The 118,827-nt window shown below is 49.2% G+C and overlaps 3 protein-coding genes across 5 annotated transcripts; all 3 read left to right on the plus strand.

The window, feature by feature from the left end:
• Nucleotides 1-8,076: 8,076 nt before the first annotated feature.
• Nucleotides 8,077-22,360, plus strand: BLACAT1 (BLACAT1 overlapping LEMD1 locus). The gene is made up of 2 exons (XM_053667954.1): nucleotides 8,077-8,127; nucleotides 22,224-22,360. The coding sequence occupies exon 2, from the start codon at nucleotides 22,259-22,261 to the stop codon at nucleotides 22,358-22,360; it is 102 nt and encodes a 33-aa protein (XP_053523929.1). The 5' UTR covers nucleotides 8,077-8,127; nucleotides 22,224-22,258.
• A 19,346-nt stretch (nucleotides 22,361-41,706) lies between these two features.
• LEMD1 (LEM domain containing 1) lies at nucleotides 41,707-68,892 on the plus strand. The gene is made up of 5 exons (XM_037155335.2): nucleotides 41,707-41,788; nucleotides 42,585-42,707; nucleotides 45,261-45,331; nucleotides 67,525-67,601; nucleotides 68,694-68,892. The coding sequence occupies exons 1-5, from the start codon at nucleotides 41,707-41,709 to the stop codon at nucleotides 68,890-68,892; spliced, it is 552 nt and encodes a 183-aa protein (XP_037011230.2).
• A 38,569-nt stretch (nucleotides 68,893-107,461) lies between these two features.
• KLHDC8A (kelch domain containing 8A) lies at nucleotides 107,462-114,603 on the plus strand. Of its 3 annotated transcripts, none has more exons than XM_037155437.2 (7): nucleotides 107,462-107,521; nucleotides 107,747-107,876; nucleotides 108,254-108,850; nucleotides 111,480-111,644; nucleotides 111,869-112,084; nucleotides 112,692-112,793; nucleotides 113,650-114,603. In XM_037155437.2, exons 3-7 carry the CDS (start codon nucleotides 108,475-108,477, stop codon nucleotides 113,841-113,843), a joined length of 1,053 nt encoding a protein of 350 aa, XP_037011332.2. In that variant the 5' UTR covers nucleotides 107,462-107,521; nucleotides 107,747-107,876; nucleotides 108,254-108,474; the 3' UTR covers nucleotides 113,844-114,603. The 3 variants fall into 3 exon arrangements, with proteins under 3 accessions (XP_037011332.2, XP_037011331.2, XP_053523883.1); XM_037155436.2 differs by lacking the exon at nucleotides 107,462-107,521 and adding an exon at nucleotides 107,599-107,627; XM_053667908.1 differs by lacking the exon at nucleotides 107,462-107,521 and having other exon boundaries at nucleotides 107,645-107,876.
• Nucleotides 114,604-118,827: the final 4,224 nt, after the last annotated feature.

Below are 118,827 nucleotides of genomic sequence, written 5' to 3' on the forward strand. Positions count from 1 at the left end.
GAAGAGGGGTCGGATTGTATAAAACCTCATAAGCCACGTTAAGAAGCTTGGATTTTATTCTAATTCCAATAAGAAGTCTTTGGAAGATTTTAAGCAGTGGGAGGGATGTAATCTGATTTATGCACTAAAACAATCCCTCTGGCTTTAAATGGAAAATAGACTGTAATGTGTAGGGTGAGGGGAACCAGAGAGACCAGTTAGGAGAATGGCAGAGAGAGGTGAGATTATTATACTCAAGTAGTGGCAGGGGAGGTGGGAAGAAGGGTTGGCTTTGGGCAACGGGTCTTGCTGACAGAGTCTGTGTAGTGAGTGAGGAAAAGAGGGGAATCGAGAATGTTCTCTAGGCTTTTCAACAGGGCTGGTGGTGCTACTGACTAAGATGCGGAAAGAGAAGGAGAAACAGGTGGGGGGCAAGAGGTATAGAAATGAAGAGTTCCATTATGGGCATGTCAACCTAGCTGACACTGCTTACAGGTTGACTTGTGTCCCCCCAAAACAGAGACGTTGAAATCCTAATCCCCAATGCCCATGAATGTGACCTTGTTTGGAAATAGGGTTTTTGCAGATGCAATCAAGTTAGCAGTCATTATGGTGGCCCTCATCCAGTATTACTAGTACCCTTAAAAGAAGAGAAAAATTTGGAACACACACACAGAGAAGAACACCTTGTGGAGACACAGATCCAGGGGGAAGACAGAGATGGGACGATGGAGGTAGAAATAGACGTGATGCTGCTACAAGCCAAGGAACACCTGGGACTGTTAGACAGAAGAGAAAGAGGCAAGGATGGATCCCCTTCTAGAGGGTTCAGAGTGACTGTAGCCCTGCCAACACCTTGATTTTGGACTTCTGGCCTCTAGAACTATGAGACAATACACTCCTGTTGTTTCAGCCATCCAGTTTGTGTTACTTTGTCACATCAGCCCTAGAAAACTGATATGGCATTTTAGTAGAAAGGTCAAGTGGGCATTTGGATTTGCAGGCCCAGAGCTCAGAGGCGGGGGTGGTTTTTAAAGCCATAGGACTAGATGAGGTTGACTAGAGAGTGAGTTAGAGAGAGTTCAGAGGAGAAGAGAGCCCATGGAGAGATGAGGGAATGGTCGGTGAGGAGGTGTTTCAAGCAAAGAGTGTTTCAGGGAGGAAAGTAGTCATTTGTGTCAAACACTGATGATAGATCAAATCAGACTGGCTTTGTATGGCCTTTGGGTTTGGTCAGAGGAAGGCTGTTAGAAAAAAAAAGAGAGAGAGGCTACCAAAGACCTTAACAAGAAAGATGTCAGCAGGTGGTAGAGACAGAAATCAAACTGGAGTGCACTGAGGAGAGAATGTAGGTAAGGAAGCATAGAGTAATTACAGAGAACTGTTTTGAGTTTTGTTATAAAATGACAAAGAAATGGAGTCTTACCTAGAAAAAGATGTGGATGTCAAGTATATTTTTACGTCGGTGGGTATGACCGAAGGAAAGACCAACAATTTAGGAGAGAGAAGAAAACTGCAAGAAGCAAAGTCATGGAGGAAGCAAGGGGGTCCAGTGCACAAATGGGGGAGCTGGCCCTAGACATGGACAGAATCTCTTCGTCTGTTCTGAGTGCAGGGATGGCAGAGAAGATGCGTAGAGATCATGCAGGTGGGTTGGTAGAAAAATGAGGTACTTCTGATTCTGATTTGTTTGCATTTCTTTGTATTTATTAATAAGTGAAGTATGGGGCAGAGTTATACGGAGGGATGGTGCTAGAGTTTTGAAGAGAGAGAAGGTATAAAACAGCCCTTGAGAGGAAGGGAAGATGAATATACCATGGAAATGTAGAAGGTTTGCTGGGTAGATTTGAGATTTAAAGTCATAAGGTTAGAGTAAGATGAGTTAATACCCATGATTGTGTGATTTTCTTCAATAATGTTCTGCTGCTCGGATAGGTGGCTAGCTGTGTTTAAATAGGACTGGAGTTTTGCCAGAGAAGTACAACAAAGAAAAGAGATAAAGAAAGTGAGGATATTTGTAAGAGAGATATTGTAGTAATAAAATGTGAACATTAAGCTAGAGAAGGGGAGAAGTGGTCCTGTGCAGGACGTGGTGGACAATAAAAATGTGTTCAGTGTATTAGGTCCCTATGAGATCAAAGAACAGCTTGAATGAGTGTCCTGTACAAAGTTAATTGGAAGGAGAGAGGTATCGGTGACTGGGATTCTTGAAAGTGAGGTTATTGGAGATATAGACATTGATATATCTACAGACAAGAACAAGATTCTTATGTATCTCATGTGATCATAGTATGATCACATGAGTAGGTGGAGAAGATAGCAAAGAGGTAGAAAGTGATGGGATCTAACCCCACTGATGTCAAAGATGCTGCAGTTTTTGCAGAAGGAAGGCGATGTGATTTAAAGGCCCTTCTATAGACTCTAAGATGTGTGGGTCTTCACCCTTCATCCTTGCCGAGTAGACAGGTCTGCTGGGGAGGCGGTGTCTTCAGGGGACAGCCAGGTGTCATAGAGCATGTCAATGAAGGGAATGCTGAGGGAAGGGTTTAAGGATAGAGGGACATTGGCTAGTGGCAGATTGCGTTCCAAAGGATACAGTGGAAAGGTTTGGGAGGGTAGGGAGAGGGGGGAGATGAAACTCGATTAGCAGCTGGTTTTAGAATTCTATCTATGGGATTATAGATGATGTAGGTGGCTGGGATTTGTAATATGAAGTATGATGGGACATGTCCTGACATTGTCATTGAGGAAGGTGGATGGCCAGCTGAAGCTACATACAGTCCAGAGTATTTAGCTGGCAAGTGTGAGGATTCTATTGAATAAAAGAATGAATGAAACAAATCCTGCTGTATCCTTGAAGTATCCAGTGCTGTGCAAGGCACATAGCATAATCATTGGTTAAAACTGCATATATTTTATTACAATCTGACAACTGTAACAGGGGCAGGCTGTAACCCAGTACACTGCATACAACAGGTCTCAGAATGTGTGAGTGGGTGATGATAATCTCCAAGCACTTTTGATTGCTTAATATGGAAATAACTCTGGCTGGTGTAGCTCAGTGGATTGAGCGGTGGCCTATGAACTGAAAGGTTGCTGGTCCAATGGCCAGTCAGGGCAAATGCCTGGGTTGCAGGCCAGGTCCTGTCCCTAGTTGAGGGTGTTCGAGAGGCAACCAACTGATGTTTCTCTCACTCATCGATGCTTCTCTCCCTTTCTTTCGCCCTCCCTTCCTCTTTCTCTGAAAATAAATAAAATCTTAAAACATATATGGAAATAGATTGTACTTTCCCCCTTCTGATGGAGGTCATTTCTGTGTTCAAGACTAACCAGAGACTGGACCGTGCTTGTGTCCTGTCTTAATTGGAAGAAGGCAGGCCACAGGCAAAGTCGGGAGTCAGAAAGGTGACACGTCCAAGGCTGGAGCTGCCGCAGCCTCTGACCCAGACGAAAACCCCGCACCCTCGCCAGGCCCTTCCCCAGAAACTCGGAGCGGAAAAGGAGCAGCCACGTTCTTCCCTGAGACTGAAAAGTGGCCATTCCAGCCCTGGTCTTTGACTTTCCTTCTTTTTCTCCCTTAGCTGTTGCTCCTCTAGAATAAATGATTTCTATTTCCTTTGATTCCTAGTTTTTTAGTGTTTCTGATTGTTTTTGCCCTACCCTTTGGTTCATTAAGGCTGGGACCACTATCTCTCTTTTCGTACCCGGAATCGCCCAGAAAAGTGCTTCCTTCCTGTCTCCATCCCTCCCCCAATGCAACTGGATGTGAGAGTCCAAAGCTTTTTTTTTAAGAGGCTCTAAATTTCCCACTGATGTTATGCCCCAGTGTCTGAGATGACCTGGCCTGGTCTCTTTGTGGCTGAGAGAGTATCTCTTTGTGCTGGCTGATGAATGGCTGCCCTGTCCTTTCTGGGACCTCAATACCTGGAGGGTAACAAGAGAAAGCCCACTCCCCTCCTTAGGCTCTGCACCTGCTGCTCTCAGCTTTCCTCAGGGGCCACGGAGTGCCCGGGCGGGTAGCTTGCTCGCTAAGCCTTACAAGAGTGACACTAAGGAAGCAGGTCTAGGAGTCCTTTTGGCCCTGTCTCCTCTGGACAGAATGGAGCCTGCTGGGGGGCTGCCCAGGCCCCTGGCCTTTCCTCCCCATCACCTCTGCTCCATCCCCATCCATCTCATGTTACTTCCAGGAGTTTGGTCTCTCAATAGAACAATAAGCCTGCTGGGCTACCATTTCCCTCTGAGACAGAGGTTTGAACTGTGGAATTTCTGGGTTGGAAAATATCTCACCTGCTTGGACATCTTCACCTTTGCCTGTAGACAGAGCAGTTGCAAACTTTCAGGCCAGAGTTACGTCTAAAGGAGACTCTATGATTCCCTTTAATAACACATCCCAATGTTTCAAACTGCAAAACTCAAGTTAGTTCAACAAATGTGTATGGAGTCCCCATTTGCTGGTTGTTGTTATGCTGCTTCATGTATTATCTTAATAAAATATTTCATTATTCATTTTGGACAGGTAATGTATGGATATCATATGTCACAACTACTAGAGGGTATAAACCATGAAAAGTGAGTTTCTCCTTTTACTCCAGTGCTCCCTCCATTCATATCCCCTTTTCAGCAGTAAGTGCTGTTACCAATGTCTTGTGTAGGTTTTCATAGATATTCCACGCTCATCATTCACTTAATCTCCACAATGGTCTTAGGTCAGTGTTGTGAATCCCACTTGGAAGATGAGGGAACTCTGTCTCAGAAAGTCTGAATAAAGTGCACAGAGTATGTTAGTAACAGTGGCAATTTCAGCTGAGGTGTAAATCCAAAGCCTATGCAGTTCCTGCCTTTGAATCATTCATTTCCTTCGCTTCCACCACAGCCACTCACTCAGCAGGGTTGGCTTGAGAGCCTGGGTGTGCCGGGCCCTGTCCTAGGTGCTGAAGGCTCTCCTAGAGGCTGGGGATCACTTCGTCCTGACCCTCATGGGGCTCACGGATGAGCTGGGAAGTCCAGCACATACCTGAAGTCTAGTGGAGAGAAGGCAGGGAGCCACAAACTCTGCTCGGCCGAGGCATTTGTACGTGGCAATAAGTAGGCCACTCCTCTCTGACTTTCAGTTTCTTCACCTGTCCAATGGAGGTGAAGTTAACTCACAGGGCTGTTGTGTGAACGGCGGGACAATAAATGTGGAGCTGTTTGGAAAGTGTACAGTTCCAGCATGTGGAAAGGAGTCCAGGCTGGTCCCAGGGACAGCTTCCCTGTGTGAGGGCCAAGTGTGATTGATGATGAAGTAAACAGAGTGATGCAAGCTGCTGGGAAGTGATAAGATGGAGAAGGAAGTTGAACTGTTTGGTCTTATCTCAGAGGGCTCATCATCTGTTTTCTTTATTTTAGGGTTATCTTTAGCGGCACAGAGTTGGTCCAATTGCGACAGGCAGTGACTAGATGTAAAATGGGGTAGGGCATGAGGTCAGATTAGACTGAGAGATAACACAAAAGTGAGCCTCTTCTAAAACATTAAACTGTAGGACCTGGAAGAGCCTGCCTTGGATTATATGTGTCAATATTATTTTGGGCAATTCTCTTAGTTCCGGTAGCAAGGGCAGGGGCCTTCCCAGCCCCACCTTCCTCTCTGCAAGGTGGATGTTTACCTGCCTTCTAAAGTCAGTTACCAAGCATCTCAAGGTCCTTTCTACAAGTTTCTTCTGCTCAGAACTCTTCCCTTCCCTTCCCCAACCCAGCTATCTCTGATTCCCCTTTAGGCCTTCACTTAGATCTCACTTCCTTAAAGAAGCTTTCTGGGCTCCTCAGAGTGGATTAAGAACCCCTGCTCTTCACCATTACTTCTCCCCCTGTGTCTACTGATAAGCTCATACCACACCAGTTAGTGCTCCTCTGGTCCATCAGACTGTCCACTCCATGGGGTAGGCACGAGGCCCGCCGGTTCATCTACGTATCTGGCACTTAAGACGCACTAAATCATTTGTTGAATGAATGGCTGTAGCCCCCCCTATCTATGAGCTGAAAATTTGTCTGTACCTTGATGTAGCACCTCTCACACAGTTGTAATTTTATTTTAATTTATTTTTTCATGACTCCTCATCTGAATCGTGTCCCTTTGTATTCCTGGTGCCCAGCCCATGTCCTATGGTCCGGCATATTACTTACTTGCTGAATGAATGAATGAATGAATGAATGAATTCTTGGCACGGAGCTGCTTTGAACCAGAAAGTACTTTCTTTGCAGGCAGTTAATGAGCTGTCTTGCAGGTGGGCGATAGAAAGGCCCAGGAAATGGGGAACAAGATTGGGCTGAAGCTGATGGGGCTGGAGAAAGCAAAGAACCTTAGTGCCATTTTCTCTTTGTCATTGCTACAATGTGGAGGGCAGAAGATGGCCCCAAGGCAGGGGCGTTTGTAGGGGAATTTGTCATTAAAGGGATCCTGTCCAGGGGCTCTCAAAACCCTCTCTCATTGTGGTGGGCTAGGTGGGCTGGGTGACTGACCCCAGTTGCCCTCGCCTTTCTCCTTCTTGCAAAGGGACCGAAACGAGAGGTGGGGAGAGGGAGTACGATCTCTACATCCTCCGGGCTTCTTTTTCCCATCTCTTCGTCCCCAGGACACCAGCTAGAATTGGGAGGGGCGAAGGGTCAGGCCGAGCCGGGCTGTGGGGGAGGGGCGGCGCGGCCAGCCGGCTGGTGTCCTCTGGCGTCTGGAGCCAAGGCCCGGGGCTCTTGGCCCCCGCGAAGCGAGGCGAGCCGGAGCTGTGCGGTGAATGCAAAGAGCCGGGCGGGCTCCCAGCCCGGCGCCGCCGACGGCGGCCACAGCCACAGCCCAATGAGAAGAGAGCAGATAATTTATTCTCTAATCCGGGCTCGGGTGCCTGGCGCGGGCGAGTGGCGGGCTGGGGGGTGGGTCTCCTCTTCTCCTCTCCCCCTCCCGCCCCCTCCCCGCCCCCCAGCTCCCGGCGCGCACACACACATTTCCTGACAATTAGCGTGCACACCTTAGTCGCGCGGCCTCCGGCGGCGCCGCAGCTTTTGTCTCCCGCCCGCCGGGCTGCGAGGAGCGGGCGCCTGGGCGCGAAGTTGCCGCTCGGACGCGCTGCTCCGGAATGCTGGCCGCCCGCCGCCGTCTCGGGGCGCGGAGGGCTGGGGGGTATGGGCCGGGCACGCCGACGCGGGGCTGGGGGGCTGCAAAAGAGAGGAGAAGAGAAAGAAAAGTAAGGCAGCGCTGGCCCCTCTTCCTTTGTTACAACCCTGAGTGTGTGCGGGCGCGAGCGCGCGCGGGAGTGTCTGTGTGCACATATGTACGCGTGTGTGTGCAAACGCGTGCATGTGCGCGCGCGTGTGTGCAAAGGCGTGCATGTTGTGCGGGTCGGGACCAGTGGGAGGCAGCGGGACCTCCAGGACCCTTTACCCGCAGGGAGTAGCGTTCCGGGTCTTGCTCTGCCCCGGACTCTGGCACGCGGGCTGATCACCGTCCCGTTCTCTCCAGCTTCTCCAGGCACTGAGCTAGGAGTTTGTTCCCAGACAAGCACCGTGCGTTGGGGGGCGGCTGGGGTGGGGGCGCGGTGGCCAGGGCTGGGCTTGCGGCGTGTGGGAAGCGGAAGCGCCTGCTGAGGGTCTACCCGGACCGCAGGGGGCGCGCGAGGGGGGTCTCGGGGTACAAAGCACTGCACGGAGGCCACCCGCGGTCCCCGACACCCCTGTAAGAGCTCCCGATGGTCACTGCGATGCCGTGGAGGTGGCTTGTGGGGCTATAGAGGGAATGGGGGGGGCGGCCACTCGAAGTCTGTCTAAATGCCAAATCCCTGAAGTTCAGCGCAACGGTTGTCATTTCATACCTTAATGCATATTTATGCTGCGCCGAAATAGGCTTCGTAATTAACTCCGGGAGTCATCCGCAGAGGTTAAAGGGACCCCGAAGATTTGTGCATTGATTGGGTACCACGGCGGGGTGTGTGTGTGCGCGCGCGTGTGTGCGTGCGCCCCGTGCAAACCCATTGAGAAGAATAATTATTTTTCTCCACTGGAAGCTACTGCAGAGACTCAGACAAGGAGGGAAGAGAGAGAGGGAGCTTGGAGAGGGGGAGAGGGAGAGAGAAAGAGACAAAGGAAGTGAGTGCGAGAGAGGAGCCGGCTTGCATCTGAACTGTGAGTACTGAGCGAAAACAAATAGGCAGAAAGTGCTGCGAGTAAGGGCCCCCGGGCCAGGTTGAGGGCTGGGAGCGGCTGTGGAGGGCTCGCCTCTTCGCGGGGGTTCTGGCTGGGCGCTGAGGGGTTCCTGAGGAGAGGGCGGACTCCAGGATGCGGTTTAGGCACTCACCTGAAAGCCGGCGCGGACCGCCGCAGGCTGCGTCAACCGTCGCCCCAGGTCGGCGGCCAAAGGGAGCCCCCTACCCGGCCCCATTGCCTTTGTTCCTTTGAAAGGTTTTTGCAGCTGGTGGGATTCAGGGGGAAGTGTGAGAAGGAGCGAGGGCCCTGACTCAGGAGGTCGCCCGGTCTCCCACTGCCGGCAGGAGAGACTAGCTTTGGGCGCCTCCGCCCTTCCCTTCACCCCCTGTCGGTGGGTGGGATGGGGGAAGGGGCTGTACAGGAGGTAAAGATGAGGACTTTGTGACACCTGTGCATGTGTTTGGCACTAAGAAGGCAAAAGCGGAGGTGTCCACCCCTGGGGCAGAGGTCCTCAGGGGACCCCAGCATGGGAGGCTGGGGGAAACCGGTTCTCTGGGCAGCACCACCAACTCCGGGCCCTGCGCAGGCCTCCCCCTCAGTCCTCAAACCTAGGGCCCGTGCACACCTCCGAGGGGCTGGAGCTGGAGGCCAGCCAGGGAGCAGACCCTGGCCAGGGTGGGGCTGGCAGGCAGCTCCCTTTTCCTGAGAAAGGGTCCTTGACCGAGTGACCCTAGAGAACAGGGCTGGCCATCAGCTTCTGCCTCTACCCAGCTGGTCAGGAGGGGGCGCCTGGGGGTCCCAGGGAGAGCCCCTCTCCTGGCTACATTCCACAGCCTCACTTTGGGGACAAGAGAATCCTGCTGTCCCCCTCTCAACCCTCATGAACAAATTCTCCCTCCGGTTTGATTTTACTTCTTTCTGGTGATTTTTCAATGTGCCTTCATCCACCAGTGAACAACTTAGCCCAACTTAAGCCTTGAGAAAGGCTAACTTTGGAGGGAAATGTGCCTCCCTTGGGGCCGGCATGGGAGCCCCAGGATCACAGAGCTCTGAATTGACTGTCCTCTAAGAAGTTCCCTTGGGGGGCAGTTTTGGTGACCTGAAAGCCCTGTATACATCCTATCAGGGGACACAGCTGAGGCTCAGAGCTGGGAACGGTGTGCATGTCTGCCACTCAATTCCAGCTACCCATCGCCCCATCAGTCAGTAGAAAGAGGAGGATCTCTCTTACACACACACCCACACTACAGAAAATATCCGGGTGAGGCCACTTGTGTAAAGGCGTGAAGTGGAAGGAGGGACCCTCAAAACAGGGAGGGCCAAGTTCAGCTTAACACCTCCCCCCCAAAAAAGGCAGTGTGAAGGCCTTGGGTGTGGGGAGACCTGGGCTCCCGGTAATGGGACCGCTCCGAATGCAGTCATGCCTCTGGGTCTGTCCTCCCATCGGGCCGCCAGCTCGGTGGCTGTGCCTTCCTGAGCGCTGTCTCCTGGTGCCTAGCTCAGTGCACGTCTGCTAAATGAGCGGTGCCGCTGCAGACCCCCTCCCCGCCCCCAATGCCCACATCTTCACCTGCCTCCTCTGCTGAGACATATTCCAAGGGGCTTGGGAGAGCCCGCTGTGCCGTTCTTTGGGCTTGGCCACCATCATCCAATGTGAGCTGAGGGAGGCACGGGAGGGAAAGAGAGGGGTGGGGGCAGAAGTAGGGCCTGGGCGGATCGTCGGAACACCTCGATATCCACGAACTGCTCAGGTCGAAATGCATGTGAGTTCGCCATTGACCCGTTATTGTATTTTCCTTTAACAGCTTGGCTGCTCTGAGAGGCAGAACTGGCCAGGTCCTGTGTTTGGGGAGGCTGGATTCTGGTGACATGAGCGCTTCCCTGTGTTCTCTTCCCTCCCATAGCCCAGCCCTGGGAGCTCAGGAGAAACCAGGTGCAGGGGCTGAAAGTGTCAGGGCTGTGAAGAACCCCCAACTTACTGCCTTTGCTCTCCCTGTGCCCTGGCCTCTCTGCCTAGACTGTCTGGGGCTGCCCCAGGTCTCCCTTCTCTTCCTGTTCCTAAGAGCCCAGGGATGGGAAGCCGGGCTGGGACCTCTCTCTGCCTGCAAAGGCTCAGAACTGAGGCTCTTGAGACAACTAGACAAAGCCCTTGGGAAAAAGAAAATTCACACTCGAACTCTCTGTGCTTCCTTTCTTACTGGAGAGCATCCTTCCCCCCCGGGGGGGGACCTCTGAAGCCCGTGACTGAGAAGGACCCTGAGCTGACCGTCCTTTGGAGTAGAAATAGGGCTGGGAGGCAGTGGAGGTTTGCACCATAGCGAAGGCTACCTAGGGGTCCAGAAATGGGCCAGGCGTCCTGTTTTTGGTAGCAAGTGCACCACTGGTCTGGTCCAGGTCTAGAGGACAATGCAGAAGAGATTGCCAGGTCCGTCTGGAACTAGTCTCCTGGGTCAGTGCTGGGCCTGTTCTAGGTCAGGGACTGTACCCACAGACATATCCCAATGACAGCTCCAAATCTGGGGGCTTGTCTGGGGCAGAGGCAGCAGAACCAAATTCCTGGCACTCCTCTGAAGTTTCCACAGTGCCCCCCTCCTGCCATGATGGGGGACTCTAATGCCAGGGAGTGTTTCCTACCCCCCACCTCTGAGAGGACAGACGTGAGGGAGCTCCGGGCACACTCCAAGCCTGAAATATGGGAGAACCTAGGCCTTTAGCTCTTATTTCCAAATTTCACCAGCCATTCACTTATTCATTCGTTCATTCAACAAATGCATATTTATATCATTCAGCCAACATCCTTAGAATAATGTGCTATGTTAGGGTGTATGGGGTGGTGAGAGAGAACACCTCCCCTTCTTAACTCACGACCTTCCTAATGCCCTGTTTCCTGCCACCATGATCAGAGAGGCAGGGCTGCTGGGCTCCAAGCCCCTCGAAGGGTACGTAAGTCTATGAAAAGCTTTGAGAGAAGTCAGCTACCATGTAGACTTGTGAAATCTTGGAGGTGATGGGACCTTAGATTTGCTCTAACTTCTCCATGCAAGATTCCTTCTATACCAGCATACGATTTATTGAGCAACTACTATGTGCCTGGCAGTAGGTCCGAGAAGTAGTTATGCACCCTATGTCTGACTCTGGTGCCTGGGAGCACACTGCTTCTTCAGGAGTGCTTCTAGTTTTGCAGTCCGTTCTCAGGCTGAGGTTGGTCTGTGCTCCGGGCCCCTCCCTTCCATGGCTTTCTCTCCTATGGAGGGTGAATGGCTGGCTCACCAGTCCTTCTCACTGCTCTCCTTGCAAAGGAGCGCTCTCTAATCTAGCCTATTTTCAGCTGAAACCACCTCCAACCCCAGTGCCTACATGTAGGCTGAGGATTCGCGGTGACTGTGCCCTTGGAGACAATGGTGGGACTGGGGGCTCCCTGACAAGCGGTTTGCTGTGGGCATTAGTATGCAGGCTGGACCTGGGTTCTCCAGCAGGTGCTGGCAAGATGGGACTGGTTACTGGAGAGGAGACAACACTGCAGGGCCCTTGGAGTGCGTGCCCTGTGGTCAGACCGCTGGACCCCAAACGGAACGGCAGGAGGTCGGGGAAACCTCAAGTCCGCGGCTAGCCCTCTCCCGCCTCCCACTCTGCCTCCTCCTGTTCTGCTTGTTTTCTTCCGCAGCCCTCTTTCCTCATTGTCAGCATTCTTTTCAGGCTCTCTCCTTTCTCTCTCAAGCGTCCCCTGCCCCCTGCCCCCTGCTCTAAGAGCAAAAATGCCCACCCAGCCTCTGTGAGCCTCAGTTTTCTCATCTACCAGATGACAATACTCATCATAGTAACAACTGTATTTGTGCTACCGAAGGGCCTAGTGTACTCATGATGTATAGTATCCACTTAATGAAATGGAGTTCCTTCCTCCCCTTCCCTTTTCTCCTGTCTGATTTCTCTCCCATTCCCATCTACCTCACTCTTCTCTTCCTTCACAGTTTCTCCGCGTCTCCCGAGGTTCCATCTCCCCTCCTCTGTTTTGTCTCCCAGCTCCTTTGACTTCCTCTCGACTGTCCCCTGACTCCCTGCCCCAACTTCTGCCACAGGCAGGCGGCTAGGCCCAGGCTGTGCTGACAAGAGCCGAGTGGGGCAGGAAGGGCCGGTGGCTCTCTGGGCTTCTCATTAGAGGCCCAAGAATGTGTGGAGTCATGAGGGACAATGCGAGCCAGCAGCAGGAAGAATGGGGCCTCTGTCGGGGCAGAAGTTTCCCAAATCCTCAGCTCTGCTGAATGGAGTACCTGGGGGGCAGGGAGGGGTGGCGACTGCGGAGGCGGAGAGGAGCCACAGGTGGTGCACGGGGAGCTGGCGGGGCCCTCACGGGTCGCCGTGAGAGCCCAGCATCTGCTGGCATTTCGGGGGAGAGCACAGACCTCAAAGGTGGCTGGCTGTCTCTCCCCCGCAGTGGCCCGCCCCGAGGAACAGGGCCAGGGAAGCCAGAGAGTACACGCAGCTCCGCGGGCTGCACCCCAGTTCTTGCCCCCAGCAGAGCTGCAGGAGGCTTGGGGGTGGCTACCGAGGGGACAGGAAAGGTGGGATAGCCCAGCTTGAGGAGGGTGAATCCTTGGGTTCTCACCAAACGGCAGCCTTTCACTAGAAAGTAGATTCTCGGGATTGGAGGAAGCAGGGTTTCCTCGGAAAAGGAGGTGAGGCCTGGCTTACCTGCCTCCCCTTCCTTCACATTCCAAGGAGGTCTCTTCGGGCCATTGCCTAAGGCCAGATAGCTGTTCCTCCCCCTCACTCGCTCGTCCTTTTGGCCTCGGCAACTCCTTGGAGAGAGGCTGCTCCTTCTGGAGCTTACTGGGGGCTTGTCCGGTGGGCTGGGGCTGGCAAGCCATCCAAAGGCTGAGCCTTTCACGTGCCCAGGGAAGGGAGTCCGTGATCCCAGGGAAGGACCAGCTGAGGGTGAGTGCAGGGGCTGGGCCTGAGCTGGGCTGTGGATCTCCCAGCTAGAAGGACAGGTGGGTGCAGGAGCAGAGGCTGCGGAGGGACACAGCGGGGTCTGGGTAAGGAGAGGAACTAGGGCTGAGAGGTAGGGAGGGGCACTCAGGCAGGAGAGGGGCCTCTGGGCAGCTGCCTCCGGTCTCCTGCCAAAAATCAAACCATAAAAAAGCTGGAGGGGAGCAGCGGGGGAAAGAAAGGAGAGAAAGGAGATGGGGAGGGAGGGAGGGGGGCTGAAACGGCCCCTCCGACTCCAATAGCCTGGCAGGGGGATGTGAGTAATACATGGCTGGTTCAGAGGGAGTAAGATCAAAAGCGAGCAGATACAAGAGGTTTGTGCTTCACCGACCAGACAGCCAGAGGCTCAATGAGACCTTTGTTACCCAGGCCCAAGTCAGGGTTGAAGGAATACCTGACCTCCCGCCTGCCTAGCCCGCCCCACACCCACCGGCCCCTGGGCTGGGGGAGGGACCGGCCAGATCTTCAAAAGTGAGTCAAGTTGAGTTCAGCACAGCTCGGACCAGGCTGTAGGGTGTGGAAGGGGGAGGCAGGCCCCAGTTGCCGCACGGAACCTGGAGTTTCCGGGGGTAAGTGGAGGACCGAGCGGCTGTCCCGAGGCAGGAGGTGGCTGTGCGGGACTTGTGAGGTAAAGGACTGGCAAGGGCGCCTTGCCGGGCCTGCCGGGGAGGACCTTTGGCTAGTGTCACTTGGGAGGAAATTGAGGACATTGTGCTTGGAGCCCACAGATTTTGAAGGTCCTAAGTCTGGGATTTGGGGACCCATGGAAGAGGAAGGGGAAAACCAAAGGCTTCAGCTGTTGGAGGTTGGGGGCGATGGCCTAAAGTTCAGGCGGGAAGTTGGAAGGTGTCCAGTTTGGCCCTTAATATTGGGCAAGATTGGTGTGTGTGCACGTGTGCACACACTCACTGTTGGGGAGTGTGGGAGACCAGCCAGGTCCCGCAGAGAGCCAGCGAGCCTGCCTCGGGCTGCGGGTAGGGCTACGGTGGGGTTGCACCTGCTCCCTGGCAGAGATGGGGCCTGATCTATGCCTCAGGCCTCGACCATATGGTTGGGCCCTGAGAGGTCAAGGCCAGGCTTGGGGATCTGAATTCCCTGGAGCTTTCCTGAACGTCCCTCGAAGCTGCTGATGCGAACTGGCACTGACCAGGAAAGAGGGGGCGCAGGCAGTCCTGTGTTTAGAGCCCATCTTTTCCAGGATCCTGAGAACTTGGTTGCCCTTTTAATTTTTTTAAATCTCCACGGAGGATATGGTTTTTTACATTGATTTTTAGAGAGAGACACATTGATCAGTTGTCCCCCCCACCCCCCCCTCCCCGTACACACCCTGATTGGGGATTGAACCCACAGCCTTTTGGTGTGTGGAACAAAGCGCCAACCAGCTGGGTCAGCTGGCCCAGGCAGACCTTGGTTTCCTTTGACTTAGCTCTTCACCTAGTCCTGAAGATGCCTGTGCCAGCTACCACATCCTGCCGATGAGGGAGGGAGGGCACCAAGCGCCCCTCCCACCACGCCACCAGGGGTAGCTCCAAGGCTAGCTGTCCTCGACTAACGGGGGTTTCAAGCACCAGCCCTTTTCCTGTCTCCATCTGGGTCTGAAGACCGAGGTCTCACTCCCCTCTCAGCCACACAAGAATGGTAACGGTAACTTCCAGAACTGGTCTGGGAAGCGTGGGCCATCCCCCAGCCTTGGGAATGCTCGTGAAGCTTGTTCATCCCTCTAAGAAAAGGCAGGTGCTTCTTGTCTCTACTCTCCTCCACCCAGACCCTCTTGCCCTCTCTGCTTCCCGTGGCTGAATTAGAAAGTGTTAAACTTTTAAAGGACAGACTAATGCTGGCTGATCCTGGGCAGTAGCAGGAGTAGCACTGAAAAGATTCTGCAGGGATAGGGGTGAGGAGTAGTTAAGGACCCTGGGCAGGGGGATGGAGGCTAATTAAGGGAATTCAAGGAGGTCCTTTATGGCCAGGAAACCACCCCTCAAGCCTGGAGGCCCATTGTTGGGGGCTTTTGTAGGACAAGAACTGAAAACTCATTACTAGGATGGCTTCAATGCTTCTGGGGCCAGATGGTGGGGGGTGGTGAGAGAATGGGACTTGGGGGGCCCAGTAGTACAACGGAGGCAGCGTGGGTGGGTGGCACTGGTGGGGAGGGGCATGAGGGCACCCCAAGTACCTTCAGCTCCCTGCACCCTTTTGCGATTCCTGCTGCCGGATCCCCTCAGCTCTGCTGTGGCCTATGGCTTTTCATTCCTATGTGATTGCTGTTCCAAACTCATGTAGGGCTAAAAGCCATGGGCTACAGTGAGGGGCCTGCTCCTCCTGCGCACCTACACCTCTGCTCAGGCCCAGGCTGTGGGACAGCCGCAAAGGGGCACCAGATGGGGGGGGCGGGCATGCAGGGAGGATGAGGCTAGGCTGTGTGACCTTGGCCAAGTCACTTCCCCTCTCTGGTCCTGCTCCTTCACTCTGAAATGAAGAGGCTGGACTGGTAATTCTAGGGGGAGATTCTCTGAGTCTGGAAAGAGACATGCCCCAGTGCTGAGATCTTGGAGTCAATTCCTTCCTCCTTGCCTAGTTACTGAGGCCTGGCCTGTGCTCACGAATTTGGGGGCTACTATCAGGAATGTTGGGCCACATGGCACTTGGACTTCTGCTCAATACCTCCAGGACGACCTCTGCTTCTTCGCCTCACTCACTTCTCTGCAGTCAGCTCGAATCCTCAGCCTTTTGCTGTGTGGCCGAAATGGGAGGGCTCAGGCCAGCCACTTGGGGCAAGGAGGTTCCGCAGAGTGAATGCAAGAAGGCAGCTGTTCCCCACGGGCTGCCAGTTGGAGCCCGGGGTCCCCACTCTGGGTCTGCGACCCTGTCCAGGCATTTCCTCTTTCTCCTGGCTCGCCATACTAGTCCTCTCCCACAATCTGCCCAGCTCCATCCCAGCCGCCCCGGAAGACTTGGACAGATGGAACTCAGGCCGGCAGTCTGGCTGGAGCAGCACAGGAAGCCTCTTCATCCTGCCTCCCCGCCCTGAGTCTCTGAGACAGACCCCTGAGGAATCAGTGTAGGCACTATATGTGGTATCGAGACTCAGAGGCAAGTTACTTTTAATGTCTCAGAGCCTTTAATTTCCCCAGCCATCATCTACCTAGTGCCTGCTGTGTACCAGGCACAATCCTGTACCTCTCACCTGTACTAACTCATTTAATCCTGGAAACAGCCCTTGAAAAAGGTGCTATTATTATCCCACTGTACTGATGGAAAATCTGAGACACCTGGAGCTAAGAAACTGGCCCAAGTTCATATGCCTGGTGAGGGGCAGAGCTGGGGTTTGAGCTTGTGCTCTCGCCTCCCACGTCGTGCTGGAGGTTGGGAACACCTGCAAGCCAGTGCGAGGCAAAGTGCCCTGAGAGCTGGAAGGTGCTGTTTCCACCCCTGGGGTTTTTCTCCCCAGGTCTCTGTCGGATGCATGTCTTCAAATTGGCATCCCCGGGGGTCCAACTCTATTCACTCTTTGTCCATCACTGGTTTTCCTTTCTGGAGAGGTGAGTGCAGGAATCAAAACAATAGAAGCTAAGAGAGAGCTCAAGCCAGCTGAGTTTTTGCTGGGCCAGATCCAAGCCACTTCCCCTCTTGCCCCAACTTAATGGTGGATGGTGCACAGAACAAAGAAGAGAATTTGCCAGGGTTTTTTCACTTACCCTCTGAGATCTCTGGCCCAGAGATCAGAGGTGGCAAGCACCTTCCCCTAACTCCCTCCTTGTCCATCTGCCCTGGCCAGACTTAGCTTATCCTATTCCCTACCATGCTCTGAGGACACCCACGTACTCGGTTTCCTCCCTTAGCTCCTGATCTCCTAGATTGGAGCGATGCCCCATCCTGAAACTGGAATCCCATCGCACAGTTTGCTGGGAAGGCCCCAGCACTGGGTTGAACGTGGGAATGAGGGGCCAGGTGACTGTTTCAGAGCTTAAAGCTCCAACGAGGCAAAGCTCCAGAGGGGCTGCTGGGCAAATGTTTGTAGAATGAATTGAAGGAATCATGAATTGGGAGAAAGGGGGTTGGGGTAAAAGCAGTAAGTTGCCACAAGCAGGGAAAAAGAGCGAGCCCGCATTTCAGCAACTCATCTGGGATAGTCCCACCTTGATGGGCCTGGGCCTGGGGAGCGTCTGGGGTTACAGAGATGCCGTTCTTTCTGTCCTTTGTCTCTTGGCCCCTGCCAGCGAGGCAGGCCTGGAGGAGATGGGCAATTTATTTCACGTAATTGTTGAAGCGAATTGAATAGGCAAGCTGGCCTTATGCCCTCTCTCCGCGACGACTCACAGATCAGAGGGCTGTGTCTGTCCTGTTCCCTGCTTGCAGACAGCTGAAACTTGAAATATTCTGACTCTTTTTCATAGCTCGCAGAGACAGCCAGCAGAAGGCCTCCCTCGGGAAAGTGCATCCATGTTTAACAACACCAAGAGTCGAGTGGGTCTCTGGTTGCACTTGTCCCATTTTTGGTGGAAATGCTGTTTGACTGCTAAAATTGCCCCTTTCTATTGGAAAAAAAAAAAAGCCTGTTTGTTCCATCTTTAGAAGGGGATGGTGCTAACAGTTGACCTCTGGGTGCCCTTCGGGAATGGACAGTTTGGATCCCCGGGTTCCAAGCTGCCATTGCAGGTCATGATGTCCCAGTCATGCTTATGCCGACTTAGCTGGGCCAGCCTCTGCCAAGCAGGCCAGGGGCACCCCGGGGGCCAGGGCGTAAGGACATTTCAAGACTGTTGATGTTCTGACCCCTCCAGCTCCCGTGGGCCCCAAGTTCCTCAGAACCACTGGTCAATGTGTAGCTGCCCTTGTACCCCAACAGGTGGGGGGGGGTGCTTCCCCTCTCTCTGTATAGGTAGGCAAGCAAGGAACAAGGGGGCCCTGACTGGGCATGCCATGGAAAGCAGAGCGGACCTTGGCTGCAGATTGCAGGGTGTTCAGGTAGCCAGAGGCCGGAACTCAGTCTCAAGCAGGCCAAGAAAGGGTTAATCTCCAAGAAGAACTCCGACTTCTTTCAGACTGGAGGACTGTGCCCAGCTTTGCCACTGCCAACTCAGGGAAGAAGTCCTGGGATGTGTAGTTTGTGCCACCACCCACCCTTGGCCTGCCTGTTTATCCACACAGTCGTGGAGACTACAGTTCCCAGAAACCTCACAGAGGCCAGGCTCTGGGGGAGGAGGTGGGGTGTGGGGCTGGGTGGCGGAGGGAGAGGGAGGAGGTGGGGAGAGAAAACCCAATTCGCCCCCTTCCTTTCTAATTCCTCCTGGCGTGTCTGCTCCAGCGCCCGAGTTAATCCCCCAAATCCGGTCTCCCAGGCCGCAGCTGCTTTCCTTCGCAGTGATGAATGGCTCGGGGAGGGAAGGTGAATTCGCATTTTAATTGCTGAGGGGGCTGGGGAGGGGCTGAGGGCTCAGTATTGTTCTAGAGGCTGAGGGCGCCCCCTCTCATGGGTCACTTCTTTTGGCTTTTTACCTGGGATGGGGGTGGGGTGGTTGAAGGGGGGTTGCCTTTCTGGAAACTATTGCTTTAGGAGGTGAGGGGTTGGGGGGTGGGCGGGAGAAACAACATCTCTTTCTTGTCAGAATTCCTAGCATGTCCCAACACTTGTAATTATCTTCCGACCCTTCCAACCCCCAGTGTCACCTGCTTTAGCAGAGGACATTGCCAAAATCTGAGACACCAGCCAGGAGTTTGTGGTCTGCAAGCCCAGAGTCCTGGCTCTCTCCTCGTCTTAGTGTCTAGCCTGCTCCGAGTCTCTTCCTCTTGCTTCTTCCACGTGTTGAAGCAATCTCTGGCCCACCGCCCCATTCTCACGGGCGGTTTTAGGGTTGGAGGACCCCGGGAAAGTGTCTGGCAGAGAGGGGAGATGTGGGGGTAAGAGCCAAGGGAACGGGTCAGCAGGGAGTCTGGGGAACCTGGAGGTTTGGGATGGTGCTTTGTGGGTCGGTGGCTCTTCTGCTTGACGCCCCTCAGGCTGGCTGAGCAGAGAGCCCCCCGTGCCCCACGCCCAGGCCGTCTTGGACCTGAGCTGGGGGAAGGCCAGAGAGGAGGCTGGGGACAAAGTCAGGAAACAGCGGCTTGTGGTCAGATGTTGCCAATGTGCGGTAGCAGGGGTTTGTCCAACATCCACCTCCCTTTCCTTCCTCTTCTGTTTTTCTGTCTCTTACCTCTGAAAACTGAGGTGCAGGGGAAACTGCAGGGCAGGAGGAAAAGTTTTGGTCGTGAGCACGATGAGCTGGCAGTGCACCCAGGTCCATCCATTTTGGCATCCAGACCCCTTTCCCTTCAAGTGAACATGGCCAGAGGAGGTTCGTCGAGATCCAATTTCCCCAGGGAGCCCTCCAGGTAGTGCTGGAATATTCTGCCAAGTGAAAGGACAAAGGTCAAGGGAGCAAAGCAGAGACTACAGCCCTGGCAGAGGTTCCCCACGCACCTGCTGGTGGGGGCCGAAGGATCCTGAGGACTAAAATGAGAAGGGGTTCTCTGCCCATGTGTGTGCCCTGCCTCCCCCCCCCCCCATTCTCTTCTGGTGCTGGCCAGGGACAGTCCAGAGCAACTCCAGGGCCTGGAGTCGTGCCCCTGGCGGGGAAGGCCCTGGTGGAGAAGTGAGAGTCTACCCAGAGCGTTTCAGATCGCAGACCTGGGTGGGATAACCAGGCCCTTGTCCTCTCTGTTCTTAGAGGCAGGTGCCCAGGATCCCCGTGCAGTGGGCAGCTCTGGGGGGCTCTGGGAGCCGGACTGCAGCCCAAGGCTGCTCACCGAGCCCCCTGTTCTCTGCAGCATAGGTCCCAGCTCCTACCCTCCCCCGAATCTTCCCTACAGTGAGCCAAAACCTGAGGATGGTCTCGCCTTCCTAAAGGAGCCCAGTGGGCATGTCCCTTCAGGACGCACATCTTGCTGTTTTTCAGAACTGGCTTTGGAGGGGAGGTGGGATGGAGAGGGGACTGGGTCTCTGCACCCTGGGACCCTGCCCTGACCCTGGTCTGCGTGGGGTGGGTGGGGAGTGAGTGGCGAGTGATGGTCTAAACGACTCACCCGGCTTGTTTTCATTATGAGTCCCTGCCCCAGATCCACTCTGTTGACTTTACCCCAGATATTTTCCTGGTAATCACGGGGATGCTGTGTGGGTAGTGCCCTTGACACACACGTCCCGGCAGCGGAGGTGCACTAAACCCACCTGGTCTCCCTCCCTCCCGATCAGACTAGGATTCCCAGGGGTCTGGGATCTAAGTATTAGACCTTGATTAGCTTCCTGGTACAATAAAATGAGGAAATACAGCCACTTCCCCACAGTGACAGCATGCTGGTGTCGGAGCCAGGAATAGAACCCAGGCCGCCAGGGACCCAGTTTAGATACCTGTCTCTAGGTTTGTCACGGGAGATAGCTGCAGTAGATAGATCTAGAAATATAGTAGGGGTGTCTCAGTTCTGTCTAAATATGTATATATCCTACAGATTGCTTCTGCTCTCTATATATACTCCAGGAAAGTGGGTGTGTGGATGGTGCTGGAAAGCAAGTGATTAAACCAGTCTACCCACCCCTGCTGACTCAAGCCAGGCCTCCTGCCCACCCCGCTGGTCACTGGAAATGCCTCGCACCTATAAATTACAGTCAGCAGCTGCATTACCAGGGTGCTGAGAGGGGAAGGAGAATCCCGACAAAGCTGGTCCCACTGCAGGCATTGCAAGCACTGTGCTTGGTGAGGGCCAGCCACTGGGCCCTCTGCTCTACCTGAAAAAGCAGGAAATTTGTCCACAGGAGCAAGGTGGGCCAGACCTGTGGACAGTTCCACGAGCCGCCACTCAGGCCATACCAGCTTCCTCAGACACAGTAGAAACACGTCACAGGTGTGCCCAGCATTTGGGGCCAGGGCCCTGCCTCATGCGTCCTTATTCCACGGCCCCCTGCCTCTCAGTATTTGGGCTGCCCCCCCCCCGTGTTCTTCCTAAAGAGAGAAATGAGTCAAACCAGGCCCAGGATGGACGCAGGCCCCAGGTGCGTGCAGGGGTCTCTCCTGTGGACCCAGCTGCTCTGAGGGCTCTGACGTGAATATGCTCTGCTCCCTCCCAGGCAGGCGGAAGGGCAGAGAAGTGAGCTGGAGGAATCCGCTGGTGGCCGAGGCCGGGGAGACCTACATGAGTGTTTGGAGAAAGGGATCCTCTCACAAACAGAGTGCATCTTCCGATGCCCTCTCCCATCCCCAGCCAGAGTGCCGCACACACCGGAGGGGCCCTGCCTTCTGTGCTGAGGGCCATGTCAGCCAGGGGTGGGGGGGCAGTGTACCCAGGTGGGGCAAATCAGCCTCAGCCTCTACCTTGGACTTAATTTTGTACCAGACAAAAAATTGTACTTGCACCCTGTGTCTGTACCTCCCAACCCCTTTTGCCTAGCACAGGTGCTTAATAAAGCAGCCTGTTGGCTAAAAGAACTCGCTGCTATCTGTCCTCTGCGTGAGGATGGGATGTTGCCCTGAGCAGTCAAAGACAGTGCATTATGTTCCCTGTAGAATTCCCGAAGGGGAAGGGTGTCAGGCACATGGGCACTGTTAGGGAAGGGGGAAGCCCTAACTCGGTCTTAGGTGTCACGTTCGAGGCTGGGCTGGATGAGGGTCTTTCTTCAAGGTCCACAAAGTCCTGCATTCGGATCATCAGACCTGTGACCTAAAGGAGTGAATGGAATGCTCCCTCCCAAGCCCGTGGCACCAGCCAGAGTTTGAGTCAGCCTGCTTCCCAGTCCCCAACCATAGCTGTGAGCCCGTGCGGTGAGGCAGAGGGGGCGGGTGTAGGAGGGGAGCAAGGGTGGGGTCTGCTGGGAGTTTGTTCCCCACCCTGGACTGACCCAGGCTCCAACCTGAAGCATGACAGCTCTACACAGATGAGGAAAACAGGTTCCAAAGTGGCTGTTGGGGCCACGACCCCTCCCACAGCAGGTGTGAGAAGACTAGCCGGGCCTGGGAGGCTCAGGGAGCAGCTGTGACTCTGACAAGACCGACCGGGCAGGCTCTGGGAATGATAACCCCGCTTGCTTCTCTCTCCTGCCCCCTCTCCCTCCCCACTCCCTGCAGATCTCTGGTGAGCAGCCCCCAGCCTGGCCCAGGGCATGCCCCAGTTCACTTTTGCCTGCTTCTGTGGCCTCCACGGCTTCTGCAAGATGAAGAGGAAGAAGGAGGAAGTTCACAGAGAACGGGAAACAGCAGTGTGAGCAGGACCAGGGCCGCTTCTGCAGCCCACCACAGGCTGCGGGTCTCGGGTGCACTCCTGGCCGAGGCTTGGGCCAGGATTTGCCCCCTACTCTTCTCGGCTGGGCCTGACTGGATCTAAGCTGAGGGCATCAGCCTCCTGTGCCTGGGCCTCCCGCCCAGACCTTGGTGCTTTCACCCCCTGGATGCCTCCGTGGAGAGAGGCCCCTGTCACCCGGGGGAAGGCCGGAACCACACAAGAAGTCCCAGGGAGGCCCCAGGAGTGAAACTTCTTTCCTGGCCTGAGGGCTCCAGAACTTTGCAAAGGGTGACCTCCCTCCTGAGAGACTGCAGCATAGGAAACTGGCTGCTCTGCCTGGGAATTGCCCAGCAGCCCTGACCCTGGGAGAGGCCTCAGCTGGGCTGGGCCCATTGGAAGTGGAGATGAGCCCCCTCCAAGCCCAGGGTGGAGTCTCTCCTGGGTCCTCAGGACCCCAGGCAGGAGCCCCCACGGCTGTGGGAAATGAGGCCTTTCCCAGCGTTCCCCGGGGCCAGGTGGAGCCAGGCCTGAGTGTGCAGGCTGGTCGTGAGTAGGATGGTAAAGTGTGGACAGTGAGAGGCGGGTGGCCAGCTGGGTGTCCCTGTGCTCTCCTTTCTGCACACACAGCAGAACAACCTCCCCTCCAGCCCTGGCCCCTCTGGTCACTGACTTCATGCCTCCTTGGCTGCAGCACATCCGGCGGGGCTGTTCCACCGCCCCTGACCCTCCTCCTCAGGGACTAACTACTTTCTGGGGCAGGCGGAAGGGCCCTTTCCCGACTGAGCTGTGCCCTCCCTTAACTCTCCTGTCCTTGTCTAACCGGCCTTCTCAGAACCCACAGAGAGAGAAATGCTTGCATGTGGTGCCTTTAAGGGAACTTCTGAGGGGAGGGGGCCTCTAGGACTTTCCTTGACTTTTCCCCTAATCTTCCCCAGCATCCACCTTCAGGGTCAGTCTCCACCCCTACTCCTAGCCTATTTCCAGGAGATAGGAAGCGAGCAGAAAACATTTCCTTCCTTCTTTCCTTCCTCCTTCCCTCCCCGAGTTTTGATACAACTCATCCTGTCACTGTGCCCGGACCTTCAGGTGCTAGAGGGCCGCGCGGACAGCAGAGCCGGCCACAGAGACACTCCCAGGCTCGGTAGCTACAGCGGCTCTGCCTTCTGCTTTATCACAGGAATGACTCAGCCCAGGTACAGTCAGGCCCCTCTACTCAGGGACAGAATAACCTTTCTGACAGGATCTGGGCAGAGGAGGTCAGGGCCCCTAGACAGAAGAGGGGGCCTTGTGCCCCCTTTGGAATGTGGGCTTCTCCGGGCAATCAGGGAGGCGGGAGACATCTGCTGGTTCACTTCTCCAGAGCCTGGGAGAAGCAAGGGCACATTCCGTCCTGGCGGCTCTTGCCTCTCCAGTTCTTGCTCAGGGCACTTCCTGGGCTTCTGGCAGATTTGATAGGATCCAGGTCATCTTTGTGACGCTAGAGCACAATTTCAGATTTCTCTCCTGCTATCGTTTGCCCTGCCCCCTCACCCCAGTCTTCTAAAATCTGTTATTTCCTTTTACATCCAAAGAATTGTAGACAAAAGTCCTCGCAAGAAAAAAGCAATAAAGGCCAATAGGATCACAAAGGACAGAAGAAAAGCTCCCTGGTTCTTCAGCCTCTTGGACAGTGGAGGCCTTGGATGAGGCCAAGAGATGGGCAGCACAGCCTCGGAGGGCCCAGATCCAGGCCATGAGTGTCCCTGGCGGTTGCCTGGGAGGCTAAAGCCCCAGAGAAGTCACTGCTGTGGTGGAGGATGAAATTGTATCCTTGAGACTCAGAGGTGTTGGGTGTTGTGTCCTGACCACACAGCTCACCCGGAGGAAAGGTCAGAGAGCTTGCGGGCGGGGAGGGGAACCAGAGCTGCCACCAGGCCTCTTCGGCTGTCAGTTGCAGGGGTTGATGCTGAGCTTGTTCAGGGAGCTTCTTGGCTCCCTGAACTCCCGAGAAGAACTCCCTCGGCTCTGGAGAGATACTGGATCTCTTGAGGCCCTGCTAAGGGAACATGGGAGAGGTCTCAAGGTCAAGGCATTTCTGAGTGGAAGCCCAGCTGTGCCAGCAGACAGCTGTCCTTGGCCTCCATGCTGGTGGTCTGGTCTTCATTTGAAGCTGAGTTAGGGGCCAATACTGCAACCAAAATGGCCTGAGAGGAGGCAGTAACGGCTTCTAGCAGGACACCCCATTCTCTATTGTCCCCACGTCCTTGGCAGCATCTCGGGAGGCAGTCTGGAGACCAGTTCCTACCTCTCTGCCCCGGGCTTGCCCAGAGGAGAGGTTGGTTTCATCCGGAAGGGTGGATGTGGCCCCAGCCTACAGACCATGTGTTCCAGGGCCTCTAACTCCAGTCCAGGTTTTTCTTCCTCCTGTTCTTTTGAGGAAAGGGGCGGGGCCTGGTCACCGGGTTTTCTGTCCTGCCCTGGGTCTCACTCCCACCCAGAGGTCAGGTGGGATTGTCTCGGCCTCCTGTTTCCAATTCCTTTCATTCCTCCAATCCCTCCCAGACTCCACCTTGAGGTGGAGACTGGGAGCTCCTGGGGTGAGGCAGGGGCCCAGGAGTAGAGGATTCTGAGGAAGGGGTCTGGCCTTTCCTTTTGCAGTGTGGCACTGAGTCCTCCTGTAGAAAGGTGGGAGCCTTAGCCCCCCAAGGCCTCACTTTGCTCCTCCATAAAAGGGAGAACTTGTCATGCCCATTTCTGCCCTTGTCAAATGGGGGATAAAGAGATTGAAGGCTCTTGGGCCCTGAATGTGGTCAGGGACCCTAGCCCAAGGGATCTGGAGGGGCTTCTTGTCTCAGGTCAAAGTTTTTTTTCTTTTTCTTTTTTATTAGAATGTCATTTCCTTCTTCATTTAGGGGGGGTGACTTTTGAATGTAGCATATGGGTCAATAGAAATATATAGAGGGATTATTTTGGAGGGAAAAAGCAATAATTTAATTATCTGAAATATGCATGAGGTAGCACAGCAGGATGCAGAGAGCCTTGAGCTGGGACCAGGTCTCCCGGATTCCAGCCCCACCTGGACAGTGATCATGGTGTGACCTCAGGCTAATCACGTCCTATTTTGGGGACTCAGTCTCCTCAACTATAAGGAGAGGATTGCATTCATGTTCTGCAGGTCCCCTCTGAAAAGCTGAGCCTCGTTGGGGTTGCGGGCTGTGGAACCAGGGGGGCCGCAGATTTCCTGAGCCCTGTCTGGCGTGCTCTGTTTGTGCAGCAAAGGGGAACGATGTGGTAGATCTGAGAAATGGGACTGGTGAGAGAGGGCGCCAAAGCAACTGGAGCTGCTGCCAGCAGCCTCCCCTGCACTCTGCCTCCTCCTTCCTGCAGCCTGGCCCCCAGAAAGAAAGTGTCAAGTGTTGGCCTCATCTCAACTCCAGGCCCTGCCTAGACCATCACAAATGCCACCTGTGTGATTTCCTGTCTCGCTCTCTGTCATATATACACACCACCCCTTGCAGATGGGATCTCAAGGGTGGGTTTTCTGCCCCAGTTATATAACCCATGGGCTTCCCTTTGCGTAGCTGCTGGTTAGCCCATCTCCAAGCTGACTGACCCACCCCAATTCATTGCCTTCTGCAAGCAAAAGTGCCTCAGGCTGCAGTCTGCTCTGCCGGGGGACTGAACATGAATGTCACCCAGTGGTTTGGGACCAGCTAGTGGTGGTGGGGTGGGCTAATGACTGTCTTTGGCTAAAGAGCTGCAACCCCCTATTTCCCAGCGCTCCTCCATGGCTGACTCCTGACCTCCGCAAATTGCTTCCTCTCTCCCAGCCTCTATAAAAGGATGACAACAAGACCCATCCCATCCCTACCTCCCAGCAAGGCATAGGGTATCAGATGTGCCAGATGTGGCTTGAATTTTTGGAGACAGACACTTTGTTCTAACCATGAAGATGGGCTTTCACCAGAGGAGGAAATCTCTGGCTTCTGTGTTCTCTGGGCTCCTCTGGGCTGACAACCCTGCCAGAGCCAAGCACCAGAATCTGCTTCCAAAGAAGGAATGCCCCATCCCTCCGACTCAAGAACAAGAGAGAGCCTTCACCACCATCACCCTATTTCCAGTACAGACAGTTCCCTAAGGCCATGTTGCTAATCCACCTGGGAGCAGAGGGTGTGGCTTGTCAGAGTGAACCCACACCCGGGTCGTACCCTCAGGTCACTGCCTACTCTGTCAGGCTTCCGGCCAGCCCTGCCTGGGCTCTTTTTTCTAAATTCCCATGGGATCAGAACCACAGACCGTGAGGAGGAAACAGAAATCTTGGCTGTTCACTGGGAAGCCCGGGAGGTCAGAACCACTGACAAGGAGGGTGAGGTGTGGGGCTCAAGCATCCCTGGAGAAACGTATTATGCTGAGGAAGACATTCCAAAAGCCGGGAGCCCCCAAAACGGCAGCCAAGGCCCTGGAGTTCCAGGGTTTCTTGGTAGGCACCCCTCCCTCCTCTCAGCTCATTCCTGTGTTCTGTCAGAGAAGCCAGAGCAGAGGAAAACTGGAGGGGGAGATGGCAAGACCCAGACCAGATCCTCAGGACTCTCCCAGCCTTCGTTGCCATGGCAATGTTGCTATTTTTATCTCGTTGTTCATGATGCTCAAAGCTCTCACTTTCTCTGTTCTGGAGAGGCTAGGCTGGCTTCTGCCCTCATCCTCCAATGCAGTAGCACCTCCCGGGGGCCCGAGGAGGAACCGGAGTGATGGGGGAAAGGGGAACCCATCAGGTCACCCCTCAACCGGGGCAACTCTTTGACAGTGGCCTGCCTCTGCACTTTTGAGCCTTTTGGTTTCCAGCTGGCTTCAGAGCTCGGTTCTGTATTTTCGGGGAGATCGCAGCTCCCCATGGCCTCCCTAAGAGGCTGCTCGAGCCAAGTATTGCCATGCAGCTGTGACACCGGGGCTGCTCCCTGTGGGGAAGCCGGAGCTGGCTCTGAAGAACGTCCTGTCAGTGTAACTAACTGGCCCTTCAAAAGGGACGAAGAGCGAAGTTTGCATTAACAATCAAATACACTTAACATCACCGGGAATCTAAACCAGTGATTCTCTTTCCTCCGTCCCTCTGCTAAAGAGCTTTCATGTCTTCGCCCAGTCATTATGTCCCAAGCCAGTCAGCATATATTATCCAGGCTGGAAGGCAGGGTCCTGGGTTCCTCTCCTTCCCGACCCCGCATGCGGCCATGTTTCTATTCAGGGGGGCTTGAGGTGAAGCCAGAGTTTAATGAAAGGATTTCTTTGAGCTGATCGGTTTCTGTCCCAGCATCTGGTCCTCTCCCTATGTCCCCACTTTTACCCCAGCAACAAGGAACCCCCGGGAGTCAATGGTACTAACATTGCCCACATGTCAACTCAGTGCAATTTGAACCCAGCAGAGCTGAGGTGGTTGGGTTGTGGGGGTGTGGGTTGGAGCGAGGGGCATTCCATGCCTGTCCTCAAGGCCGTGACCCTGGAGACAGGTTCAGGCCTCAGCCCAGTAAAGTAGCAGTCATCATATTGGACTCCTGCTTTGAGGTTCTACCTCAGCTGAACTGAATCCTGGAGGGCTAATTTTTCTAGGGTGGCTGGGACCCATTTCCCAAGCCTCTACTTGGTTTCATTTTGGCTCAAGTTGCACAGTTTCCCGGATCTATGCACCTGGAGTAAGCACTTTTCTGGTCGTCTCTGAAAAGCATGCCAGCAAACGCTGCTCTGTTAATTGCTGTAATAAACAGACTTTATTACACCCCTTTGCAGTAAATGAATTATGTTGTCAGGGTAGATGGGGCATCCACGTTGATTTCACACTGGAACTCACTGCAGTGGCAGAAGCTGAGCGTCTCCACCAGCTCTGCTGAGGGAAGGAGGGAGACAGGGACCAGGAGAAACAGGAGCGGGAACAGAACGGGAAGTGGTGGGGCCTCGGAGGGGGCTTGGGGAGCCACACAGCCCCCGGAATGGGCAGGCAAGGGTCCCTGTGCCACCCATAGTCGAGGGAAGGCAGGCCTCCTGCCCCCTGGCATCACAGAGAATAGTGGGATGAAGGTGGCTGGAGGGGTGGGGTGGCAAACGGGGAAGGTGGTTTAGGACTGCAGTATGATCACGTAGACCGAATGGTGCCTTTATGTTCTGCAGGAACAACAGTAAAGACCTTTGGTTGGGCTTCTCAGGACTATTGACAGAACGAATAGGAATTTTCAGACTTACAGGGAGAGAAAGTTGCTATAAGATGGCATAATGTTAAGAACAAGAATTGTTCTATCACGCTCTGAATTATCAGTAAAACTCTTTAAAAAGAATTATTATATGACTCCATTCTAATTGGGGGACAGAAATTCCTAATTGTCACTGAGAGGGGCCAGAGACCAGGGCCATCGGGGCCAGCCCCAGAGCCAGCCGCTCCCCAGAGGGGTGGCTGCCTCTTCTCCCCACTCAACCTCCACGGAGCCTGGTGCACGAGCCCTTCGTGAGACTTCGCTGTGAAGCCTGCCTCTCAGTCCTCCCGAGGCAGCCAGGATGGCTCCTCTCACCCTTCTTTGGTCAGTACCCCAGTCTTTACCTTCTCCTGGTGGGGAGTGTGTGCTGGGGACTCCATCCATTCAATCAGTATTGAGTCCTGACTATTGGAAAGCCCCTGGGAGCAGCTGCAGGACAAAGAGGAAAATCAGACATTGATGTCCCCTTGAGGAACTCACGACTTAATTAAAAGTAATGTGCCAAGGCTCCAAGGATGCAAGATGCCTTACAGAACAAGCAAAGCTTTGAGTTTTTTGGCTTGAGAGCAACCACTGTTTAGAGAGTGGGGAGGTATCAGGGAAGGCTTCACAGAGGAGGTGGAATTTGAGCTGAGCCTTAAAGAATGGAGAGAACAGTGTGTTTGAAGCACAGATCCCAGAGACTTCTCTTCTCTTTGCCAATATCTACAGATCCAGACAGCCAGCAGGGACCTTGCAAGCAGGTGCTGTGTGCAGCCTCTTCTGTCACAGGTGGGCCCACTGGCTCCCAAATTTCTCTCCTTTCCAGGAGTCTGGCACCTGGAATTTCATTAGTGTTTTCTCTCTTTTATTTTAGACTTCGATCTCCTGGGGCTTATAATACAGGAGAGAAATAAACACCAACACCGGGTAGCTCTCAGGCATTTGCCCCGCAGCATCAGTGACTACCTTAGATTCTCTCCCTGGAGCAGGTTTCATTAGGATGGAGGGGGAAAAAGCATGAGGGCATCAGGGGGCACCGGCTGGGGTGGGTGGGGGAAGGGGACAAGGAAAGGTGTAGCTGGGGGGTCTGATGGTGAGCATCCCCCGTCTCACAGCTCCACCCAGCCAGGACCGTGTATGCTTATGCTTCCTTGCCCTCCAGACCTCCTCCCTCCTTTCTCTTCCCCTTCCTTTCTCCAACTACCTTTTCTTCTCCCTTCCATCCTAAGAGACAGTCAGGACCCCAAAGACATTATGTGGTGTCCCATCATGAAGACTGGGGACAGAGGCATGGGCTGGCGACCCTAAGGCTTCTGTGTTTTCGTCTCGGCTGTGCACCAGCTAAGATTCTTGCTGATGGCCAGATAGACACCGTGACTTTGTATGTCTGGACCTCAGTGTCCCTCCTTGCACAATGAGTGGATCTCTGCCTCCATCTCCCTTTCTCTCCATTAGCTATGGGGGGAAGGGTGCAAGACCCAGGCTCCGGTCTCCACGCTCTCCATGCTCTCCACGAGCTGTGATGGCCTGGACAGCTCCCTTATATTCCATCTGCAAAGTGCAGATAATCATACCCACCCCACAAGTTTCAAAGAGTATGTGCTTACTTCGCTCGTGCCTGGCACAAGCAAGAGTTCGATACCAGTTCACCGAAAGGGTTAGTTGACAGAATTACAAACAGCAGGAGATTCTGCACATCTTCATGCTGCACCTCGCTAGCATTGTTGGGTGCTGAATAGAGATTCAGAAAACAAGTTGAAGATAGGTATGGTTTGAAAACAGGTGTGGAGGTGTCAGGAGTTATTAAATTAGCTCACCTGTGTGCTAGGTAACTCCTCCTTTCTCAGGTAATAGACAAGAAGTAGTGCACAGAGAGGACTGCCCGAATGCACCGTTGTGTGGTAAGGTGACAGGGAGTTAGGGTTCTTCTAACTTCTGATTCTTTTTGCCCTCTTTCCCACCCCCCGCCGTGCAACTGGCTGACCACTCTGGACAGGTCACTTTCCTCAGCTGCATTTTGGGAGCGTCCTGCAGGCGGCGCTCTCCTATCACCATCTCAGCCTCAGCAGAGTTGGGGCTGGGGTAGGGAGCCAGGGGAGGAGAGGAAGTGTGAAGGAAAAACAGTCCCACGCATCGCTCACATATTTACATCAGAACTGTCAAAATAGTTATTTTTAAGTCGAGTTCCGTCTGCTGCGGGTTTACAATCGGCGTAGCGGGGGCGGGACGCCCTGCTGCAGGGTGCAAGCTGGGCGGGGATTCTGGGTGCAGTGGGTGTACCTGGGCTGTGCACGCGTGCGTGGGCCACTGCTTCTTTCTATTACTAATTTGCACCTAGCTTTGGGAGCCGCCGAGACCACTGACGCTAGCCTGCCTGCCATTCCTGGCTCTCCTCGTCTCCAGGGCAACGTGCATCCCATCCCAGCCAAGATGGAGAGCTGTGCTGTGCTCACCGTCCCCTGGAAGGGAGACTCCGAGGCTTTGGTTGTCCACCTGGCGGGGTCCCTGATCGCCCTCAGTCTGGAAGTTCCCCATAGCCTATCCCCACACCACCCAGCTACAGTGTGGACCCGTCCCATCTTTAACACAAGATTTCATGGGCTCCAGATCCAGGTCTGATTTTGAGGACCAGCTTACCACCCCCACACAGCCATGGGCAACATCGGCCCTTTCTGGGAGGGCAGGAGCTGGTGTTCTCGCGAGTGGCCATCCTTCAGTGGGTCTGAAACTGCAGCCCCCTGGGTCTGCAAGCCGTGGAGAGAATAACTTAGTTCTAAATATCAGGAATGTCAAAAATGAACTGTTCCCTACAAAGCGAAGGGCCACAGGGTTTGACGCTCGCGATGCTTGTTTCTGGCCCTCTCGCTGGCTCTCTCAGGGGCAGTGGGATTTGAGACAGACGCTGGCTGGCCCTGCTGCCATCAATATGTGTCCCAGCTCTGCCCAATGTCTGCTCTGTAATGAGTGGTGTTTCGGAATGTCACCTCTGTTAATGGGGAAGCGGCACCTGTGCACAGCCGGAACCACCTCTCTGTCTTCATTAGGCAGTCCACAGGCTGGCTGCCGGCCGCCCTTGCTGGGTGACGGATGACGGGGATGAGGGGGGAAAGCAGCAGCCTCCTGCTGTCCAGGATTCAGTCCCAGACAATGACCCTGGATGCCCGTCTCTGACCACCCCCACCCCCCACTGCAGATGGGCTGCTGGGGAAAAAAATCCTTTATTAAAGCAAGGTGCTGCAAAGACAGATAACAGCTAAAATCCAGGTGAAGGAGAGCAGAGCGGACATTTCCAGAAACAGACCTGCCTTAGCCACTGTGGGCCACTGTCTAGATTACATTTGGGGGCATCTTCCTCCTCCCCACCCCAGCTATCTTCACAGGCCACTTCCAATAAATCCGTGCACCACGCAGCAGTCACAGAATGAGGGTATAATGGTGGTCTAATTCCAGACTTCCCCCTAGCCTGCAAATCACCTCTCAGCAAAATCCTGCTCCTTTTGAATCTCAGCCCTCATATCCGCCTGTGACAGGGGCGCTGAGATGAGCCAAGCCCCAAAGTGGCACGAGACACTGACGAGGCCTCAGAGGAGCCCCACCGTCATGATGAAAACATCGCCATGGATACCGTGTTCCTCTGATTCAGCTCCATGATCCCACCCTCCCCCCAGCGCTGTTTTAAATAGTGTGGCATTGCCTTTATCTCCTCCACTGCCCCAGCTGGACCCGAAAGTGGCCTGCTGTACTATCTACCCGACTGGAGGTGGCTGTGGTGCCAGCTTGGAGAGTTAGGGGCAGCGGTGAGGATCACTGGTAGTGGCCCCAGGCAGGAAACTGTGTAGGAAGCTGCTTTCTGGACTGGGCTGGTTGTCAAAGTGGCTTCACTTTGCCAGGCCCTCCCTTTGAAAGGCAGTGAGGGGGACCCCTGGGGGCTTGGGCTTTTCTTATCACCCTCTTCCCTGTCTCAGTGAAGGGCTGTCTTTCGACCTAGATAATAATCCTTTGACTGAAGCCGGGGGGTCGTCCCGGACACACCCCACTTTCTACTGCACATCAGATCCATCACTAAACTCTGCTGGTTCTTCCTCAAACCTGCTGGCCTTCCTCCCCACTGCCACTGCCTCAGGCCGGGCTGTCCTCCTGCCTCTCCGGTGCCCTCGCACTGCACTCTGGCTCGCGGCACTCGAGCCTCCCCGCCTTTGTGGTCGTTCCAGGGGCACAGCGTGGCCCTCCCTGACCACCCCGTCTGAACCGGCCCCTGCCTCCCACGGTCTTTCTTCCCTGTCACGTCGCCACTCTCTGAAAGGTCCTCATTCGCTTCATTCGCTTGTTCCTCTGCTTTCCCCTCCAAGGCTGTAAGCTCCAGGAGGACAGACCGCCACCTGTGTTATTTATTCGTCCTAAAGCCACCGTGCTAGGTATGTGATGGGACTCAGGAAATATTGCTGAATGAATGGTTTGCTGCAACGTGATGACATCCTCGTGCCCAGCCCTGCGCCGGTCCTGTCATTCTTTTTCTTCCCGTAGCACATGTCATCGGGCCGCCTCTCCTGCTCAAAGCCCTTTGGTGCCAGGCAAGTGCTGGCAGTTGTCGAAGCAGAGCGAAGGGCATATGTGGGTTTTATTACACTTCCACTCCACTCAATAACTTACTTCAGCTTGAAACTCTTTAAAATAAACTAAGTTTAAAAATTATGGAAGCAAAGACACAAAACAACCTTCAGGGGCTCCCACTGTCCTCAGGACAAAGCCTGCGAACTCTTCTCCTGCCTCCCGGTCCTTCCCCGACAGCCCTGCCCCTCGCCCCTCACCCCACCGCACAGCCAGAGGATCCCCAGGAAGCACCCACGTTCAAGCGCCGGGAACAGCTACATTCCGGGAAGAGCTGCTTCGTCTTCCTTTGACGAGTGTGGAATGCTATGTTGTTTGTGCGGCTGCTGGAAAGCGAGGTCGCGTTGGAGACCCTCCTGCGTGTGCGATGTAACAAAGGTCCGTACAGGCCACTGGGGCTTCCACTTCTTGCAGCTTCATTCTTGGCTCCAAGTGACGCGCCCACTTTTTTCTGTTTTCTTTTGCTTCCTCGTTGGCTACCCTTGCTGGCACCCTGTCTCCGTTAAACCGGGGCGATTCGGCAATGCTGGTTCAAGGACAGGAATGGCCGTACCACCACACCCTCTCTGCCTTGGTCTGTCTCATCCCCCATTAAATTTAGCTGCTCCTTTACTGAACGATACTCCTTTTGCTGTGAGTAAAAGCCCACTCCTGCCAGCACTTTCTCTCTCCCTCTTCCATACGTGTCTTAGCAGAAAAGCAGATCCCTGACCGGTCTGTAGAGGAGGACAAGCTACTCTCAGCCTCCCTGAGCCCACAGGGAAAGGTGGGCTACGATGCTAAATGAGGCGGAGAGATGCACCTGTCACACCTGTGTTCCCTCCCCACCTGTGTTGAGATCCTACGGGCACAACGTGGAAACAGGGCTTTCTCACAATTCACACTTGTGAGCACTTACCAGGGGCACTTACCAAAAATAGTGTTCTGAACATCTGAGATGCATTACAGCAGCGGGAAGAATAGACTATTATTATTACATTCTTCTTTTAGAGATGTGGGAACCAGGGCCCAGGGTAACAGAGCTTGTAGTAAGTGACAGGTCCAGGGAACAAAAGGAGACAGTCTGGCCCCAGAGTCTGTGCTCCTAACCACTCCGTGCTTGCGGAGAGGCTCTCTGCCGAGGGCTCTCCGCTGGGTCCCAAGCTCCTGGTTGAGACCCTGACCATCCAGAGCCTCCCTGCCTACCCTTCACTACTGTCCCTAGCATCTCACAGGGGCACGGAGGTGAAGGACCCACCATGCCTGCCTCCCTGCTGGTGTCTCTCCTGCGCCCCTCACAGGGCATCTTGCCCCGCAGGTCAGATCAGTCTTCCTGATGGCTTTGCTGTCGTCCCTGACCACCCCGGTCAGAGGCCTGGGGTGGGGGGAACTGATCACTTGCATCAGAGGGTCCCAGAATGGGAGGCTTCTGGAGGCAAAACGGACCTAAAGGCCTCCACCTATGAGAGGAAATCCCAGGGCTCCTGGCCCGACCATGTCCATCCTCTTCTCTAAAGTGAATCCTTTGCAGGAGTCTGGTCTCATCCCCACCCCTCCCTCTCCAAGCCTTTGTTAATCACATACCCTTGCCTAGACTGCCAGCCTCCTGCTTTCCGTCTACCCAGACCTTCCCGCTCTTCGCATTCCATTCTGACTTTCACCTCCTCCAGGAAGCTTTCCAGGAACATCTCCTGCCCCCCAGTCAGTGGTGATTTTTTTCTCTGCCTCTGAACTTCAGCACCACTTATGGGTACACAGCGTTGGCATTTGACTGTCAACTTTGGCTTCTTGTCTTTTCCCTTGTGTGTTTTGGTTTGTTTCTTCATCTAGAACGAAATCCCTCTGAGAACAGAAGCCACATTCTTGATGTCTTTCTATCATCCGCGGATCATCCAAGTGTTCTTGCTTGTCGTTTATACACCACAAATCTCCTTGTGCAGGGCCTACAGGGTATCAGGACGGGATCCCCAGAGAATCATTTATTAGCATCTAAGGTTTGGTTTGTCTGGGTAATGGGACCAGAGGCTAGACCCACTCTGATTTTAAGAAGCAGCACGAAAGACAGGTAAGTGGGTAGCTTCCTAACTCTGTGCAGAAGTGAAATTCTTCCTTCATGGGAGCACAATGGGTAAAAGCAGGCAGGGTGGGTCTGTTCCGGCTGCCCCAGCCAGGGCTGCCCCGTGGCCTACACCTCTCCACGGCAGCTCCGAGAAAATCTCGGGGCTGGAGTATCATCATTTGAAAATCATTAGGGAAGACCTCATCTTACTTCGCATAAGAAAAACTTACTAAACTACTGGGTTCCTGAAAGTAGAAATAATACGCACCTAATTTTATTAAAAGCATATTTGCTGTTGCATTTATAAAATGGCAGCGAAGTGACTTTTTTCCTTTGTTTCCTACAAATGTGTTTTTGTTTCCCTCATTGACCTTGTTCATGCCTCATCCTCTTGGAGGAGAAGCTCTGCCAGAGCCCTCACTGCATTTGACTAACGGACCCGTTCACTCCTCCGTTGTCCCCATTATACAGGTGGCCCCTTGAGAGCAGACACTCTGCTTTTTTCATCTTCTGTTCAGTCTAAGCAGGGTGCTCGGTAGCCGAACTCCCGAGAGGTCTGAGTTTCTGGTTATTCAGCCACCGCTCCGTGAGGCGGCCCCAGCCTGCAGCTTCTCTGGGTGATCCACACGGAACTGTAGTGTGGAGTGGCTTTTCCTGGCCCTCCCTTCCCCTGCTCCCTCCTTTCCCTGCCCAGCTGTCATGGGCTCAGAGAATATTAGTTAATTTCAATATTAGCCTAAGAAAGATTAATTAAGAAGGCAAATTTGCTCTAAAAGGTGTAATTAATTCCAGAGCCAAATAGAAGAGCATTATGGATTATCTGCATTGCCGCTGCCTTCAAACCGCGTGCATAATCAAGGGCTGACTAGACGAGGACTGAATAATTGTTTAAGTGCCAGTGCTGTGTAGACCGAACTCCATCTGCTTCCTTATGTAAGCCGGCTCACGGCTGAGACAAAAGATTTAGACCAAGGTGGGGCCTGTGCAAGTAAAGTAAGGAGGAACCATCCAATCCGACGTCCTGGCCTGGCTATTCCAGCTCCTAAATCACTCGTGAATCTCTCTCTCCTGGCCCTCTCCAAACTGGCCCAGCGCAAGTCTGAATCAACTCTTTTCTGGACTGTAGCCTCCAGATCCTTTCTTACTAACTCATTGTCCATTCAGAATCAAACCTAAGTTGTACCAAATGTATAGACACATAATTCTCCACCCAGTGTCAAATGTAAATCTAATCCTGGCATGTCCCACTTACAAACATTCAAATGTGCCTAGAGGTAGAGGGTTAGCCCCTTAGCATGGCCCACAAGCTCCTTCCCAAATTGGCTAAACCTACTCACCTGGCTCCTAGAATGGCTGTCCCCAAGCCCCTGTTATAGGGTGAACTAGTGCCCATTCTGGAAGTCTCAGCCTAAAGGAAACTTTCAAACCTTGGGGCCTTCCAATTCTGGGCTCCAGTTAACAGCTTATTTTCTTGTAATTATTTGTTTTCTTTTCTCTTTAAGGAAACAATGAGCTCCTTGAAAGGACCGTAGCTTTTGCATCTTTGCATTCTCTTCTACCTCTTCCTAATTTACAGCAAGTATGATGTCTGCTCTACAGGAGATGATCAATCAATATTTGTTGGAAGAAATTGGTCAGTTAATGATTTCAACAATGGTGCCAACCAGATTCGCTCTTTGAAACCCAAACTTTCTCTTTTCTCCCCAAGTGAATAGTCAGTGCACCTTGAAATATCTGGGGAAATGCCTCAGCCCTCCACTTTCTTTTGCCTGCCTAGCTGAGGCTCAGAGGCAGGTGGATTCGGGAGGAACTTCAGCCTGACAGCTGCTGATCTTTGCTTTAGTTGATTTCCCCCTTTGCAAATGGTTCATTGGCAATTGAAAACTGCAAATCTACTATCTGCTCTCCTATGTAAATTGCATTTACATTTAAATTGTGCATTCTTCCAAAGGATGGGGTTAGTAAATAACTGCAGATTAAACTTGAGGAGAGGAAATTGTGCCCCATGTCAAACCTGAGACTGAAGTGACATCTGGCTTTTGCTATTTCTGTTATTTCAGTTTAATAACAGCATGTGGCATTAAGGGGAAAGAAATTGGATCTACATTTTAATGCAAGGAGGAAGCTCTCAGGGTTTAGACACCTTATCATGTTGAATACCTAGTCGATTGGCAATTAAAACTTACTTCCCTCAAGAACTGGAATAAAATATCTTTGCAGCCATGGAAGAAATAAAAAACTAAAAACAAGCCAATGCCCAAGACTTCACAGATGAGACCAAGGGAAATGGGTGCTGTAAACATCAAAACCCAATATTTCAGGATAGTGCAGAGTAGCAGAATTTTAAAACAGAATAATGTTGAGTGTAGAATCATGGATACATGCTGGTGGAATGTTCGAGAGAATAACCTCAGAACAGTCTGCACAAAATATGAAGCTCAAACCAACCAGACCAGCCTGTTTTAATCCCCAGAGGGCTCACCAAAAAAAAATTTAGAAATGCTTGTTTCATGCCAATAGTTTAAATGCTTAAATGGAAGTGGTTCCACCTGCTGTCTGCTTTTTTGTGTAAAGCAATTCTGGGAAATGTAAACAAAATGCTTGTGCATCTTAATAACCCAACCCTATCATTTATTTACTTTGATTGAAACAAATGTGTCAATTTTCAATCTTTGTCTGGCGCATCCAACATTTGGATGTTGGCAAACATGCGTATTGCATGTTTGTTTGGAAACTGAGCCACAACTCTCGGAACGGTCGGTGGCCTACAGGGCACCAGGCATCAGAGGGGCAGGATCAGACCAGCCTCGGTTCAGCAACCTCAGTACTTGAGTTCTGGCTAAGAAAGAATTCAGAGCCAAGACCCAAACGCTAAGAGAAAATTTATTTAGAAAGTCACAGAGGTAGAAGCGAGTCGTAGAAGAAGTGGGCTCAAGAAATGAGTTACAGAGGTGGAAGGGCCCTGGAAGCTGAGGAGAGAGAAGGGTGAAGGTGATGTGTCGGGAGGAAGAAGAGGGGTTCCGGCAGGGCGCAGGCAGCTCTCGAGAGGGAGGGGGAGCCAGGCTCTCCATCTTGAGGGTGTTTATCTGGAGGTCTCTGAGGAGGATCCCAATAGAATATTCATCAGCTTTCCAGGTGCGTCCTTACGAGGTCACGGTCTCCACTGATTGATGGGCACCAGGGTGGTAATTAGTCAGTTCAGCGGGTCCTGACATCAGCCATGCAATGGGGTGTCAAACTCATTTTCACCAAGGGCCCCACCAGCCTCTAGGTTGCCTTCAAAGGGCTGAAATAATTTTAGGACTGTGTAAATGTCACTACTCCTTAACTGTTAAGGAGTTGAAATTACATTCGGCCCTTCAAAGGCAACCACGAGACTGATGTGGCCCCTGGGGAAAATGAGTTTGACACGCCTGAGCCACAGCATTGCTCGTCTGGTTTTGCAGTTTTCCAGGCCTGGGGCTGACACACAGATGAGGCCCAGAATTTATCCGTGGGACTTAATGCTCAGGCAGTGGCAGGCAGGGCCCGCCAGGGGGTCAAATGAGGCCACTCATCAGCTCTTTGTTCCTCCTCCAAGGGGGTCTAAGGCGTGACCAACAACACGGCAGGGGAGGAAAGGTCTGGGAAGGGTTCTGAACTGTGCGCTCAGTGATATGAAAGGGGGCGGGGGCTAAACCACAGGGCCAGTGACCGGTGTGTGCTAGGGGAGGAGGGGGTATCCTGGGGACGAGGTCCTGATTTTCCCAGTTTTGCCCATTTCTAGGCACATGGGGTTTTCCACCCTGGTGACCTATCCCTGGTCCATCATCCTCGTTCTGCTCATGTCTTCTAACTGCCTACCACGGAACCACAGCTTGGGGTCATTTAATGAGCCTCCCTGACCATGCACCCAAAGGGGCTCAGTCCGTTCCCAGCACCGGACTGGGTGAAGTGGTGAAGTGAAAGGGCCCCCTGGGCGAGTGTAAACAGAATGGAGCCACCCGAGGAAGAGAGTGGGTGTGGAAACTCTCTGAGGATAGGGCACGTGGATAATCAGAACAATGGGAAACATTCATATAGTGCCTGCTGCGCTATAACTCGTAACATGCTCAGAACAGCCCCGTGAGGTAGGTACTATTGTCATCCCCATTACAGACGGAGAAAAGATGGAGTTTAGTAACTTTCCCACCTGACACCACCCAGCTGGGAAGGACAGGCTGGGAGCTGACCAGTGAGGCTGGGTCCACTGTCCCCTTAATCCCCTTCAGGTGACTCCTTCACGTCCCTGGTATTTAATTACAGTGCACGTTTTCCAAAAGTTACATTTTTGTCTTGCATAATTGTTTCAGCATGATTTGTCTTGCCTGACTGTCTCAATGGACTCAAGCTCATAGTCTAAGGGATCTTTCCTTAAATAAAATAAAGCAACCACGAAAGCTGGCCTTCTGCATTATAGAGGACATCTGTCCCAGAGTTCCTGCTGGGGCGTGGGGATGAAATGACATGTGAAAGTGCTTTGAAAAGGCTGAAACCTTTCAGCCTTTTTTTTGTGTACTCTATCCTGATTCTTATTTTTAAATGAGCAATTACTTAACAAGTTAATATCGGTTGCTTTCGCGTTCTCATTTTCTGTAGAGGCCATGGCCAAACTGCCCCTCTGCTGGTGTGGGTCTCGTCCTGATGGCCCACATCAGGATGAGACCTTTGCTCTCCTCATCCTCCCAGTTTGATTCCTCCTTTATCTTCCCAGTCTCTTGGCACCATTTGGCTTGGTAGCAGCTCCTTCTCCTCACTCTTGTGTATAAAGATAACTTCTCTGCCTCCCTTGACATTTTACCACCACCGTCAGCCTATGGAGTCAACCAGTGCCTCCTTCTCCTTGACTCAGGTTAAATTAATCCCCTGACTTTCACATCAGCCTGTTGCTAGGGGGGTTACTGATGTCACACTGTCAGTATTATGATTATCATAATATCTAACAGGCAAAAAGGGACTGGTGGCTAGCAGGGACCCTTGGGTAAAACTCATCCACCTTTAGTAACCAGCCCAGCTGCATAGACTTTAGACAACCATGTAAAGGGGTAAGTGGATTCATCACCCAGTTGGATTCCATTGGACTGTTTTTCTTCCATATGTGCGCTCCCTCTAGGCAATTGTCTAGTGTCACCCGAAATTGATGAGGGCTCTTTTGGAGGTTATTCTTGGGAAGGCAGTGAAACAGTGGACAGCTGTTCTCTGGAAAAAATGCCACAGGGTCTGCCTAAGCTGGCTTCCGGTTTAAAAACAAAAGAAACTGAATTGTCCTTTTCCTTTCTAGTGTTAGTTTGTTTACCGAGGACCTGAAAGGGTTAATTCAGCTTCTCAAATTATTGGAGAAAAGAGGGAAACACATTTACTAAGCACCTACTGTGTGTCAAAACATGACGCTGGCCAAAGCACAGCTTTAAAAGTGGAGACTATTATGCTAGGAGTTCTTGAACAACCTTGGTGTACAAGACAATTCACAGGTCCTTCTAGCTGGTGTACAGTGTTCTTCCTAACTGGACGTTGACTGATCACCCATAAAGCCAAAGTCATTACTTACAATTGGTCCAGATCCTCCAATGCTGAGTAACTGTCTTGCAGACATTTTCACTGTGATATTAAAAAGCCTGGGAACATGGTAGAAATGAGGTTCAATAAATAAATCCCTAAATTAAAAAATCTCTGTTAAAAGGTTTGACAAATGGGCCTGTATTTTGACGGATTTTCTTAAGCAGGTGGAGGGGTCAGTTTCGGGGGACAGAGGGACCAACTGAGTAAGACCGACTGACGTGAGGCCGGGCCAGTTTGGGAAGCCACGTTGAGACGTGTCTGTATGCATCGGTTTGTGTGCTGGAGAAGGACCAGCTGACTTTGTTTCAAATGCCAGTTCAACAATTACAAAGTCTTCTGGCGGTTAATTAAAAACTGCAGTCGTGTTCAGAGTTCAATTGTGAGTGTGAAAACTGCTCCTATTTGCATGTTTGAATGCTCTTCACTCTCTGTGCTCCCATCAAAAGGAGGGCAGGGATAAATAACTGTTATTTAACTCACTAAGCATCTCTCCCAGCTCTTATATATTTAATTAACTTTTTATCTTCTCAGAGCTTGAGTCTTACTCAGAGCTCCTAAGCAGTAATAGAAATATGTGTTCATTTGTTCATTTTGTGCAGAAGATTTTTCTTACATTCGTTGAATAGAAAAGTTAGAAATAATTGAATCCAAACATGGGGGAAAGTATCATGCATCCAAAACTCTGCATGAAGGCAACTAAACCTGGAATAGACTGTGGCAGGAAATGGCAAAAAATGGTGATTTCTTCCTCTATTGTCTTTGCATTTCCACGACCGGGTAGGTCAGCTCGTACACACTGCCTTGGACCGGTAAGGTTTCAGTTCTCATTTGTAAGTCCATCTTGATGAATTTGATGTTTTACTGTCTCAAAGATTCCATGATCAGAAACGAGACCAAACTTCTATCACCATGGTGGACGTGAAGTGTCTGAGTAACGATGAATTACAGAATGAACTTGATAAGCTTGGATTTTCACCTGGCCCGATACTATGTATGTATGCAGCAACTATTACTTATAAACCACCTCCAAATATTTACAATTATGTAGAGTGGAAGAAATATATGTAGTAGAAATCATCAAAATATTTTGGAAATAAGAAAAACCATAAGGAAGGGAAGGGGCAATGCACACACTCAGACCCTCCTCACAGATGAGTCAGTGTGCTGCCAGACAGAAAACATCTTTTTCTTCCCCACAGTGAAAAACCAGTTACTCTTGATTAAATCACCCTGGGTTGTTTTTCTTTGTTACAGGATTGATTTATTTTTAGAGAGAGGGAAGGGAAAGAGAGAGAGAGAAACGTCAATGTGATGTGAGAAAAACTGACCGGCTGCTTCTCACATGAGCACCTGCAACCACACCCACAGCCCAGGCTCATGCCCTGACGGGGGGTCGAAGCAGCACCGTTTGTTTGCTTTACGGCAGGACGCCTGACCCACTAAGCTACCCTGGTCAGGGCACCCTGGGTTTTTCATTTCCAGTATGTGCAATGTGTTAACTATTTGTGCATTTATTGTCCATATTCCCCAGACACCGGACTACAACTTTGTCAGTCTTGTCTTCAGACGTGTCCGATGCCTGACACCGTGGCTGGCTCGGGGAGGACTCGCCTTAAGTGTTTGGGGAAGAGGTAGAGTGGGTTGAGTAGCTGTGGGGTCCACTTCATTGTAAAAACCATTATAATGTAAGCTACAAAAAGAAAGATTTGAACTGTGAAATGCCTTGAACCCATTAAGATCTCACACTCCAACAGAACAGCTATTCTATTCTCTACATTCCTCCTCAGCTTCCACCAGAAAGCTGTATGAAAACAAGTTAATACAGTTGTTGGTCTCGCCTCCCTGTGCGTCACCTGTGAAGAATGGACCTGGAAAGCAGGACGGAGCTCAGGGCTATGAAGACAGTAAAGGTACCGTCAGAAGCTGTGCTGCTCAGTAGCAACTTCGCACTTATTAACACTTGTCCAACATGACTCATGTTGCTTTAAATGGTGTGCAGGGTGACTTGTGAGATAGCCACATGGCCTGTTTGCATGCAAAGCCTAGAAATAGGACCCTAAGTTACAAAAGGAATGCTTAACATCACGTGTATATTCACACCAGTGACCCAACTGGGTGGCAAGTTGGGGAAAGGACTGGTCAGTTTGCATGTCTTCTTACTAACCAGGGCCAAATCTGTGTTTGATTTCTAAAGCCAGAAGTTCCTACAGGTAATTTCTGAGTCTCCTTTGAGGTCTCAACCTCCGCTTGGCCTCAATCACTAAATTTGATATTCTCCTTGAATTAAATGATTTCACATCCATTAAAAAAGGTGAACCAGACTGCACCTTCCCGTGTCTAGTGACCTCCCGAGTTAAGGGGAGCTGACTACAGCTGCTTTCTCGCAGCCCCCAGGTGGTGGGGAGCCGTGGTTTCTGGGGCCCAAGGGCTTCCCCTTATAGTGGTGTCTAGTTCAGATTCTTAGGGGGTGGACTTAAAGAGTCCCACAGTACATTCCAAGCCTCCTCATTCAGTAAATATTTATTAGGCGTTCTCTATGAGCTGCAGGAAAATTACAGCAAGTACCATTTATTGAAGGCCACCAATGTATTTCTGGCCTAACTTGCATGATCTCATTTGACCCCGACAACACTTAGCTGAAGTTCAGGCAGGCCGAGTAGCGGGCCAACATCACAGAGCCGGGAAGTGGCCCCAGAAGCTCAGTACCCATTAGAACGTGCCATGGAGAGCAAGGCCCGTCTGTCATCGTCACCGCTGCATGTCCAGCTGCTGGTGCAGGACCAGGCCCATGGCAGGAACTCAGTGTATGTTGTTGAACAAAAGTGATACAGAACTAACATTTGAACCCAGATCTGGCTCTCATAATTATGCTCTTTCCACCACATACCTTTTTCCTTTCCTCACAATTTCTATTGTGAGGATAAATACATTACATTTTTGACCATGTTTGATCTACAAAAAAAGGCAGTTTCATATATTCCAAATTAATAGTTCAGCTGACAATATCAGTGCCTGATAGAGTACCCCCAGTGCCTGGCCTGAAAGGTAGCATAAGTGCTAAAAGCTTCCTCCCCGAGTCTGGAGTGGCTTGCCTCATAGAGGGAGGGCAAAAAGGTTTGGGGATGGATCCCACCGCCCCTGAGCAGGACAGTTAGCATGGGGGTGCCTGCGGGCGAGGGGCCAACTTGGACCATTTCTGAGTATGGGATGTGTTCACAGTCCTGTCCCAGACTTGGGGGATCGATCCTCTGTCTCCTGCTCTGGAAAGGAGCTGAAAGGACTAGACCAGCCCTCTGATGAAATGCAGTGCCAGGGGAAGAGCCCAGGTCAAAGCTGCAAAGTCAAGCCCATGGTCTCAGTCCAACTGCCCAGATTCCAAGCACACAGCTCTCCACATAGCCCCCTACAAAGGTGCATTTAGGCAAGGGCTAAGAAGAAAATCAGTCCTTTGGTTTGTAAGCTTTGCCATTGCTTTTTAAGCTGTGTCCACATGATACTAGCCAACCATGGGCAATCCAGTCAGAGGTGCAGACTCTGGTTCAGCCCTGCCCTTGTAATGCACTTGGCGATGTCGGGGCCAGTGGTGGGTACAAGTAGGAAGTCTGCTTCTCCAGGTCAGGTTTGAACCAGGCATTTGAATTCGCTCATTGGAGGAGCCTCATAGATCCTGGTGCCATTGGAATGGACCAGTGGATGTGGAACTAACAGGCTCCTGTGGAGACTCAGCCTGGAGCATTTCACAGAAATACCTTGTCCCGGGGTTGGGTGGTTGTGGGAGGGGCCAGTTCCAGACCTGAGGCTGGACATTTCTCATTTTTGCTCATTGCTTTGGCAGTGGGTGGACATAGCTTTAGTGACCTACCCTCTTTTCAACCTTCCCAAATATTTTTGACTCAGGGGGCTCATTTAAAATTCCCTCTATTAAAAGCTCACTGATGTGCAAGAGCACATGGTTGCTCTAAGTTTATCAAAACACTTCTTCACAGCCCAAAGGCAAGGGCTGAGCAACAACCTTTTCTGCCCTGGCAGTTCTCCTGATTTTAAAGCCTTTTAGCACAGGTCTGGCCTTCCCTCCCTTGGGTGCCTCTTTGGATACAGAAGGAGAAATTCTCCTGCCCTATCCTGACATTCAGAGATGTGCATGGCTTGGAGGAGCAATGACTAGACTGCAATTGGCTGCCCCGCGGAGCAGCCAGCTCAGGCTTGGCAATGGGTCGCCTCAGAGACATGTAAACATGAGGGGCTCCCTGTCAGGGCCCCTCCCCGGCTCCCAGGGGAGGCCTAAGCGTGTTCCACAAAGGCTACTGTGGAAATGCTCTTTTCCCTCAGGAGGGCAAAGTGAGTTGTCTTCCTGTCCCCCAAATCTGCCCTGCTGTGGGTAGAATTCTCCCCGGTGCGTGGCGCCTGTTTCCGTGGCTCGTATGTTCTCATGGCCTGTTTTCCTTTTGTTTCCCATGATCCAGAGCTTAATGCCACTATCATTTTGAAAGGAAATATCATGCTCTCATCAGAAAAAAACAAGGGATCCAAAAAAGTATGTACTGCGTGAATACTTTTACACATATTAAGTGTAGGAAATAGCACTTTTCATATGTGTTAAGTAAGAAACTGGCAAGACGCTACGTTCTGTTACAGCGGAAAACCCCAGTTTAAAGAAGCTCACTTCGGTGCAGGCTCTGTGTTGTGAGGTGGCGCCATGTCCCAGCACAGGGCCCAGGGCCACAGCCCCTACCTGAGGTAGAAGCCATCCTGTTCTTCTCTCTAGCTGGCCCACCCTCTTGCCTCTCACCACCTGTCTCGTGCATCCACACAGAGTGTTGAGCGCAGTTCTAGACCCTCAGGGAGCACAGAATAAGTTCCTGTCCCCTTCGCTTTCCCAAACGCTGAGATCTGGCTTCCGCCCACCACCATCGTGGAGCACTCCACCAAGTGTGTGAGACCAGCAGGCACGGGGTGACGCCCCACTGCTTTAGAGACCCTGCCCTTCCACTTGCCGGTTGACTCTGGGAACGTCCCTTAACAGATCTGCACCTCCTCTCACAGCTGAATTAGCAGTAGCTACCTCTGAGGGTGGGTGTGAAGTGAAAGGTAGGTGAAGCCCCTAGCATAGAACACGGCACATGACTCATTCACGTAATACTCTCCAAGGTATCAATGCTAGTGACTTTCTTGGTCCCTTTTGATTTAGAGTTACTGCCTCCTTAGATTTTGGCGACTCTGCTCTCTAGGTTCTGGACTCTGCTCCCCAACTGTTTCCATTCTGACTCTCTTTTGGGCCCTAAGTGCACATGACACCTGAGATCTCTCTCTTCAGCCCTCTTCTGGTCCCCCTCTGCAGCATTGCCCTTGGTCGGCTCATTCACTTACCGCTTCTATGCCGTGTCCCACCTATAACCCTCCAGACAGCCTCCCTCCTGAGCCACAAGCCTACTTCTTGGAAAGCTCCTTCCCTCCTTTCTGCACTCACCCAACAAATGATTATTTATAATTATGAACATTTCACAGGTTGTGTAGATGTATTTATACTTCTCCTGTGGTTATCCCTGGCACCTCATTCAGGATATCCAGGACAACCTGCATCCGCAGCCTCTGTTTGTCTTGATGGTTCCACCACCTTCCCACTCTCCAGACTCAAAATCACAGTGCTACCTTGGAACACCCACTCCCCACAGCTTCTTACATATAAACAGTTGCCAAGTCCTATGGATTTGAACTATAATTTTTTAAAAAGTCTCTCCCTCCTTTCTCTTCCCACTGCTCCTATCCCAGCTTGCACTTACATTAATTTTTGTTGTTGTTTTACTTGAACAATTGCAATGCCCTCCTCACTGATCTCTGCCTCCAGCCTTTACCAACTCCCATTCAGATCTACAAGCAGAGATCGACTTATGTCATTTATTTGCTTGGAAACTTTCAAAACAGGATGCAAACTTACTGCCCACCATGAAGAGACAGTATCTCCTCTAAATTTCTCTCTCACTACCGAACCCAGGAAATACTTTCCTTGTTTCTCTACCTCTCACACCTCTTCCTATGCACCTTTGCCTCAACTGTTCTTTATGCCTAGAGTTATTTTTCTTCTTTAAGGAAATCCCAGGGATTTCCCCCTTTTTATTGGGTTTATAAGGGCAACACTGGTTAACAAAGTCATTGTACAGGTTTCTAGAATGCTTTTTATTCTTTCCACCCCCTCCCATTTATCTTCCTGTTAAGATTCTGTGATCACTTAAGGAATGTCTCAAAGGCTACTTCTGTGCATCCCTTTAAGATTGCATTTGATCTCCTTCAGTAGCTTTCACAGGGTTTTGCACATAGTAGGAGCCCAAAGAACACTTCAAAAGTCTACCAAACACCTCAGGTGACACATAGGTTAGTTTGCAAATGTGGTTTAGTATTCAAAATACTTGCTGAATTTAAATTAAAAGAAAACCCCAGGCAAACATTCCTGCGGTAAGCTGTAAGTTTAGCTTTTCATCTAAACATAATTCAAATTTGATGAAGTAATTCTAATATCAAATTTTCTAAAAGAATTCTAAAAATCTTTTAAGTGACACCTCATTTCTACAGAAAACCCTTTTGCATAGTTCCTGCAAAGACATTTAAAGGAGAAAAAGCATCTCAAGTACTTAAAATGCATCAGGCAGGGCCAATGCCCTCAGGATCTGCTTTACGTAGACCTGAAATAAAACCACATCAATATTTTGAATTGGCAATAGAATTAAATAGAAAGTTTGCAATGGCATAAAATGTTTTGATCTGAAGGATTTATATAAGCCATTTTGAGTCTCAGAAGAGCCTCAAGACATCTGTTCAATTTTAAATCCAAAAGTAAATGTAAATAAGCATTTAAATTTCCATGTAAAAGGTAGTAGAAAGTGTGTTTATTGAGACGCTCATCTAACACCATAGACTTTAATTACGTAAGAGCGGTGGTCCGTACCTAACAGCCCTGTGAGCACCGAAAGGCAGCACTCATCTCTCTGCAGCGCCGAGGAACGTGTATGCACCTCTCATTTTAGGAGGTGTCTAGTGGAATACACACCACCGGAAGGTGGTGTCCATTTCTGGGCACTTTTAAATGCTGCCCGTGTGTAGTTATTAAATTACATAGGCAGCCCATTTGGTTTGGCGATTAAGACCACTTAGAAAGCCAGGTCAGTATTTTTTTAATTGGGGATTTTCTCATCAGACAGACTCTAGACACAGCTTAAGCCCCCACTGATGGGGTAGGGGGTAAAGCCGATGTGTGTAAGTCAGACTAAATCCTCTGAAGAGGAGAGATGGGATTCAGGGATGGCAGGGGGCAGAATAACAATGTCAGGCTGCGTAAAGTGGGGCTTCATAGGACGACCATGAAATTTATCACCACAAACATGATGCTTTTGAGAATGAAAGGAGACACTAACTAGAAGGGACACTGGGAAATCAGGAATAAAGCAGGACTGTCCTTGCAAACCAGGCATATGGCCATCCTGTGTTTGGGAGTGGTTCTGAAGGCTGAAGTATTTGCAGGCACACCTGTCTGGGAGGGCTGCTGCACCCACTTGAGACCCAGCAGTGGGCCCCTGAGCCCCTGGCGTTCCGGTGCTCTTCCCCAGACATGACATGCTCTTTCTTGCCAGAATCAACGTTTGTTCTGTCCTCCCAGGCTGGAACGATCTGTCCTCATCTGACCACCTAGCCTGCATATTCTCCTAGGAGTTTCTTCAAATGTGTTCTGTGGATCTGGCCCTAGGAATCTGCCTTTTCCATCAGTCTTACTCCCACCCTCTGTCAGAGAGCTTTTGTGCTAGGTATTAAAATTTTGACGGTAAACCTATGTCTTTGAACCCTCTTCACTGAATTCAAGGCCAGGCATGTGGGGGGAGTTACTGAGTCCCTGCTGACTGAACCAAAAGAAGCTTTTGTTCTACATTGTTGGTGATGATCTCTCTTTTCTGGTTTTCTGTTCTGTACCATTTCTTCTGTCTCTTGCACGTACCTTTATGGAGCCTGTTGAGAGACAATGCTTAGGTCACAGCGATTGATGACCGATTGATGACCATCCGGGAAGGGTTGCAAACGGAGCTTCCCTGCTGGGTCTCCCTCAGCCTGGGAGTTAACCCTTTGTCCAATACAGGGCATTGTGCTAGAGCTGCTTGTTCCTGTCCCGAAGAAACGTAAAAATGAACTCAGGAAACATAGAATATGGGTATCAAAAATGCGGACTCTAGAGTCATACTGCCTGGATTTGAGTCCTGCTCTGCCACTAACTTGGGCAAGACACTTGACCTCTCTGTCTCTTAGATCCTCATCTATAAATGAGGACAATCATAGTGTCAGCTGCATAGAGTGCTGTGAAGATTAAGTTAAAGTATGTAAAACAGAGTAGTGACGGTGCATAATAAGAGCTATCTAAGTACAAATAAGAACTATCATTAATATTGCTATTCTATAAAAAGCATGATCTTTAATTATCTGAAATGCAAAGCAACATGCTTAAGTGAAAAATAATATAGCTGAATTTTTAGTTTTGAACTCTTAAGCGCTACAGAATGCAATTTATCAGAGTGTCTACAGATATACTTACCCAGTTAAGTACACAGATGCCATTGAAGATTATTCTCTGCATGCACTGCACTTCAGCGGAGCCGGCCAAGCTCTAAAGAAGTCTCTGTGCCCTCCCAGTATATAGGATTCTTTTTTAAAAATATATTTTATTGATTATGCTATTACAGTTGTCCCATTTTCCCCCCTGACTCCCCTCCACCCTGCACACCCCTCCCACCCACATTTCCCCCTTTAGTTCATGTCCATGTGTCATAATTATAAGTTCTTTAGATTCTACATTTCTCATACTATTCTTACCCTCCCCCTTTCTATTTTCTACCCACCATCTATGCTGCTTATCCTCTGTACCTTTTCCCCCTCTCTCCTCCTCCCATTCCCCTGTTGCTAATCCTCCATTTGATCTCTATTTCTGTGGTTCTGTTCCTGTTCTTGTTGTTTGTTTAGTTTGTTTCTGTTTTTGTTTTAGTGTGGTTGTTAATAACTGTGAGTTTGCTGTCCTTTCACTGTTCATATTTTTTTAATCTTATTTTTCTTAGATAAGATAAGTCCCTTTAACATCTCATATAATAAGGGCTTGGTGATGACGAACTCCTTTAACTTGGCCTTATCTGAGAAGCGCTTTATCTGCCTTCCCATTCTAAATGAAAGCTTTGCTGGATAGAGCAATCTTGGATGTAGGTCCTTGCCTTTCATGTCTTGGAATACTTCTTTTCAGCCCCTTCGTGCCTATAAGGTCTCTTTTGAGAAATCAGCTGACAGTCTGATGGGAACTCCTTTGTAGGTAACTGTCTCCTTTTCTCTTGCTGCTTTTAAGGTTTTCTCCTTATCTTTCATCTCGGGTAATGTAATTATGATGTGCCTTGGTGTGTTCCTTCTTGGGTCCACCTTCTTTGGGACTCTCTGAGCTTCCTGGACTTCCAGGAAATCTATTTCCTTTGCCAGATTGGGGAAGTTCTCCTTCATTATTTGTTCAAATAAGTTTTCAATTTCTTGCTCTTTCTCTTCTCCTTCTGGCACCCCTATAATTTGGTGCTGGAACATTTAAAGATGTCCTGGAGGTTCCTAAGCTTCTCCTCATTTAAAAAAATTCTTGCTTCTTCATTCTTTTCTGATTGGTTGTTTCTTTCTTCCTTCTGGCCCAGTCTATTGATTTGAGTCCCACTTTCCTTCCCTTCACTATTGGTTCCCTGTATATTTTCCTTCATTTAACTTAGTGTAGCCTTAATTTTTTTCATCTAATTTGCGGCCAAATTCAACCAATTCTGTGAGCATCCTGATCATCAGTGTTTTGAACTTTGCATCTGATAGGTTGGCTATCTCTTTGTTGCTTACTTGTATTTTTTTTTCTGGAGCTTTCATCTGTTCTTTTGTTTGGGCCATTTTTTTGTTGTTGTTGTTTTGACGCATCTATTATAACACGCCTGTGATTTGTAGTGAGGGGTGGAGCCTTAGGTGTTCACCAGGGTGGGTCAACACAGTTGCTGGGTTGTGACGCTGTATGCGGGACAGGGGTCTGGGAGGGAACAATGGCGCTTGATCTGTTCTCTGCCAGATTTCAATCACTTCCACCGCTTCCCCCGAGCAAACTGGGTCCCTCTGGTGCTGATTCCTGGGTGGGTGGGTTTGTGTGCATTCTAGGACCCCGTGGATCTCTCCAATGAACTCTCTTGTGAGGCTGGGAGTCTTTCCTGGCACCGCGACTCCCACAGGTGTTTTCAGTCAGTGTTTTGAGGCTTTATTCCCCTTCACTGGGGCCCTGGGTTGTGAGGTCTCTCTTGCTCCCCAGTTTTGCCTGGTTTATCTGCATGAGAATGGGGGACCGCCCGGTCCACCAGCCACCTTGCACACCGCACCCCTCCATAACCTGCCGCCTCACTGGGTCCGCCAGCCACCGCCTTGTGTGCCCAGGTCTGCCAGTCACCACTTTGCCTCAACCCCTCTCCACCAAGCCACCCAACTCTGCCCCTCCTACCAGCCTGGATGAATGTGTCTACTTTAACCCCGTGGTTGTTGGACTTCTATACAGTTCAATTTTCTGTCAGTACTGGTTGTTTTTTGTTTCCAAATTGTTGTCCTTATTTTGGTTGTGCGAGGAGGCACAGTATGTCTACCTATGCTTCCATCTTGGCTGGAAGTCTTAGGACTCTTTTCTTAATCTGATACTTAAATCCTTCCTCCCCTGCATCTTTAAACATTAAAAAAAATTTTTACATTTAGAAAAAGTTGCAAGAAATAACTCAAAGAATTCTCATATTTCTTTTACCCAGATTATTTAATTATTATCTTTCACCACATTTGCTGTGTGTATGTGGGTGTGTGTATTGTGCCTTTTTAAGTGACTTGGGAGCCCACTGTAGACATGAAGCCCTCACTTCTCTGGCATATATTCCTCCCACCCCCAGAAGACTCTTTCGTACTTGCCACCGAATAACACTCCAAACAAGGAAGTTCATGTCCATTGAATCCAATATTCAGACCCTTTCAAACCTCACCAACTGTCCCGATAATGTGTCTGCTTGCTGGTCCATGACCAGTCCAGCAACATGCGCTGCCTTTAGCTGTCAGGGCTCTTCAGTCTCCTTCAGTCCCGAACAGCTGTGTGCCTCTGTCTTTCCCTGACACCCATGCCCTTGGCCATTTTAAAGAGTACACAGCTTTCACTCTGGAGAGTGATTTTTCTGTCTGATTTTTCCTTTTCTTTTTTTAAAGGTTTTATGTATGTATGTATGTATGTATGTATGTATGTATGTATTTAGAGAGGAAGGGACTGAGAAAGAGAAAAAGAGAAACATCAATGTGCTAGAGATACATCGATTGGTTGGCTCTCCCAGGCCCCCATATGGGGGCCTGGCCTGCAAGCCAGGCACGTGCCCTGACCAGGAACTGAACCAGTGACTTTTTGGTTTCAGGTGGGTGCTCATCCACTGAGCTGCACCAGCCAGGGCTGATTTTTCCTCTTGACTATTCACAGAGGCCATGCCTTCTGGACAGGAAACCCTCCGAAACGATGTGGTGCTCTTCTCAGGGCATCACACAGGGAACAGTGTCATCCTGGTCCAGCGTTGGTAACGCTGACCTGAACCACTGGGAGAGTCGGTGTCTGTCAGGCTTCTCCATAAAACCATCCTTTTCCCCTTGGTGATCAGACAGAGTTTTGTGGGGGAATATTCTGGAGTGACACCCCTACCCAAACCTCATCCACTAGCCCCAGCTCCCGTAGATGACTGCCGGACTCGCCCTCCATTGTGACGGCCCGCTGAGGTGCTCCTGTTTCCGTTATTCCCTCTGCATTTATTAGTCAGCCGTCTACTATGAGGAAGACCTTCCCTTCTCGCCACCTTATTCATTCATTCATTCATTCATTCATTCATTCATTCATTTGTTCTTTGTTCCATTTGTTCTTTCATTCCTTCATAGTAGTACAGACTCACTGATTTTTTAAATTGATGAACTATATCTGTTGTTATCATTATTTATTTTAATATTCAAATTGTCCCAGATTTTGTCCGTGTGAACCCCTTCAGTGTGAATACTGTGTCCTTTTGATACTTCCTCATCATTCCTTGAGCATTTCCTAAATTTCTGACACAAAAAGATGTTTCAGACCCATCTTGTGCTTTTTCTGCCCTAGGAGGCTTCATTCCTTTTAGTTCAGGGTGGCATTTAAAATCCAAGATCTAGCTCTGCCTGGTGTGGCTCAGTGGATCAAGTGCCGGCCTGCAGATGGAAAGGTTGCTGGTTTGATTCCCAGTCATGGCATGTGCCTGGGTTGTGGGCAAAGTCCTCCGCTTGGGGCATTCGAGAGGCAACCAACTGATGTATCTTTTGCACATCAATGTTTCTCTCCCTCCCTTTCCCTCTCTCTAGAAATAAATAAATAAAAGCTTTAAAAAGAAAAACAAACCCAAGATCTTGGCCTTCAGTGAACTCGTTGCTACTGAGAGTCATTGCTTCTAGGTCCTCTTGGGGAACAGAGATGGAAAACACAGGAGTGTGTTTATGTACATACACACATATGCACCTATAACTATTTATATATATATATATATCTATCTCTATGTAAATTTTAAAAACATGAGTTCATTTTGATCTTCAACTACAACCCCAAATTTCAGTGTTCTTCCTAACTTTTCCCTTTTCTATGTTTGTAAGTCACCTTTTTTTTTTTTCTGAGAAAAAGGGAAGGAGGAAGGGAGGGAGAAAGGGGAAAAGAAACATCAATGTGAGAGAAAAACATTGATTCGTTGCTTCTTATGTGCGCCCTGACTGGGACCAAACCTGCAACACAGGCATGTGCCCTGACCGGGAATCGAACCAGTGACTTTTGGCTTTGCAGAACGATGCCCAAACAAGTAAGCCACACTGTTCAGGGCTGTGAGTCACCTTTGTGACAGTGAGAAACCTGGCTTCCGTTATCCTCAATACATTTACATGTTGCTCAACTTTCTAACCTCATTGTAATGATCTTCCAATCATAACAGCCACCTCCTGCTCTGCGTAACCCTCATCCCCACCTCTTCCACCTCCATGTGGCCCTGCCATCATGGTCTCTCTTGTCACAGGGCACACCAAAGCCTCCACGTTGTCCTCTCCCCTGCCACTGCCATTCTCAACCACCAGAACCCCAAAATACACATCCCCTCCCACTCCATTTCTTTGGCCTCCAGGTACTCTGACCCCTCATTCATGTCCCCTCCGCCCCACTTCTTGAGTGGACACACTGGTATCCCAGGGAAGGCAAGGAAGGAAACAAAAGGTTCATGTCTCTATTTGCTTCCAATGCTGAGGTTGTTTCAATGTCTTTGTACCAATACTTTAATGGGATTTTTATTATGTCTCAGTTGCTGTTGCTGCTAAGATACCCTGTAGGCCTGTAATTAGCATGTGCAGGGCCTGCCCCAAACGCTGCGAGCAGAAGACCCAATGAGCCACGGGAATGTGTATTAAAGGGCTACCATTAAGTGTGGCTTGAGATGCATGCAGAGGCTTTAGGAGACCTTATGTTAAACATCTCTATAATAGTTTCTTAATTAATCAAAAACATTTCTACTGCCAGTAATAGTTGTATATTTCAGTTGGGTCGAGGTGAAGAGTAAATTACATATTCTTTAACTACATAATAAGCTCTTAGTTCTTACCTTTGACATGTGCGAATGGGAGCTAAGTATCATGTTTACAAAAAGTGCTGTGTAACATTCTTCCTGCAAAAATACTGACTTCCTGGTAGATGTGCTTAAATATGCTGATAATCAATGTGTCTGTGTCTTATTGATTACATGCTGATTCATTCTGTGTAATAGAATCCAGTTTTTGAAATACAATAGCATCAGGAAGAGTCAGTGAAACCAAACTCTGATTAAATGATTCTAAGACAATCATAAAGGTATAAATTTATTTTTATAAAACTGAATTATGAGCAATGGTGTTCTCTTTCAGTAAGAAAAATACAAATTTGTTTAGAAAGCTCAGCTTTTCTTTTCATCTAAGAATATAACGAAGTTGACTTTAGCTATCTTATTATAATTTGCATTATGGGTATAGATCTGTGTATCCATTTTAAGGAGAAGAGTTTTCTGTTTACCTTCCCTATGAGCACCCTGAGTTATTTTAATCTGTTGGGTTTTATTAGGACTTCACTAGTACCAGGTACTATTTATCACAATGCATGAGTCTGGGCATGGTTTATTACAATTATTGATCACAGAATTTCCCATCTAAAAGGCTTCTTGGAGGAGGCTATCTGGTGCGTCTTACAGATGGCGAAATAGGCAGAGAGGTTTGTGACTTGCCTAAGACCACACAGTTAGAAGAAAAATTGGAAGTGGAATTTGAGTCTCCTAGTTGCCATTCTATTGCCCTTGCCCTTATTATCAAGCTGCCAAAGAAAAAGGAAAACAACCAGGAACCTGAGTGGTGAAATAGCTACCCCCGGTGTCTCTGTGAAAGGCGTCCCGGGCCGGCCGGACAGCTCTTCACCTTTGGAAGCAAAGGTGACTTTCCGGTGACTGCTTTGCAATGACAGTCCATCTGAGGCCTTTTCCCATGGCTCTTCCATCCGCACATTGAAGCCCTGATAGAGAAATCAGCACAGTTAAAATGGGCCGGCGGATAGGCATACGGGTGCCTGGAATTCGCCCCTTTTAGACAGGAGAAAATTTGCACCTGAAAACCTTTTTGATATTTTATTGTGACATATGCATCTAAAAAGGTATAAGAAATTATGTAATAAGCAGTTAGATTCTCACCCTAGAAATTAAAACTTAAATCATTGCTAGTTTAGCTGGAGACCCCAACATGTTCCTCCTGCTCCTGTCTCCCTTCCTTCACTTCCCCCACGGAAACTGCTATCCTGAGTTTTCCACTGATTATTCTTTTCCTTTTCTTCACAGTATCCACAAACTTTAGTTTCTCATGATTTTGGATTATGTTTAAATGATATCATAGTGTAAGTATTCTTCCGTAACTGCCCTTTAGCATTGCCCATTATGTTATGAGCTTCGCCCAATATCTGTAGCTCTCATCCACTCACTTTCGCTGCTATATAATTACCATAAAAGTACCTCCATCCACTCCTTATTTACGGGATGTTTGGATTGGCCAAGTTCTCCTAATACAAGCAATGCTGCTACAGACACTGTGGCACATAGCCCGTTGTGTATAACATGTGCCCCGCTTTTTTCTGATCCAATGATACACCTGGAAGTGGAACTGCTGACTGGGAGTGTACCTCTGCAGCTCAAGTCTTAGAGATCATGCTACACAGCTCTACTGAGCAGCCGCACCATTTCACGTGCCTACCAGCACTGTAGTAGCTGCACAGTTCCAGATTTTCTTCAAAACTTAGCATTCCCAGATTTCATTTTTGTCAGTGTAGTGGTTGTAAGATGGTATTTCATTGTGATTGTAATTTGTATTACTCCTATGCTAACACAGTTGAGCATCTTCTCACATGTTTGTTGGTTATTTATATTTTACTGTCTATGAAATGTCCATGTTTTTTACCCATTTTCCTATTAGGTTGTTTATCTTTTTCTTGTTATTTTATAGGAGCTCTTTATATATTTTGTATACTAATTCTCTGTCAACCATACGGGTACTACAGAGCTCCTAGTAGTTTGGACTTGTCTTTTTTTCCTCAGAGTTCACAGCACAACTGAGAGTAAAATACAGAGACTCCCCGCCTAACACCTGCCCCTCAGCATCACACGCATGGCCTCCCCCATTATAAATGGCTCCCGCCAGTGGGCTTGTTTCTTCACATTTTTCCATTTGTCTTTTTTTTTTAAGATTTTATTTATTTATTTTTAGAGAGAGGAGGATAGAAGGAGAAAGAGAGGGAGAGAAGCGTCAATGTGTGGTTGCCTCTCACACACCCACTACTGGGAACCTAGCCTGCAACCCAGGCATGTGCCCTGACTGGGAATCAAACCAAGGACCCTTTGCTCCCCAGGCCAGCACCCAATCCACTGAGCCAGCCAGCCAGGGCTCTACCTGTCTTTTAAAAATGTACTTTTAAAACCTTTTCAAACTTATATAGCAAGTTTCCAACAAAGAATTCCTATATGGCCATTACTTAAATTTACCAATTGTTAACATTTTGCCACATTTGTTTTATAATTTTATCTATTTATTCTTTTTTTCTTGAACTAAATTATGACATAATGATCTTTTACTCTATCCAAAAACTTCAGTATATAGTTCTTTAATCTAAAGACATAAGGATATTCATACTACAGTGATGAGAATCAGACATTTTTTGAGGTTAAATTCACATAACATAAAATTTACTATTTTCGAGAGACTTCCTGCCAAGATGGAGGCATAGGTGGAAACACTGTGCCTCCTCGCACAACCAAGTTTAAAGACAACAAAGTTTTAGTAACAAAAACACAAACAAAACACAGAAAATTGAATTGTACAGAAGTCCGACAACAACGAACTGTTCAGCCAGACTGGTAAGAGGGGCAGAGCCAGCAGCTGGTAGAGCGGGGTTGTGCAGGAAAAATCGGTCAGACCTACCCAGGTGTGCAGGCAGAGGTTGGCAGATCCCAGGCTCAGGATGGCAACGAGCAGACCCAGTGAGGGTACAAGGCGGCAGGCTGACCGCGGTCACACATTTGTGCACAGATAAACCAGGGGAAGGAGCGAGCAGTGTGACAGACTGCGCAGGCCCCAGCGGCTTGCAGGAAGCAGCAGAGGGGACCACTATTGCCCCTCTCTGACCCCGCCCCCACATACAGCATCACAACCCAGGCACTGGGTGGCCCTGCCCTGGTGAACACCTAAGTCTCCGCCCCTCATACATAACCGGTGCGACCTGACTAAAACATTATGGCTCAAGAACAACTCAAAGCCCCAGAGCCAATAATTCTAAGTGACCAAAAAATAGCTGAACTATCAGATGCATAGTCCAAAACACTGGTGATCAGGATGCTCACAGAACTGGTTGATTTTAGTCACAAATTAGAGGAACAAATGAAGGCTATACTAATTGAAATGAAGGGAAATGCACAGGAAACCAATTGGTGATGGAAAGGCAACTGGGACTCAAATCAAGGGAGTGGACCAGAAGGAAGAAAAAAATGACCAAACAGAAAAGGATGAAGAGACAAGAATTCAAAACAATGAGCAGAGGCTTAGGAAACTCCAGGACATCTTTAAACGTTCCAACACCAAATTATAGGGGTGCCAGAAGGAGAAGAGAAAGAGCAAGAAATTGAAAACTTATTTGAACAAATAATGAAGGAGAACTTCCCCAATCTGGCAAAGGAAATAGATTTCCTGGAAGTCCAGGAAGCTCAGAGAGTCCCAAAGAAGGTGGACCCAAGAAGGAACACACCAAGGCACATCATAATTACATTACCCAAGATGAAAGATAAGGAGAACACCTTAAAAGCAGCAAGAGAAAAGGAGACAGTTACCTACAAAGGAGTTCCCATCAGACTGTTAGCTGATTTCTCAAAAGAGACCTTATAGGCAAGAAGGGGCTGGAAAGAAGTATTCCAAGTCATGAAAGGCAAGGACCTGCATCCAAGATTGCTCTATCCAGCAAAGCTTTCATTTAGAATGGCAGGGCAGATAAAGTGCTTCCAAGATAAGGTCAAGTTAAAGGAGCTCATCATCACCAAGCCCTTATTATATGAAATGTTAAAGGGACTTATCTTAAAAAAGAAGATAAAAAACATGTATAGTAAAATGACAGCCAACTCACAGTTATTAACAACCACACCTAAAACAAAAGCAAACTAAGAGGACAGCAGATCAGGAGCAGAACCATAGAAATGGAGATCACGTGGAGGTTTAGCAACAGGGGAGTGGGAGGAGGAGAAGGGGGGAGAAGGTACAGAGAATAAGTAGCATAGATGGTAGGTAGAAAATAGACAGGGGGGAGGGCAAGAATAGTAGGGGAAATATAGAACCTAAAGAACCTGTGACACGTGGACATAAGCTAAAGGGGGGGAATGGTGGAGGAGGGGGGTGCAGGGTGGAGGGGAATGAAGGGGGGAATAGGACAACTGTAATGGCATAATCAATAAAATACATTTAAAGAATTTACTATTTTCAAGTGCACTATTCAATGGTATATAGGACATTCATAATGGTACCACTGTCTAGTTTCAAGCATTTTCATCGCCCCCAAAATAAAACTCAGTACTCATTAAGCTGTTACTCCACAACCCTCCACACTCCAGCAACTACTAATCTGTTTTCTGTTTCAATGGATTTTTCCTTCTGTATATATTTTATTGAAATCATTCAATATGTAATGTTTTGTGGCTTTTTTAAATGTAGCATAAGGTTTTCGTTTTTAAAAAGACTTTATTTATTTATTTATTTTTAGAGAGAGGGGAAGGGAGGGAGAGAAACATTGATTGGTTGCCTCTCATACCAACCCCAACTGGAAACCAAACCTGCACCCTAGGCATGTGCGCTGACCTGGAATCAAACTGGCGAGCTTTCACTTTGTGAGATGATGCCCAACCAACTGAGCCACACTGGTCAGGGCATAGCATAAGGTTTTCAAGTTTCATCCATGCTGTACTGTGTGTGTATCAGCATATCACCTCTTTTTATGACTGAATAATATCCTATTATATGGATATTCCATAATTTATATATGCATTAATCCTCAATGAACATTTGGATGATTTCCACCTCTTGGCTACTGTGAACAATGCTGCTATGGACACTCATGCATGTGTAAGTATTTGAGCGTCTGTTTTCAATTGTTTTGGATGTATACCTAAGGGTGGAATTTGGGGCCAAGTGGTAACTCTATGTATAACTTTTTTGGCAATAGAAAAACTGTTTTTCCCAGTGACTGCTCTCTTTCACACCCCCACCACCAATGTGTGAAAATGCCAGGGTATGTGAGGTAAAAAGGAAACCCAGCGCATTCGCTGTATGCCCTTTCCGGGGCTCCTGAGGTCCCTAGCCCATCTGCTTTGCTCCACCTTTCAGAGTCTTCTTTATGTCTGCTTTACATACAGTGCCCGGGATTTGGGGCCGTGTTCAGCAGGAGAAATTGGGAGGCGTGTATCTGTCTCATCTTGTTTCTGACACCATTTTGAGTAGTCTCTCCTCTCTTCTGATCGGCAGCATTAACGCTTGTCATTCGTCAAATTTCCATGAGGATTGAACAATGTACGCAGGATTTGTTTTAACTGGGTATGGTAATGTTGCTAGTGGAAGTGCAGTTCTCGCAGTGTCACGAGGAAAGCATTTCAGAAGGCCCACATGTAGGAGACTGTGGCATGGTAAGATTTATTTGTGGCACCAGATGCAAAATCAAAGGAGTTGCCCTAGATTTCCAAGGTCTCATCTCTGTCTGGCCCGCCGTGGAACAAGTCCAGTCTTGTCTTCAGCAAGGCCAAAACAGAAGCCAGCGTCCAGAGTTTCTGCGTCATACTAAGCTTAGTTCTTTGGAGCCTGTGTGTGGGCCCAGGGGGCTGCTGAACCCATAGGGTTGCTACAGAGAGCATGGGTGATTGGGGGGAGCATACGTTACTGGGTGAGAGAAAGGGAGGGCTTCGTTAGCTGGGATTTTATTATCTCCGGTTGGAGAAGGACCAGGAGCTTTTTCACAATAAACACTCAATTTCCCAAATTTTCACGGGCTTGTGCTGGGCCCACCCAACTGATCCTTTTTTCCCCAGGTTAGACTGACGGGCCTCTGTGGTCACCGCCTTGGCTCCTATTGCTTATGTGCTTGCCCTTCTCTTTATTGGTTATCCCTTCCGTCAGCGGTCCGCTGGAACAGACTGGTGGTTCCCCGGGGAGTGTGTGAAGCTGCAGCTTCCTGGTAAAGCAGGCAGGCTCGTGCTCCCCAGCTGGTTATGCTTAATAATGTCTGATCCCTTTGTTCCCTTCCTTTACTAAAATCTAGCTACCTACACTGCAGTAAGGTGACAGACACAGGGACAAGTACCCTTCCAAGGAGTTTGTTACCTGCAGTTTCCAAGAAGACTGGGTACATCATGCCCTGCAGGGCCCCGTGGGGAAGTTGCAGGGCCAGTCAGGAGGCAGGAGTGAGGAGAGGGCATGGGTGCAAGGCTTCCTTGTGGTTTTGCAGGAAGGCATGGGTGAGGTGAGGTAAGCATTTCAGCATTGGCTAGTTTGACTAATTTCAGCAGGGTCTGGGCTATTGAAATGGACTCCAGTTGTCCAATATCTGGCCCTGGGCTGATGTAGGGCAAGGAAAATATCAGCAAGGTATGTGAGAGTTAGTTAAAGGAGAAGGCTGGAAGGGTTGTTTAGCTTGACTATGAAAGGCTCGGTCACAGACAAGTCTTTCCTGTCTCCAGGAGTTACCTAACCTTCAGAGAGGCGGTCTCTCCACAGTTAGCAAGGCCCCAAGGTGTCAGAGCATCATAAAATATAGAAAATGGAAACCGCGATTGATTCAATGGGTCTCTGTCGTGATCAGCTCAAGAACTGTGCTCACTTGAGAACATCTTCGTTACCATAGCAACACCACTCACCTTGCCGTTTTAAGATGGTGTCTTTATTTTTTACTTATCCATTTATTCTTCCAAATAAATTTTAGAATAAGCTTATCTAATTCCATGAAAATTTCAGATTATAATTGAGATTGAAATGTTGTTGACTTAACAAGTTAATTTTGAAAAAGCTAAATCTTTGTTGAGTCTTCCTGCTTATGAACATGTTACATCTTTGCATTTATTGAAATTTAAAAAAAATTCTTTCAGGAAGATTTTATTATTTTTTCAATAAAGGTCATGCTCATCTTTTGTTAGCTTTATTACTAGGTAGGTTTTTAATTTTTGTTGCAAAATTGTTTGGAGATAGTATTTTTGATAATATGTTTTCAATGGTTTGTTGCTGATATATAGAAATGCAGTTGACTTGTGCCAATAACTTTTGTTTTATAGCAATTAACTCTTTGCAATTATAATAATTTTTCTGCAGATTCTTTTTAGTGTAATTTGTTTGACTTTAATTTCTTTTTGTTTAGCTATACTGGATAACACCTTTTTATTACAGTACTAAGAGAGTGATTATAGTAGGAATATTTTCCTTGGTTCTGATTTTAAAGAAAATGCTTTGAACGTTTTACCTTTGAGTGTATTTGGTGCAGGTGTTGGAAGACACCTGCTATCTAGTGAAGGAAGTTTGAATTCTATTTGGTTTGCTAGATTTTTTTTTAAGCAGGAATGAAGATGATCATAAAGTTTTTAATTTTTTTGTTAATGTTATGCAGATTATTTTAAAAGGCTTTTAATTCAAAATCATTATTTAGATTAAAAGAACATAATGTTCCTGAAGTTATTGTAAGATCTTTTATTAACTTAATCAGTTGTAGTCGATAAAGGGACTTTTGTTTGCTTTTGTTTGTAGGGAGGTAATAACTGCCAGTTTGTCAGGCCATTTGTAAAAATGTCTGATCCCTCGTATAGGCCTTTTTTAAACTAAAATTGCATTAGGGCAGTAGAGTGATTGAAAAAGGCAACACATTTCAGCTGGGAGAGAATGTCAACCCCACCCCCAGAGTGTTGGGGCCCCTGACTCTCCGAACTCCAACAGGTAGAAGTCCTGGAAGCAGAAGAGGAGGGAGGGGCAGGGACCTGAGCCCCCAGCACCACTTCTGTGACTGCCAGCCGTATGTGTAGGTGCCAGTCCATGACATTGCAGGCTAGGTTTGGGTCTCCACTGTAAAATACATATCTTGTGGAAATGCAAACAAACTTGTTTTCTTTATGGGCAAATACTAGTTATTTTAGTCAAAGTGGATCATTTTTCAAAAACCAAATACATTTTTAATGAGTAATGATTTAATGAGAATTCCAAAGCGTTATCGTTCTTTCTGGCTCCGAATATTAGTCCAGTGTCTTAGAGTCAACTATGACAGATGACACCGTGCCCTGCATCACCCACTCTCAGATGCAGCACGGTGTACATATACCCAGGCTGGCAGTAAGAATTAGCACAAAATAGTCTACTTGGAAAAAAATCTTCTTTAAAAAAAACCCACCTTATTTATTTTTAGACAGAGAGGAAGGGTGGAGAAAGAGAGGGAGAGAAAGATCAATGTGTGGTTGCTTCTCACATATCCTCCACCAGGGACCTGGCCTGCAACCCAGGCATCACATCATAACTGGGAATTGAATTGGCAACCCTTTGATTTGCAAGCCAGCAATCAGTCCATTGAGCCACACCAGCCAGCGCTAGAAAAATCTTCTTAAAAGACCAATTCTCCCTGGCTGGTGTAGCTCAGTGGATTGAGCGCAGGCCCGTGAACCAAAAGTTTGAGGTTCAAGTCCCCGTCAGGGCACATGCCTGGGTGGCAGGCCAGTTCCCAGCAGGGGCCAGTTCCCAGCAGGGGATGAACCAGAAGCACCATACATCGATATTTCTCTCCTTCTCTTCCCTTCTAACGATAAAAAAAAAAGACCAATTCACCTGAAATATTCAAGAAGAGAATTGATGGCTATAAGTGTTACACATTTGTAACATGATTTGATAATTTATTAATAAAAACATTTTTAGAAATAGTTATCATATTTTCAGTGATGAGTTCTCCCAGAAGAAATATTACAAAACACAGAAACATAGGCATTGGAGCCAGGATATCTGGGCTTGAATGATAGTTACACCTTGCCCAGCCAGGTGGCTTAGTTGGTTAGAGCATCATCTTGATGCACCAAGGTTGCAGGTTTGATACCTAGTCAGGGCACATAAAGGGTCAGCCAGTGAATACATAAATAAGTGAATTAACAAACTGACGTATTTTTTGGTCTATCTCACTCTCCTTTTATCTGTCTCTCTAAAATCAACGTAAAATTATAGCTATGCCTTTTACTGATTGTGTATCTGGAGCAAATACTTTAGCTCTGCGAGCCTCTGTTTCCTCATCTGTAAAAGGGTGACTATAATGGTCAGCTCCTAGAGTTGTCACAAATAGCGAATGAACTGGGGCGTGTCGAATGCCCCAGATAAGAGACGTTCACCACGTGGTGCTGCTAGTTCCTCTCCTGGAAAAGCAGCACCATCCCTCTGCGGTGCGTGGTGATTAGGAGCAGAGGCCCTGAGGCTTCACTGCCCACGTTGGCTCCTGGCTCTACCAACATAAAACCTGCGTGATCATGGGCAAACTACTTAAACTCTCCATGTCTCAGTTTTCTCGTCTATAAAATGGGTATAATAAAAGCTCCTTACAGGGTGGTATTGAGGCTTAAATGGCTTTATTCATGAAAAAGGCTTAAAACAGTGCCTGATACACAGGAAATCCATATACATGTGAGCTAGTATTGTAATGAGCCCTGTGGTTTACTATATTGGCATATCTTGGAATTATTACATTTATAACTGCAGCTCTAATCAATAATGTGCGGGTGGGTGTGCTTTTCTGACCTGAATGCAGCGAGGTGGGTGGAGAAGCAGAGGAGGCCACACATTGCCCACTCTCAGCTGTGAGTGGTTTGCCCCAACAGCCATCTTTGCAGAGTCTAGCTCTGGGCGCAGGGAGAAAGCAGGAAAGATAGTGTTACACCTCCCCTTGGCCCCTCCGACCATCGTGAAGTCACGGCTTTACCGAACACTAATGTTCTTAGGTTCCATCCCAAGTGGGGTTTATAGTGAAAACAGTATTATCAGAGCATTAAAGGAATGCTCTAGAAATGAGACATAAATCAGCTCCAAATATGCCACCTGACATAAAAGCTGGCTTTATTTTCTACTCCCCTCCAGTTTTTGTTTATGCACATGTACTGTGTATATTCACGCTGCCGCCGCCGCTGTGTGCACACGGTTCTATGCCCACCGCATTTATTATTCACCGACAACCCTTTCCCTGCCATGTAGTCTTTATAATTATTATATTTATTGATGGCCACACAGTCAAGTTGATAGGCCAGAATTACTCTGTTTTTGACAATTAAATTGCTCACCTTTTACATATTGTAAAACTCTTCATCTGAGTGAGAGTAAAGGAGGTAAATTATAAAAGAAAAGAAAATGGAAAATCTAACCTCCTAATGGCAAGAAAAAGGAGAGGAGGGCGTATTGGATTGTCTGCGAGCTGTGAAATCCTATTATTTGATTTTGCAATAGGCTTCTACCCCAAATGCTTTATTTAACATATCTATTTTAAGATTTTATTTATTTTTTAGAGAGAGGGAAAGGGAGGGAGAAAGAGAGGAAGAGAAACATCAATGTGTGATTGCCTCTCAAGCTCCCCTGACTGGGTAACCTGGGCTGTAGCCCAGGCAGGTGCCCTGACTGGGAATCCAACCTGTGACCTTTTGGTTAGCAGGCCACTGCTCAGGCAGGCCATACCAGCTAGGTGTGGCCAGGTGAACATATCTACTTTAATTTTAAGAGAATTAAAAAGAAGTTGCATGTGCTGGGTATGTGGAAGTTCATTACACTATTGTCTACTTTTGTATGTGTTTGAGATTTTTTGTAGTTAAAAAAAAAGAAAAAGAAAAAAAATGTGCTCATAAAAATTTTTCCAGCACTTTTGGAAATAGTCTGATGTGTCTCTTGGTGAACAGACCACTGCTACCCCTGTGGCACCTTGGTGAGAGTTTTTTTAATAATACATTTTATTGATTATGCCATTACAGTTGTCCCCTTCCCCCACTTCATTCCCCTCCACCCTGCACACCCCCTTCCACCCACATTCCCCCCCTTTAGTTCATGTCCATGTGTGATAAGTTCTTCAGCTTCTATATTTCCCACACTACTCTTGCCCCCCCCCTGGGTATTTTCTCCCCACCATCTATGCTGCGGCAAGAGCTTTTAAAGTCCCTCTTCCTCAAGAGCCTTTGCTTCGTGGTGGGTTTTGCATGGCTTCGCACCATCTGCAGAGACTATGCTTGGCTATCTCTAAACCACTGTTGAGAACATCTTCTTTAAGAAGGTGGAGCAGGGAGTAGAGGGGGAAGGGTGGAGGCCACAGCTGCTTCATCATCTGGTGGCTTTATTGGGAAGGGATGACCAGCAGTAAACCACGGTACAGCGGGCCATGTCCCTCCACCCACCTTAGGCTGAGACCGTCGGACCTGGCGACACAGCGCACCCTGGGGGTGGTGCTCCAGACTCACTAGGGTTCTGCGCTCTGTTGGAGTATCCTGACCACCACTGGCTGAGGCCAAGGCTGTCCTTTCTCCTGGTAACTCTGTGACTCACACGAATGTCCAAGTGTCCCCATTCCACCCTCCATCATGCCCTAGTCTTGTCTATCTCAGCATTACTGTCAGAAGGTCTCCTTCTGACTGTTCCCCCTGGTTCTGGTCTGTCCTGGTGCTGGTCAGTCCCATCTTGCGGAAGTTCCCAGTTTCCGATTCCCTGGTCCGTGGCCTCCTGTATTGTGAGGCCTCTGGCAGATGGTCAGTGTCATAAGGCTCCTCTCATGCTCAGGGGTTCCGGGTCTCTGGGGAGGGGTATAGGTACCAACTTACCGACCCTGCGTGGTTGATATTGTGGCCTGATTAAAGAGAAATAAAGTAAAGAACGTTTTTTATTAGGGCTGAAGAGTTGTAGACCAGACAACTGATCTGAGGGGGTGAGAGGAATACAGAAGACTTCTTGCAGGAGGGAAGTGATATTTAGACACTGAAGAGTGGAGAGGAGTCTAGCACAGTGGTTCCAGGACAGAGCTCCACTGACAACGCTATGTGACCTTAGGCTGGCCACTTAAGCTTTCTGTGCCCCCAGACTCAGCATATCCAAACTGGAGCGGTGACAGTGCCTACCAGATGAGGCTCGGGTGGTCTCGGAGGCCTTGGGGAGTGAATGGTAATGGGCCAGGCACTCAGTAAATGGCGGTTGGCAGCACCATCTGACACCGCGTCTTCTCATTCCTGGACATTGCAGACACTGGAGGATGTTAAGGCCTGAATATTAAGTATGAATAGACAATCAAGAAAGATCAGACAAGTGAGGACAAATGGCAACATGAAATTAATAGTAATTATTATTATCATAATCATTATTACTAAGTGCTTTTTATTAAGTGCTTACTATATATCATTAAGTGTTTTAGTAATTTTGCATAGATTAAGCCACTTAATCTTTACGACTTTATTTCATGGAGAGAAAACAAGGCAAAGGGAGCTATGCATTTTTACTTTATTGGAAAAAAACCAACAGATAAATTTTTGGAAAAAGAAAAGATGAGTGTCCCTGCTTCTGTTCCTTCTACAGAACATTTTCATTTCTCTAAATTATTTTCTAGTCCTCGTTCATAGCCAAGTTGGTTTTTAAAATAACTTTAGTCTTTGTATAGAAATGATGCATGCTCACAAAAAAAGCTCCAAGTAATAAAAGTACAAATAAGAGAGCAAAATAGAAAGATGATATTTAAGAACAAAATGCTGCTTCTGTCACATGGCCTCTGTCACTGGTGTGTCTATTGTTCACGTGTGAGTCATCGAAGTAAAATGTTACTCTATGGAAATGGGAGAATGGGAAGTTTTTGCTAATACTGACTAAAGGCAAACTTGAAGTTCATATTATTAAGTACTAAAACATTTGAGGTACCAAAAACTTTCTTAGTCCCCAGAGTATACAATTTTTTTCTAGAACAAAAAATAAGGTCCTTCGTACAAGACATTAGACACTGTACTGTGAGGCCTATCGTTATTTTTGATAATTTGATAAGTACGGTTTTCTTGGTAAATAAATTCTTCTTGATATTTTGTTTCTGTTCATTAGAGACCCAAGGCTTCCAGCACTAAACCAAAAGCCCAAGATACCTGCTGGCTGGGTCATAAGTGTTCTGAGAAAATCAGGTAATACTTTTCTTAGCATCTGAGGAGACCTGATAGACTTATGTAACTTCTGAAAGAGTTGTTCTTCAGATTTTTGTGAAAGGTTTGAGTCTAGAAAACAATCTGTTCAAAAAGAAGATTCATAATATTTTATTTTATTTTATTTTTAAAAGAATTAATGTCTTTATTTATTTTTTAGAGAGAGGAAGAGAGAGGGAGCAAGAAGGAGAGAAACATACATCGGTTGCCTCCCCCGCGCCCTCAACTGGGGTTGCTGCCCACAGCCCAGGCATGTGCCCTGACCGGGAATCAAACCAGCGACCCCTTGGTTTGCAGGAGGATGCCCACCCCACTGAGCCACACCAGTCAGGGCAATATCTCACTTTAAAAGTAAAGGGGCCTTACAAAAATCTCTAGTTGCCGCTTAGGTTTAGATACCGGAGCGGTCAAGGGGAATCCAAAAGTCACAATGTACTGAGACCAGCACCCAAGCTTCTTGATTTGTAGACATTTATTCTTTGTGTCTTGGAAAATGGGGAAAGAAGGGTGAAAAAAGTATAGGTCATTGAAATAAAAGCTCAAGACTGGCCATTTTATTAGTCAGAAAATAAAGCTTTCTGGAAAGTTTCCTAACTTCTGAATAAACTTCAGCCCATTTCCAGGATTTAACTAGTGGAAACATGAGACTCTCTCTAAAAGATTTCAGAAAGTATCCTCTTTCTTGTTTAAATACAGAATAAGTACATTTTGAAAGCACCTCCCATCTTTACCCTGAAGGTCTGCGCTTAGACCTGTGAAGAGAGGGAGGGCGGCCTGTGTGCTGCGGTCCCCCACCTGGCTCTCACAGGGCCCAGGAGAGACTGGGGGTCCATAGGTCCCCGAGGCAGGCCTTGGGCCACCACTGAAAAACACTACACATGTGGGTGATGGTGAGAAAGAAATGCTGGGTGGTGGGGCTGTTGGCGACCTCGCGTCCTCGCCACACTCTGTCAACATCGTTGTTAAAATTAGCATGGGTTTCCCATGATAGAGCCCCGGGAGGGCTGCTCCCTTGAGCCCAGAGGCCACACACTTTCAGGGGGTGCTCAGCCCCACGCACTCATGTTTTCACAGGTGGGTCTCCCGAGCAACAGACACCAGACCCAAAGGACTGAGTGACACTGAAGAGAAAGACTGCTTCGCAATAAACTGGAGCGCTGGGGGCAGGGTCCTAGAGAGGTTTCCAGTGGGCGTGTGGCTTGCTGTGTTCGTCATCTTCATCATTGTGGTATTTGTCTACATAACTGTGGAAAAGAAGCCACTCTTGGGTTAAGCGCTTCAGGAGCAGAGCAATGATTGCTCCGAGTCAGCCTGCTTGGAGAAGAACGGGACTGCGCTGGAGGGGAGGGCCAGCCCCGCAGCCAGGCATTGTCCGGTGCCTCCGCGGCTCTGGCGTTTTGCATCCAGGATCAGCCAGGTGGAAGGGACAACGGACAGAGCCGGGCTCGTGGCAAAGAGCTGGGTCACAGGGAATTCCGTGAGGCATGCCGACCACTAAAGATGCTTCTACATGGGAGCGCGCTCCGAAGAAGGAAACTGTGCCAGCTTTCTTCTTTTTAATGATGGCAACAAGGCACCAATCACATGTTATTCAATCTTCAAATTGTATAGAAAGGCCGCATCGCGTAATTAACAACAACAAAATAAGTATGTCTGATTTGGCAACTACAGAAAAGATCCAAAGTCATCCAAAAACAATTTAGAAAATGATAGCATTTTCACCATTGAAACTACTAAGGTCTGCCAAAGTCGGGTCTTGTTGAGGGAGTCCCCACAGCCTCTGGGACCAGAGCTGCGCAGGCGCCTGGCTCCTCTGTAGGTTGGCTCTGTGACATCGGACGACTTGGTTGTCTTTTCTGAGCTTCAGTTTCCGGTTTTGAAAATAGAGACAGAATAGACCTCTTAGGCTGATGAAGAGTTGAAGAAATAACGCGAACAGAGTCAATGCAGCCCACACCGCACTGGCAGCGAGCTTCCGGTGCAAGCTCAGTACGTGCTTAAGTGATGTTGCACTTTGGCCCAGTATTGTTATCTCTGGGAGGAACTAATTCTAGATAAAGAAATATTTAAGTGCAATGAATTTGTAGCAATGTCATGGTAAGTCAAAATATGGAACCAACCCAATTATTGAACAACAGAAGAGTAGTTTACTAAATTGAAGTAAAGCCTATGGATAGATGATTATGCAATAATTAAAATGTTAGCAGTGGATTTATTGTAGTAGGAAATCCTCATCTAAAGTTCATATGCGAGCTTCATTGAGATGTAATTTATATGCCACACAGTTCACTTACGGTGCACAATTCAGTGGTTTTTACTGTCTTCATAGAGTTGTACAATCATCACCAAAATCAATGTTAGAATATTTTTATCACCCCCAAAATGCAGCTTTTAAATGATAGGCAGAAAAGGACACAAACTTGTTACTGCTCTGTTAACACAACTATTCAAATAACACTGGAAGAAAATATGTCAGAATGTTACCAGCACTTCAGTGATGGGACTCTGATTTTCTTTTCTTTTTCTACTATTTTGTATTTATTAAGATTTCTATAAGCAGTGTGTTAATTTGCTAATGAGAGAAAATAAATTTTAATTTTTAGAAATTGTATATAGTATTACAGTTTGGCTACAAGAGGTATAAAATTCCAATAAGCCCAGCTTAAACAAATAAGGATTTATTTTTATCTCATAAAAATAAATTTGGGGCTTAAGGCACATACTATTGTTAAAAATAACCAAATGTGATATGATTCTGCTTCTAACAATCAGTTGTGGGAAACAATTATCAAGAAAATATGAAACTCACTGGATAATTGGTGATACTAAGAGATGAATGAATTTACTGAGCAGCAGCACCTATTCTGTGACTATGAGGTAAAAAGCATGAGAGAACGGCTGAAAGATTCATAGACACATTGCCTTGCTATCTTTGAACTGCTGAAATTTATTCTGCAGCTTAGGCCACTATATTAACATTTAAGGCAGAATTCAGGACCAACCTTATCCCATTGCCAATTCTGTTATGTATTTCATGCAGAACAGTAAGAAATACTGGGAGAGTGAGCATTTGAACTTTAGCAGCAACTATATCAGAGAGAAAAGAGAAAAGGGGACTGGGTATAAAAATAGGAGGAAACAGCCCACAACGATGGTCACATGTTTGTTTTTTTTAAGATTTTATTTATTTATCTTTAGAGGGGAAGGGACAGAGAGAGGGAGAGAAACATCAATGTTCGGTTGCCTTTCATACATCCCCTGCTGGGAACTGGCCTGCAGGGAACCAGCCTGCAACCCAGGCATGTGCCCTGACTGGGAATCGAACCACGACTGTCTGGTTCTCAGGCCCGTGCTCAATCCACTGAGCTACACCAGCCAGGGCCTCGATGGTCACATGTTTTTTTAAAAGGACACTCCTACAACTGTAATTGAAAAATAAAAAAATGATAGAAAAATTTTGAAGAACACTTTTGTTCTTAATAAGATCAGGCATTATAAAAAAAAGTAAATAAACCACACCTATAAAAGCTTCTTTTGTACTTTGAATTTTGGGCAGTTAGTGCTTCTTTGCATTATTTTCATTGAAACATTTTTTAAATTACACTTGATATACATTATTATATTAGTTTCAGGGGTACATCCCAGTGATTAGACATTACATAGCTTACTAAGTGACCATCCTGATAAATCTTGTACCCATCTGACCCCACACACAGTTGTTAGAATATTTTGACTATGTTTCCTATGCTGTATTTCTCATCCCCATGACTCTTCAATCTGTACAACCCATCTGTACTTCTTTTTTTTTCAATTTTTTTTAAATTTATTTTTTATTGATTATGCCATTACAGTTGTTCTATTCCCCCCTTCATTCCCCTCCACCCTACCCCCCATCCCCACCATTACCCCCCCTTTAGTTTATGACCATGTGTCTCAAGTTCTTTAGATTCTATATTTCCCATACTATTCTTGCCCCCCCATCTATTTTCTATCTACTGTCTATGCTACTTATTTTCTGTACCTTCTCCCCCCTTCTCCTCCTCCCACTCCCCTGGTTGCTAACCCTCCTTGAGATCTTCATTTCTATGTTTCCACTCCTGATCTAGCTGTCCTTTTAGTTTGCTTTTGTTTTAGGTGTGGTTGTTAATAACTGTGAGTTTACTGTCCTTTCACTGTTCAAGCTTTTTTAACTTCTTTTTCTTAGGTAAGTCCTTTTAACATTTCATATAATAAGGGCTTGGTGATGATGAACTCCTTGAATTTGATCTTATCTGAGAAGCACTTTATCTGTCCTTCCATTCTAAATGAAAGTTTTGCTGGATAGAGCAATCTTGGTTCTAGGTCTTTAGATTTCATGACCTGGAATACCTCTTTCCAGCCCCTTCTTGCCTGTAAGGTCTCTTTTGAGAAATCAGCTGACAGTCTGATGGGAACTCCTTTGTAGGTGACTGTCCCCTTATCTCTTGCTGCTTCTAGGATTCTCTCCTTCATTTTAATCTTGGCTAATGTAATTCTGATGTGCCTTGGTGTGTTTCTTCTTGGGTCCAACTTCTTTGGGACTCTCTGAGCTTCCTGGATTTCCTGGAAGTCTATTTCCTTTGCCAGATTGGGGAAATTCTCCTTAATTATTTGTTCAAATAAGTTTTCCACTGGTGGCTGTTCCTTTTCCCCTTCTGGTACCCCTATGATTCGGATGTTGGAGCGTTTAAAGATGTCCTGGAGGTCCCTAAGACTCTCCTCATTTCTTTGAATTCTTGCTTCTCCACTCTTTTCTGTTTGACCATTATTTGCTTTCTTCTGGTCCACTCCATTGATTTGAGTCCCAGTTTCCTTTCCATCGCTATTGGTTTCCTGTGCAATTCCATTCATTTCAATTAGTTTCACCTTCATATGTTTCTCTAATTTGTGGCTATAATCAACCAGTTCTGTGAGGATCCTGATCACCAGTGTTTTAAACTGTGTGTCTGAGAGTTTTGCTATTTCTTCATTGCTTAGATTTATAGGCTCTGGGGCTTTGAGATCTTCTTGAGCCATTTTTGGTCTGTTCGCGCCTGATAAGTATGAGGAGTGGAGCCTTGGACTCCCAGGTCGCTGGGTTGTGATGCTGTATGTGGGGGCGTGGTCAGAGCGGGGAAATGGTGGCCCCCTCTGCTGTTTTGTGCCACTGGGTGAGGAGCAGAGCCTCAGGTGGTTCACCAGGGCTGGGCCACTCAGAGTGGCTGGGTTATGACGCTGTATGTGGAAGTGGGGTCAGAGCGGGGAAATGGCGACGCCCTCTGCTGCCGATGGCCGCGGGGACCGCTGGGTCTCGGTCCAATCGCCCACTCCCTCGCTTGTCTATCCACACATGAATGCGTGACCACAGTCAACCCGCAGCCCTGCTCCCTCGCTGTTTCCCCGCGGTCGCTGGGTCTCTCACTAGGTCCAACCCTGCACCTGGATTCCGCGAGCCTGAGTCCGTCTGATTAAGTTTTCCTGTGCAACCCCGCTCCACCAGCTGCTGGTTTCGGCCCTTACCGGTCAGGCTGAAGAATTTGTTGTTAACAGACTTGCGAAAAGTTCAATTTTTTGTGTTCTGGCTGTGTTTTCTGTTGCTGATATTTAGTTGTCTCTAAACTTGGTTGTGTGAGAAAGCATGGCGTCTCCACCTATGCCTCCATCTTGGCGGAAGTCCCCATCTGTACTTCTTAATCCCTTCATCTTTCTCACCCAGCCCCCAACCTCTTTCCCCTCTGGCAACCATCAAAATGTTCTCTGTATCTATGAGTCTATTTCTGTTCTGCTTATTCATTTACTTTATTTTTTAGGTTCAATTTTTGATATATATCTATTGCTATTTTATTGTTCATATTTTTTATTTTTTTCTTCTTAAAGGAGACCCTTTAATATTTCATGTAATACTGGTTTTGTGGCAATGAACTCCTTTGACTTTTTTTCTTGTCTGAAAAGCCCTTTATCTGTTCTTTGATTCTAAATGACAGCTTTGCTTGGTACAGTAGTTTGGGTTGTATGTCCTCTGTTTTTCATCACTTTGAATATTTCTTACCAGTTTCTTCAGACCTGCAAAGCTTCTGTTGAGAAATCAGCTGGTGGTCTTATGGGAACACCTTTGTAGATAACTAATGGCTTTTCTCTTGCTTCTTCTAAAATTCTCTTTTTGTATTTAGTCTCTTGCAGTTTAATTATGATGTGTCTTGGTGTGGGCCTCTTTGGGTTCATCTTGTTTGGGACTCTGCACTTTCTGGACTTCACCAAGTTAGGGAAGTTTTCTGTCATTAGTTTTTCAAATAGGTTTCCAATTCCTTGCTCGTTCTTCTCTCCTTCCAGCACCCACATTGTGCAAATGATGGGACATCTGAAGTTTTCCCAGAGGATCCTTACACTATCCTCATTGTTTGCAGGGGGATTCCTTTTTTATTTGCTGTTCTGACTGGGTGTTTTTTGCTTTCTTATATTTCAAATTGCTGATTTGATTCTCGGCTTCATCCACTCTATTATTGATTCCCTGTAAACTACTCTTCATTTCAGTTAGTGTACCCTTCATTCCTGACTGATTTTTTATGTTGTTGAGGTTCTCAATAACTTAATTGAGCATCCTTATAACTAGAGTTTTTAACTCTGCATCTAGTAGATGGCTTATCTCCATTTTATTTTAGTTCTTTTTCTGGAGTTTTGATCTGTTCTTTCATTTGGGCCATATTTCTTTGTCTCCTCATTTTGGCAGCCTCCCTGTGTTTGTTTCCATGTATTAGGTATAGAGCTGCTATGTCTCCCAGGCTTTGTAGAATGACCTAATGTAGTAGATGTTCTGCAGGGTCCAGCAGCACAGCTTCCCTAATCACCCAAGCTAGGCACTCAGTGTGCCCCCATGTGGACCATGTACACCCACTTGTTGTAGTTGAGCCTTGATTGCTGTTGGCACATCAATAGAAGGGATTTACCCCCAAGACAATCAGCCCTAAACTGGCTATGACCACCAACCACCACTGCAGAGGATCAGCTGTATAGGGCTCACCTTACAGAGCAGGACTGACTTCAGTGGGGCTCTGGTGCCCACTGAGTCCACCCACTGAGTGTGTCACCTGTGGTGGTGTTTGGATGGTGGCACTTTGACATGGTCTGAAGCTGTGCAGTGGGTGCACTAGCTCTAGGGCCTGCTGGGAGGGGAAGGCCAAGGTCAGCCACCACATGTGTTCTGTCCAAGGCCACCCAGCATGAGCTACAAAGTGATCTGCAGATGGCTGCTACTAGTGCTGAGCTTGGAAGGGCCCAGGTGAGGCCAAGCTGCAAATCAGGCTGCTGCTAGTGCCAGACCCGGGAACACTTAGTGAGAGGCACAGGGCTTGCTGGGGCTAGATGCCACTTGTTGAGATATTTTTAGGAAAATATGAAGCATGAGCCAAGACAGGTATTCACATGGAAAAGCCACAGGAAACAACTTGGGTGGGCCTAAAATTTGGATGGATTCACCAGGGCAGGGTAAACAGTGTGAGCTAGGTTGATGGAGTCTCAGATATGGCACCTGCCTGCCGTGGCCTCTCCAGTCCCTCTGTCTGGGAGAAAGCTGCCTCCCCAGCTCTTGCCCTGATGCCAGACAATTCAGTTTCTCCCATATAGGTCCCAGATGCCTTTCAAGCAGCTGCCCCAGTGCTGGAGCTCAGAGGGAGTGAGCGCAAGTAAGTCCATGTGCAGGTGGTTTAAGAGGAACTTCCTGAGACTCTAGAAGCCCTCCACGTCCCTCAGCCTTGATTCCTGCTGGTTTTGACAGCCAGGAGTTATGGGGACTTCTCTTCCTGGCACTGGAACCCTGGGCTGGGGGCCTGGTGTGGATCTGGGACCCCTTGTTCCTCAGGGGAAAACTCTGCAGTGAGATGTCCCTCCCAATGCTTATCTGACACGTGGTTGTAGGGCCGGCCTCGTCTGCAAACCTCCCCTCCTACCAGTCAATGTGGCTTCTTCTTTAATTCCCCATTGTAGGACTTCCATTCTGCCGTATTTCAGGCAGTTCTGAATGATGGTAATTCTCTAGTTTAGTTGTAATTTTGATGTGGTTGTGGGAGGAAGTGCGTACCACATTTACCTACACTGCCATCTTGACTAGAAGTCATCAGTTCTTATAAATCAGAATCAGTTCTTATAAACCTATAATCAGTTTAAAGAGACCACACAAAACATCTAATTAGTACCTTACTACTCGAGATATGGGTCCCCCAACCAGCTGTATTAGCATCTCAGACCCCTCCTTAACTGGAATCATTTTAAAAGGATCCCCAGATCCCTGTGCATATTGAAGTTTGAGAAGCCCTCCTGTGGTCCATCCCCTTCAGATGCTTACGCAGGAGGAGTCCTAGCTCAAGCCTACGCCAGGCTGACCCTAAGAGTCCAGCCAGAGGACCAGTGGGGTAGGTCCATCAGGAATTTATGCACAATGGGGACTGGTTCCCCCTTTGGGAAAACTTGTCTTAAAGAAAGAGACGCAGAACTGTTTCACTCTTCATTTATCCAGTAATTTATTTAGCGCCCCCTGTGCACTCTCAATAGAATGACAAAGTCGACATGAGAGACAGTCCCTGCTCTCACATACAGTGTGGCGGGGGAGATGGAGAAGTCAGCAGAGATTACACTGTTAGTGACCGATGGTAGGACAGAGCGCCCTGACTGCGCGTGAAAGGGCGGCATCTCAGACACTGGGAGTGGATGCAGGTAGCTTCCTAGAGAAAGTAGAGCCACAGCTGAATCCGGCAGGATGAGTAAGATTCAGAAAAGTGGGTGAAATAAAGGCATGGTCTCTGAGCTGAGATAACAGTATCTACAGAGGCTAGTATGAAAGAGCAGGCTAGTGTGGGAAGCACAAGGAAAAGTGCAGGGGGTGGTTGAGAGATGCAGCTGGAAAAGAAGGTGGCATTCAGATCATGTCATAGGTAATTTGGGGGATGATATTAAGGAGTTTAAACTTTAATCTTTAAAGGAAAGATTTTCTTTGTTTTATTTTTAGAGAGAGGGGGAAAGGGAGGGAGAAAGAAGGGAAGAAATACATCAATCACTCCAACCAGGGACCAATCCTAAAACCCAGGCACATGCCCTGACAGGGAATTGAACCAGCAACTTTTCATTTTGCGGGATGATGCTCAACCAACTGAGCCACACTGGTCAGGGCTTAAAGTTTAGTTGTGAATCTCCAATGCGTGGAGAAGGAATGCTTCTGAGAGCTAACAGTTCCTGCCTCTTGGATTGGAGTCCACATGGGCAGTTTCCATGTCAGTTTCCTCAACTTCCCTTGAGAACCAGGGAGAGAGTGCTTCTAAAGAGGCAGCAAACCAAAGGGGCTGTTTGCAGAAACCTGAGGGACACTGACGGCAGAGGTCAGTTGTCTGCGTGTCGGACACTGGCAGAGGCAGCAGTGGGCAGCCCAGCGTGTGTGGGAGGCAGCACACTTTGACATGCATTTCAATGGCATGTGTTCTTGACAGGAACAGCAAACATAGTGTTGAGATCTGGGAAATTGAGAACATAGCCTGACCACAGCAAAACGGGCTGATTGTAATCTGCTTAGCTTTGAATTTTGAAACCCCACCCTGTTTCCGAGCACAGTCTCTGTCAGCAAACAGCTAACTGCCACGTCTGCTTCTGTTCAACACTTGCTTGCGCGCCCCTAAATAAGGACTTAGCTGTAAGCTCTCGGCACGACTCTCATCTGCAGCCCTTTTGGGCACTGTGCTTCTGGACACCCCAAGAGTTCGCCCCTGAGCAGGTTAAGCGTGGCCAATAAAATAAGATCAAAACCCTGAAAGGTCTTTGAAAATTATTCTCGCCCCCGGTGGATATAACAATAGCAGGCTGTAGGAGCCAGGGCGGCAACGGAGAAATCAGGAGACACCACCAGGCGGGGCGGTTGAGACAACTGTGTTGGTGAACAGATGCGGGCACCTTCATGGGGCGCCCAGAGAAAGAAGGTGGATCTGTACATTGCTGGGTGCAAATAGGGTGGGGACAAAGGAAAGAGTTAAAAGAGAACTCTAAAGATGCAATGGCCATATTTTGTGAATAAATGTGATGTGATCCACGTATTTCATGGCCTTTAAGGCCCATGTTCCTCTGGTAACCTGGGGAAAGTGCATATGGGGAGAGGGGCTGACTGTTGTCCCAGGGCCACCGTCCTGCGTCAGTGTCAAACTGCTGCCACCAAGGTGGCTTCAGCAGAAGGCTGATACAAGGAAGGGCCCTTCCTCCATTGCTGCTCTGTCCCTAAATTCACAATACAACAACACAAATGGTAAATGTACCAGGCTTTTCTGAAGTCTAAGACACAACAAGGAAGCTAAACTTCTGGGAGAGGAGAACTCAGCCTACCTCAGTGTCTTCCCCAACAACAGGCATCTGTCCCCCCCCCCCCCCCCGACAGCTGCACAGGTCCAGCAGAAGCCGTGACACTAAGATTTAATTGACCTTGGCCAAATTAAATTCCCAGGCAGGACTCTGTCCCCCACTAGTCTCCTTAACAGGGAAGGTATTGGTATGGAGATTTATTCTCCTCTTGTCCAGAGCAAACTCCCAGCCATCGGATGTTTTGTGTTTCTGGTGTTAACTACTCATCTGCCTCCTGTTAGGTATACTGGAGCTCCTTGGGCTGGGGATTCAATCCTACCATCTTTGGATCTCTTCTCAAAGTGAAGTCTTCACTTTGTCTAGAAGGAGCCCACCACCTTTTCAAGTCACAACCCAGACATTTGAAACCACAAAACCAATACCCCAGATTTTGCCTCCTAATTATTCCTGTGAGCAGTTGGTAAAATGAGCAAACTGCTGTTGAAAGGCGTTCCCAATCAAGCTCATATGCAGTGTTTATCCTTGTAACAGGCTGTCATTCCTCGGGCTGGGCAGTGTTCACTCCTGCAAGTGTCACTGCTACCTTGCAGTAAGACCTGCCACCCAAAAAGCGTGTTTCCCCTCTGGCTGCCAACCAGTTAAGTGCAGCGCTGGCTGGCAGAACAGAATTCAGCTGGTTGCATCTCACGTGGATTTCATAGGCTTATGTTCTGCATATGGGGCAATGAGGCCTTTTCCATCACACGTGTGCTGTTTAAATCTCTACCCAGCCAACGTTAGTCTAGCAGATGGAAGAAATTCTTAAAAGCTCTATTTCTGGTTTTCGACATTCAAAGAAACACTGTGCTACCACCTCTTAGAAATAATTGGTTAAGTACCAAGTTATTTTTATTGCCACAGTCACAAATAAAGAAGTGCCAGACCACATTATTCATATCTATAGTAGTTGACGAGAATTCACACATGTGGGGGAAAAAAAGGAGTATTGATGTTTGGGAGGTTGTCTTGCTTTTTTCCCTTCCTTCTCTCACCAAACCTCACCCTCACCCCCAGCCATGAAAAGACTTTTTGATTAGAATAACATGAAAGTCTGATCTTTGAAGTAAAATAAACCTTCACTCTTCCTGAAGCAAGAAATGATCTTGGGACTAAAATAAGAAAGTGCCTAACCAACTCGGCATTTAATTCTGGGGAAGATTCCCCATAGAAACGTGGATGGCAGAAAATGAAAGGGAGGCTAATTAGTGTGTCAAGCAAACTAGCTTTTAACAAGCTTTCTCAGAGAGAAACGAACCCAGTGAGAGGGCACACAGAGGCAGGCGTGCCTGCCATCCAGGACCTGCTTGCTGCCTCGGTGAAAAGCCTGGTCAGGCTTCCTTTCCATTCATTTTGGCAAAGCTGGTGAGTGAGGGGAAAATAAGCGGAGGTGTTAGTGCTGAGAGCTAATCAGCACGGTTACAACAAGCTCCCCGATTACAGGGCCACAGTCACTGAAAAATGAGGGCTCCGGCAAACGTTCTCCTCTGTGGGTATAACCTAAACACGCTATCTAACAAATCAATCTCCCGTAAGGTGGAAGGGGGCTGTTCTAAGGACATTGCGGACCTGAATGAGGATGGCTCTCCTTACTTCCTCGCAACGGGAGAACAGTGTGACAACTAGAGTCCCTAGAGAGTCTCCTTTCTTTCTTTCTTTCTTTCTTTCTTTCTTTCTTTCTTTCTTTCTTTCTTTCTTTCTTTCTTTCTTTCTTTCTTTCTTTCTTTCTTTCCTTCCTTCCTTCCTTCCTTCCTTCCTTCCTTCCTTCCTTCCTTCCTTCCTTCCTCTCTCTCTCTTTTTTGGTTAGAGATTGGGGAAGGGAGAGAGAGGGAGAGAGAGAGAAAAAGACTGATAGGGAGAGCCTCTGGCATGCGCCCAACCAGGGACCTGGTCCACAGCCCAGGCATCTGCCCTGACTAGTAATTGAACCAATGGCCTTTTGGTTTGCAGGATGACACCCAACCCACTGAGCCACATCAGCCATTTTTAAAAGCCTCTTTAGGGTGCAAGGAACAGCTAACAATATGTGGAGGGGACAGGATGAGTTTGTCTTCTTTTAATTTATTTATTTATTTTGGCCTTTCCGAGGAGAAGGGGTTGTCCACAACCATTTCTAACTAAAGGGCAAGTCTTCCCCTTTCACAAGACTGATGCTGGGCAGTCCATCAAATGTGCAAACAGAAGGGCATGTTCAAAACCTGTGTGAATGAGGACCACTCTGCTGCTATGAAGAGCACATCTTTCCTACTTAACACTATTGGGAAGAGGACACCTAGTCTAAGAAGGGAATCAGGGTCCAGCTTGTACTCCTGTCTGCCCCTGGCTGCATGTGGGAGTGAAGGGCTTTCCTGGGGCCTCGGTTTCCTCCTCCGTAAAATGAACAGCAGCCCTGGCCGTGTGGCTCAGTTGGGTGCTGTCCTGCAAAGTGGAAGGTTGCCAGTTTGATTCCCGGTCAGGGCACACGCCTGGATTGCAGCCAATCCGTGTTTCTCTCACATCAGTGTTTCTCTCCCTCTCTTTCTCCCTCCCTTCCCCTCACTCTAAAAATAATTAACAAATATTTAAAAAATAATAATAATAACATGAACATCAGAATTCTGAGAACCAAAGACAGTGTGCTCAGTGAAATAAGCCAGTGCAAAAGGACAAATGCTGTGTGACCCAACTTACATGGGAGACCTAGACTGGTCAGATTCATGGAGACAGGAAGTGGCACGGTGGCGGCCAGGGGCTGGGGGAGGGGTGGAGAGTCGCCGCTTAATGGGTTTCGGTTTGGGAGAATGGAAGAGGCTCTGGAGAAGGCTGGCAGTGGGGTCGCACAGCCGTGTGACTGTGCTCAGTGTCACTGAACTACACTGTGAAAATGGTGGATTTTGTTACGTATATTTTACCACAATTTTTTAAAAAAAGAAACAAAGCAATTTCCACAGCATTAGCTCCATATCAGGGGTCTGCATGTCCACAGGGGCCAGGCAAGTTGAATGAGTGACTGTGAATCCAGTGACTGGCAGAATGACATTATCTCAGAAGGGACGGTGGCTCCCTAGCCCAGCCAGGACTTGCCAGGGAGGACTATGGGTGGGTTTGTCAAGAAAAGTGAAAATTCTGCATATTTATGTGAACGTTCTGAATTCTTCAAATTGACAAGTAATTCACAATTTAAAAAAACAGAAACAACTGTGGGCCGAAGGACACCGTTTAGCGTCCACGTGCGGCCTCTGGTTTCCCTGCAGCGCGGTAGCAGATCTGCGTCCTCTGGTCCCGGTTCTTCTTCCTTTGTCAGACCCACTCCCATGTCTCCCTCAACAGCAGGTGTGGCTGGGACAGCTGCCCCTGGACAAGCCCTGCGCCTTTCCACACTGTGTGCCCATGCGAACCCGAGCAAATGTGCCAGAACAGCAAGCATACGTGCCCCAGGGTAACAGGCGCCCCGGAATCAACACTGTGGTGGTTCTAGCAGAGCCCACCAAGGTGTGGGGGTCCTAATGTGCAATTTCCGGCTCCAAACTCCATTTCTTATTACTGTTTTGTTTTGTTAATGGCACCCTAATGAAATAAATAGCCCTTAACTCTCCCATCACACTTGATGTCGTCCATCTCTTGTTTTAAAACCAATCAACTCACTCTACCTGGTGTCCATTTTCATCACTGTACTCGGAAGTCAGGTGATATCATGTGTTGCTCTTGACTTTTGACAAATGTGGAAAATACAAGCCAGTACTCAAAATCTCAGGGTACAGGGGTTTTATTTGATCTGGGTATTAATAGCCACGCAGATTCTAGAGGTCACCTATACTGTTTCTTTATAAGCCCCATACTACAACTTGGAAAAAGAACAATAAAGAGCTTTCTGCATTTGCTCGCAGCTTTACTTAAAGGTGGGGTGGTGTTGGCAAAAGTAGGCCACCTGGGGAGGTGTAGAGAACATATCACTGATCGCCTGCCGGGGTGCTCAGACCAAATCTGGTGGCAAAGAGAAGATGTCTGGGCACTTCCACAGTCCAGGCTTTCTGCAATTACCGTAACTCCCAAAGACAACACCAATGTCTCCTGTTTGTGAGAGGCCATCAGAAGCTTCTTTTTGATATAATATGTTCTCCTAAAGTGGATCAGCAAAAGGATTGCTTGGAGGAACAGATCTGCACTCTCAGCAAACCCCGGTGGTGATGGGAAAGGTTGCAGCCCTGTATTCAGTGAGTACGTGCCCGCCTGTGGTCCAGTGGGGCCTTATGCCTGAGCTACCGCATTTGGCTGGCAATTTTTCCCCCAGAGAGCTACTGTTTGTCTCTTTGAGAGCATGGCAATTTCTCTCCTAACTATTGTATCATTCTGCTGACATTTGTGGAGGGCCTACTATGTGCCAGCCCCTGAGTTAGGAGCTAGAATAGAATGAAGTTCATGAACCACTGGGGGAAGCAGAGGCACAAACAGAGTGTGTAAGTGGGTGCCCAGGTCCCCTTCCCTGGCCCAGGGTACTCGCCCCTGCTCTGTGGGTTGAGTGCTGACGGTTGTGGGCGCCCTTCTCCTGAGATTTGCCCTCAGCTGATGGGAGCTGCTTCTCCTAGTCAGTTATACCCTCCCGGGTAGCCACAGCCAAACACTAACTGATATGGAAAAACAAAAGGTGGGGAGGGGCAAGTCTGCAATGTTATTTATGTTCCTGAGAACCCCACCCTCCCACCCATTCACCACAATTCAGGCCAGGGCGAGACTGGACCTGGGACCACAGTTCTGTGTGGCTCCGTTCCCTTATTCTGCTCCAGATCTTTGCAGGTCTCTCTGAAGAGCACTTCTGTAACATGCCACATGTCCCCTGCCTACCTCAGGCCCTGCTCCTAGGGAACCCAACCTGCGACGTTGTTATGGGGGTGGTATTTGACAGAAATCTTCCTGAAATGTTGGGCCCTTCTTTGCCTTTTAAAGCAAAGAATCCTAAATATAGTTTTGTTAGGATAAAGTATTTGTAAACCATATATCTGATAAGGGGTTAATATCCAAAAGATATGAAGAACTCATTAAACTCAATAACAAAAAATAAAACAAACAACCTGAATAAAAAATGGATAGAGGGTCAGAATAGACATTTTTTCAAAGAGGACACACAGATGGCTAACGGGCATGAAAAGATGCTCAGTATCGCTAATTATCAAGGAAATGTAAATGAGAACCACAGAGAGGTTTCACCTCACACCTGTTAGAATGGCTGTGATCAAAAAGAAAAGAAATAACATGTACAGGCAAAGATGTAGAGAAAAGGAAACTCTTGGGCACTGCTGGTGGAATTGTGAATTGGCACAGCCGCTATGGAAATCAATATAAAGAGTCCTCAAAAAATTAAAAAATATAACTACCATATGGTCCAGCAATTAGATTTCTGGGTATTGTCCAAAGGAAAAAAAATAATAAGTCAAAAAGATATATGCACACCTATGTTTCTTGCAGCATTATTTATAATAGCTAAGATACGGAAACAACCTAAGTGTCCATTGATGGGTGAATGGATAAAGAAGATGTGGTACATACATACGATGGAATAATGGAATACTATTCAGGCATAAAAATGAAGGAAATCTTGCCATTTGCAATGACATGGTCAGAATGTGAGGGTATTTTGCTAAGTAAAATAACTCAGATAGAGAAAGACAAATACCGTATGATCTCACTTGCATGTGGTATTTAAAACAAAACAGAAAAGCCAAATTTATTGATACAAAGAACAGATTGGTTTTTATAAGTGTGATATCACATGTTTACTAGACTTCTTGTGATCATTTCATAATATATGTAGATACCAACTCATTACATGTACACCTGAAATTACTATAATGATATGTGTCTGTTATGCCTTAATGAAAAAAATATATGTAATTTTGAATAATTTGGAATGACTTCCCCTTTTGTTTCCTCCTCAGTAAAATGAAGACATGGAACGAGATGCTCTCTCTGCCAGCTCTTGTGTGTCTCAGGCTTCATAACCATGAGCATCTCTTTGGGGACAGAGTGGAGAGAGAGACAGCCCTGGGCTTGGACACCGAAGGCTGCTCGGCCTTGCCAGCTGCAGTTCCTTCACCTGAGTGGAGAAGGGATACCGCTCGCAGGGCTGTTGTGAGGGTTTCATCTATAGTGAAGCACATGTTGCAGCACCTAGCAATAAAGCATAGGTGTGATTATAACCTTCGTATTAAAATAGGGACACCTAACGAGGCCTCTCAGACAGCTTGCCCTGCACTGCATGGTCCCAGACTGCTGCGCTTTCTGAGTAGTTGTGCTGTTTGTTTTTGCCTCTGCTTTCAGGTTGCCAACTATCTTGAGCAATTGAATTTTTTCACTCTGATCTGCTGTAGGTTGGAGAAATCATCTAACCAGACTTCTTAGAATGATTGGGTATCATTATTATTATGTCTCTTGGCCCAGCCTAACTAGTTGCGTGATGTAAGCTGGAAGTAGGTAGCTTTTTTTTAAAAAAGATTTTATTTATTTATCTTTAGAGGGGAAGGGAAGAAGAAGAGAAATATCAATGTATGGTTTCCTCTCATGTGTACCCTGCTGGGAACTGGCCTGCAACCCAGGCATGTGCCCTGACTGGGTAATCAAACCACAATCCTTTGGTTTGCAGGCCCAAGCTCAATCCACTGAGCTACACCAGCCAGGGCGGTAGGTAGCTTTTGACTAGGTTATGACCTCTCAGAGCACAAAGCCAATGTCTTACTCATAGATCAATCTCTGATGCCCAGCCCAGTGCTAGCAGAGCAGGGATGCAACAAACACTAGTTGGGACACAGTTTTAATAAGGATTAAAAATGAAATGTAGGGAAGGAGTCTCAAAACGAAGACATAAACCTCTGTTACATAAGTGAAGTCAGTACGTTTTCTTCCTGGTTGGCTGAGGCTTCTAGGTAAATAATTTTGAAATTAAAATAGGTGCTAATGTGTATGCAGTTACTGAAAGGGGAAAGGGGAGTGAGAATTTTAGGTTCCAGGTTATGATAGGACTAAACCTCAGAAGATCAAAATTCTGCTTTTCTTTTCCGTGATCTCCGTGGTGGGCAGTATGTCTTAACATTATGAGTTTTGCAAATGACAGAGAGAAGCCCAGGGAAAAAGCCACGTGGGTGTTCGTTTTCCGTAGCTCCTAATCACCCTCTGTTATTCTCCACGGGTGTCTTTCTTGCCTGTTTCCCGAAACCACGCAGGTTCTCCCAGTCTGTTTTGGGGCCCACTCCTCCCTGGCTCTTGGAGGGTCAGGCGGACGGGAGCCGGATGAGAGAGAGAGCCGGGTTGCTTAATCAGCTGTCTCCCCTGTTCAGGCCACCAGGCAGAGGTGGGAGGCGAGCCGGTCCCTCTGAGACCAAACTCCACAAACCGCTGCAGAGCTACCTTTGTTCTGACAACACTAAACTGGTAAAACAACTGCCCTACCCCGGGACTGCTGGCTCAGAGCCCAGAGCCCCGTTAGGCCTTCTTATCTGTCTAACAAGAGTCTTTGCTGGGTTGCCAACAGGCCTGGTATGGGAGCGTTTTTCTTTTTTATCTTAAAGGCCCAGCAGCTTCTGGGCTAATCTGATCTGGCCAAAGCTGAGTGGAAACGGGAGCATCGCTCGAGTCCTTTCGATTACAGGTTTGGATTGAAATCTCAGAATTAGAGTCCCTAGATCCCGTGGACCTGAACCTGCCTGGCCGTTACAACTGCCTGGGGACACGGGACGTGCTCTCTGATCAGTCACACCAGAATCTCCGAGGGGCAGACACAGGCACCAGAGCCGCCCAGTTGGAAACGAACTGCTGTGGGTCAAGGCCACTGTAGAGAAAGTTAGATTTCACAGTGAGCTCAGAAGAGGAGAGAGGGTGAAGCTGAGGTTCGTCTTCACTGGAAAGCCAGGCCAAGACCTAGCCAGGCTCCAGTGACGTAGCAAAATCTTCTATGCATACGGTGTTAGATTCGCCCAGCCAGGCTCTGGTGCTGCCACCTTCTGCCTTCTCCACCTTGGGAAACTAACTCTGGGCTTCTAGTTTCTCGTCCATACAATGCAAGCCAAAATATCCCTATGTGGCTTTTTTGTGGTAGATAATGTGTGCCTTGTACATCCCAGGTATTCAACAAGCAGTAATTAATGCAGGCAGTTCATAATTGAGATTATGGAGGCACCTTAGGTTGGTTTTTCTTCTCTATACTTGTAAGCCCTCCCCATTTAAGTTGGACAGGAGGGTTAGGCAAAATTTGAACTGTTAATGTTGCTACTCCAGACGATTTATCACTACATACGTGTTTACATTATTTTTAAATCACACCTGCTGTACAAGTCCTCTCCCATGTTCACAGGCAATTAGGCTCTCACGGCCCAGCTGTGTGTCTCAATACAAGTACTTCATTCTCACAGTTCACGTTTCAACAACAGGAAATAAGCACGCGGAGGCCGTAGAAACTGTGGTCAAACTTCTCCTTGCTGCCTGGTCCTGATTACACCCTCTCTCAGTCAGTCACATGCTCGCCAAAGGTTATCTCCTAGAATCCCACTCACAGGATGAATACAGGGTAAAGCCATACGTTCTGCTAAGTCTGCTGTGAAGCCTTTAACCGAATTTCAGTGAAACTGTTGGCGTCTTCTAGGATTGTTTTTTAATTCTGAGGATTGTGTTTCAACAATTGAGAGGTATATTTCCTAGTTTTGAAATTCTGTTTGAAGTACAATTGTAGCTTATACATGGCCCCATGAAGTTTTCAGAGGATACTTTATGTAAGTGAGGGTGCTAGAATTAAATGCAGTTTGTACTCTACTTGGCACTCATCCAGACTTAGTGACCTAAGGAACCTTAATTAAAAGCTTATTATTGCCTGGCACTGGCAATGTTTTATCCAAAAGTATTTTCCATGCTTATTTCATTTCAGCAGCTCTGTGCAATGAGTACTACAATAGTCCTGATTTTACAGATGAAGAACCTGAGAGTCAGAAAATTTATGCATGATCAAGTAGAGAATTTGGTAGCATACAACCCATATCTGTTTGATGCTAAAGCCTTTGCTCAAAAAAACAACAACCCAGTTTTATTGACCTATAATTAAAATATTGATACATACAATTCAATGGCTTTCACCAGAGGTGTGTAATCCTCACTAAAATAAATTTCCAAACATTTTTATCACTCCAAAAGAAACCCTATCAACTGATGAATGTATTTAAAGTGTATCATAACCATACAATGGAATATTATTAGGCAAAGAGAGAGGGGAGAGAGAGAGAGAGAGAACTGATACAAAACATTTTTTCTTTCGTTACTTCTGTTTTTGATGTCATAGCTGAAAAAAAACTATTGCCTGGGAGGACTTCTGGCCAAGATGGAGGTGTAGATGGAAATACTGTACCTCCTCACACAACCAAATTTAAGGACAACAAAGATTTAGAAACAAAAACACAACCAAAACAGACAGAAAATTGAACCGTACTGAAGTCCAACAACAACGAACCATTCATCCAGAACGGTAAGAGGGGCAGAGTCGGTGGCAGGTGGAGAGGGGTCCTGGCAGAAAAAGGTGGTTGTTGGTGACCCGGGAGCAGGGAGGAAACCAGCAAACCCAGTAAAGTGCGCAAGGTGGTTGGTTGACCGCAGACACACATTCACGCACAGATAAACCAGGCAAAAAATGGGCAGTGAGACAAACCATGCAACCCAGGGCCCCAGTAACAGGAAATAAAGCCTAAAAGCACCAATTGGAAAAACTTTCAGGGGTTGAGCTGCCAGGAGAGACTCCCAGCCTCACAGGACAGTTTGTTAGAGAGACCCACAGGGTCCTAGAGTGTACACAAGCCCACCTACCTGAGAACCAGCACCAGAAGGGCCCAATTTGCTTGTGGGAAGCAGCAGAAGGGACCAAAATCTGAGAGAGCGTGGAACAAATGCCATTGCTCCCTCTCTGACCCTGCCCTCACATATAGCATCACAACCCAGGCACTGGGAGGCCCCGCCCTGGTGAACACCTAAGGCTCCACCTCTCATACATAACAGGTGCAACCAGACCAAAATGGCTCAATCAGAAAAACAAACCAAAGCCCCAGAGCCAATACATTTAAGGGACAAAGAGATAGTCAACCTATCAGATGCACAGTTCAAAAGACTGGTGATTAGGATGCTCACAGAACTGGTTGATTTTAGTTGCAAATTAGATGAAAAAGTGAAGGCTACACTAAGCGAAATGAAGGAAAATGTACAGAGATCCAATAGTGATGGAAAGGAAACTGGGACTCAAATCAATGGAGTGGACAAGAAGGAAGAAAGAAACAATCAAACAGAAAAGAATGAAGAAACAAGAATTTTTTAAAATGAGGAGAGGCTTAGGAACCTCCAGGACATCTTTAAACATTCCCACATCCAAAGTATAGGGGTACCAGAAGGGGAAGAGGAACAGCCACCAGTGGAAAACTTATTTGAACAAATAATAAAGGAGAATTTCCCCAATCTGGCAAAGGAAATAGATTTCCTGGAAGTCCAGGAAGCTCAGACAGTCCCAAAGAAGGTAGACCCAAAGAGGAACACACCAAGGCACATCATCATTACATTAGCCAAGATTAAAATGAAGGAGAGAATCCTAGAAGCAGCAAGAGATAAGGGGACAGTCACCTACAAAGGAGTTCCCATCAGACTGTCAGCTGATTTCTCAAAAGAGACCTTACAGGCAAGAAGGGGCTGGAAAGGAGTATTCCAAGTCATGAAAGGCAAGGACCTGCATCCAAGATTGCTCTCTCCAGCAAAGCTTTCATTTAGAATGGAAGGACAGTTAAAGTGCTTCTCAGATAAGATCAAATTCAAGGAGTTCATCATCACCAAGCCCTTATTATATGAAATGTTAAAGGGACTTATCTTAAAAAAGAAGATAAAAAACATGTATAGTAAAATGACAGCCAACTCACAGTTATTAACAACCACACCTAAAACAAAAGCAAACTAAGAGGACAACTAGATCAAGACAGAAACCATAGAAATGGGGATCACATGGAGGGTTAGCATCAGGGGAGTGGGAGGAGGAGAAGGGGGGGAGAAGGTACAGAGAATAAGTAGCATTGACACTGGGGAGAAAATAGAGGGGGAGGGCAAGAGTAGTGTGGGAAATGTAGAAGCTAAAGAACTAATGCCACATGGACATGAACTAAAAGGGGGAAATGGGACAACTGTAATGGTATAATCAATAAAATATATTTTTTAAAAAAGAAACTATTGCCTGACTGTAGTTAACAATATTGTATTATATATGTGAAAGTTGCTAAAAGAGGTCTTAAATGTTGTCACCACAAAAAACTATCATAATTAAGTGAGGTGATGGAGGTCTTAACTAAACTACTGTGACAAACATTTTGCAATATACACATGTATCAAATCATTGCTCTATACCTTTGACCTTCATCTGTTATACATTATATCTCATATCTCAATAAAGCTAAAATAAACCATTGCCTAATCCAAGATCACAAAGATTTACACCTATGTTTTCTTCTAAGATTATATAGTTTTGGCTCTTACATTTAGCTCTTTGAAGCTTCACTCTTTCGTATGTGAATAGACACAAATACATTAAAAAACCAGGGAGAAGGGGGAGTGTGAGATACCTGAATAAGTAGAATTTGAAATTCTCTCTGGATTTTAATGATCTGTGTTTCTCCTGCTTAACTATACTTATAATTAAGAACTGTGCCCTGGCTGGTGTGGCTTCCCCAAAGATCTCTGGTTCAATTCCTGGTCAGGTCACGTGCCTGGGTTGAGGGCTAGGTCCCTGGTTGGGGGCTTGAGAGAGGCAACCAGTCAATGTATCTCTCACACAGTGATGTTTCTCTTCCTCTCTTTTTCCCTCTTTTTCCATCTCTCTAAAAATAAGTAAATAAAATCTTTAAAAAAAAAGAATCACTTGGTCAGGTATTCAATTCACAGAGTCTGGCACAAATGATGCCCCTTTTTACTATGAAATCTTTTATTACAAAATCATGAGCATGTAATTCTATAACATAACAATATCTGCTTCTGGCTGGGATGGAGGCATAGGTAGATACTCTGTGCTTCCTTGCACAACCAAAAAGAGAATAACAGCCAATTTAAGGGAAAAAAAACCACACCAGAACTGCCAGAAAAATCAAACCATATGGAAGTCTGAAACATTCATCCAGACCTGTAGGAGTGGCAGAGATGGACAACTGGGACAGAGAGGATGCAGAAAAGTAGTTGCCCTGCCCTGGCAAATACCTAGGTCTCCACCACTTACAACATAATAGGTGTGCCGAGTCAAAGAGATATGGCCCAAATGAAATAACAGACCAAAATTCCAGAAAAAGACCTAAGCCAGAAAGACATAGCCAACATATCAGATGCAGAGTTCAAAGCACTGGTAATCAGGATGCTCACAGAAGTGATTGAGTACAGCCACAAATAAAGGAAGATGTGAAGGTTATATGAAGTGAAAAAAAGAAAAATATACAGGGAATCCACAGTAAAGGGAAGAAAATAGGGACTCAAATCAATGAATTGAAGCCAAAGGAAGAAATAAACATTCAGCCAGAACAGAATGAAGAAACAAGAATTCAAAAAGAGGAGAGGCTTAGGAACCTCTGGGACAACTTTAAATGTTCTGACATTCAAATCGCAGAAGGAAAAGAGAAAGAGCAAGAAATTGAAAACTTATTTGAAAAAATAATGAAAAGAAAACTTCCCCAATATGGTAAAGAAAATAAATTTGCAAGTCCAGGGAGCTCAGAGAGTCCCAAACAAATTGGACTCAAAGAGGAACACACTGAGGCACATCATAATTAAATTACCCAAGATTAAGATAAGGAGAGAATCCTAAAAGCAGCAAGAGAAAAGGAGACAGTTACCTACAAAGGAGTTCCCATAAGACTTTTCAGCTGATTTCTCAAAAGAAACCTTGCAGGCAAGAAGGGGCTGGAAAGTAGTATTCAAAGTCATGAAAGGCAAGGACCTACAACCAAGATTTCTTGGTCCAGCAAAGTTATCATTTAGAATGGAAGGGCAGATAAAGTGCTTCCCAGATAAGGTCAAGTTAAAGGAGTTCAAGCCCTGGCTGGTGTAGCTCAGTGGATTGAGCACAGGCCTGGGGAGCAAAGGGTCACCGATTCGATTCCCGGTCAGAGCACATGCCTGGGTTGCAGACCAGGTCCCCAGTAGGGAACACATGAGAGGCAACCACACACTGATATTTCTCTCCCATTCTTTCTCCTTCCCCTCCCCTCTCTCTAAAAATAAATAAATAAAATATTTTTAAAAATAAAGGAGTTCATCATCACCAAGCCCTTATTATATGAAATGTTAAAGGCACTTATCTAAAAAAAAGAAGATCAAAACTATGAACAGCCCTGGTGGTGTGGCTCAGTGGATTGAGTGCTGGCCTGTGAACCCAAGGGTTGCTGATTCAATTCTCAGTCAGGGCACATGCCTGGGTTGTGGGCCAGGTCCCCAGTAGGGGGCGCTCGAGAGGCAACCACACATTGATGTTTCTCTCCCTCTTTCTTGCTCCCTTCTCCTCTCTAAAAATAAATAAATCTTTTTTTTTAAAAAGCTATGGACAGTAAAACGACAACAAACTTAAAACTATCAACAACCAAACCTGAAACAAAAACAAAGTAAGCAAACAACTAGAACAGGAAGTGAATCATAGAAATGGGGACTACATGGAGGGTTATCAGTGGAGAGGGGGAGGGGGTGGAATGGGGAAAAGATATAGGGAACAAGAAGCATAATTCATAGGTAGAAAATAGACGGGGGAGGTTAAGTATAGTATAGGAAACAGAGAAACCAAAGAATTTACATATACGACCCATGGACAGGAACTACGAAGGGGAGAATGCTGGAGGAGAGGGGTGTAGAGCAGAGGGGGAGAAAGGGGAGAAAAAAAGTGGGACAACTGTAATAATCAATAAAATATACTTAAAAACAACATCACACTCAAGCACACATGTGACATTTTAGGTGAAATATTCAAATTAAAACTATAAATTATTGCACCCATATTATTGCCCTACTGACCACACTCTAGCAGGCATTACTTCTGCCAAACCCTGTATTTTAAAATCTTGGTTTACAGAGCATTGTTCATTTCCGTTTCCATGATTCTAATTTAGGTCCTCACTGGTAGGCTATTTTGGCAATCTTCTAAGTAGGCCAAGTTCCTCTCATACAACTCATCACCCTTCATGGAAATCAGTTGCTGGTTAATTTAGGCTATACAGAACAGACTACACCTTTTCTTTTCCCCATTGTGTCCTTGTTGCCCAGCACGGGGCCTGGCACCCAGTAGGTGCTCCACAAATACTGTGGAAAGGAGGGTTGTATGGTCTCCCAATCTGCAAACCCTTCAACTGGACCAAACCCATTTTATAGTCTGCAGCCAGATTAATATTCCAAACACTTCTCACATAGATCACATTTCACCCCCTTGCTCAAAACCTTCAAAAACTCTCCAGTGCCTTCTGAGAAGCCTAGCTCCTTAGCCTGGCATTCAAGCAAGCGCCATCCATGGCGCCACCAGCCTTTGCCTACCCCCTCACCTAGCACTCCTCACAACCATCGCTGGAGCCACAAGTTGCTTAAACCATAAACGCCTCAGTTTCCTCACCTGTGACACAGGCACGCTGATATCCACTTTGCCGAGGGAGCTGCAGAGGGTTACAAATAACATGTTTAAGCATATAGAACTTTGCAAGAACTTGAAGTATGAGAGTGGTCATTTGCTCCCATCATGCATTTACAGATTTAGTAAAAAAAAAACAAAAAAAAAACAGGACACCCAGATAAATCAGAATTTCAGATAAATAACAAAAGTGTTAAAGTATAATTACACCCTAAATATTCAAATTTAACTGGGCATCCAATATTTTATTTGGCAGCCCTACAGTCAGTCTCAATGACATCCCCGTCTGCAAACAGGGATCTCCTTTTTCTCTGCCCAAATGCCCTTTACTTTACTTTGCCAAAATCTGACGCCTCTTTGACGGCCGGGCTCAAAGATTTCCTCTCTCATAGGTCTTCTCCAGCAGCCTCAGACACTCCCAAAGGGCAAAGAGCAGACTGATCATGTGTCACTCAACACGTGCTTCCTTTCAGTCTGGAGGTGTATGTCCCATGCCTGATGCCGCCTGGAAGCTTTTTGAGCATACAGACCATATCTGGTGCAACATGCAGGACAGGCCCATTGGCAATTTAAGTGAAAAAAATGAGACTTGGTTGTCCTGAATCAGAGCTACTTTCTATTTTTGTGTTCAGAGTGGATTTTCCCCAGAAATCTTGAAGTCAGTGGCACATGGGCGTCACTGACATATGTGGCTTTTCAGAGACTTAATCTAAAATCTTCCAGTGTAGGAGAAAGGGAGTAATGCTCATCTTTTCCTTGTTTGGACAAGGAATTGTGTTTATGGGGAAAAGAGGGGGGGGGGGAGACAGGATACTCAGCATTAGCAACCACCAGTTACAAAATAATTATTATAGCATTAAATGAAAACGTCTCCATGTGAACCAAGTTCTCTTTTCTGGCATGCACAAGCAAACGGATGTGTGTTTCGGCATCTGTTTGAGTAGGTTTGTACTGAAAAGCGGAAAAATGCAATCTCCTGGGCACTATTTGCCAAGGGATTCGCTCCCCTCCTTTGTCTGAGCAGCTGAGAGCTGCCCATTTTGTCTCTGGGTTCAAACAGTAGGAAGAAACCTTTTCCAAAAGTGCCCATGAGATGGCTGGGTTTGCTGAGACAGGATTCAGGGGAGGACAAAGAAATCATGTGGGCATTTTATAAGGCTGTCTGGATGGGGGCCTGTCATTTGGAAGGCGTCTGCTCCTGCCATTTGCACATCTTAGAGTAATCCTCCATCGACAGCAGCCTGGAGCTCCTTCCTGCCCACTTAGGCTGTCCCTCCCCGCAGTGCCCTCTGATGTCAGGCCCCTCTTTTACTGCTCCAATTCAATGGCTTCTAATTGGATGCTCTGCCTGGCTAATGGCTTCTACCCAACTGCAGGGCTGACATTTACTTACTCGATTTCCACCCCTCCCTGTGCTCTCTGGCCTCTTTTGTGAGCAGAGCTTAAATTAGGCAGGGTTTCAGATCCAGCGCCTTTTTATATTTCAGCTTGGGCTCTTTATGGGGAGGGGGGCTCATTGCTAAGTAGAGAAGAGCCCCAGAAATAAACCCTGGGCTGATCAATCCTGATAACTGCAGATAAACCCAGCTTTGTGACTCATCTGTATCCCAAACCCCAGCTGACTCTGGGCTGCCTTCCTTTGTTTGCTTTTTACCCTGGACCCCAGCCTTCTCATTTCAACTGGAACCCACTTGCTTTCTTTTCGCCTAATGTCAGACCATTGCCAAGTGAGCTGGTGTGCATTCTCCTCATTGGGGAAGTTCTGAGCTGAAATTAGACCTCCTCATCACCAGGACTTCACATTCAGAACTGCACTGCGGGGCTACCATCACTTTACTGGCTATTTTAGTTGTTACAATCTCAACTCATCCCCTTTCCTGCCGTGTTCCTGGATGTGAACATCTTTAAAGAGATGAGGGAAGTAACCCTGAAAAATCTTGCACTTGAAGCATCTTCACCTTACCGCCATCTCTGCATTGGTCTCTTAGCCTTGTAACCCAAACAAAACAAAAAAGAAAGAAGAGCCAGCACCCTCCAACATTCATTTAGAATGGACAGTCACAGACTGAATTCAAACTTATTCTCAGATTATGAATTAGAGAATTCATTTATTTATAGTTATCGCCCTAAAGGACAAACAGGGACAAGCGAGCTTCCCTTTGGTTTGGGGCCATTTGACAGCACGGCTCCAATCTCCAGCATCACCCGAGCGGCTATCATTTAGGCAAGCTGTTTGCTTGTGGTCTGTGATCTGTCTCCAGGGATCGGTTTTACTGGATTCTTAATTACATTCTACTTTCCACCCCTCCAGTCCCTTCACACGCACACACACACACACACACACACACACACGCACGCACGCACGCATGCACACAATTCCTCTTTAATTGGGCTGCAGCAATCTCTCTCGGGCGTTTGTAATTGAGCACACAGTTCATAACTTGTCTGTTCTGATGGACAGCTGTTTCCCCAGGCCACTCCATTGGCTGTGACATCCTGTGGCCAATAGTTACCATGCTACCCCATTCAGGGGCCAAAGTGCAGCTCAGGGCCGCACAGGGGGGTGTCTGGGAGACAAAGGGATGATTATGGCAGAGAAGCAGTACTGGAAATGACTCCTGGAGCAAACGTCCAAAGCCGACTGGAGTGCAGTTCACTTTCTTGTACCAGGTTATGAAATTAGGAGCTGGGTCGATAAAGGCCGCTCAGTTACACAGGTGTTGCCTTTGCAGCTGAGAGATTGATGTTCAAGCCTCGGGAGACATTCAGAATCTGAGTTTCCATAGGTGGCCCATTACCTACAAAATCAATATGGCCTGGCTGCAAACACCTCCTCTCTATGAAATCCTACTCTCCTACCCTAGCATTTAGTCTCTCTTTCCTCGCTTCCTGGAGAGAAGACCAGGGGATAAGAAGGAAATGAATATTTTCTATGTCCTAGACACCATGAGTGAGGTGCCTGGTCATATAAACTTATCTGAAAATCAGGGCGAGGCTGAGATGGGTGGCTCAGTTGTCTGGAGCATCCCGTGCACCGAAAGGTTTTGGGTTCGATTCCTGGTCAGGGCACACACCTAGGTTCCAGGTTTGATCCTGGGTTGGGGCTTATATACAGGAAGCAGCCAACTGATGTTTCTGTCTCACATCAATGTTTCTCTCTTTCTCCTCGCCTTCCTCTCTCTCTAAAAAATCAATAAACACATCCTCAGGTGAAGATGTTTTTTAAATCAGGATATAATTTACATACAATCAAACCCGCAGTTTGATGGGAGGGTTCTGACAAATGTACACCCTACGACCACTACCCATTCATCCCCACATTGAGTCCTCATGAGACAAGTTGGTGTTATTGACTCAATTTTAGAGCTGAGGAAAAGAAGGACCAAAAAGATGAATAATAATAGCAACAATAACAGCAAACACTACGGGCTGGAGACTGTTCTAAGTACCTTATACATATTATCTTATTTAAACCTTTCCGTAACCCCATCAAGTCCCATTTTACAGATGAGGAAACCTGCCCTAGGTCTCACAGCTGAATAGTTAGGTGGGATTCCTGGTACTCAATTTATTTTCACCACAGCAGTACCTTCTGAGAGAATTAAAAAGCTCCCCGCTAATTAGCTTTTCTTTTACTTCAGAGAAACAACATCCCCCCTGCTACAAAAAACAAACAAACAAACAAACCTCAGACTCATAGGAAGGAGAAGCCACATGTACCTCATCTCTGTCAGCCCCCACTGCTTTCTTCAAGCTCTGCACGGTCTGCTCTTCCTCGTGGACAGGAGAGGTTGGGGTTAAAAAGCAGCCTTGTTCTGTGACCCCTTGAAACACTGGGCTAGCCATCTAAGAAACTTCTGCAAACCGTCTCCTCAAGCACAATGAACCAAGTCGCTCTGCAAAGTCGGCTTGGCTGGTGAGCGCGTCTAGCTTTGCCAGCAACGCTGCGCATTCTCTAGGGAGCGGCTCACCCTCTCTGAACTGATGCCCTCGCCGTGCACGGCAAGACAAACGCATGGGGGGGCTATTTGGGACTTTAATACAAAAAGGTCAACCCACCCCTGCCTTTTACTCACAGCCCCACCCACCCTCCCCAAGGGGGAAACCTGCAATTATTGGATTAGGGCTGATTGGAAATTTGCCCTTTGCATGAATGCCCGGGCAGCATCTCAAGGGACGACCCTTTCTCTCTCCCTTCATTCCCTCCCATCTGGCAGAGAAGTCTGCTCCCTAAATCTCCTTTCTGTTGGTTAGTTTCCATGGTAGTTATTGTGTGTGTGTGAGCAGGCCGCCTCCTCACCCTCTCTCCTCGCTGAGCAGGCGGCCTCGCAGCTGAAGCAGCAAAGATGCCGGGGCTCTGGCGAGCTGGCTGAGGTCCTCCTGGTGGGTGTCACGCCTCCTGGAGCTCAGGGGAGCCGCTGCTTCCAGGCGCTCTGGGCGGGGCCCTCTGCCCAGGGCCTGGCTCTCTCCCAGCTCATCGGTCAGAAGCAGCAGCAGTGGACGGGTCAGTTGCAGAGGAAGCCCTGGGGTCCCTGGGGAGCCTGCCAACTCTGCCCTCAGCCTGCCCCTGGGAGGAGCCTCCAGCCAGCCCTGCCAGACCCGCTTCAGCCCCAGCTCCTTCTTTGTTTTTGGTGGAAGATCACCTGACGCCCTTTTCCCTGGTCAGGTAAGGTTTTTTACATTATCTATGCACAGTGTCATCTTTGGCATTCCTAGTGCCTGCTGCTGGGGAGACCGGCAGTGGTGACAGGAGAGCAGGACTGCTTAGCCCACACAGGCTGGCCTGAGATTTGGGGCATGAGGGTCTTCCCTAGCTGGGCCTCTCTGGCTTTGCAGGCAAGGTTCCTTCCCAGCTGGTTTTAACCTAGATCATCAACCTCGAAGATCACTCTCTGAGGCGCAGACTGACCAACGTGCGCCAACATCCGGAACTTTTAGCTTCTGGTCTGAATTCAGCTCAACTGGCTGGATATCAGCTCTGCACAAGCTGCTGTGCTTGGCCCCAAGGGGGTTGCAAGAACGACATGCAGCATAGTTCCTGCCGTCAAAATGCTGAGTAAGGAAGAACGTCTGTCTACACAGATGGGCACGGGGTCGGGCAAGCTGGATTTCATGCATCTTCTGGCTGTGTGACCTCGGGAAGACCACCTTACCTTTCCGAGTCTCAGTTTTCTTATCTGCAAAATGGGGATAAAAATAGAGCCTACATATAGGTGAAATGATACACACACACATAAACTTAGACCAGTTCAATAGTCCTCATATACGTACTATCTATTATCACTATTGTTATTGTTAAGTTCATATGAAGTTCAAATTATATAAAATACGTAAAGAATTAGGCATAGTGCTGTAAGGATTGGTGGTGGTTATCATGTGAGGCCATCCTAAGTGCTAACACAGGTACAGATAAAGCTTTTTGGAAACATGGGAAAGATTCCTGCTATCAGCAGGGACAGTGTGTGGCTCCTGGAGGACACTGAGGCTGGACACTGAGGAACGAACGGATGCCAGCGGGGAGGGAGGAGTGCATGCTGCTGAGAGCGCCACGCCAAGGTGGAGGCCAGGGCAGGAGAGGCTGCGGGGCGCCTGCCCAGGGGCTGGGCTGAACCTCTGGTCTTCTGCATTTCCTGGTTCCCAGCATCTTGAGGACAAATCTGGGGTACGACACTGTGAATAGTAGGGGGGCCAGCTCTGGGGTGGCGGAGGGGTGACACCTGAAAGAGACCCAACCAGGAGCACCGAGACCAGGGTTCAGGTCCTGGCTAAGCCTCCATTTCAGCTAAGCGCTCTGAGGCTAATCTCTCGACCTGCTTTGGTCTGCTCTCTCACCTGTGAAGTGGGAATAATAAAACTGGACTTACCTTGCAATTTAATATAACCATTAACCATGGCATATGAAGGTGAAATTATAAATCAGCATGTAGAATGCAAAGTACTACTTTTCAAGATTAAAGGAGAATTAGTGTATCATCTACACGGCTCTGAGGGAAAAGCAGAGGAATAAATTATTTAACAAGGAGACAAGAAAATCATCTAGTACAACACCTGACTCATAGTACAGTTGAATGAATGAGCTCTCTGTAATTGATTGATTGGTTGACTTGCTCATTCATTCAGCAAATGTTTCCGGAGCCCTCAAGGCATGCCGGGCATTAGGCCCGGTGCTGGAAAGAGTGATGAGTAAGAGGGGCAGGGGCCTTGCCCTGGGACACTTATCAGCAACTCGGGCAACTGGCAGCCTGAGGACATCCCTGTGCCCCGGGCTGGCAGCTTCTATCCTGCTGGCTGTCTCGGCTTCTTTCAAGCATTATTGTTGTTGCACATTTATTTTTAGTTGATTTAAGGCTCCCCAGACCACCGCCCCCTTCCTTGGGCCTGATGAACACCTCCTCTCTGCCCCCTGCTGGTGGGGAGCTATAAAAGCCTTGCAGTAAACAGATCGGTATTCATTACTCATAAATACCAAGCATTCCTGCTGCTTTCCATCACCCCTGAGATGAGCTGAAGTGCCTTAATATTTAAAGAGAAATGAATTTGTAATTAGTGCCTTAACATTATATCAGAGCCATTTCAGAGGTATCCTATTTAAATGCAAATTGAATCTTCCCGAAGGAAAGCTAACAAGTGATGAAAATAGATAGCAGGAGATGAGGAGGGAGGTAGAGCTGATGTGAAGTTGTCACTGTTGCCATGTCAGTGACTTGCTGCCTGTGGCCCACACTCCCCTCACCCACAGACTGGGCTCTGAGGCTGAGCAAGCCTGAGGGGGGGGCTGGGTCCCCGAAGCCTGAATCTCAATTCCCCTACCTATTGATCGGACTGCCCAACCCCGTGGCCTTTGGGGCCAGTCCCTCCTAGGCTGCTGGAGGTCATCTTGGAAGCACGGTGGCCTGGAGAGATTATGAGCTTTGGCATCAGACAGACCCAGGTTTGAATTCAGGATCCTCTTTGATGAGCTATAAGAATCCAGGTGAGTTTCCCAATCTCTCTGAGCCTCCGTGCCTTCATAGCGTAAGCAACTGTTAGTGCTTGCTTCTCTCAGACTGCTGGAAAGGTGATATGATAAACTGTGATGAGAGACTGTGCCTGGTATACAGTAGGTGCCCAATAAACGTTATTCTCCTTCCACTGTTGCAAGCAGTCGCTGTGCCAACTAAACGTGTCAGAAAAAGGTGGTATCCCTCTGTCCCTGAAAAAAGCCTAACATGGGGGCTGGGACAGACACTTTCTGTAAAGGGCCACGTAGTAAATATTTCACACTTAGAGCGCAGCACGTGTCTGTTGTAACCACGCTATTCCGCCCAACATTGTCCATGGAAAGCAGGTGCATGTAAATGGATGAGGGGGGTGGGTTTCGGTGTAGCTGTTCATAGACACTGAAATGTAAAATTCGTATCATTTTCACACATCATGAAATCTTTTCCTTTGGGTCTTTTCTCCAATCATTTAACAGTATAAAACTGTTCTGAGAATACAGGCCGTACAAAAACAGGGAACAGGCTGGCATGGGCCTCGAGTCATCCTTGGCAGCCCCTGACCTAGGCTGTTACCACAGGCCTTCGCCTGTGGTTTGGGGGTGTCTGTCCCGAGGAACTTCTCGGAACATAATTCCTGGGGCCGGGACCCAGGGGAGGGGTGTCATTCAAGGAAACCAACAGCGCTCCTTGGGCCAGGACTGCCGGGGTCAGAAGGACACACAGGATCCCCGGTGGCGATCCCCACCTGGGTGCCAGCCATGGGTCAGGGTCTGAGTAGAGGTGTCATTCCACTTCTGGCCTGGCGATGCACAGGGAAGGACGGTGGCTCCTGGGCAGTAAGCGCGCAGCCGCATTCCTCTGGTGCCCGGCTGGGGGACAGCGCTCAAGGGGGGGGAGTCTGCTGCTCCCTCCTCAGCTGGGAAAGTGGGCGGCCCCCTCCTGCGGCACACCTGCCTGCCCGGGGACCGAGTGCCTGCCGGTGCCCATGGCAGGCCCTCTGGTTCACCCAGTGCTTGGCCCGTTTCTCCCTTTTCCTGGACTCTTGTACGTTTGTTCCTGCACACACACACACACACACAGCCCACCTGCAGAAAGGACACAGGTTGCCACACCAGGCGGCAACCTTGCTGCTGAACCAGGTTGCCGGGACTCCCTCGGGGGGAGAGGCCTGCTCTGCAGTGCCCACGCCCTCCTCTTGAAGACACCTCCGTTGGCCCCTTCCCCAAACCTCTGGGGAGGAGGGCATGTGTGCGTGCATATGTGTGTGTGTATGTCTGTGAGTGCTCATGCATGAATCGTGTGTGAGTGTGTGTGTGTGTGTGTGTGTGTGTGTGTGTGTGAAGCAGAGGAGAGGACAAAGGGAAGTGGGAAGAGAGACACTGCCAGATGGGAGCCACTCCATAGCTGCACGGAGGTCCTGCCCACTGCCGACAGGCACCTCTTTCAAGCTGGAGGGTGAGCTGGCCCTGCCTCTCCCCAGCATGCAGGACGGCGGGGTCTGGAAGGGAGCAGAGGCCTGCCCAGGGTGGAGAACACGGCTGCTTCTCCTTAGAAGCTGTCCCAAGGCCTAGTGAGAGGAGAGGCGGGAGCAGGCCGGGACCTCTGACCTCTGACCTCTGACCTCTGAGGGTGATGGCTCCCACTTCCTCGTTCTCTGGTCACACCAGTCACACACTGGAGCCCTCCACACCCTCTTCCCCGCCCCATAAAAGGGCCCAGAGTCTCGGATGCTGCCCACATCAGTTTCAGACAAGACTGTGCACCGGTGCGGGCACTGGCGGGCAGGCACGAAGGAGGGGAAGTCAGGCCACAAGAAACCCTCCCCTGCAGGGAGCTGCGGGGGTGCAATAGAAGCCCAGTAAATGTCTTTTCTCAGGTGAGCGATACTCACCTGGAAATGAGGGGAATCTGGGGGGGTGGCCCCTTTCTCTCCAGGGTGGAGATGAGACCATAGCCTTACAGCCTGAGCTTTAGTCCTCCAGATCCGATGGCTTTGTTGGGATGAGGGGCTCCAGCAAGAGGTACACAGGAGAGCCTTTGTTCAGCCTTTTGTTCCAGGAAGGCCTTACCACTGGGCCTGCAGGGCTCTGTGGGACCCGCTGTGGCCCCCTCCTTCAGAGTCTGCTGGCTGGAGAGCCAGCCCCCTTTACCTCGCCCCCCAGAGCAGGCACACACCATCCATGACGGGCAGGCTGACCATCTGCCAATCAACCGTCAGCGCAAATTTCCCAGCTGGAGCAGCAGGCTAGTGTGTCAATCACTCAGAGCCCTCTCTCCACTCTGCCAGGACATGGAGCTCTTTTAATTAAGAAGAATGGAGGTGCTGCTGGCTCTGGAAATGGTGATATAACTTACTAATGAGCATTTAAAAAGCCATGTGTGAGTGGTCAGTGGCCGCCTTCCCCAGCCCGCGCCCTCTGCTCCTCTGCGGAGCTGCCCGGGCCCCACAAAGGCTCCGCTATCCTCTCCATTAGAAGAGGCAGAGGATTGCCCCAGCCTGGTGACCCGGGACAAAGGGACACGTTTTTGCTTTTAGAGGAAGGGCCAGAATCAGGACGACCTGAGCCCTGGAATCCTCTGCCTCCTGTCCTGGCAGCTGGTGGGAAGGCAATAGGCACCCCGGAAATGTCAGACCCAACATTTCTGGTGGGGAAGTGACTAGGCTCCCGGTGGGTGCCCACAGTCTACAAGGTGCCAGCCCCACAGCGACACCTGCAGCTGTCAGGAGGCCCCGTCCTGGCCTGACTGGTGGGACACGAAGGTGGCAGCAGCAACACAGGGAGAGGAAGGCCCCCAGGGAAGCCCCTCTGGCGACTGGGCCCTGGGCAGCTGGCAGTGCCTCTGACGGCGGGGGGGGGGGGCCAGACCTCTGTGCGTTTGCGCCACCCCTGAATGTGAGGCTGTCCTTTCTGGAATCTGCTGCTTTGTCACTACGGCGAAAGGATTCTTTCTTAAGGGTGTCCTGCCCGGGCTGCCCCAGGCGTGAGGACTCTCCAGTTGGCAGAGACCTCAGACAGCTATCTTCTTCCTCTTCCTATTCCAACTTCCCTTCACGAGCACGGCTGTGACTTGCCCTGAGTGCAGAGCCCTGGGTAGGACTAAATGGGGGCCCGGGGCGGAGGTCTCCTGACTCTCAGTCCTGCTCCTGTCCCGTTGCCAGTGTCTCCCGGGAAGGTGACCCCATGGCCTCTCACCTCCCTCAGGCCGGTGTTTGAGTTTTCTGATGCTCCTGGGCAGGAAGTTCTTCCTCATTTATAGCCCAGATCCTCAAGCTTTATTCTAAGCCCCATTTTCTTTTATAACTTCCTCAGTAAACACAGGGAAGTAGCCAAAGGCACTTAGAGAGCGTTTGGCTTGCTGCCAGCAAGGCGGTCTCACACATTCAACAGCAGGGGGTTGTTTGGATCCCTTGGCAGCTCCGCTCTCCTCCTCAGAAATCCTGAACTAAACCTCCAAACTCCTTTTTCCCTGAATCATGCAACCCCTGGATCTGAAAACCAAGATGACCCCTCCCCTCACCATCTGGCTCCTGAAATCCACTTTCCAGTGCCCCAGTGTTACCTAAACAGGCAGGAGGTCGCTCACAAGTAGACAGATGCTTTCCTCTGATACCCCTTAAGTCCCTCTGGGCTGCAGGCGCAAAGCTAGGCTTTGGAGGATGAGGGAGCAGGGTGGGTAGTTGAAAAAATGTGGCAACTGAACTCTAATCCAGGCTGTGTGGTCAGCAGAGGAAACTGCAGGTCTGAGGCCAGTTCGCAGGACCCCATGTGAGTGTCTTGCCCTGGTGCCCTGTGAGCAGATGCAGATTATGGTTCTGACTTTTGTCACCTGTGTCTCACCTTCTCCGACCAAGTCTCCTTGAGCGCCAAATCCTTCTTCTGGCCTGAGGTTAGGACAGAGGCAGGGCAGGAGGTCCGGATGAGACTCTCCCCCGTGTTGGGGGCCTCTCTCCTTCCCTTGACCCTCGGGCAGCCTGCCTTCCACTGGGTGAGTCTTCTCACTTCCCGCCCAGAATACAGCCCCAAGCTCCTGGGGAGGGGTAAGGAGGGGATTCTCTGATGGAAGGGTACCGGCTGTTCTCCAGATTAGAGTGGCGTTAGACTGCAGGGGAAAAGACTTTTTCTCTCCAGGGCAAAAGATATTCTGTCCAACACGGAGGCCCAGAAAAGACTGCAGCCGGGGAGGTTGTGAGGTCCAGGAAGGTGCCTGTCTTGTGAAATTGGCGCCTGCTGTTGGGGCGCACCAGCCTGAAGTCACAGATGGTCAGAGTACGAAAAGTTGTCATCACACGGGAACAATCTTGACTCAGTACCTGCCCAAGGATTACACCCGGCGTCTCACTCCTCCCACAACTCAGGGAAGCAGGTTCCTTCTCTTCTTTTCACAGAGGAGGAGCTCACATTCAGGGGCTCAGTGACTCACTCACAGTCACACAGCCAGGGGGCGGCCACACCAGGTTTCAGGCACAGTCTCTCTGATTCCAGAGTGTACACACTTCCCTACTACCTGTGCTCTGTGGGGCACGGCAGAAAGAGAGCTAAGGAGAGGAGGGGATCCGGGCTTTGGGAGCTCCAGGAGGGTCCGCCAGACAGCACAGGGCCCGCCGGGGGTGTTGTGGCAGTGCCAGGACCGCAGTTCAGTGTTACTGAGGAGGGAGAAGGAGCTGTGTGGGAGCTGACAACTCCTCCTTTCCCATCCCCCCAGGTGCCCTACACTTGGGATTTCACCAGTCCCTTCGAGCCCGTGGTTTGCCACACTGGGAATCTGCCTGGTTTACAGGGAAGAGACTGCCTTCCCACCACCGGCCTCAGCTTCTCCAAAGCCTACCGACCAGTTCGGTGAGGTCAGGCCCTCGCTGAATACCGAACAAGCCCACTGAGTCAATTTGTGCATTTTATTGCACATACAGTAAACGTGACTAAACCCCAGCTGTGACTCTTTCTGGGACTGAGAACCCCCCAACAAGTTTAACTGATGCATCAGCATCATAATAATAAAGACTCCAAGGTACCAGAGGCTTTATCTTTAGAGACTCACGAACTTTCTTTCCTTCCTCACTTCCCTACCTTCCCAGGCAAAAAGTCAACCCAGGCAAAAAGCCAAACACTTTTTTGAGAGAGAAGAGAAGCCCAGGCCTGATGCAATGCAAGATCTTAGAGCAGGAAGGATTTGGGTCGACAAGAAATTCCTCACAGGCGAGGCGGTTGCACACTGGAATGGTGTGGCGGGTCCCTGGCCCCGCCTCTGCTCGGCACTCCTTGAAGTTCCAGCTAGTTGCACACAGTCCAGGCATGGAAACTGCAGGTGATGCAGGGAATCTTAAGTGGTGGTTGCTAGGTTACAAGCTTCCTCAAAGTGCACTCACAGCAAAGACTAAAGGATGTCACCTGGCGAGAGGAACAGCCGTGGTGGAAGGAAGAGTCGGGGCGGAAGGAGTGGGGAAGATGAAGAGAAGCTGGGACTTCCAGAACAAGCAATTGGGCCACGGCCCGAAGACATCCTGTTCTTTCTATTTCCCACAGGCCTGAGTCCCTACGTCCCATGATCCTCATGGAGGATGGTGCCTGTGAGACATGAGCATTGGGTTGGAAATGGGCCTTTTCTGGGGCAGGATTCCAGCTCCGGGATTCCTTTTCCAGCCCTGCTGCCAAGCACAAATAGTATGGGATGGGGGGAGACTTTGGGGTTTGGGCTCCTGCCTTCACTGTAACTGGACAAAAAGCCAGGTGACAGCCAGTAAGCTTGCTGTCCTTAATAATGTACAATTCTTTCATTTGGCATTTCAGTGTGGTCAAGTGGAAGTCACAAACCAGACTCCCCCCAGCAGCTCACATGGCGAGAAGTCAGTTACTTCATTTCCCTAAATCTCAGCCCCTCGTCTGTAAAAAGCAGATACTGACACCTGCCCTTGAGACCTTTCCCAGGATTGTTTTAAGATTATGAGAAAATGACTCTGGCTGGCGTGGCTCAGTTGGTTAGAGCATCATCCTGTAAACCAAAAGGTCATGGATTCGATTCCTGGTCAGGGCTTGTACATCCCAAATCAATGGATATACCTTCGGGTGAGGCTTGAAAGAAAGATTCTGAGAATAGGAAGTGCAAGGGCTTAGTTGAACTCAATGAGCTGGGCAAACGAAGTGGTATGGAACTCCGTCCAGCTGCTCATAAAGTGCCCCAGCAGGGAGCGGGGTGGGCCACAGGAAGCCACAGCTCACTGCTTTGGTGGGAGGCTCAGTGGGCAAGAGAGGCTGAAGAAGGACCGAAACTGGCTTCTTTGAGGACGATCTATGGCTTTAAATCTTCCCGATTTTGTGAACACAGTTCAAGTTGAGGGTTGAGGGTTTGTTCTCTATTCCTCTGAGCAGATTGTGATCCCTAGGAAAAAGAGAAATGTTTCCTGTGAAAACTTCATTAATTCAGAACACATTCTTTTGGAATTTATGAGTTCTTAATGAATAGAGAAAACAGAACACAGCATTCCTCTGTGAAGGTCCCAGAGCTGCTTACTCTGTAAGTACAGAGAATTCAAACTGAAAACAGTGCACTTTCTAAGGTAAGGGCCCAAGACATTGAAGTGGGCCTGTGGTGAGCTGTGACTTTGGTCTCTCACAGGAAGTCATTTCTAAGTAAGGGGCAAAACATGTGTGTTTGTTCTCAGTTAATAGTGATGTACCAGGCCCCCGCTGTATCACAAGCTAACAGAACACTTTGCGAATAATATCTCATTTAATCTTCACAGAAGTCTACAGGGATATATCTACAGTACGGAATGCTACTCAGAAATAAAAAGGAATGAACTATTGGTACAGGCCACACAACTTGAATGTATCTCCACAGAATTCTGCTGGGGGAGGAGAAACCAATCCCCAAAGGTTATACATACTGTATGATTCTACTCATATAACATTGTTGAAGTGACAGAACTATGGGAATGGAGGACAGATGTGTGTGTGCCAGGGGCTGGGGAGAAAGAGGCGGAGCAGAAGGAGGTGTGGCTACAAAGAGCAACATGCAGAATCCCCGTAGTGATGGGAATGCCCTGTATCTTCAGGGGCAATTTCCATATACTGGTTGTGGTACTGCGCTTTAAGTTTTGCAAGATATTACCATCAAGGAAACTAAGTAATGGTGTTATTTCTTACAACTGCATGTGAAACTACAATTCATCTAAAAATAAAAAGGTTAATTAAAATAATAGAAGAAAACTGGGGCTTTGAGTAATTAATTAATTTCAGAGCCAGAATTCAAACCTAGGTGTCTCAGATCCCCAACCCTGAGCATCTCAAGACTTGGCTATGGTCACGTAGGACAAGGACCCCACAGGCCTTGCAGTCCGTCGGACCAGGTCGCCGCTGGAGTCACAGGCAGCTTTGTCACTGCGGACTACTGTCCTGAAAAGGCTTCTAGGGAGGGGCTTCGAAGAGTTATTTGGCAAGCCCTGTGGGCTGGTGCTAGGACTGGATATCCACGTTAGCCCTTCCCAAAGTGTATGAAGAAGGGGGTGGGGGAGGGACAGCCCATGAGTGTGTCTTTGTTGTTGTCTCTGGCTGTGTGTCCACACATTGGTGCATCTGTCAGTTTCTCCGTGGACACGTCTATTTGTGGGGGTGGAAGGAGGTGGTGTGTTAAGTATGCACATATATGCTGGTTGGTGCTGACTTCTTTGGATGCACCTGGGTCAGGTCTGCGTAGATCGCACCCACGTCAGTTGATTCTATTAGGTTAAACCATTTGATAATAGCTCCCCCTAAGCAAAGCTGACTATGGAGCCAGCCTGCCAGGAGCTGAGTCTGTGTACTGTAGATAATCTGGGTAATTGGACTCTCTCCGCCCCTCCATCCAAAACAAACATTCACAAACCTCCCACCCCCACACTGGAGGGAGTCTGGCCCCGGCATCTGGGTACTTAATGCCCTGATAACCCTGCTGTAGACAAGGTGAGCTGCTCCAGGCCCCTTCCCTCCCCCGCAGGCCCAGAGCCACCAGGGCTTATGTAAAAAGGTCACGGCTGTTCCGCCGTGGTGCACGCGGACTCCTGCACAGGTGTGGTGGCGGCTGTGGGTGGGGATGCATGCGCCAGGCTGGCTAGCCGGCCTCCTCCCCCGCGGCAGCCCCTCTTCTTCCTGCTGTTCATTTATTCTCTTCCTCTGCATATCGAACAGCGAACAGCGGGGTGCGGACTGGGGAAGGACAGAGCGCTCGTCCCTTGTTCCCTGAGCCGCTGGGCTGGGGCTCCCGGCTCTCGGGTGATGTGCTGTCTGCGCCTCGCGCCAAGCTGCTCCGCCAGGCTGGGTAAGTGGCGTGGGGGAGGGGACGGGAGACCGCTGGGAGGGGGAGACAGGTAGAGGTGGGAGGTGTGGACGCCCAAAGGTGTTAACTCCTTGCTTAGCTGAGCAAAGCCGTGAACTCGGAACCGAGAAGGCCCCTGCCCCACCCATCAAGACCCACGAACCCCGCGCTCCCTGCGCCCCCGCAGGTTTCCAATAAACAGTCTGGTAGGGGTGGAGGACAAAACGTTACAGGGGGTGACGCCACGGCGGGGTGGCGCCCTTGGCCGAGGAGTCCTTCCTTTAAAGTTCTCCCGGGGACTGCCTTCCACCCCGCTGCCCCACTGCGCGTGCTAGGGCGCGTGGCATGACCGCCCTTGACTCGCCAGGTTTCTCCCTCAGGGCCCAGCGTGGACGCCACGGGACTGCTGAGTCTTGAAAGACCGTGAAGCGCTGGCCGGCGTCGGGGCCCTTGCTGGACCACGGGAGTGGGATGGAGGCGGCGAGAGGGGACGGGGAGTAGCCGGCGCCTTGGTTCCCCCACCACCGGTGGCTCCCACTTCTGTCACTGCCCTGGCGCTCCGCAGAGAGGGGGCGCGGCGGGAGGGGCCTCCGGGGCTGCCATGGAGGTGCCCGAAGTCAAGGACTTCCAGTGGAAGCGCCTGGCGCCACTGCCCAGCCGCCGGGTGTACTGCGCCCTGCTGGAGACTGGGGGACAGGTCTATGCCATCGGGGGATGCGATGACAATGGTGTCCCCAGGGACTGCTTTGAGGTCTACTCCCCCGAGGCCGACCAGTGGACCGCCCTGCCCCCGCTGCCCACAGCCCGGGCTGGGGTGGCCATCACCGCTCTGGGGAAGAGGATCATGGTGATTGGGGGTGTGGGCACTAATCAGCTGCCTGTGAAGGTTGTGGAGATGTACAACATCGATGAGGGCAAGTGGAAGAAGAGGAGCGTGCTGCGCGAGGCCGCCATGGGCATTTCTGTCACGGCCAAAGGCAAGTGGGGCAAGGGCTGAGGGTGGGTGGAGAGAAGGAATTGGGGAGACCGTGGGGAAAGGGATAGGAGCCAGCGCTGAGTCTGGACCCACTATCGCATTTGATCCTTAAAATAGATACTGAAAGTAGAGACCCAGTGGCCTTATTTTACAGATGGGAAAACTGAGTCTCATCAAGTGAAGTGTCTAGTAATTCCATACGATGCCAGATCTCCACGCCACCAGGCTCCCCCTGACAAACTGGGCAGGCTGGGCCAGAAGGGAGAGCTGGAGGTCAGTGCAATGGCTACGCAGACCCCCTCACTCAGCAGAATGGTGGAGCCTACCATCCACGACACCCCAGCCCCTGAACCTGCCACCTCTCCAGGTGCCTTGCACCTGCCACCTCTCCAGACACATATTTGGGGTCCTGGGGATGTTCCCACCATACTGCCCCATCACCAGGCCCCACTGAGGCCACTTTTGGACCTGATTCCAGGGCCCCCTCCCCACCCTCACGTTCTCCCTCTGTCTCCTAATCCGAGATACTGATAAGGCACCCTGCCCGCCTTGAGTCCTCAGGGCTGGTGTGTGTGCTGACCATGTGGTTGTATGATTCTCATTGCGCTTTCTCCAAGTCCCTACTTTCCTTCTCTTCTGGCCTGGAACAGCCCTGAGCATAGACAGGGCTCCAAAAGTTCTTTTGCTAAAACACAAAGGCTTTTATGGGAAGTGGTCCAGTAGGAATTAGAAGACTCCCAAATCCAGACGGGCTTCATGGGATGCAACCTTCCCTCCTTCTCCTGCGAAATCATCCAGCTGCCTGCTGGGGTCTGCCATAGAGCAGGAACCAGTATAGCGCCTGCTCTGTCCCTGGCACAGGTCCAGGTTCCAGGGAGGAGAAAAAGAGGCAGGAGGTCTAGTCTCTGCCTTCAGGAGGCCAGGTCTGACCAAGGAAGGGGACCAGAGAGAAGCTCTAGCCCAGAATCCTTCAGGGCAGAGTGGTCAGTGGAGCCTCCACAAACTCCCAGTAAGAAGGATGGAAGGCGTGAAGGACCATGGGGTAACGGGGCCGGGGAAGTACACCTTTATCCCCAGGTCTCAGTGAATGGTGCTGAAGGATTAATAACTAACATTTATTGAGTCCTCACCATGTGTGTTTTATATATATTAAGGTCTTTGATCCCCACAACCTGTCCGATGAGGTAAGATTATGATCCTGATTTAGAGAGAAGCAATGGGAGGCCCAGAGAAGTTAAAAAGCTTGCCCACGGTTGCACAGTAAGTGATGACTGAATCTGTGCCCTTAATGATGGCATTGAATGGATCCATCAATGGCTTTAATAAGCATGTATATGCCTCCATGGCAGGCATTGTACCAGATGCCAGGTCATAACAAATGCTCAATGACTTACAGTCTATTGGAAAAAACACACAGGTCATGTCAGTAACATGTGGTGACTAGAGGGAGGCAGGTGTCCTGGCCAGCACTGTGCTGGTGCCCTGGTCCAGCCTTGGCGTTCAGGGACACCAGGCGCATATGGAGGATGAGTGGAGGGTCCTGGAGGAGTCCCTGCTGGTGGGGTGTTTCAGTGGCATGGGTTGGGGGTGGAGCTTGTATAAGGTAAATTTATTAGCAGGTCCCATCGCAGCCTCAGGAGAGGGGTGGGATTTTTTCTTTCTTTTTTTTCAGTGAGATTGGAAAGTAGAAGGAAACAGTATTCATTCCTTAACTAGTCTTGAAGAACAAAGGCCCCTTAGAGTCAGAGTGGTGAGGGCTGACCTCTAGGAGGCTGGAAGCTGGGAGGTGGGAGCGGGTCCCTGGGACAGAGAGAGCCCTGTGGGGGCCCATGTCCCTGACAGACTGTGGGAGGGACTGGGGTGAGGCCCAGGGGCACCTTGGTGCCTTGCCCGTCCTTGAAAAGCCACCTGCAGCTGACAGCGTAGAGCACGCGGGACCACTGCTCTTCCCAGAGTGCTTAGCTTGCGGCCTGGGCAGGGTTTCCTGAAGGGGCCATTTTCTCTCCTCCAAGCCTCACTTTCAGTCACCCTTCTCCTTTCCCGTTTAGTGTAAGTGCCCCCTAGAGACCACAGGCTTCCCAGTAGGTGAAGGAGGATGGCGTTCCTCCACGGAGAGGACAGACAGCAAAGGAAGCAGCACCAGTCCGGTGTCCCACAAGGCCAGTGACAGCAGGGCCGACCTCATTTCCAAGGGCTCCTGCTGGCTCTTCAAAGTTCCAGTCTTGGAGTGCCTGGGCTGTGCCACTTCTGGGGGGATATAAGAGCAATGCCCCTCCTCGTTTGCATCCCCTCTGGCTGCCCGGGAAGGAGGAGAATGGAGGGAGCAAGGCCTGCAAAGGATTGTCCAGGTCTAGACCCCACTGCAGTTTGCTCCTGTGAGAGGCTTAGTGTTTGGGGCTCAGCTAAGGGCTGGGCACCTAGGAGGCCTGACACGGCTTCAGGGAGTCCCAGCGACAGCAGGGGCCCGAACATTGCCTCAACCCCACTGGCGTACATGTGGCTCACTCTGGCAGAGCGGCTGTCAGGACCCCACCTGGCTTCAGTGCTTGTGGTCGGTGGTGTGTACTGATAGGCCTGTCTCGTGGTGGCCATGAGCTGAGCCAGGGGTTGCGTGTGACCTTTTTCTTTAGATTACCGAGTGTACGCGGCAGGTGGGATGGGCCTGGACCTCCGTCCACACAACCACCTTCAACACTATGACATGCTCAAGGACATGTGGGTGTCGCTAGCACCCATGCCCACCCCGAGATATGCTGCCACCTCTTTCCTTCAAGGTTCCAAGATCTATGTGCTGGGTAAGGACGGGTTGTCTGTCCCACACTGATCCCTCCTTCCCTCCCCTGGACCATTTCCCATGGGAAGTGATGCCTGTGTGTGCTGTCTGGGCACTGGAGGGTAAGCATGTGGCCCCAACCCTCAGGGGGCTTCTGTGGAATCAGTAACAGTCAGAAGGAAAGTCCAGTCCCTGTCCTCAGGGGCTTACTCTTCTGCCCAAGCCCCACCCTGTTCTGTTCTCCAGGAGGACGACAGTCCAAGTACGCAGTCAATGCCTTTGAGGTCTTTGACACTGAGACTCGCTCCTGGACCAAGTTCCCCAGCATGCCCTGTAAGCGGGCCTTCTCCAGCTTTGTGACCCTGGATGACCGCCTGTACAGCCTGGGAGGCCTGCGGCAGGGCCGGCTGTACCGACAGCCCAAGTTTCTCCGGACCATGGACGTGTTTGACATGGAACAGGGTGAGCCAGGTGCTGCTTGTCTCTGGCAGCTTCCCCACACTGTACATCTGTCCCATTCAGCCCCCCAGAGCCACTTGCCCAGCTGGGTGAGCCTATCAGAAGTCTAAACACCCCTCTCCATTCAGGGATACTCTTGGGACCAAATACTCCTGTATGGGGCTCCCTTTGGGGGTTGGTAGTTTTTGTCAAAGCTTTTTCCACCTATTGTCTCTTCTTAACACCGTCCAGGCAGGCCAGGCGAGGGAGGGCTCTCCTGCTTTCACTCATGGGGGATCAGAAGAATCCTGTGCTCATGGCCTCTAGTTAGATTTTCTCCAGCTCCGAGCCTGCGAGAACAGAGGAGGAACAGGGCACTTGTTGTGGGGACTGCCATTCGAAGACGGCGGCAAACGTGGGAGAGGGTGGAAGCCATGGAGGGTGACAGCAACGTGGGAGAGGGTGGAAGCCATGGAGGGTGACAGCAGGACCTTGTGTATGTCCCAAGCACAAAGGGCAGATGGAGTGGGGACTCTGCTGAGGGGGACAGCTGATTGGGGCTCGGCGTGTACTGGGGGTGCTGGGGTAGCATCTAATTCTCTTTATGTCTTGCTCTCATCCATGCCTGTAGGGGGGTGGTTGAAGATGGAACGCTCCTTCTTCCTCAAGAAGCGGCGCGCAGACTTTGTGGCCGGCTCTCTGAGTGGACGGGTCATAGTGGCTGGCGGCCTTGGTAAGGATGGAGCTCCCGGGCTGGTACCGTGGTCCTGGTGCTTGGTGGTTCGTGGGCACTCTGCCGGAGCAGCAGCAGGTGCTGGCTCCTTGCACACCGTCTGCCTAACGCTTCATTCCAAAGAATCTAAAACATTCCCATCTAGTCTATGTCCACATATGGGCCCCAGATGTAGTCTTTCTGCCCTCTTGCACAGGGGACACTGAGGCCCAGAGAGCGTAAGCGACATACTGATGACCGTGTTATACAGGGGTGCTTAGCACAGACCCCTGGTGGCCCCAGCCAGGAATGACGCACACAGACCTGTGGCAGGGACTGGCCTTGGTCCTTTCTCTGACCATCTCTTCCCCTAGGATACGTAGCCCTGTCGTGGAATGGGAAAGCAGTTCGATCAAATGTTAGTGGGATGAGTCCAGGGCTTACTGAGTTACCCTTCCAGTGGTTAGTGGTGGTTTGTAGGCAGAACCCCGACATCAACAGGGAAAGAGATGCGGGCAGCGGGCCTCCAGACACTTGTGTGGGCAGACTCCATTTCACCAGCTCGTGAATGGGGCACGGTGTGAGCTAGACCACATGGGCCACTTCTTTGTACAAGGCAGGAGGGAGGCAACAGTGTCCAGAAACTTCTGATAAGAGCAAGAGGATGGTGAAAGAAAGCTTCCTGGTGAAGAGGCAAGAAGCTGGAAGGTGGGAGGGGCAACATGGCTGTTTGACCAAAGCTACTGGCCTCAGGTTGGGAGGAGCCAGGCGGAAGTTGAGGTTGCTTGGCTTCTGCAGGTGGGAGTGAGGGAGGTGGGGTGAGTGCAAGGCATGGATTGGTGGCTGGACTCCTTCGTAAGTTCCGGTTCCCTTTCAGGGAACCAACCCACTGTCCTGGAGACTGCGGAGGCGTTCCACCCTGGGAAGAACAAATGGGAGGTGCTCCCGGCCATGCCCACGCCCCGCTGCGCCTGCTCCAGCGTCGTGGTCAAGAACTGCCTCCTGGCTGTGGGGGGTGTCAACCAGGGTCTGAGTGACGCGGTGGAAGCCCTGTGTGTCTTGGACTCCTAGCTGTACCCGGCCCAGTGCCTTTGCCCTGGACCTGATCACCAGACTCCTGACGAGAGGAATGCTGTTGTCCAGACGATCTGGGCTACTTCCAGATGCCACCTCCTATCAGCAGCCAGTAGGGCCAGGCTCTGGGGCTCAAGTTGCCTCCCTCCAGCTCCTAACCCTCCCAATACTAGGAAACCCTAAGAAGTCCCAGTGATCACCAGCCCTGGGTTGGAGCTCAGCGGACTTCTGGGGAGAGTCCTCACTCTGCTCAAGCAGAGCAATGCGCAACTATCTGCTACCTGCCCTTCCGTGAGGCCCATCGCTCATCTCCAACAGAGTTCTGACCCGGAGGGTGAGCTGCTGCTTCTGTCCTTCCCCCAGGGCTCAGCTAGTTTGAGGATCTCTTAGGAGGAAAATGGAGAAGGGCTGCGGCTTCCCCAATGCCCCCGCGCTCCCTTGGTCTACATCCCCTTCCCGCTGGTGGTCAGTTCTCCCCTGGACCTCATCTACTCAGCAAGAATTGGCCGTTGAGCTAGGGACAGCTGAACTGGAAGGGAAGGATTGAACCCACGCCTCTCCAGGGTCCTCCCGGGCCAGTGATGCTGGGGAAGGAACAGACTGCAGCCCGTGCTCCACTCACTCCGCCCCTCCTCCTGCCGCCCCTTATCCCACTAGCCCCAGAGTGTTTCTGCGTGAAACCTCATTTACACTGTGGCATCAAAATCCACAGAGGACCGATGAATTGCACTCTGGTTAACAGCAGCAGCACAAGAATTAAAATCTATATTCCTATCTTTTCTGGCCTCTTGGTGCAGGGGTGGGGCAGACCGGTGTCTGGATGCGCAGAGAGGACCCCACAAACAGTCCCCTCTGGCAGTCTCAAGCTAAATAGGGCCCCAGGAGACCGCCTGTTCTTGGTTGCTCCCTCTGAGGAGGGTTCGCTTTGACACCACTGTGCCCCCCACCAGCCACCTCACTTGCAAAACAGCGTGGTTTCCTCCTCAAACGCACTGAGACTGTACGTGCTAGGAAGCACTGCATGCGGTAACTGACTTCTTCAGGTCACTGCTCACAGCCACACTCAACCTCAATTGGTTCGGCTTCAGCGCATTTCCGTCTGGCCCCCAAATCTTGAAGAACATGCCTCCTTTGAGCTTATATAGCATTTCTCTCCAACTCCCAGCAGGTTTTCAATGCTGACCTAGCACCAGGGATACAAATCTGAAACAGCCTGCTCCTGGGGGCTGCAGGGAAGCCAGGCAACGCTGTGCGGGGCATTGGCTGTTCCTGGTGAGGCAGGAACACAGGAAGAGCAACCGCCTGTCTGGCTGAGGGCAGAGTTCCCTGGGGGAGGCGACTCCCCCGCGGAGCTGCACAAACGGACCTGGGACTGCACGAGTGGGGGCTTTTCTCCTGGTCTCGGACACCCGGCCTTTGTCCTTCCTTGGGCCCTGCAAGGGCACTGCCACCTGCTGGCCCAGACTTGCCTTCCCACCCAGCTGGAGGCACCCTGTGGCCACAGCTGCGCCCCCCCCCCCCCCCCCGCCAGCTAGCCCACTGTAGAGAGGCCTTTTCTATTGATTCTGGATGTCCCATTTCAGTTCAGCCCCCAAAATAACTGCTAGAAAATGGGGCTGCAGGCACTCTAAGGGTGGGGTGACACGTTAGAGGGTCTGTTCACAGTCTAGCGCTGGTCTGGCCTCCCCATTCCACCTCCATCTTTCCTAGAGGAAGCCAAGCTTAGCATGTGGGTGTGTGATTTCCATGTGCACAAAATGCTACCAGATGGTGGGTGAGACTGAGGTGTTTCAAATCGGCCAAAAGAGCCCTGGCCAGTGTGGCTTGCTTTGAGCATCATGCCAAACACTGAAAGGCTGTGGGTTCAATCCCCGGTTTGGGCGCATATGGAAGACAACCAATTGATGTTTCCCTTTCTCCTCCTCTCTCTCTAAAATCAAACATATTTTTGAAAAATTAAGAAAAATAAAATGGTTGAAACCTTAGGGGTACAGCCAGCCCTACAAGTTTCTTCCTGTTATAAGAACGGGGGATTAGCCCCTGGAACCGAGAGGGCCACTCAGGGCCAAAGCTGGCGCCGGCTGGGGACCTGCCCCATGGAGGTCCATGCTTAGGAGGTCTAGGGGGTGCCTGGGAAATAGGAAATGCAGTGGCAAGTCTCATGACCATGCCTCATGGGGCCACAGAGGTGGCTTAGGACCTAGGGTTGGCTGTGATGGCTTCAGGCCTCACCTCCCCAACCACAACAGACTTTCCTGTCTCCATCTACTCTGAAGCCCCCCCGTTGTCTTCATTTCCCAACCTATTTAAAAAAGCCACCATGATGCCGTCTCACAAGGTGATAGAGCCCCTGCGTCTCCCAGGTCAATGCTGTGAGGTAAGCAGCATCGCCCGTTTTGCAGATGAGAACATGAAAGCTTGAAGAGGTTATATAACATGTCCAAGGTCACAGTAAGTGACTGAACCAGGTCTGAAACTAAAACTCAGGACCACCGCACTGCCTCGCCCTGGATGAAATAGCACCAGGGAAGTGCAGACGATCCACTGCACGGAGCCAGGGAAGGGGCCCCATTGCCAAACCTCGAAGGGTAGACGCTGTCCCAAGGAATTAGCCAGGAGAGATTGGGAAGGACTAACGTGAACGGAGCATGGACTCTCCCTGGACTTGTAGCCCAGGAAAGCCCCCTTCTGGCTCTTCTACTCCACCGCCTATTCCAGGGTGAAACCAGCCTGGATGCTCATCACGTGCCTGGCTCAGGACTTGACTCCAGATTCCTGCTGTCAAGCAGCTGCAGTCTTGAGAGGGAGAGGGGACTAAAGCTGCCGTTGCTGTTTAATGAGATAGCTGTTGGCCTTTGCTAGTGCAGCCCGAAGGCACCTCACCCATGGTGGCTGGCTACAGAGAGCCCAGGTGAACTGAGGATGTCAGGGCAGGGCTCCAGAAAATAAATCTTACACCACACTTTGAAAGAAGAGGGAGACCAGCAGGGCTTCCAGGCAAGAGAGATGGACTGAACCATGGCTGTCACATGCTGATTGCTCCTGGGCTGCTATTAACCTCTGAGTCTCAGTTTCCAAGGCCTCGCTGTGAGGTTACTTTACATAAAATGATTCACCTGTATCAGGTGAGTGGCTACAATGTTATTTCTGCTGTTGATGGAGAGGTAAAGGGGTTCACAAGCTACTGGGGGAAGGGTTTGCTGGGGGACCAGCAGCACATAGAGAGTCTCTGGAGGTGGGGCCAGCAGTGCAGACAGGCAGATCAACATTGGCCTTAGGTGTCCTGCTTAGGAGTCTAGACGTCATCCACATTGGAAATTGGGAGCAAATTGAAGGTTTTAAGTGGAGGAGCATCGTGATCAGATTAGTGCCACTGGAACATGGAATATTCGGAGTTTTCTCTTCTGAGAAAAACGAAGTCAAGTGAAACCACCAAGGGCACCATCTAAGATTAGGAATAACTGCAGCTGAGGTTGGAATCCTCAGAAAAATACGAAGGCCAAAGTTTCCAGGCCTCTCTGGAGGAGCGCCATCTGCTGGGCAATCACAGTACGGGGTGGGGGTGGGACCACAGAGAGTGGGTAAATCCCTCCCCTCCGTCACCTCATTCCCTCCAAAACTTCTTTCTAAAAACCTCCTGCATTTGCACTGGGCTTTCTGACCCACAGAGATCCCGCATGGGAGGTAAGGTGTGGCTGGCCTTTTCCAACTCCCATTTTACAGAAGAAGACACTTCGAGCCGGGAACCGGAACTAACTAACATAGGCAGTGCGGCTGCTAAGGCTGGGAAGGAAATTCTTACTTATCTCTAAAGAGTGCAAAACACTCCACCGCTGATATGAGCTCAGCGGGAGGGGCATGCAACGAGGTCTGTCAGCCATCCACACCCTCAGGTGGCCACAGAATAGGACCAAAGCCTAGAGAGAACTGCAGTTACCTGTCTGGTGAGATCAAACAGCTGTGTAGGCAGAAGCGCTGTGTTAGAATTAAGTGATGGCCCAAGACAGGCAAGAGCTGAAGAGGCCTGCACAGAAAAGGACCCAGGCTGGTTGGGCAGGTCATTTTCCAAGTGTATTCTTTTCCTCGGGCTGCTGTAACAAAATACTGCAAACCGGTGGCTTTAAGCAACAGCAATTTATTCTGTCACAGTTTTGGAAGTCTAGTGTCCCACGGTGCTAGAAGTCTGAAGTCAAGGGGGTGGAGGTGACTTCCTTGCCTCTTCCTGGCTCCTGACGGTCCCAGCAATCCTTGGTGTCCTTGCTTTACGGCAGCATAACTCCAACCTCTGCCCGTTTTTCACATGGCCTTCTCTCTTGTGTGTCTGCATCCTAATTTCTCTCCTTGTAAGAATTAGGGCCATCGTAAACCAGTATGACCTCATCTTAGTTACACTGGCATGGACCCTATTTCCAAGAGAGAGACACATTCACAAGTGCGGAGGTCAGGACTTCGATGTGCCTTTTGGAGGGACACAACTCAACACCATTAATGAAAGGATTAGTGTGACAGAAAGAGTCCCCTGAGGGCTGAGTTAATCTGGGGAGGCTTCCTGGAGGAGCCTGCTGTTATGTAACTGGGCCTGAAAGGAAGGGAGATTGGTGTGTCAAGTGCATATAGGAGTGGGAAGCGGTTTGAAAAGTGGTTATGAAGCAAGCTGGTGTCTGTGCAGCTCTTGAATAGTGAATGGGTCGATGTCTGGGGAGGAAGAGTTGGGGGAAGGTCAGCATAAGTGTGATGTGACTGTTCTTGCCTCATCTTGCAGACCCCCGCCCACCTCTTCACACCTGGCACCTACCACCCCACCCTCACCCTTGTGCAAGGAGTGCTAGAGGAGAAAGGGATAGTTTCTGAGGAAAGGGTGGCAGGTCAGCTGACTGCGAGGGCAAAATGTCTCTAGAGTGTTAGAGTGTCCGAGGTTAACTTCCTGTAGAGTTTGCATTCTCCCTTGTGATATGACCCTTTGTTTTAATGGTTTAAATTA

The sequence above is a fragment of the Artibeus jamaicensis genome, unplaced genomic scaffold (assembly GCF_021234435.1).
Source record: "Artibeus jamaicensis isolate MK-2021 breed Jamaican fruit bat unplaced genomic scaffold, CSHL_Jam_final contig_475, whole genome shotgun sequence".
Taxonomy (NCBI): Eukaryota; Metazoa; Chordata; class Mammalia; order Chiroptera; family Phyllostomidae; genus Artibeus; species Artibeus jamaicensis.

Coding starts and splice junctions, on each gene's coding strand:
- BLACAT1 (XM_053667954.1), top strand. CDS start 22,259: ATGCCCCAGTTCACTTTTGCCTGCTTCTGTGGCCTCCACGGCTTCTGC.
- LEMD1 (XM_037155335.2), top strand. CDS start 41,707: ATGGTGGACGTGAAGTGTCTGAGTAACGATGAATTACAGAATGAACTT. Junction 41,789..42,584: donor TTCACCTGGCCCGATACTAT/GTATGTATGCAG, acceptor ATTCCTCCTCAG/CTTCCACCAGAAAGCTGTAT. Junction 42,708..45,260: donor GGGCTATGAAGACAGTAAAG/GTACCGTCAGAA, acceptor CCCATGATCCAG/AGCTTAATGCCACTATCATT.
- KLHDC8A (XM_037155437.2), top strand. CDS start 108,475: ATGGAGGTGCCCGAAGTCAAGGACTTCCAGTGGAAGCGCCTGGCGCCA. Junction 108,851..111,479: donor CATTTCTGTCACGGCCAAAG/GCAAGTGGGGCA, acceptor CTTTTTCTTTAG/ATTACCGAGTGTACGCGGCA. Junction 112,085..112,691: donor CGTGTTTGACATGGAACAGG/GTGAGCCAGGTG, acceptor CCATGCCTGTAG/GGGGGTGGTTGAAGATGGAA.